Here is a 113635-nt window from a genome sequence, read left to right on the forward strand (position 1 = left end):
ATCTCCTGGACAAAGAGCAAACCTGCAAGAGTGAACATAAAATATAAAGATCCAAGAAGAACCTATTAAATAGTTGCAAATTGTAAGTAAGATCTGAATTAGTCTATGATAAGTTTACAATGACTTTAAAATGAATCTTAATTTAATTTATATTTATGTTTTTTATGTAATATTCATTTCAATGATTTAAGTCTATGGCCATATGGTCATAGCGACTGGGTGATAAAAGCTCCATCTTCAAGAAAATGATTCAATATTTTAACCATCTTTTAATGTGGAAGCTCATTTGGTTGAGCTCTTCAATTTAGAGGTGTTGACAAGCAACTTCCCTTAGAGGGCACTCTTATCTGTTCTTTTACAGAGCAGTATATTATACTGTATATAAGGTTAGTCTCTAACATACATACAGCTGATAATACCTGATCATGGGGCACCAAGATGCTGTTGATGAGTACAGCTGAACCTAATCTTAAACAAACTTTATACATTGGAGTAAGATTTTGCCCCTAAAAGGACCATACCAGTGTTTTGACTACAAATCCTATATATTTTATATACTGCTGACTCCAATACATTTCATTTATGTTGTTGGGGAGGCTTCCATTTGACTTGCTACAAACCAGGTCTCAAGTAGGGTAATATTGTGTACTATGTGACTCATAGCAAAGGGGCAAAAACTTACAAAATCAGTGGTATGGTCCTTTAAGGCCTTTATCTTCAGATGAAAGTAAAGCAGTTCATCCAGAGCTCACTGTATTCTGTACTAAGACAAAAGTGGGCCGTGGTTTTTGTGGATTTTCTTTGACTCTTATGAAGATTTCCATGTTATTGATTCCAATTTAATGAAAAAATATCAGTAATTTAAAAAATAAACTGGACTTGCTCTGTGTGTAAATTCATTTGTTGGAGTACACGTCAACCTGCATGTCATCTGTAAATGTAAGGGAACAGATGGCCTAGCAGCTATGAGCCCATTATTGCTCTACCCGATCCCTGTCATGTATGGGATTCATCATTCATACCATATCATTTTAATATAGCACCTACATTTAATTTAAACCTTTATTTAAAAAACAGACCACACTGAGCACTAAGTATTAAATATAGCACTCTACCTGTCAGATAAAGATCCAGATTTTTTTTTTTTCATTCCTAGAGTGTGCTAAATGAGTTATGCAAAGAAATAACAATTTAATTACAATATGTTAAATGCTTCAGTGATTGATATAACAACTTTGGTTAATGAGTGATTTGTTTTTGCTGCAAAATATAAATAGAAAATAAGCAGTGAATAAGGTTAAGTCAGCCTTTCTTCAAGAAAAGAAAAAAAGCTATTTCCATTTTCAATAAAGCCAGTTTGTAAGATAAGGGAATATTAAAAGGAGAGATTGAATGTAAGATCCATCTTTAATGAGGCAGTTTTTCAAGTCCAAATGCTTTTCTATATGAATCTTCAACTGTCAGACTCCAATTATGAGAGAAAAGGAACTGTCCTTGTTGTGATCTCTTCAGTTTATGGGTATGTTATCATTTGGTTCATAGTTGTTTGGGACTAGAAAATAATTTTGTATTTTACTTTCTGCTTTAATTATTCCATTGCATGTGTGTAATTTTGCAAGGACAACATTTGTGTTCATAAAAATGGTGGACACGACAAAGAAAGATGCAATCTGTGTGGTGGTCGTGATGGTTGATTGGTGGAGAAATAGCATCTATCTACACACGTATACATTGTACAATGTACACCTCATGCAGTCTTACAACCACTGAGCCATTAGAGGCTAGTTAAAAAATCTCCACCTCTTTTCTACCCAGTAGACCACACAGCTTCTTAGTCATTTAAGTTTCTATGGCGCTTTAAACATTATAGTACATATGGTATCACCCATGTGATGAGGAAAGGTACACATCACAGGAAGAAGCGTTGGATCATTAATCCCATCACAGAACAAACTGGAAGCCCATGACCTGGTGGTTGACATGAGAGACCAGCCACTTATCTCATGTCTTGTGACTCTGTGTGTGGAGAGGAACAGGAATGATGGCAGTGGTCGCACAGGTCTGAACCCAAGATTTTAAAGGATTTCATAGCAATCCATCCAATAGTTAGAACGCCATGGTGGTGCTGGAGGAAAAGTTAGGGGATCACCAAAGTCATTAGGATTTATTCTCTGGGGACCATGGATGTCTGTATTTAATGGCAATCCATCCCACAGATGTGAAGATATTTCACTAAAAGCACAAAATGTCAAGCTGATTGGGGTACTAGCGATAACATCAGGGGATCATTAAAGTCAGTGGGATTCATCCTCTGGGAACCATGAATGTCAAATGTACAAAATTTTGTGCCACTCCATTCAGTAGATGTTGAGATATTTCACAAGATAAATGAAACCTTTTACCTGCGGATGGTGCTACAGGAAAATTCAGGGGATCACCAACGTCATTAGAATTCATCCTCTGGGAACAATGAACGTCTGTACACAATTTCATGGCAATCCATCTAATAGCTATTGAAATATTTCAGTCTGGACCAAAGTGACAAAACAAGCAACCAACCAACAGACCAACACAAATTACATACATCTACTACCAAATTTTTTTTTTGCAAAAATGTTTTTGCGGTAACATAATAACTGCCTGAATTAATGTTTATTGGCAATGTTTTTCCAGTCCAGGAGGTGTTACATTCTTGTACAACATTCAGTACAGACATCATAGTGAGATGATCAGGATGGATGGTAAGTAAGTGCAGGACTTTTACCGGAGTTTGCTGTGTCCTGTGTGTGGTTAAGATTAGGCTACAAAAACACTTAGGGTTGGGGAAAGATTGTGGTTTTGGTTCAATATTGAAAAAGTACCAAAACACATCTTGTCCTGTGAAAAAAAACATACTCTGATCTGCATCACATTTCTTTCAAAACATATTTGCTGTTGCAAATTATTATTATATAAACATAACTTTTAGGGGACAAACTTAACCCAAGACAATTGGCTGTATTCATGGTGGGAAGCTAGTGAGGGCCGATGTCCTGTTATCACATCACTGTATGTTATTGTGTCATATGTTCAACATTTTATTACATTACAGGCATTATATTATATGTCTGTAATTATAATTCTATTTTTATGACATTGACTTATCTAATTATTATCTACTTATCTATCTAATTTTACAAAGCAATTCATCTGGGAAATTGTGCTTGAGAAAACTCATATTCCCTTTGCAGTATGAGGAAATGGCAAGAACTCTTGACACATGCAGTAGTGCTCAGTGGAGCCTGATCAAGCACAGTTGAAGACCACAGAAGCATGAAGAAATGTCTTGTATAACAAGTGGTAAGAGATTCTCAACATTTTATTCTATCTGAAGCCTTACAGAAAGATCTTTTGAGATGAAAAAGGGCCCCTTTTTAAATTTAGGCACATGCACATGCACACGTGTGCAGCTAGTCTAGTGCAGCGTTTTCATGTCCTTGACTTCAATGTCTTCAGGTGGTACAGAAATATGATTTCCTTTCTTCAGGTTTTCAAAATCCAACAATTTTAACTAAATTAAAACCTTACCCGAAGAAGACCCATACATTCTGTCTTGCTGAGTGTGATATAGGCTGTTTCAACATTATCATCTGCAGGGTTTGACAATATGATATAGGGTGTTTTGTTCCACTGCCCCTACCACCTGCCTTAATTGTGTTTTTTATTGACTTTCAGAGGGTATACTCCAAGACTACTTGCCAGCACAGAATTGCTGGCTTGAAAGCAAACTTCTGGCTTGAAAAGCTGTCCATCGATTTCTTCAGCTGAGTTTGGCATGTTTTCATCCTTCCACGGTCTATCTGAACCAGGCAGACACAGAACTTGATGACAGCTTCATTAGTCAAACTGACTCCTTTGAATTAATCTGTGGCTATGCATATCTTTCACTTGAATTATTCATACTAGGTTATTTATGGTTGTAGAGGTGAAAAATTGGGAATGGCAAACAGCTTCAAGACAATCTGATGGTGTAAAACGCTCATTCACTCTAATAAATTAGTTTTTCCCTAAACATGACCCTTAAAGGGATTATGCTTATTGAAGAGGACAGGCATTCTCTCCCTGTAGGATTAGCACAGGTTGTTGTCAATAAGGGATGTTGTTAAGCATGGTCAAGCATGAACAACCTAAAGGTTAGTCAGTATGTTTTCATTAGATTCTGGTTCACTGATTTTTTTGTGCTAACTTTAAGGTCAATACTTTGTGATGCTTCCTCTCATTGCTATAGCAACACTGTGCCAAAGGTTTTAGGGCTATACATATGTCAGCTTGTGTTTAGGTCTATCACATATCACAAACAGATCTTGCCTAGAGCAATTGACAAAAGTGCTGTGAATCCCAAAATGAAATAACATACTAACTTGTGCTAAGAATTTGAGTATATTAATCAGGATTATCAGTCATGATTGTAATGTGTGCATGAGTGGGATGTGAAATGTGTGTGAACAAGATAAAAAAACAAGACCAACAGAGATGCAGGAGGGAGATGAAAGAAAGTGTTGCAAGGAGTATTTACAGAATCTTTACCGCTCCATCTGTCAGGGCACTGATGACGCACAGCTCTATAGGCTGTCACTCATTGTCCTTACTTTCTAAATAATTTCCTTCCACACGTCATGACAGATATAAAAATAAGATCTGAATATTGTTCATAATGTCCCTTTATAAAAGTGAACAACCTGATGTACAATGAACCATAGATGCACAGATTCACAAGAAACCAGTACAGGAGCAGGTGACAAAACATTGAACATGTAGGAAGGAGGATTTCACCTTATAGAACAATGTATTACCTTCTAGCCATTCATCAAAAAAAATATAAAAGCATTTTTAATGACATAAAGTGGTGTGAGACAGTGTTTGCCCCCTTCCTGATTTCTTTTTTTGTCTTATTTATCACACTTAAATGTTTCAGATCATCAAACAAATTTAAATATTAGTCAAAGATAACACAAATAAACACAAAATGCAGTTTTTAAATGAAGGTTGTTATTATTAAGGGAAAACAAAATCCAAACCTACATTGCCCTGTGTGAAAAAGTGATTGGCCCCTAAACCTTAATAACTGGTAGGGCCACCCTTAGCAGCAACAACTGCGATAACTTGCAATGAGTCTTTTACAGCACTGTGGAGGAATTCTGGCCCACTCATCTTTATGGAATTGTTGTAATTAACTAATATTTAAATTTGTTTGATGATCTGAAACATTTAAGTGTGACAAACATGCAAAAAAATAAGAAATCAGGAAGGGGGCAAACACTTATTTACACCACTGTACACCCCACATCCAACCTATTCCTCTTTAAATTGTAATTTCAACAAAATAAAAAGCAGGCTCCTGCGGGAAACTGGTTACTACTCGTCTTTGATAGACTGTGACAACAAGAAATAATGTGAACAACATTTACAATCAGGCAACATGAAAATAGAGAGTCTTCTGTGTTTCATAACTTGTCAAGGATGAGTCATTCACATAATTTGAGAACCTAGCAAAGAAAAATTTGTGAGTTGCCAGAAAAATAAGCCACAGCAGACAGTGTAGGGTAGTTGGTGTTAAAGTCGATAATTGACATTTACTGAAAGAATATAGCAGTATAACCTGCTTCTTAGAAAGGAGTACGGTGAAATATGATTATTTTATTGTAGTAAACTTGGTTGCTTCTGCTCATTTCCTGCCTAAGGTTACACATGTAGGAGTGATGGGTAATTGGGTTAGCATCAACAAAGGGCTCTCTCTCTCACTGCACTGAGCAATATTGTCAACTGTTTTGAAAGAAGTTCCCTATAGGCTATAAATACATCTAGTTTAAAGCAAAGTTTGGAAGAACGGGTATGATAAAAACAGAATCTGTGGTCATAATCATACACTCTGGAAAGAGCAACATTGGATTTCCAATAAATAGACTGGCCTTAGGCTGAATCTAATGGGGAAACTTAGTTATAATATAATTACAAATGTGCACAAAAGTGCAGGTGTCTCTGTAAGGGTAAGCTTACTTCTAGCCACTTCTTCCATTGAAACCATGGAAAATAGAGATTTAACAGGACTAGGAAAATATAGGAACAGGTTAGAAGTGGCAAAGGAAAATGGGAGTGTGTCTGGTACATATGCTGAGGGAATAAAGGGCATGTGAGGCTCATTTAGGGAATCAGGGACAGGTGCTCAGAGAGGAGCAGGATCAGGTGAATGTCAAAAGGCAGAAACATTTAAAGAGCATCTAATTGTGATGGCCTTTTTCAAGAAAACATTTTAACCCCATTTACACTTAGTGACTTCATGCATCTTGGTTGGATTTGTTGGGCCTCACCACATGTGGAGAAGAGACCCTTGGAAAACCAAAAAGCTGAACTCATAGAAACGGCGCCAAATCTCCACCAGCCATTAAGTCACACTCAGACCTTGGATTCCTACAGCACGAGCCACCAAAGGGGCGCAGGAAATCCTGGCGCTCTGGCCGTGACGTCATCATCTCTATAAAAGCTGAGCATACAAGTCGCTCGCTGTCTTTCCATTGTAACTTTGGTTGCTTCAGGGGACACATCACGTGAACTTTAACTCCCTAGGTAAAGTCTTAACTAACTGGACGAGCAGACTGACAGAACAGACTGTTTTGTGTTTGCTGAACATACTTTTGGATTCTAATTATTATCTTCCATATAACAATCCTCTACCTGCAGAAGGAGGATTCAGGTTTTACTGTTAATTTCACGGAGAGAAGGATAGCTGCTGAGCCCCGTTCTCTCCATACGGGAGAGAAGACGACTGCTGCTTCCCTCCGCTGCCGCCTGAAGGATCAGTTTTGCCATTGAAGCCATTAATGAATGGTACCTGGCCCCGTCGGTATCTGAGCCTGAGAGGACTGTGTGAATTGTGATCTGCATTATTGTGGAAAGTAACGGATCGCTGTGTCCTCTTTCTGCAGTGTTTTTGTGCTTAGCACGTTCTATTGTGTATCGGTACCTAGCCACTGCACCATTTAACTGTGTTAAACTCCTATCCCTGAGCCACCAGACTTATCCAGGGTTCTACCTGTGTATCATGATTTGGGAGAGGCTTTCAGTAAGGAGAAGGCCCTGTCCCTGCCCCCACATCGCCCCTACAACTGTGCCGTTGACCTCCTTCCTCTGCCCACCAGTCAGTTGCACAACTTGTCACACCCTGAAAAAGAGGCTATGGCAGCAGGTATAATTCATCTTTCCTCTGTGCTGTTTTTTCTTCATGTCCAAGAAATGTTCCCTGCACCCTTGTATTGACTACCAGAATTTAAACAACATAACTGTTAAGAACAAATACCCTCTGCCTCTTATTAACTCAGCCTTTGAGTCCCTTCATGGTGCTATTATCTTCTCCAAGTTAGACCTGAGGAACACTTATCATTTGGTCAGGATACGAGAGGGTGATGAATGGAAACGATGTCAAGAGTCAACGATGTCCTCAGGGACTTCATTAACCGGTTTGTGTTTGTCTACCTAGATGACATCCTCATTTTCTCTCAGAACCTCCAGGAACACACCCACCATGTCCGACCATGCCAAGGAGAAATGTGAATTCCACACCAAGTCTGTAAGTTTCTGGGGATTCATTGTCGAGATAGGGCAAGTGAAGACTGACCCAGAGAAAGTCAGAGCAGTGGCAGAGTGGCCTAGACCAGCCTGTTGAAGGCAGCTACAGCAGTTTCTTGGCTTTGACAACATCTACCACTGATTTTATAAGAGACTACAGCCGAGTTGTTGCACCACTCACCCAGCTCACCTCCCCTTCTACTCCCTTTACTTGGAACCCCGAGGCGGAGGCTGCATTCACAGAGCTCAAGAAACATTTCACCGCAGGTCCTATTCTCATCCAGCCAGACCCCAGCTGTCAGTTTATTGTGGAGGTGGATGCCTCAGACACAAGTGTAGGTGCAGTGTTATCCCAGCGCTCGATCCCTGACCAGAAACTACATCCCTGTGCCTTCTTCTCTCATTGTCTGTTCCCTGCTGAGAAGAATTATGATGTCGGGAATTGGGAGTTACTGGCAGTGAAACTTACCCTGGATGAGTGGAGACACTGGCTGGAGGGAGTGGAACATCATTTCATTGTGTGGTTCATCCACAAAAACCTGGTGTAGATCCAGACCGCTAAGCGACTAAATTCCCGCCTGGCTCACTTCTTTGGTCACTTCACCCTAACCCTCACCCCCTAACCCTTCCTCCGCCCTCTTGTCTGGTTACAGACGTCACTTGGGAGTCTGTGGTGATGGAGGCTCAGCGAACACAACCTGGTCCTGGTAATGGTCCTCCTAAGAGACTTTTGGTACCTGATTCTGTTTCTCCAGTGGGGTTACATGTCCCGATTGCCTGCCATCCAGGTATGGGCTTCACCTTATCACTCCTCAAGCAGCATTTTGGTGGCTTACTATGGAAGCTGAAACCAGAGTGTTTGTCACCGTGTGTACTATCTGTGCCCATGGAAAGACCTCACACCGACCACCAGCTGGGCCGCTCTGCCCATTGCATATTCCAGGGCGCCCCTGGACCCACATTACACTGGATTTCATCACTGGCCTGCCTCCCTCCAAAAGTAACACTGTCATACTTACTATTGTGGTTCGTTTTTCTAAGGCTGTACATGTTTTGGCTCTCTTAAAACTCCCTACAGCCCATGGGATTCCCTCGGATATTGTGGCCCCAAATTCATCTCTTAAGTTTGGAAATCCTTCTGTCAAGCCCTGGGAGCCTCAGTGAGTCTCTCCTCTGCTTTCCATCCCCAGACAAACGGACAATCTGAATGAGCTAACCAGGACCTAGAAGCCACCCTACGTTGCATCACCGCCAACCCCGCTTCCTGGGCGCTCCTCACTCTCTCTCCCTGCCACCTGGTTACATGCACACCTGCACTCCTGACTGATTACTGACACACCTGCCATCCATCAGCTCATCAAACCAGCAGTACTTCACCCCTGGTCATTCATGAAATCATCCCCAGGTCATTGTTTCTACCAGTTTGGTATCTGATCTCATGGCCAACGTGTGTATCTGATTTATCGCTTTGTGTTTTTGCCTCATTAACATTTGTTCTCATTGTGCTTAGGATCATCATCTTATTGTTAAACTGGTCCTATAGCTAATGTGCATTTATGTTCCATCAGCATTTCAAATTTCAGTAAATAAAAGTGAAGCTGCTTGTTGAGCTGAATGTAGCATTGCTTGTACTACAGTATTAGTGAAGCTAACCTGCTCATTAGCAGGTTCAGCTACTTGGAGTTACCCTCAGAACACTTGCAAAGCCTGAAGCATCTGAAGGAGTTGATGACATTGAAGCTTAAATAAAAAGCAAAGGTTTACATGATTGAAAATGGTAACCTTCACAATGATACAATCATTTATTTAATCATAATGGCTTTGCTCCAGTTCAGAACATTTATTACTACAATTTTAACATTTTTTTGGCCAACAGAGCTTTTCTTTATGGGATCAGAGACCCAGAACACGTTGACAAGACAGCCAATTTGCTGTTCCATGTGAAAGGTTTGTCTTGCAATATACTGTCAAGATGACGCATCCCACATCATGTAATGTTGACGCGAAGTGGCCAGGCTCTGCCAGTGACAATGTATAAATGTTTTACAATAAAAAGTTAAATTAAATGTAAAAGACTGAAAATTGTATCCTACTTGGTGACAGAAGGGACCCCTGCTACCCTCTCTGTTGACCCTGACCCCTGAACTTGAGCTTGGGCCCCAGCAAAGTCCTACTGGATGTGGGCTGGTGCTAATTGCAGTTACTGCAAAGGCTCTGTTTTTTTCCTATAGTCATCAAAGAAAAATCTTTTCAATTCATTAAACCTTCTTAATTTCCTGTAAATCAAAATGACATATTTCTTTAATATTCTTCTCTATAATTTGCCAACAATTAAGTTTCATCATCCACCTTTTGATGTTCCAGTAATTGTATTTCTAGTTTTGTCACTGAACGTTCATGTCCATTTGAAGATTAGATTTTAAAATTTTCTTTTTCCAAATGGACTCTGTCAGCTTCTTCATAGCTAGGAACAGATAAGAATGGCTTTATTTTAAGGTTAAGGCATTTTTACGACCCTGTACTTTATTTATTGTGTTTTAGTCTAGAGTCTGTAGAGCTATATATAATATATCAATATATAAGGCATATTTTTTGAAGCAGGGAATAGTGGTGATCAATTTCTGTTTAGGCCCCAAGAAGGTATGAGACGGCCTTTCTCTCAGCACTAAAGGGAAAAGATGAGAGACAAATGGATAAAGACCAACATGAAAACATTGGAGCTGAGCTCATATCTTGTTTCATTATCCTCTACTTTGAGTTTCCACTGTCCAGATGCTAAAACAAATCTGGCAACAAATCTTCAATATTCATTTTTATTCTTACAAACCTTATTTACTCATACAAACTTAATCACAGCAGCTCCCTTTTAACGAACATTTCAGTCTGCTTTTCCACAAATTGACTGTTGCATGACTTTTACCTAAAAATGAATAAGATTTGTTGCTGACACACGACTGCACACCGTCACTCAACTCCAACCTCTTCATTAAGTTTGCGGATGACACGACTGTGGTGGGTCTCATTAGCAACAGAGATGAGACAAACTACAGGAGTGAGGTGAGCCGCCTGGCCGGGTGGTGCAGTGACAACAGTCCCTCTCTGAACGTGGAGAAGACGAGGGAGATTGTTGTCGACTTCAGGAGAGTGCACACTCAGCATGTTCCTCTGACCATCAACGGTGCGACTGTGGAGAGAGTGAGCAGCACCAAGTTCCTGGGTGTGCACATCACAGAGGACCTCTCCTGGACCGACAACACTGCAGCACTGGCCAAGAAATCACAGCAGCGTCTCTACTTCCTCCGCAAACTGAGGAGAGCCAGAGCCCCACCCCCCATCATGTACACCTTCTACAGAGGCACCATTGAGAGCATTCTGACTAGCTGCATCACTGTGTGGTATGGCGCCTGCAACGCGTCCTGCCGGAAGACTCTGCAACGCACAGCTGAGAAGATCATTGGTGTCTCTCTCCCCTCCCTCCAGGACATTTATGGAACCCGTCTCACTCGCAAAGCCCTCTGCATTGCAGGTGATCCCACACACCCGTCACACAGCTTCTTCAGTCTGCTGCCATCAGGGAGGAGACTGCGGAGTCTCCAGGCTAGGACCAACAGACTGGAGGACAGCTTCATCCATCAGGCTGTCAGGAAGCTGAACTCGCTCCCAAACTTGCCCCCCTGTCCCTCTTCTGCCCCAGGCACCACTGAACTATGAACCCCCGATCCCACATCCCCAGGACCTTCCACTGACATACGATGTCATGCACCAGTCACTTTGTGTAGCATTGGTCTGCTCACTACCTCATTCACCATGGAACTGACGCCATTCTACAACATCAGTCAGTTTAATTAAAATAAGCTCTATCTTTTTATCTGCACTGTTTGTTCACTGGTTTGCACTTTATCTGCCATGTGCCTTGCGCTGCTTTTAGTCAACCTATTTTTATTTTATCTTATTTTTTTATTATGTCTCTTTTTGTATTCCCTATTGTATAGTTTTAGCTTATATTTTATATTTGATCTAGATTTTAGGCTCTACTGTTAGTGTTATCTGTATGCACCGGGGGTCTGAGAGTAACGCAATTTCGATTCTCTGTATGTATGTAATGTACGTGTGGAAGAATTGACAATAAAGCAGACTTGACTTGACTTGACTTGACTTGACTTGAATATTACCTCTTTTGACATTAAGACGAAAAGATCCACATGCTCCCTTCTGCCTTGTCTAGCTGCTGTGTCTATCTCATCGGTTCACAGAGGTTTTGACTGTCTGTGTGCGGATGATATGTGAGGATATCCTGAATCTGACAATTACATCTGGAAATCGTCACCTTTCCGAGCCCATGCACATCTTTGCTTACTATTAAATGGAAAAGATTGAGAGCCCCTGTTGGGCGTTGGGAGAGTAAGCTCGAAACTCGAAACTAAAACAATATTTCAATCATCTGGTGACATGTATGATGTCAGTGGTGATGATTATGTTCTAGAAAAAAACTAAATAAAGACACATTTATGTATTCATAAAAATCTACAAAATATTAGATAAAAAATGATATAAAAAAGGCATCATCTCATTCCATAACTGTTATTGAAAGCTGTTATTGAAACCATACTGGATGGAATGTTGTGGATGGAATACTGTTGATGTTGTTGATGGAATCAACAACATCAACAGTGATGTTAGCTGAAGGATTTCATAGGAACAGCTGGCCATTTCTGTGAAATGGTATATATTATTTTTTTCATTTCACACATCTTTAATTCCTGTTAGGCTTTCGATCCCCTGGAGTCTGTTAGATCATTATCCACCAGAGATGTGTCAAGAGATTAATCACCATTTTTTTGTAGATACCATGAGGTAATTTGAGCCAATAAAATATGTTCTAAGTCCTACTATATTAATAAAAACATCAAGCCATCTTGCTGATGAGTACCACATCATGTTTGATATTGCTGCTTATCAGAAAACCAGAGAATATTTTCCTTGGTTTTGTATTTCATGTCAGTATGCAAATGAAATAGCACTCTTTTCATCATTCGCAGTTTGGTGTGACTGTAATGTAAATGCCACCCCATGACACTTTCCAGCAGTTACGGCTTTCCATGCATAAACTTGCAGAGTGCTGCTTACTTTGGATAGAAAAGTCCAACAGTTTTTATCAAGCAATAAACAATCATTATTTCTCTATCCATAGAGCACTGGCAGGTGGGGGGTGGGGGTTATCCAGAAGCCATGCCAACCACATACTGAACATCCAGGTATGTGCAGTATGTGCCTATAAAAGTAAATCACTTATAGCAATATCATGTGTCTCTTGCGATTATGCCGCTTACATGCCATATGTGCCACACACCCATGAATGCACATATTTAGTATAATAATGTGTATCATGTTAAAAGACCATGCTGAAAGGTGTGTAAAACAGAAATCCACCGGTGAAATTGATTTTCTTGAAACATTAGTCCTCTCAAGCATTAAATGCGTGAGGTTTGATTAGCTCTACACAAGCACTTGATCACACGTGCGCTAATGAAGCTGTGCTCCGCAAGGCACAGGTGTTCATTTACATGCAGCAGGTGTTTCAATCCAGCCTCTGCTCATGTTTCACCTTTGTGTGTGTGCTGCTTCCTCCGACGAGCAGTTTATTTGGACTTCTGTGCAGAAGTCTGAAACAGGGATGTTTGGATATATAAGTTGTTTTTTATTACTTCGGGGTTGTTGTTTGTTGGTTCACATTTGACCAGCATGATTCTGCAGGAGAACCCATTCAAACGGTTTTAATTTGTCATTTACCCGTCTACATGCCTACAACGTGTCCGCGACACGCAGGGGGTTCAGTTCACGAAGCATTGGCATTACCCTCTCCCTTTTAACACAGAGGCCATGTTTCTGCTTTAAAGTCAGCCAGTTCTGTATCCAAACATCTGTCCGTGCTCTGATCGCCTGATGCTAGCCACCCTGTCTCCTCAGTCCTAATTCTTTCAAGTGTGCTTTCGGGTCCCACCGGACATTTTAATGTCATGATATGTTGAAAGCATATCAAGAATTAGGCTACATCATGTCCTTTGTTAAAGCATTCTCTTATGATTTCAATCTCCTCTTCCATCCTTTCAAAGTCAGTTTAAGATTTGTGCAAAGACGCTGCTGAGGGTAGTGAAATGTTATGTTTTGTAAAATGATTTTGTGTTTTGTGAAATGTTTTCGTGTTTTGCGAATTGTTGTTTTGTTTTGCGAAAATGTTATTTTGTTTTGTGAAAATGTGTTTTGTGACATGTCGTTGTGTTGTCTGAAATGCCGTTGTATTGTCTGAAATATTGTGTTTTGTGAATGTCGTTGTGTTTTGACCCTCTGGGCCACCGTATATATTTGATATTATACTTTGTTGGCTTGTTTTCAGTGCGGCCAGTGTCACCTTGGAGTGTTCGCAGCTGCGTGGCATAGAGGAACGCTCAATCACGATCCTTGTTAGCTAACATATGTAATAAGTCAAATAAGTGCCACCATTTAGGCATGAGGTGAAATTATTGCTGTTATATTAGCAGGTAGCCAACAAGTGCAAATGCATGTTAGTTTAGCTTTATTTATTCAGAAAGTCTCAAGATCTCTTGCAAGACCGACCTGAGAACAAATTGTGTGCAAAGAAGATCACAACAAGATAAGCCAGTCACATTAAATCATCACACACACACTAATTAAAACAATCAAATATTATTAGAAATATCAGCAAGTTTAAAGTTCCTTAGAGGAATGAGGAAGTCTTTAACTTCAGTTTGATATGCACTTCATTCCAGTTGTAAGGTCTTTACCAGAAACCACTGTTGAGATTTACAATGGTTAAAGGGGGGCACCCTTTAAACCATCAATTTGGAACTCAGATTAATAATTAAATTAATAACTATAACCAGAATTACCACCAATAGCTAGTAGGTTGAAGGATTTGGAGTTCAACATAGAAGAGGTTGGCAAATTACTCACTCTTGTGCAACATTAAAGAAACCAGCATTATTATACACAAACATTTATTTAAAGAAGATAAATAAAGCAAAAACACACAATGACTAATTCTAAATACTAAACCACAGAACACAGGGTGTGTGTGTGTGTGTGTGTGTGTGTGTGTGTGGAGGTCTGGGTGTGAGCCAAAAGGAATGTGTGTATGTTTGCACGAGCATGAACCCATGTGGTCAGAAACAAACGTGAAGCGGGAGCTTTAAAGTTTCTCTCGGCCGTGTGTGGTTGTCTTTAAGGACCAAATTAGAAGTGTATGTGTGTGATCTGTTTAGGTTAACGGTGCCAAGTTAAAAGGAGTTAGTTAGCATAGAAAGACTGTATGTGTGGAGCTTTTTTTTTTTAAAAGAGCAACTTGCAGGTTGGAGACCCCAATGAATCAACGTGTAGGAAAATGATGTAGAAACTAGATTTTTTTTTTAAACATATGCACTATAATAACATCTGGAGTCATTTTTGTAAGGGAGTTTTTTCGTCCACCACAGAAAAGATGAATTGGACGTGACGTCACATAAGGGAGAGCGGCCAAGCTAGGTCAAGTTTAACAATAATAAATATGGATCCCAATGTTAGTTTTGACACTGAAGAGGTTGTTAATGTATATTATGAATGTTACACATATGACAAACCACAGCCTTATAATTATGAGCCTGCTAGGCATCCAAGAAACCAGTAACAGACAAAGAAATAACAGCTATAGGCGAGAAATTTAGTTGTGGTGTGAGGAGAACCAGGGAAGAACTAGGCAGGTGTCTTGGTGAGTGACCAGCGTTAGCTATGCTGTGTTCACGTCAGAGTAATGTGTTCAAACAATACCCCATAATGACATCGTGAAAGAAGTTTGTTTGAAATCTTTGCAAATTTATTACAAAGAAAAAAGAAAAAAAAGAATTGTAGAATTTTGAGGAAAATAGAATTTAAGAATTTAATCCATTTTGGAATAAGGCTGTAACATTAAAAAAATGTGGAAAAAGTGAAGCACTGTGAATAAAAACATTATATGCAGTTAAGATCAGATATATATCAAACAGATACTGCATTAATGGTTAGGCCTGCATGCAGTTGCAACATGACTAATAACAAACATGTCCTATACAAATTTAATCTATTAATGTATTCTTATATTCATGAATCGTTAAGACTATAAGGTACATTCTGTAATACAAACATAAACTAAGAGTTAACTACACCACCAAAACTCAAAACACAAGATTGGAACTTTTAAAAATATGTATGTGGACGTACCAAATGTACAGTATATGGTCAATAGAAGAAAATGCCAATTAAAACTATTTTAAAACTATAAAGCATTCAGAATGCATACTTCCAACTAAAACTGTGCAATCCTCAATTAGCTATTTTGCATCCGGCTTCATGTCAAACACACATACAGTAGCCTCTATGTTTACATTTTCAACACATCCTTGGCCCAAGCCGATGTCCCCTCATGCTTCAAGCGGTCCATTATCATCCCTGAGCCAAAGAACAACAGCTATCATGCCTAAACAACTATCGCCCAGTGGCCCTGACATCAGTGGTGATGAAGTGCTTCAAGAGGCTGGTGAAGGACTTTATTTGCTCATCCCTGCCCAGCTCATTCGACCCCCTCCAGTTCACCTACAAAGCCAACAGGTGCAGAGACGACACCATCTCCAACCTGTGTTTGGCTGTAAAGCTTCCAGCTTCAAATGTAACCAATAACTTGACTAATTTCTAATTTGAAATTGTTGTTACTGTTAATGGTCACCCTGTGGCTGTTTGGGAGGAGATGTCAGCCAAATTTTCAATTTGGCTACCTAAACACAAAGAGTTCATCTGCAAAGCAGCGTCCAAAAGGAAATGCACAGCATTATGTAAATTCTGCAATGCAACGCTTACTGAGAGAGCTGGGACCACATCAAACTTTTATTGGTACTAGAAAAAAAAGAATAAATAAGGGTGAGCTAAGTGTAAGTGACACTAGCAAAGCTAGCTAGCTAATGTTAGCAATCTGCCTCCGCACCAAAGCTCTTCAGAAATCTCTTCACCCCTCATCCAAGGAGATTTTGCGAATATTAGCTATACATATTAGCTAACTACCGTAAAACTTCAATTACAAGCAGAGCCCCAACTAGATGCCAATCCCTTTCACTCGTCAGGTGTGGAATGCAGGTCTCAATGAGATGCCGGGTATGGTTTTTATAGAAGTTCTTTTGATGTATAAAACCTCTTAAAGCCCACTGGGTCACCCGCTTGAGCTAGTTCTAAGCTGCTTAGATCGCACATACACATATAAATGTTTAAACTTTTGTCAATATGGACATGCTACACATCGTTAGATTGGTTAGTTTCTCCACAATTCAATTGTTCAGTTAATTTTATGGAAACCATGAGCACTGGTAAACAAGAGAAATGGAAGAAAGTGGTGACTCCCCTACCTTTTGAAGCGGTCATAAAGTCAGAATATGTGTCATTAGTTTAGTTTAAATACAGGCAGGTTGAGTTCAGTGATTAAAGCAAATAAAAGCAAATAAATGAATTGAAGTTTCACTGTATGTTTCAGGGCGCAAAACTATGACGAAAAATGTTCGTCAACGACCTTTTTCGTCATGTTTCCATGACGAAGACAAGACTTTGACGAGCTAGAAATAGATCTTTGATAATAAAAACTATGATGAAATATATGTTTTGTTTTCATTGACGAAAATGTTGGTGGCGGACTATCGGACATTCACAAAATGCATGACATTTTCCTCCAATTATGCATTTAGTCTGTCTGTCAAAATATAAACAGTGCATCCCTGTCATAAATTGACATGTGGTATGCAGATTGATGTGACGTGTGCAGATGCTGTCCCAAACCGACAGCAAGTTAATGACAACATCGGAATAAAAGAATAGATCTATAGACACACTTTATTTATAATTCGGAAGAAGGAAAAAAAAAATGCACTGTGGCTAGAAATTAGGCGGGAAGACTACAACCAACTTGAAGAGATACTTGAAGTCGCTAACTGTAAGTCCTAATGTTAACTAAGCATATATTTGCTAATGTTAAGTCAATGTTACTGGGCAGTTGGCTATGTCAACTTGTGGCAAATTTGCTAGCAAGCCACATTGGCTTAGCCTGGCTGGAAGTTACTTTTTCTCACAAAAAGTTTTCAGTTTGCGGTAATAAATGAATGAATGAACCTGGCTAACATTGGCTGGGTTAATATGTTAGCTAACAGTTCGCTAGCTTCAAAGCTTGAGAGTGAAACATGCAGGACATTAATGTAAACTTTTTGGTCAGACAAGTGAAATGCTTCATCACATATTGTCCCATCGTTCAAGTGAAACATATGGGGAACAACCGTGTTGGCTTTTCAGACTTGCTGCACAATGTGTCAGTGCGCAGCACAGGTTGCTGCTGTAATGTTTATAGCCTGCAAGTTTATTTACTTATATATTTGGACAAGCAGCTTGTAATTACGCTTGATCCGTTATTGCTTGCTTGTCCTCACTCCAGTTCTTGCCAGAAAAAGCTTAATGGCAACGCCTTGTAGCGTTATAACTACTCAAATTTGGATATTTGCACTCGTGTGAATTTTCTTGGGCACCACTTCCAGTTGGAAGAAAGGTCTTTGGTGACCTGGGGTACTCCTCTCTCAGAAAGTCCATAAGGGCTGATGCATATGTTGGGGGAAGGAAAAACATTTTTAGATCACATTCAGTGATATTATAGTTGACTCATGTACTGACTCAAATAATAAATAATATTTAGGGACTGATTGAAACTGCTAACCATATGATAGCTTCTCCTTGATAGGGTGGACTACCCAGCTACCTTTGCAGAACCTTGGTTACTGAACTGCATAACATAACCTCACCCATCACTGGTCCGAACAACCGCTCGGCTGCCGTTAAAGTTGAAATGCAGGGCTGCCAAGAGAGGCCTGTAGAAAAATCAAATTATGCAGTTCACAAGTTGTACATATGTGACTAAACCCAGAAGTTGAGACAACATATAGATAATGTGTAAAACCTTTCTTGTATTGTGTAGAGTGTTGAGGCAATGCTGTCACCCTGTGGCTAAAAAGCGCCATTGGCCATTGACAGGATAGAATATTCATATATTCATATTCATTATACTACAATAAATACTTAGTTACCAGTTTATTAGGTACACCAAAGCAGTCTAATACAGCAGCCCTGCAATAAATTCTGTAAAATAAAAACTGTGTATTAACTTTGCAAAGTCATCAAGCTATGTAACTAGACTTCAGGGTTCTTATTTTAGCAAACTGATTACCAGTTATGCCTTATCAAATAGTTGTTTTTACAAAATAAGATGCTAATGCTAGCTAATATTAGTCATTATCAGCTGGGTTATATGAGATAGCTACGCTGCCTTACAATACAATACAATAAATACAAACCACACATTGATTCTTATTATTGAAATCATTATGTTGACTAATTTAGAAGTTAGCAAACATTAAAAATTATGAGAAATGGTGAAATGCAATGAAAAAGTAGCGAAAAAAGACTCACTAAATTACAACCACTCAGACTCACTAACACCTACTGCACGTTGCGCTGAGGCAGAGTCAGGGAAACTGACTCCCTTATGTGACGTAATTGGACGCAATCTTGGTGGGGAAAGTGTTTTTAAGAGCATTGCTGAAAACGCCTAGTCTTTCCTGTTTGATTAGAGTTTAATACGGGCGCATTCATTTACAATGGCAAACAAACACCTGCATCACAGTCCGGTTTTACTGTCTGGTTACTAAAAGTTAATCCACATCTGCCAGGCAGTCAGAATCAAGAATTCTCAGTGGCCATAGTACAAATATTTATAGTGGGACACCTCTATCAACCATTTGGGGACTTGATGTGAAACCATACGCAACAACAGTCTTATTTAATAAAATGCTATGTTCAATAGTATCAAAAGCCTGCTGGCACTCCTGAACCTTTGAGAGACTAATTATTGCTCTCCATCATGAGAGAGAAGACACTGCAGCTGCAGCTGCTGCCATTATTTCATTGCTTCATTATTTGGTGTTTAGAGCATTCAGTTTAGTAAAAATTCCACATTCTCAAAGTCTTTGTGCTCGTACAAAGACTTTGAGACTTTACATGTTAATGTAATTTTACGCACATAATACTGGGATTCCCCTTTCACTTGTTCACTTCTTCGTTGGTAAATTAATCCTCCATAATGCTGGAATAGTCTATGTATAATTAACCAAGAGAGGATGAATGGATCTCATATGTTAGTGACACTAAAACAGAGAGTGACTGCCATTCAACAGATGGGTTCAATGTAAGAAAAGTCAGTTTTCCCTTTATGATCAGAAGGCTTTCAGGTATGTAGGTAGAAAAAAATGATAAATGAAGCTGATGCATGAATGTGAATCTCATTTGGAACTCATCACTGTGTCTTATTGATGTACCACACCACAGCTCCGGTTCTCGCCAAGTCTACAACACTCAGGTGTGGTTCAACATCCCCATGCTGTCCTTGTATTGATCATATATTTTCTCTTGTGTTCTGCCAAGATCAGCATCAATATTGCCTCGCACTACACTAACGTTAGACAGTGGGTCATCCAGTCAGTTTGAGAAGCCAAGGTATAATGGATGAAGCTTGTGTTTGCTGCAGATCAGTGCATGTAACAGTGCATGACAGGTAATGAAATTATTTATATTTATTATATTCAATCGACAAAATGTACTCTCTGACAAGAGGTAAAATGCAGCTACTAGACAAAGTTCTTTAATGAAGTGGAATCAGTCTTGTAGTAGAAGGCATTGCAGTTGATGGAAGTTGTTTTTGATCACAGACTAATGTAGCTCTCAGCTTGCCTGCCATCGCTGCAGCAAACAATCTCCCAATCAACCTATCTCCTACATTACTCCCAAACAAGTGAACCTAACAGGTGTAGGAGCTGCTGCTGTTTGTCCCCTGATGGTTCTGGCTGAGTTACAAGAACTGGAAGAAATATCAGGATGTCAGTACAGCTCTGTGTCCATGCCTCCACTTGGTATCACTGTTAGATGCAAATGCCTGTAAAAAGTTAACCTGCTGAACCATCCTTAACATCACATTTATTTTGTAAAATACTCAATCACAGTGATTTTTGACAGTGATCAATAGAAAAAAACTTGTAAAAAATGTAAATCTAAATTATGTACAAATTTAAGACAAAAAATAATAGGTATAGGTATTCACCTCAGTCAATATTCACTATGTAATAGAGGTAGTTAATTTATGTTGTCTCTCTCCTTCTCTTTCCTCTTAAAATACTTTTAACAGACTCATCTGGGATAAAGTGAAATAAATATGTTCCAGTCTTTTCACTAATACCACGTGTACATCCTCATCATGCAAAAGCTAGTATCATTAGGTTTGGTTATGTCCCTAAAATAACTGTTCTAAGTCATAGACATTATACCGTTGTTCATGTTCATCATTGACCACAAGTAGCTAGCTAGCAACTCTAGTTATTTACACTAGTTAGAAAAGCTTCTCTCACTGTCACTATTTCTTAAAATATAATATAGCCATCACTGTTCAAGCCTACATAGCTTAATAGTCTGAAGGTTTTGATTCTACTTACATCTGGCCATCTGCTTGTCTTCTGTCGAAAAGCTCACTGCTCTGCTGTGGTCAAGAAGTCCAGTCACTGCGCAGCCTGGTAGTTGTTTTTATCCAGCCTGGGAGGTGACATCCTACCCAGGTGCAGACAGAAATGCGATTGGTGCAAAGCACTGCTTATCCAATCACAGTCAATTGACACTATCTCTGTAATGTTTATGGACCAATCGTGATGCTGAAATGGCAGCATGAGAGCATGAGGCATGAGTGTTTCTCACCAAAAGCGTGAGAGTTGGCAACTCCATTTAATTATCATACTAGGACTAACTAGCTCTACACTGTAATACAATCTTTATTTCCATGTCTCCAACACGCATCTTCAACTGGTGAGGATGCTGACTTTTTAGCTTTAGCCTCAACTTTTCAGCACGATATTATGTGTGCAGCCATCAAAATGCATATTTGAGACCTCTTTTACAGGGTTCTTGCTTGAAAAGGAGTCCGTTGAAAACATTAAAACCAACTCAAGGAGGTAATGTTAGCTTAATTAGTCGGCAACATTGATGGTTGCCAGTTAGAAATGAGAAGCCTGCTTTTGTCTACCTCTGTTTGAAACCAAGACCTTATTCAAAATTACTACATATTTCAAGTTGTAAATCTGCCACTGTTTTCATTGTGCCGCATGCAAACAAAAAGCTTGGCAGACGTAGCAACAGTAACTAAGGGAGGTGGAGCTTAGCAAATGGTCAGTTACCTTGCCATGGAATTTTCTGTTGTCTTCATGATGCAGTTTTTGCAGAGAAATTGTCTTACCCTGCAAGACCTTCCACATAAGGGTGTATTTAACCTAAAAATCAGACCTCAATTGGACCAGTTTGCTGCACCACTGATGAGTTAGGTGCAACATAGTACATTATTAAATTTTAACGGAGCGTTTTTATTTTAACCCACGCTGCTTTTCTAGCCTTTATTACGGTGGCACTGAGGGTCAAAACACAATGACATTTCACAAAACACAACGTTTCACAAAACACAACGACATTTCAGATTAAAGGAGGAACAACACTTCTTGTTTGTAATAAAAAACAACTTCTATAGCCAAAACATCCATGTTTCAGAAAGCAGGTTTAGTGAAAACTCTGAGTTTGTTAACTCTGAGATGAGGGAAACTCTTCCGTAACTCGACTGACTCAGGATTCATCATCAGCTCTGAATAAAATCTATACATTGTCTTTTATAGCACTGTGACTGTATGGACATTACAGTAAGGCAGCTGTCAGGTTGTCAACAGTTCCCCTGCACTGAAACATGTACCATACATTATACTATCACTGTTTAAATAAACCTAATCTTTATGGAGACATATAAGACACTGATCAATAAACAATCATTTGTCATATTGTGATTAGTCACACTGATGGAACATTCCTATTATAGTTATCATATCACATTGGAGATTAAGTGAGTATTTCTGAGTGAGGATGATTGTGGTGCAGCTGATTCTAAAACTGGGCTAAATGTAGTAAAGATGAGTTTTATAATATAGAATATAGGCTACATGTAGTAAACCTGCTTTCTGAAACAGGAATGTTTAGATAGAGGGGTTGTTTTTCACTACAACTAAAAGCTTTTCATCAAGAATGGATAGACTCTTACATGTTCAATCTTCCCACAGGCAGTTCAAAACCAGTATGTCTCATATGTTCTGAGACCGTGGCGATTATTTAAAGCAACAATGTGAAGCACCACTGCAAGACGGGGGGGTGAGAGCTAATAAAACATGATACCACTCTGTGTATGACATACAGTCACTGACCTTATCTTCCCTCAAACCGTTAAGTAGAAATGTCTCAGAACCACTACAAGCCTCATCCGGGCCTAACAGCAGCTCTGATAAATGGACACATCCCTCAGGCCCGGGAGATAATAAGGAGTCAGACCTATTCCTGGGACTAGCAGCCATCATGAACTCACAGCCCTGTTTCATTTTAATTAAACTGGGGTCAGGAGCATAAATTATACAGTGCTTTATTCATCTTTGCACTCTCTTTAAAAGTTTCATGAGAAACTCACGCTTGCACAATATTAAAACCCCTCAGTGAAACATCTGCAGCGTAGCAGCTTTGGTGGGTCTTTTTACCTCTCTTGTTGGGTGTGTGTCTTTTGTATAAATAATTCAATCCAATCATCTTATATGTGAAATATGCATTATCATAGGGAAATGTGATTGAAACGTGCCATATTTCATTGCATCTGATTTCATTGCATTTTGATTATTTATGACATGCTAATGAATTCCTCCTGGACATGATATACACATTGATCAACATGCGCTCTACATGTGTTTGTTCTGTTTGACTCATACCATGGGACAAAAATGCAGAGCATAAAAAATAAGGGGGAAATGGGTTAAGTATGAATGGCAGCAAGATCATACATCATAACATTACAAGCTATTGTTATTTCTACTAAGTTGCAGTTCACATGCAGAGAGGATCCCCTTATGTTTTACAATTCATTAAACAACTTCAGAATTCGAGACATGACACATTTACATGCACACACAAAATAAAAAATATACATACATGAACATGTGGAAGCATTTATGTAAATTAAGTTTCTGAACTACATCAGATGCAAATGATGTAGGTGTTTTGAAAAAGTAATAATACTTTCTGGTTCATGTCCTATGTTCTTCTGTCGGAGGTTTTTCCATTAAATGTGAAGATCCACTAGGGGATCATCGCAATCAAGGGAAATGGAAAGAGAATATCAAGCAGGTCATGCAATTTGATAGTTATTTGACTAATTGACAGGACTTGTGTGGAATAAATTAAATCATTAACTTCATGCTTTTATCATTTTCAATGTGCTTTGAATAAACAGGTATCTACTAATTTAGAAATCAGTGAATTGTTCTAACCTTGACAGCAGCATGAGTTCATCCTCAGTTCCATCTAAACCAATGCACTTTTTTGTGTATGCGAGGAATGGAAAATTGGTGGCCTGAATTGAAAAGCAATCTGTATGAGTGGCTTCTTATTTCAAGAGCAATTTCAGACATTCAGGACACTGAACTGCTCAAGAAGAACCATTTTGAACTTGAACACGAATCATCTTCAAGGCTCAATATATCGCTTTTTGACCACATTTTTGAGGTATGCTCACATACATAAGTTTGAGTTACATTTTCATCTGATTACAATTCAAAATATAGGCCAGTATTTACAAGAATTACTGGTGAAAACAAACCAGCATAACATAGCGAACATAGCAAAACAGCATAGTGTTTGTCTAAAGACCTGTCATTAAATTTGAAAGTGATAGCAGGTTCAGATTATATTTAGCTTTACATGTGGATCACAGAACCTTTACATAAAACCCTATTTATTTTGGTATTTTTGGTCATCATTCCTAACAGTCATGACAACATTTTACTTACATCTTAAAGAATTAAGCAGGGATTGTTTTTATCTTTTTATTCTTATTAATGAATTCCATTAAAAAAAACAAAACCAACAATGAATTCATCCTACCAGCTAATTGTGTCTGTGTAGCCAGCAGCCACAGACATATATTGCTTATGCATCTGTGTCACAGTACTCAATTGTCATCCAAAACCTAAATTAAACAAATAAATAAGCCATATAGTGCATTGTGTCATATAAATTAAATGTCCATTTGAAGATTATTCCTTTCAGCTCATCATTGCAAAGCAGTGTAAACACAGTACTGCGTCACCGGGCATGCTCAGTCTGTTCAACTTTAAACAAACTGTTACAGATGTTAAAAATGTAGTTGTGAAAATATATAATTTTTCTTTAAAACTTTTGAAAGGTATTGCTGCATAAAAACCTTGAAGTGCCGAATTACTGCTGATTATTGCCTACTGCTGATCACCACTGCAGATGGCTTGATTGCCTTGAGTTGTGTTCAGTGTATCTCAGGCTCCTGTTAGAGCATTTTATCTCTTGGCTGTGTTTTACAATGTGGCAAAATGCCTCCCACTTCTAAATGAGCCTCAATCATGAAGAGCCACTGTTATCGCAATGCATTTGTTCAAGTTTGAACTGGAGCACTTGGAAATGTGTTACTAAATCAGATCTTGAGATTACATTCTACTTGTACTTCCCATCTCAAAACAGTATTTTTCAGGGTCTCCATGGTAATATGTGACTTAGTATTTAACCTCGGATAAAGTCATAAAGTTTCACTCAGCCAATGGATACTCAATAATGCAAAATGGTCAACTTGATTGGTGGAGACATGCCACAATTTTTTCAGAAGTACAAGTTACATCCTACGCTATGTTATTTAATGTTACCCTGTACGGTATTGATGGATTAGATTCTTCCAAAATAAGGGTACAAGCCCGTAAACGAGTTTTGGGGCCAGTGTTCTCAGACTCTTGTGACATCATGGTTGCTAAATGGTAGTATGTCACAGCTGACAGGCCATAAATGTTTTAAATCATTTTTTTAAGATTATGATATATTACAGTAATATAATTTTGGGATCCAATATGGCAATCAAGACTGATGTCAGAGGAGAACCTAGACCAACTTTTATGGCCTGTAATATCAGCAGATATAACAGAAGGAGCCAAATACAGATATTTTCACATTTATTAGACAACTTATAGTAAAAAGTAAAGTGTGGCGAGCTAGCTCATAAATGACACAAATGTCAATTTTATGTATGTATTTTTGAAAAGCATAGTAATTGCGCTGAGGTAATAGCTGTTCATTTTTAGTGTCCTACCATCAAGTCAAAACATTGAAAATGTTGAAATGAAAGTCCTATTATTACAATATCATTCTGGGGTATGCAGGCTGTAAAATAAAGTAGTACTTGTTCATCCTCTTTTTCACTGTAATTACAGAAGATGTTGGTTGTAGAATAAAGTGGTTGCTTTTCAACTATTTTTTTTCTTACTGTAATTAGTGTCGTTACAGGGTGTTGGGGCTGTAAAATAAAATAGTCTCTTATTCACCCCTTTTAAAAGGAAATTACAAATTAAATACTGGGACTATGGGCATGTAACATTCCTTATTCCGCTATAATTACGCAGAATGTTTACTCCCACTATAAACACTATTAAGCAGAAAAATGTGTCCATCTCCATGTTAAAACAGATGTGTAAACATAACAAAATACATAGAAAGTACAGCATTTTTTGTTTGGCTGATGATCTCACAGAGGCTGAAGGCCTCAGTATAATGCTTAACAGGCCTGGCTAATGTTAGTCACTTGGTAACATTTGTCAGTTCTACAGTAACATTTTTGTCTCGTTTTTTCCCTTCAAACATAGGCTACAAGGTACACACAAAAAATTATTTGCTGGTTATGTCAACAATTTCCACCAAAGCAAGTTATGTTAGATATAATTTAATACTATTATTAAGATGGCAATAATTTACTTATGTGCAACCAACATGACTGTATTAGGCAATTCCAACATTATCTGTTCAATTTGGATATAATAGGTCACTGTCCAGCTAATTAAACATAATTAACATAAATTCAACAAAATGCAGTTTATTTTGCCTTACTTAACTGTGTTGATTAATGTCAACATAAAGATATATCATCATACTGACTAAACCTAAATGAAACCAGTTGGACCTCCATTATTAAACTGTATTTAGTAAGACAAACTAAGCTATACTTTGTAGTTCCAAGTTAACTGACTTAAATAAGTGTGGTAACCACTAAATTTTGTTTTACTTAACTGGTTTTCATTGTTATAATGCTAGTAATTTTAAGTAGACTTACTAAACCTGATTATGTCAATATCCACACAGTGTAGTAAATTCAAATCACACTACTTTGGTTCTGTGAAAAAGTTCATTTATTACCAATGAAACACAATATAGCACTACAAATAACCAACCTAGGCAGCTGCCTGAATTTAAAATAACATATCAGCAGTGTAAAAAAAAATAATTCTACAGTGTACAGAGTTTTGTTAAATTGACAATGCAAAACACATATAGAAAAAATCCAGGAGTGAAACTCTGTTAAAACCAATTCAGACATCATTTAAAACTAAGACCATTCCATTCCTAATTATAACAGTTCAACATTTGGATCCAAATAGATTTCTTTTGTTAGATGATTTGGGATAAAACTCCTGCTCTAAGCTTTCCTCTGTGCCGCTTCAGAGCGTTCCACAAAAAGGTTTTTGATGCTCGACACTCCACTTCAATTCAATTAAATTTTATTTAGGGAAGGGGGAGGGGAGAGGGAAGCGCAATGCAAATACCAACTAGAATTTTAAAATAGTAATAATGTAATGGTAATATTAATTAATTAGGAATAATAGGAATGACAGCTATAGGAAAAATAATGTCAGTATTAGTAACAGAGCCAATAACAACAACTGCAGTAGCAGTTGTCGAGCAGGAACACGGGGGCAACCACAGATTGGTTGTGGGCCACCTAATGGCCTAATGGTGTGTAGTCCAGTAATAGGAGCTCGGAAGTTATTAAATAATGGTCTGATAATGAAGGACTCTGTGGAAAGACTATTAAATGTTCAATTTCAATGCCACAAGGTCGAGGATGTGGTTAAAACAGTGAGTGGGTTTATGTACACTCTGACAAAAGCCAATCGAATCGAACAATGAGATAAACGCAGTACTAAGGCATTTTCAACGTCCACATGAATATTGAAATCACCTACAATAATTACTTTCTGTTTAAAGGACTAAACTTGATAAAAAAAAATTGAATATGTGCATGGATAAGGATGTCTGCAACCAAAGTGGCCATGTTTTAACCTGTAGTGCTTCAATAAGTGATATCTTGTAGTTTGCTCTGCAGTACAGTCTTTACACTTCCACATTCATGTTACTGAAAATGAAACAAACAAAACAACAAAACAAAAAATTACTATCCATATATTAGTTGTAACTTTAATATATCACACATTAGCCAAGTGTTAATCTTTAAGATACACTTTGACCCTTCATTATAATGTTAAACCCTTCTAGTCATTAAACATTTTTTTTTAGTTGCATAAAGGGAACTACAAAACAAAATCTCATTATACAACCCTGTGTTGTTAAATGATCAATAAATCTATCTTGTTAATGGTAAGATGGCCATTGTACTTACCACTACTGAAGAGCCACATATAAATGTAGCCTTCAAGCTCAGAAATGTTCCTCAGAAATGTATTTGAGGAGGTGAGATGGTTAATCGGCTCAAACTTTGTAAGAGAATGGACCCGAGGGATTACAAGCAGATAGTTAAATATAAAATGAAAAGCGAATATCCAGCGCTTTTCACGACAAGAGAAAAATGTCTTCTTCGAAGAAAAGCTGCTCTCTACGATACTGAAGTTAAGATAAGCAACATCATAACCATTTTGCTACATGTCATCGATTAATCTATGCAAAACATGGAATGACAAAAACATCTCAGCACTAAGGAGATTCGGAAGGCTTAATTGGATAGCACTAAGAACACTAATTCGTTTCAGCCTTGGGGCTTTCTTTGAGCCAGTTACTCCCCAATATTTCCAATTTATGAACATGTGCAAAGCATGCTTTTACGACCTTTATATACACCAGTCAAAGAAGTCCTTGTCATAGACCCAGTCATTGACGTTGTCCAACATTATCATGCCACCGCTGTGCAGTAGCCTACAATACACATGACATTTCCCACTATTGAAACATTATATTATGTTGTAATAAAGTATATATTGTCTATGTGACCTGGCTTATTACGCAGGTGTGCCAAAATCTAGTTAACTGCAAAAACATTTAGGTTTATATATTTTTGCTGTTGATGAAACATGTATTACCTTGTATAACTTGCATAGCAAAGACAAGTCTGTTAATGAATGTGGGAAACCACACTCACTAAACTGCAGTTCACCGCTATGCCCAGTATGGCTATGGCTATGGCCAGTATGCTTAAAATGTATTATTGGGTGCATCTAAATTGTGTGCTGGTGCACCTTAATGAAAAAGTTAGGCGCACCAGTGCCACCAATGTAACACGTTAGTCTGGAGCTCTGAATACCGAAACTCTTGCGCTCTGAATTGCTCCAAACGTACTGTGCATCCACTAGCATGGTACCATGGACGTATTAAAAGAACTGGATACTGGACTCTAAGTAGCATTTTAAATGAAGGACTTTTACTTGTAATGGAGTATTCTTACATTGTTGTAGTGGTGCTTTTACTTAAATAAAGGATTACTTCTTCAACCACTAGTCTTTACACTGTGATGATGTCATGCACATAAAGCTTTTCTAGGCTCTGGGAAAGTTTTACAAATATAAAACCTTCATGGATTAAAAATTCATAGTACAAAGATTAATAATTGTCCTTGTTTGCAGCTCGACTTGTCCTGTCAACAGTTTTACTGACGACTTTTAGATAATGGCGGTCTACGGGGAAGATTCTTTTTGGGCCGCAATGGATTTTTTTTGTAGCAGTCTCGAGGCTGAGCAGCGGTGTCGTATCCAGTTCTCTTAATACCTTATACCCACAGATCAACACTCTCTTTAAGTGACATATACCATATATCAAGTAATTATTATTGAGTGACACTGAGAAGATTTCTGTAGCTATTATAGTTTTCCCCCTTTCGAAGGTGTGTGTACAATGAAAGTCTTTACTTCTTGCCATGTGCCTACCGAGGTACCCCGTATGTACAAAACAGTCATTTGCGGGCTGTAATCTAAAGCATCTTTTTTATTAAAAACAGTGTTATTGTCATGATTCCTCTTATTGAATATAATTATTTAATAAAATATTAAGACTATATGGTGCATGTTGCATAGTTTAAATTAGGAATGATACCATGACTTGTCAGCCGCATCTCACCCCACCTCCCCCTCTCTGCATGTCCAGCTGCTGGGGATGCTGCAGTGGTGGCTGGTCATTCCATTAGTGTTGAAGGTCAGGCTCTTCTTTTGCTACTGTTACACAATGTGTTCAACTTTAAAGGTATAACATATAACATTTCCGCATTAAAATGTCTAAAAACGACTAGACCTATGTTGTATATTTTGTCGAGCTGTGTACTTACATTATCCCAAATGTTTCCAACAATGTTCAAACCCAGAGAAATCCGTGATTTTATTCAAGGCTTTTCATTTGGTCACATGTAAATAGCGTCATATCCCCTTTATCCCCTCTAGTTGCTATAACTTCCCGGGGAAACGCGATACGTCAGAGAGTGAGGAAGGAAGTCGGTGAACGTGACTAAACGTAATGTGAATAAAACTTTAATACGTTACCTTGTCCGTGAACATGATTTCTGCCTGAGTCATGTCAGATAGGTTTTCATCGACAATGGTGGTTGTTTAACAACAACTCCCATGATCCCACGCTACTTTGTGATGTCATCAAACTACATCTTTTCTTATTGTTTTGATGTGAGAGACCCCTAGCGGCAGAAATTACATACTGTGCGTTTACATCCATAGGGACAATTTTGTTTTAGCAGATAAAAATTTAGAAGTTTCAATCTCTGAAGAGGGGAAAAATAGAGCACTTATTGCAGAAAGATTTCTGGTTGTTTTTGTCTGTGCAACCTGGTGAAAGCAATTTCACAAAAATGTATTATTCAATACAGAACACTGAAAGACTTGCCATTTGACAAGTTTTGCTCATGTTTCTCACCTAGCTTCAGTCATAATGACATTCTGCAGGTAATAAGACATCTGTAAATCACTGAGGCAAAACATGGCAGTTATCCTTGAAAAATGTCACCTGATGGTTTTCTCACATTCCCATTATTCAAATGGAAGATGAGAAAACTATCAAGTGACATACTGCAGAAAAACAGAGGCCTGCAGAAAAACAAGATAAACTGCAGACACACAGAAGTCTGTGTGGCTGAGCCCTTTTCAAGAGTGAAAATAAATATTTCAGCTTTAAATCCAAAGGGACATTTTTCTCAACAAGACAGTGCTGTTGGGAAGAAAGAAAACAGACGCATGAAAAGTTACAACTGTTTATTTGGCAGCACCTCAGAGATTATCACTCCTTAGGGGTTGAGAGAAAGTCTTTGAAAAATGTAAACATATTGACATTTATCAGTGAGCATCTTGCTGCAAATCTGAACATACTTAAGATTTAACAAACACGGGCCCATCTGTTTGATAACTGACCCTTAACTAACAACTAACAGATACAGTATCTGCCATTATCATATATATAATCATATATGCAGATGTAGACAGAAGAATCACATTAAAAGGACATACCATAATAACTATTACACTATTACACATCACACTTACATTTGAGTGAAATCACACAGTACGTACACGAATTTCAGAAAGAATTATTATTCATTTCACAAGATCAGCAAACCTCTTTGACAAAAATGATTACATGCAATGAAATATAAGTAACATTTTATGCAAATGGTGTGTCCATTTCATGATTCTTGTTAATATGTATGTCTTTCTGGTAAAATAACCTGATCAATATTGTGCTGTGATTCCCGAATACAATTTGATTCATTGGTCAACAGTAAAATGTCCCATTTTATGCCACCATAAGTTTAGCTTTAACAGATACAATGTAGATATAAGGTCAGGTCAAGCTGCAGGGTATCTGCTCTTTGCTTGGGCAACTAAAGGGCACGTTAGGTCAGGCTTAGAGAATGGCGTCGCCTGTCGGAGGGCACAGTAGATTTATGATGGCGTAGCCTGATAGCTGCTGCGGGGCCTAATGGTAGTTTTTTAGTCAGCACTACACAGTACCTAAGAGTCTACAGCCAGGCTAGTGCTCTGTGAGGCTGGACTTAGGCACACTGGGTGCTTTGAGCTAAATGCTAACATGCTCACATCCTGATGTTTAGCAGGTATAATGTTTACCATGTTCACCATCTTAGTTTAGTGAGGCTGATGGGAAGGCCATTAGTTTGAGGTATTTGGTCAAAAACCAAAGTGTTGCACAAATTAAAATTTTGACCTGATGATGATGCTAGAGGAAAAGTTAAGGGATCACCAAAGTCAGTAGGATACATCCTCTGGGAACCATGAATGTCTGTACAAAATGTTGTGCCGATCCATCGAGTAGATGTTGAGATTTTGCAAGTGAAAACTTTGCCCTGCTGGTAGCGCTAGAGGAAAAGTCGAGGGATTATCAACGCTGTTAGGATTCATCCCCTGGGGACCATGAAAGTCTGTACAAAAATATCATGGCAATACATCTAGTAGTTGAGATATTTCAGTCTGGACTAAAGTGGTGAAACAACTGATCGACAGACTGCCATCTCTAGAACCACACCACTAGCATGGCAAAAAAATCCTTTAATATTTGAGAAGTATGTGTTATGTAATAGGGACTTTATAGCAACTGCATCATACATAATGTTACACTGTAAAATCCCTATAAAGATTTATGGTGTGTCTGGTACTCCATGTAGAGTTTCCACATGAAAGCATTTCATAGTGTTCATTTTGTTCATTTCTACAATGTGGTCTCACTACAATATAAGGTTACTACAGGGACTTGTAGTTCTGCGGTGATGTTTGTCCTCACACTTATTAGAGGATTTCAGTAAGTCTCTCTCAGAAGAGAGCCATGAGAGCCTGAGGTGAGAAAAGCGTCCGAGGCGTCAGTACTTCTATTTGCAGTCTGACAGGCTCTTGAGGCTGATGTACAGGGAGCTGACCATGGTGGCCTCCTCCTGAATGGACTCCTTCACATCGGGCTGACCCACACACATCAGGGCCACCAGTCTCTTGGGCATCTTCCCACTGAACAGCAGGTAGATACAGGGGTTCGCACAGCTGTTCAGACTGGCCAGCAGCATCAAGATGGTGAAGGTTGCAGCTGAGAAAATAAGAAAAATATTCAACTGTGCCTTTAATTCCTATATTTTGATCTGTTTTAATAGATTAGGAGCAATTTCTAGTTATGGACATATTCTAATTTTGGATAGTCATCGATTAAACTCAGTTTATCCTGATTTTCATTTCTAGCAGTAACCTTTCTAGGGCTGACTTAATGTATTGTACAACTTGTATCAAAGTTAGTGCGTTTAAATGGAGATGACACCCTTGCCTGTATGTTATTTTTATTAAATAAATATGTATTGTGAAAACTGCAGGGTCAGAATACATTTCGGTCTTGCTCTCAGAAGGTGAAGAGAAAATCTGCCATGCTGTAAATTACCAAGGATATTTATTTTATTCCAAGTCTCACATTGTTTTTTTTTTATTGTCAGTTTGCCTCATGATGATGGAGTTTATAGCCAATCGTTCTTCTAATTTAAACACATCACAGCTGAGAATGTACAGTAATTACAATCAGATTTGATTTTTTATTTTATTTATTTATTTATTTTTTTTTAATATGTTTTAAGATCCCAAACCCTGTTATCTTACTGTGAGTGGGCGCCTCGACGTCCCAGACAGACCAGAGCTGGACGGTGAAGAAAGGCGTCCAGCAGATAATGTAGACGAGCACGATGACCACGGTCATCTTCACCGTCTTCACCCTCGCCTTGGACACCCCTGCCACGCTGCTGGCCCTGGAGGACAGCGGCTTACTGACCGCCTCTCCGACGTGCTGCGTCTTCATGTGAAAGTTAATGTGCACGGTGCGGCAGATGCGCACCTGGCACACGATCACCGTGAGTATGGGCAGGACAAATATCACTAGAGTCGTCCAGGTCACGTAGGCTCTCGGTCCCCACGGCTTGATGAACTGCGCCCAGCAGTCGTGCACACCGGGAGCGACCTCGACCCGAGAGAAGATAAAGATCTGAGGGAGGCTGCCGATGAGAGCGACGCACCAGGCAGCGCACACCGGACCGTTCCAGCGCGCCCTGCGCCTCTGGAACGTCACCATGGGGTTGCAGATGGCTTGATATCGATCTATCGTCATGACCACTATCATATAAGAGGAGGCAAACATCCCGACCACCTGCAGGTACTTCACTACGCGACACAATACATCTGGACCGACGAATCTGTCAGTGATGTCCCACATGAGTTGAGGACACACTTGGAAGAATGTGACCACCAGATCGGCGACGCACAGGTGGAAAACGAAGACGCGCATCCTAGAGAGCTGCTTCCTCCGCTTCCACAGCACCAACAAGAGCCCGAAGTTTAGGATTCCTGCAGCACAGAAGATGATGGACAGGAGAGCTATTTCCACTTGAGCCAAGCGCTCATCTCGCAGTTCATCCCCAGATAGCTCACCCTCCAAAGTGATGTTACTGAGATTTACACTGAACCACGCCATGCTTTCACCCCAAATACAGCAATGAGTAGTTGAACACCGTTATATAAGCATTTCAGCTGAAGTGGGGGCATTTAAAAAATACAAAGCAAATGTAAGAAGGCAGCCTGGAATTAGACTTACTAATGTAATCAAAAGGTAATTCCTAGAAAGAAAGAAAAATCGTTGTGGGAGTTTAATGGGTGAATTTCCAGTAACCAACACAAGTGTTGCAGTCTCCAGGTGCAAACTGAGGCGTGAGTAAAGGAGAGGGAGAGGACTTTATATCTCCTCATCTCTGCAAGAGGGAGGAGCAACCTCACTCCAGCACAGGACATATTTCTGACAGTGCCAAAGAAATAGAAGTGTTGTAATTTTTTTTATTTGTATCTCTATCTATCTATCTGCAGTGCATTAACTTAAACAAAAGAATCACCATGTCAGTTTTTCCCAATAAAAAGTATAACCTTTTTATAGAACAGTTTCTTTACAGAAAACATAGCAAAGAAATACATTACTGCAGTTAAACTGAAGAGGAAACCAAAACAATCAACCCTAAACGTCTGCTTTCCAATATTGTTTTATTTTAATAATGAAAATAACTATTTTCTATAGTTACTGACCTGACACTTTTTCACTATTCATCAGATTCCTGCCTTCATGTTTCATCTTCCTTCATCACACCAGTCTAACTAGTGAGACAAAGTGACAAAGTTTTCTTTTTTGTGTGTGGCATTTCTGCTTTATTGGGCGATAGCGATAGCTGGAGAGAGACAGGAAAGGCAGGCAGAGAGAGAGAGGGGATGACATGCAACAAAGGGCTGGAATCGAACCTGGATTCGTGGGGCACGCTCAATCACGTGAGCTACCAGGGCTCCCCAGAGTGAAAAAGTTAAGATTTCAATTAGCTGAGCATCAGTATAATATCAGCTGTTTATCCAAAGAATTTGCATAAACAGCAGAGCTCTGTAATAACACCCTGTGGTTAAATCAGCTGCCATTGTCCAGTACATATTTTGACACATGGTGGCAGCTGTGATGCTGAGAGCATATTGTGTGTGATCTCTTAGAACTTACATGGCGATGCAGATGAACAAGATAGCCCTGGGGTAATTTAGAATGAAGGTGCATTCATGCATGTCTCAGGTCTTGCAGTGTCCTTTCTCAACAACATGCATCAGTCTGCGCAATTAATACCTGTGAGCCGCACAATTACAGTGTCCAGTGTCCAGACTATTATTGTCTGACACACAACAATACCTTTGCTTTTCTGCTCATTCAAGGCTTTATGTAACTGAGGAGTTCATCTTTGTCCATCTGATAGCGACCTTTCTTCCAGATGTCACGGAGCTTCTGTAAGGTGGCGCCTATCTCCTTGCCTGATGTGACGCCCATCCTCCTCAGATCGTGACCGCTCACAGGGAAGCGAGGGATGGACCATCTGCAGAGCTCAGTCAGCAGCTTCTTCTCACCTTGATACTTTAGTAGCTCACACACTTTACTCTGGGAATCCAGCTCCCGACTCTGAAAAGACACAGTATGTGTGTGAATTAAAGCCCCTGAAAAATTGGTTTTAGGTTTTAACTATTTTCTATAACGTGAAATATTTGTGACTAAATAAGCAACAAAAAAAAAAAAAGGTGAAGTTAGAAAAAAAAACCTCTATAGGTATTCTCTATTTAGAGTTGAACATTTAGTAACACTCAGCAAATCTGCTTCATCAGGACTGAGGGTGTGGTTTGATCAGATTTGATTGCCAACAGCTGACACCATAAGCAAACAACTCCATTACTGTCATCACATTTTGATTCAAACATACCTAAATTCGTGACATCACATTTTTCCCAACTGAGCCTGGCCCAATTCAAACCAGTAAGAAGAGCACAGAAATTAAAAAAAAAAAAAATTAAAAAAAAAAATAGAAATCTGTCCTGTGTGTCAATGAACAGTAGGCGCCATCACCTATAACAAGCCGAGTGAGTAAATATGTTTTCATGGCCTTCAAAGCTAGAGTAGGTAACATTGGAGAAACTAGCAAGAGGACAATCAGATTTTCAAAGTATCCAACCGAAAAATGCCACACCCTCCATTCAGGTCACTATCCAAAGGCTAAATCTGCATCAATTAGTGACAGGGTTGGGTTTCAATAGAAGTTTACTGAAGCTAAATCCAGTGTTGAATGATCTTACCAAATCTGAATCCTTTCAAATCCTTTTTTTAATCTATTTAAATTAAGATATTTGTTAAGATTGCAACTGTTTTGAGAAAAGTTAAAGTACTAAACTAAGAACTGAAACTTAAATGTTTGCCAATCAAAGACCTAAAACTCATGTTAAAGTAAAGTTTTGCCAAACAAATTACATACTTGTTATTTAGAGAAATTACTACCAGAATGTTCTGGTAATTGCTTGTTGCTAATAATAAAAGTGAGCAGAGACAATTATTCAATTAAGAGATTTGTTAGACCCAGACCTGAACAAATCAAAGTATTTTACCACCTTGGAACCAGATACATTTTGGTTTGGTTATCAGAGCCCAATCCTAGTTAGTGATAACAAACATTTCCTAAAATGCTTTTCGCAAAGCCCTATTAGTAAGGGTAGGAACATGTTGCATTCAGATATGCGTTATGGATGCAGATGGACCACTGCCCAGCAAGATCAAGGAAGTATGTGATTCCTTTATTCAAAGTAGGGCTGTAACTACAATTACTTTCATAGTCGGTTAATCTGATGATTATTTTACTTGATTAAAATCAATTGATTGATTGTTCTCTGGGGAAATGCTGATCACATTTTCCCAGAGCCCACGGTGACATCGGCGAATTGCTTGTTTTGTCTGACCAACAGTCCAAAACCCAAAACAGGCTGTATTCAGTTTACTATCAAAGAATACAAGCAAATATTCACATTTGAGCTGGAACCAGTGAAGTTTTGGCATTTTTGCTTAAAAAGCATGTCTTATGACTGAACTTCATCTAGCAGCCAGAAATGCACTCACACTTAATGCTTGCAGGTACAGTGTTAAAGTGATTTAAGGGGGATTTCTCACTGCATTACAGGTGTCTGTCCATTCAGCTTCAAAATAAGATAATTAAGCTATCAGCCATCACTGGCTACATTCACTGGCACATAACACAATACATGCACATACTATGATGAATAATCCTGCCTGCCAATATCATATGTACACTGAATACTGGCTAAAACCAATGACCACATTGTTCTGGTAAGTGTTCCACTATAAATCTCTCCTACCTTTAATATTATAAAAACACACAAACAATTGACATCTGTTTCTACAGACTAACTGGAGGAGGCTGAAACTTACGTCAATGATAAAGTCAGTGAAGGGTTTGAGGCTGTCCGGCTCATCTTCACACTTGCGGAGCTCCCGTCTGTAATTGACCAGGAACAGAGCCAGATTCTTCTCCTCCCTGGACACCTTCAGTCGGATGTCCATCTTTTCCACCTCCTCTGGGCAGTGGAAGAGAGCAGCCAGGATGGTCATGGGTTTGGGAGAGTGGTCTTTGGCATTCTGCCACACTCGCTTCATCTCTTCAACATTGCCATCTGGAGGTAAACCTGAGGAGGAGCAGGGACAGGAGGGATGAGCAGAACTGACTTTAAACAACAGCTACATAAACTAAGCTAGACAAAGACCACAATACTGGTTACATTTGCAATACATTTTATTGGGATCCTGTTAATAACATGCCTGAAGTATTAGTATCCTGGTAGAAGTCTTCTGTAGTTATTAAAATAACTTGAGAAGAGTTAAATAATCATGGGTCATTGAATCATCTCTGTCTAGTGCTGACTAATACCAGAGTTCACAGTACCACAGAAGTCAGGAGCTATTTAATCCACTCCATCTCACGGATGGAAATTGAATCTTTCGCCCTTTAGAAACTCCAGATTGTTAGATTCTTGAGAATTGTTGAGCTTTGACACTATTGATCCCCCTTACTAATGCCTGTACCTTGCAAACAACAGAATAATATCAGGGTACATGTTCTCTCAGACCACTTAGCCATGACAAAAAAAAGCACAAGATGTTCTAACAAGTGGGCACATTTTTACCAAACTGAGCTACATGGGCAAAACGCAATATTTGCAAAACACTTATTTCTAACAGGGGTCGTATGAGGGCATACATTATCCCCTTAAATTGGAAGACCTAACTAAAAATGTTTAGTAAGCACAGATATATTTTCCCATTTTATCATTTTAGATATTAGTCAGGGTATGCTGCAACTAGTTCCAGAGCAGTAGCAACTGTCAATTCTGACATCTTTGTTGTCACGTGATTTAATTCATGTTGCTTCCTATATATGCAGCATTTCATGTTGTTACCATTTCTAATTTTTATTAAGAGTTATGTAAGTTCACTAAGATTTTAGTTTTGCTAAACAGAGCTGGATTAATTCAACTAAATTGTATAAAACCCCTTTCCCCCACCTGCCAGTTTATTAAAAAGCTATCTACATAGAAAGCACTTATAAATGGGATTGATAAGCAGAACTATGATCAGAATTCAGACACTTTCAAAAAGGTAAATAACAATAGAAGCACTCACTCAGCTCCAATGTTTTATTACCAATGATTTGACCAGCAATGGCCTCAAGGTTCACGTGTGCAAATCATGTTAACATTTAAAGAATTAGTTTGACACTTTGGGAGTTAGGAGTAGATTGATACCACTCATGTCTGTCTGTTAAATATGAAGCTACGGCCAGCAGGTGATTAGCTTAGCAGGGGGAAAAACGGCTAGCCTGGCTCTGTCCAAAGTTTAAAAGAAAAAATTATAATCCACCTACCAGCACCTCTAAAGCTCACTAATTGACAGTTTAATTCATACACAAACAGAAATGTAAAAATTGTCAGTTTGCAGTTGTGATGTTCTATTACTTGAACTTTCGAAGAAGGGGGAAACTGTTAGCCTGGCTCTGTCCAGTCTTTATGATAAGGTGAGCTAATTGGCACATGGCTCTGCCTTCATATTTAGCATCCTGACATGATATCAGTCTTCTCATCTAACTCTTGGCAAGAAAGTGAATGAGTGTATTTCCCAAAATAACATTTTTAAATTACTCCTTTTAAAATTAAAAAGTACTCTCTACTTGATGCCAAGAAGTGGTAACTAATGTCATAACTGCCATCTTGTCATGAACAGTTTAAGTTCATCTTTTTCCCCTAGGGCTTCCTGGTTAGAATCTGGCCAGTGACCTTTGTTTCATGTTACCCTTCCTCTCTTTCCCCCTCAGATGCCCATAGGTCAAAAAGCATACTTGTTAAAGTAAGGTAAAAGGTAAGTAAAGTGAGAAGTACTTAAAGCTGTTTTTTTGTTGTTCAGGTTTCTACCATATAGTGCATCCAGAAAGTATTCACAGCACTTTACTTTTTCCCCCACATTTTGTAATGTTACAGCCTTATTCCAAAATGGATTAAATTCATTATTTTCCTCAAAATTCTACAAACAATATCCCATCATGACAACATGAAAGAAGAAAAAAAAAATAAAATAAATAATAATAATAATAATAATAATAATAATAATCATCCCATGTAATCACAGCCTTTGCTCAATACTTTGTTGAAGCACCTTTGGCACCAATTACAGCTGTAAGTCTTTTGGGAGTATAATGCTACAAGCTTGGCACACCTATTTTTGGCTAGTTTCTCCCATTCTTCTTTGCAGGACCTCTTGAGTTCCATCAGGTTGGATGGGCAGCATCTGTGCACAGTCATTTTCAGATCTCTCCAGAGATGTTCATTCGGGTTCGAGTCTGGGCCGCTCAAGGACATTCATAGAGTTGTCCCGTAGCCACTCCTTTGTTATCTTGGCTGTGTGCTTAGGGTCGTTGTCTTGTTGGAAGATGAACCTTCGCCCCAGTCTGAGGTCCAGAGAGCACTGGAGCAGGTTTTCATCAAGGATGTCTATGTTCATTGCTGCATTCATCTTTCCCTCGATCCTGACTAGTCTCCCAGTTCCTGTCGCTGAAAAACATCCCCACAGCATGATGCTGCCACCACCATGCTTCACTGTAGGGATGGTATTGGCCAGGTGAAGAGCGGTGCCTGGTTTCCTCCAGACATGACAAAAAGTCCCGGTGGTTCCAAACTTCTTCCATTTACAGACGATGGAGGACACTGTGCTCACTGGAACCTTCAATGCTGCAGAAATTTCCCTTCCCCAGATCTGTGCCTCGATACAGTCCTGTCTCCGAGGTCTACAGACAATTCCTTGGACTTCATGGCTTGGTTTGTGCTCTGACTTAACTGTGGGACCTTATATATAGACAGGTGTCTTTCCAAATCATGTCCAATCAACTGAATTTACCACAGGTGGACTCCAATCAAGTTGTAGAAACATCTCAAATATGATCAATGGAAACAGGATGCACCTGAGCTCAATTTTGAGTGTCATGGCAAAAGCTATGAATACTTATGTACATGTGATTTTTTCAGGTTTTTATTTTTTATGAATTTGCTAAGGTTTCAAACAAACATCTTTCATGTTGTCATTATGGGGTATTGTTTGTAGAATTTTGAGGAAAATAATTAATTTAATCCAATTTGGAATAAGGCTGTAACATTACAAAATGTGGAAAAAGTGAAGCGCTGTGAATACTTTCCGGATGGACTGTTACCAGCTCCTCTTTTGTGTGTGCTTTCTACTACAGAAATTACATGTAAAATCTTTTCATTGCCTAACCCTTTCCTCCCCTCTCACCTATGTACTGGACCAGTCCCAGACTGTACATCAGCTCCAGTAGATGAGCAGCATGGTTACCAACAACCATCTTCTTTAGTTCCACCCAAATCCGTTCTCCTGATATAGTTGCAAGTCCACGACCGTTTTCCTTAATCGCAACCAACGTCTCAGGCTCGTGGTCATCAGGCTCCAGGGCCACCCTGCCGTAGAACCTGGAGTGACATGAGATGATTGAGGTCAAAGCGCTTTTACATCAAACGAATAAAAACAATGATTTTCACTTTATATTTAAACTACGTTAAAAGTGAAATGAGGCAGCCCACCTGAAATAGCGCAGTATTCTCAGGTAGTCCTCTTGGATTCTTTGTTCAGCACTGCCAACAAACCGAACTTTACGGTTCTGCAGGTCTTCGTATCCTTTGAAATAGTCATATAATGTGCCATCAAGCCCTGTGAGGGGGAAAAGTCATCAAAAAACACAGTAAAGAGTAATAAATTTAATAAAATAAGTGACAATATCCCCTGAATGTACCTGAACTGATACCACATGCTGGGCATCTCCAAAATGCAAGGAAACACAGATGAGTCATTATGATTCCTCAACAGATTTAATTTAATTCAGTGGAGGACAAACACACTAATACCTAAAAACATGGAATTGATGGTGAGGTCTCTCCGCTCCGCATCTTTCTGCCAGTCAGTGGTGAATTCCACCTCTGCATGACGTCCATCTGTCTGAACATCCACTCGCAACGTGGTCACCTCAAAGTTCTCATTGTGCAGCTATGAAAGACGACCAATAAACAAAACACAGATGACTAGAGGCACAGCAAAGACTGCCCTAATGCTGCTGTGATAGAATCTGAGTGGCATGTACATATTCCCTGATTCTTAAGTCAATGTCCCTCTCCACTCTCTCTCACTTGTGGGTAGTGCAGTATTTCAGAGGGCACTCAGAAATATATCGTTGTGTCACAATTTGTACATGGTAAAGCTACCTTATGCCATTAGCACATTGCAGTATTTCTATATTTATCCAGCCTTATGGAGGCACTACGTTGGAGCCCACAACCGCTGCTCATTAGGTGCAACATATTCCAAGAATTAACAAATCAGAAGCAGAGCTTCCTGTTACTGGGCTGCTGATCTGTGGAATGTTCTCCTAAATCCATCAGGATGGCTAATCCATCCATTAACATCTTTAAATCAAGACTTAAGGTGGGGTATGCAATTCTGGAGAAATCCAATACCATGACAAATACCATGATATAGAGCGAACAACGACAGCAAATAATGTAAGTAACTTTAGCTAGGTTGTGGGTTAGCAAACTGTCGCTACAGTTGCTGCTGCGAAGCTAACAGAGAAAGAGACGGTTTCCCAGAGCCAGCAGACCAGCTCCAGACAGCAATACTCACAACTCTCCTGCTACTATAGCTAACATCACAACAGCAGCATATCTTGGCAAACTAGAAAGGAAGCTGAATGTCTGTGGACAAGTAATTTAACATTACCTTACACACAAATCATGGCTGGAATGGTGGTTTTCAGCACACACACAACAGACAGCTAGCGGACCGTGAGGAAATATTCGCTAAATTTGACAAAAAGACGCATTTTGGATTAGAATTGTATACCCCACCTTTAAGACCCACTTATTAGATCGATCAAATTGATTCCATGTGGAAGATTCCATGTTGTTTGGAAGCTTTCCAAACAATGATTAGTGAAAGCAGGGTACAGCTACATCCTGCCTGCACAAACAGGTCAGCCTCTTACTCTTGCTGTAATGGTCCCATGCTTCTCTCCTTTATTGTTGATCATCCTGATCCCAGCACTTTGGAACATGTGCTTCATCTCCTCTGGAGTGGCTGTGGTGGCAAAGTCTACATCTTGAGGCTGCTTCCCAGACAACAGGTCTCGTACAGCACCTCCAGCTATCCTCAGCTCATGCTGGTGCTTCTCAAACACCTCTGGAAAGAACAAACGCACACTTACAGGAGTTGGTTAACTTTTCAGAGAAGTGTGTCTGGAGGCATAAACAATCTCACTGGTTTGAGTTAAACCTGGAGGGGCAGAGCCAGAGAAGAAACGTTCCAAGATAATGAATTCCATTGTCATTTAACAATACAAAAACATTTCTAAATGATTTTATCGGCTGCATTATGGGAAATGTAGGGGACTAAAAGTCTGAATATTTTGGCCTCTGTTGCATTGAGTTTGACTGTTCATTTTTAATCAGCCTCTGGCCCAGTACCCCAACTTCATGGAAGTGCAAACCTTAAAAGCTGGAGTACCCCTTTAAGACTTTTAGAGCTCAAAACAGTAAAATAGTAGAGCTCGACCTAAAAAAAAAAAAAAATCTTTATAAAAGGGAATTCTCTTTTCAGAACAATAACTAGGCCTAAACAGCCTTTATGATATGCCTTTAGATTTGGAGACATGGAGAGCCTAACCGCTACAGGATTTTTGACGCAGATTCTGACATTGATATTTACAAAAAAAATCAAACAACAATATATCAGCAGATTAATTTTTTTTTTACATTAATACATAACAGACAAACGTTTTTGATAAGGAGCCCTTAAATATGTTCCTTTAAAATAACTTTGACCAAGATTTGTACTGAGTGGGACAGTTTACTGTTGAAAAACAAACATGTCAGTGCTCTCTGGTGGTCAAACTATATAACAGACAGTGTTTCTAAAAGTCTTCACACATATTCGCAATATATTTTATTTTTAAATCCTCAAAGTAAGTTGTGGAAAATCAGATCAGGTTGCATAAATATTAACTTTCCTGCTTCCTCTCAAAGTTCTTCTTCGAATGGCTCTCTCATTTCTAAAAAACACTCTCCCGCAAACTATCTTTACTGACATGTCTGTAGGAAACAAGTCAAGAAGAGCAGAGTTGTAAGTGACCATAACTGGCAGGTGTCCGGTCACAGCTGCATCTCACCTGCTAGTCCATTCAGTCCATCATTGAACAGAGACTGGAACTCACTGGTCTTCAGCTGCATTGTGAAGAGACTCCTCCAATAGAAACCTGTTCTACCAAACACTCGAGGACTCAGTATTCTGCTCCACATCTGTACAAATAACAAAAACGCCGTCATGTGCTTCTGTTTGTTTGTCTGTCAGCTTTTATCGAGCTAGCTACATGTCACTGAAGTCATGCTTGCGAGCTTTAGCGGCCCGCGTGCACTTGTTACACTGTTCACACATTGCCAGCACATGAGCAACATCGACATGTCAAAGTAAACATACCAAATATAACAGACATATAACTGACCTGCAACCTAAATAGAAGATTGTATGAACATACAACGTAGTTGTCACTTCATGACATCCTTCTCTGCCATGAAGCTTTGCAGGAAGTGTTTCGATAACGTGCGGTTGCTGACCAATAGTGTCGGATTTCGTCAGGCTCACAAGGCGGGATTTAAGAGCGCGTGCTGCCAATGGCTTCTCGCGAGACTGTAGTTTGTAGCGTCAGGCGACTTTCCGGCTTTTTCTGCGGTCCTGTCAGATTAGTAAACGGAGCAGGAGGCAAATGGCTAAAATTGAGCTGACACCGCTCAGACCGTGGGACGACTTCTTCCCCGGATCGGAAAGATTCGCTAAACCAGATGTGAAAGATTTGGCGAAATGGAACAACAGAGTTGTCAGCAACCTGCTTTATTACCAAACAAATTATTTGGCTTTGGCCATCGTTGTTTTCCTCATTGTCGGGTAAGTTACATATGGTAACTTATGACATCAATACAGTAACGTTAACGTTAGCTGTTTAGTGTTTATTTGGTAGTTCGCACCTATATGGTATTCTCTTTTCAAGTTGTTCGTCACCTTTTCTGGTGTATTGTTTTCGTCATTGTTGCCCTGTGTAAACTGAGATGTAGCCTCCTTTTTAAAAAGATTTAAAACGAGGGTACAGACAGGATGTATACTATTACGTGGCGACGAGTTGGAAGGAGTGCCATAAGAATGAATAGCAAGACATTGTGCCAGCTATCATGTCTCTTCTATCTCAACATGGAAACCAAAGTCGAGAACTTTTATCCAGTTTGTGCACCTCACGTAGGAAAGAGACTTTTTCATTGGTTATTTATACGTGTTAAAATGCAAATAAGATCACGTGAGGCCCCCATGATGTACTCAAGTGCGCTGTTGTAAACAGACTGACTCGGAGAGAGAAAGGAGCAATGTTGGGGCCCCGACTTATACAGTTCATGAACCAAAATCAAGATTTCCATTGCTCCGAAGTACAAGCACATACCTTGACTGCTGCAAACTGCTTGCAGAACTCTATTATTATCTGATGGCTCCATACAAGGTAGATTCAATCAGATCAGGGAACAAGAGGTTAAATTTCTCATCAAGGAAATATCTTGGCTTTAGTTGGCACTTTGTTCCAACTAAAAATAGTTATGCCCTGTCATGGTCTGTCCACTGTGCCTTAGGATGACATATTGTTGCTATGGTCATGAAGGCTTCCTAAGCTGTCTAGTCAGCTGTTGCACTGCAGATAGCACAGTTGTGAAAAAACAGCAGCTTAATCAGCTGCCCCTGTACTCCCCCGATTAGGGAGCCAGTCCAGTATTGGATCATTTCTCAGTGAGTCAGTCTTGCGTTATGACCCTAAACCAACAAGGCTGACACATTTAGTGTAACGTAAAACCATATCATGTTATTTTTATCCAGTTTCCGCTTTTGCACGGACCTCATTTGCATTGCCAAAAGTGTTCAGTGCATAATCTCAAAAATGTGTCTCTGTGTTCAACACCCAAACACATCATTGGCCATAGGCTTACAATTACCCACGTAACACAGCAGTATTGTCCTATTGGGATTGATTTTTCTTTTTTGTTTTTAACCTAGTTTTCACACAGGTGTTACAGTTTTTCTGCATTGTTGCAAACTGGTGATGCAGCGATCACAGTGTCATCTGCATTCACTGAACTTCTAATGAGTCTGGGTCTCCTCATACCGTTCTTCTTCACACAACTGTAACATAGAAAGCATGGCGGCAGACCATTTAACACAGCTGCAGGCACCGAGTGCAGCCCTCACCTGAGGGTCTTCTGCTCGTAATAGTCTCAAGGTGTTTTCCAATGAAGAAGAATCTATTTCTGCTGTGTCAGCACGTTCACGTGTGTGATATGCAGAGGAGCAGAACTTTTGACTCTATAATCAATATGAAGTTGAGGTTGATCAGCTGCTGTATGTGTCGTAAAAAAGCAGGCAGTAGCGGTATGGGGATGTAAGGTGAGAAATTCTACGAAGAAGCGACAGTTGCACAACTTAGTTACGTATTTGACGATGTGAGGGGTCCCATCAGAGGTTTCAAGCCCATCCAATAAAAATAAAAAAACCTCACTCGTGTTCACCATTTCACAGTGGATACAGCATGGATACAAGGGGCCTGTATCTCAAAGCAGCACTGGTAGGTTAGGCAACTAACCTTTTTTTTTTTTTGTTTGTTTGCAAAGATAGCTGGAGCTCTCAGTTGCCATGGTAACAAATGCAATAGGCCAAACCTACAAGGAGCAGGTTTAGAATGACATCCTTACAAATCAGTAGAGAGACTGTACATTGCATGGCAATCTATCATATTGGAAATACAGAAAATGTTAGCAGTACAATCGATGCCCCACTCTAGGTATAAAACATGGCTTTCATATTAGGTAGATAGTTTATGTAGTGTCTGTAATAAAGTGAATATTATGAGGTAGAGCCCGACTTATAAATTGGCTGGGCAGATATATTGGCTGATATTAGCTTATCACAGAGATATTTATCTCAGGCGATAAGTAACAAGAAATTGCAGTACAGAAATGCCAAAGATATTTTTGAGGTCATTTAGAAACAGTGATGCCATTGACTAGTTTATCCACCAGAGGACATTAGCAAGTTCATTTTTCAGCTTTAAAGTGTCCCGCTCAGTGCATATCTTGGTCACCATCCTGAAAAATTGAAGTTAAGTTATCCTTGTCAGAAATGTTTGTGTATATTATGTGTTTATGTAATAAAAAATTATATTGCTCAATATATTGTTATCGCATTTTTGAAACTTTCATATCAGTAACAACCTCGAAAATCCAGTATCTATCAGGTTCTGTTATGTGGCAACTTTTGAATAGAAAATGTTTTTATAAACTCAATAATTATAATGCCAAATACATAACAGGTGCACTGTGTCCTAGTGGCAGGCGGTGGTTAGCCTTTTACTTTAAATGGGAAGAATAACTGCACACTTTTTAATTGCTTTATTCGTGCTACATTTTGATCACATAAACCTTCAGCGAGCCTTGTTTTGTTCAGCTTTGTGAGACCAGTTTTCCAGGACCACCAATGTTTGTGAAGCCAGATACCTCAAAGAGAGCCTGAGTAAGTGGAACTTGCTTTGTGAGACGGGCCCTTGGTCACACTCACTGAGGTCATGGACTTGGCCTGATGACATCACTGTAGTCATGCCAAGGCTGGATTTGTCACACAAAGCTTTTCTATTCAAGGTGTCTGGCCAGGGAGAGTACAACAATAGGTGTGATGTGGATGAAAATCTATGTCCTGATGTAAAGGACCGTTGGAGCACTAAACACACTGACTACAATATTTTTCATTTTATTTTTTTTGTGTCACAACTAAATTATTGCAGGTGTGAACTTTGAAAAAGAAGGGTTTTTTTTTTTTGGTTTTTAGGGCAGCGGTTTTCGTTTATTTTCGCCATTAATCGATGAATCATTTGGTTTATAAAATGTCAGAACATAGTGAAAAATTTACATTGTAATTCCCCACAGCCTAAAGTGGCATCTTTGGATTCCTTGTTTTATCTGACCATCAGTCCAAAATCCAAAGATATTCACTTTACTGTCACATAAGACAAAAAACAAAAGCAGCAAATCCTCACACTGGAGAAGCTGGAACCAGAGATTGTTTGAAGTTTGTGCCTGAAAAATAACTGAAACGATTCATCGATTTTCATAATAGACACAGATTGATTTTTGATTGACTTATGGATTAAATGACTTAGAGCTTTTCTTTCTTTCTTTTAGATATGACGATGAACACAACACAATTTTGAGCATGAATATTTTTGTTGTTTGTGTCACCATTCTCAAAACTAGTACTATTATTTCTTAAAAATGCATCCAAATAATGGAGAAAAATGAATAATTTCACATTTACATAAAATTCTAATCATCTGTGGTCCTATTTCTATCCTATTTTTATGACAACAGCCTGTGAGACTAATAGGGGTCATTTTGTTGTACAAACAACATCTAACCACGTGGTGGAGCCAGTGCCCACACACGAGCTCCTGCCTGGGCTCCAGTTGTATCAGAGCAGTTTTAAACTGACCCCTCTGCTCTCACGTGTCTTGTGTTGCTGCCCTGCAGGTTCCTGAACCCTCTGGGGATGTTCACAGCCATGGCCGTGGTGTCGGGGGTCTTCCTGGGTTCAGTGTGGGCCGGAGACAACAGAGCTGTGATCAACAACTTTAAGAGGCAGAATCCCACAGCGTTTGTGGTCGCTGTCATGGTCGCCAGCTACATCGTAATCTCTATGCTGGGGAGCGTCATGGTGTTTATGTCTGCAATCACTTTACCTCTGGCTTGTAAGTTCAAGATGATCATGTTGGACAGTGACATTTATGGCAGTGGGAAGAGAAGTTGAATCGCACAAATTTAATATATACCTGGTTACTGCGATATCATTTTTTGGCAAAAAAGTAACAAACTAATGTAAAAAAATAATTAGTTTTACCTTTATTACATAATAGATATATTTTTAGAGCGTAATGATCGGTGCATTTGAAGCATTATGAAATTAACCTAAGGCAACACAGTTATTTCATAATCAATGAAACATGTTTTGAAATGAAGCCTCTCAGATTCTCAAAGACTGATGTTATTATAGTTTGACTTGAACAAAAGTTTATAGGTTTGTTTTTGCCAAACATTTAAAACTTTCCCCATCTGCTTTTTAGTGATATTTGCACATGCTTCATTTCGCCTCCGCAACATAAAGAATAAACTGGAGAACAAGATCGAAGGAGCCGGACTGAAGAGGTCACCCATGGGCATTTTGCTGGAGGCTCTGGGTCAGCAGGAGGAGAACTTTCAAAAGATCCAGAGCTTTCTGGAGGGAAAACTGAAGGAATGATTGGACTGTGTTCTTCTTTTGGCCAAAGATCGTGACTTGAATGTAACACAATTCTGAATCTCTGTCTAAACCTCTTAAAGTATGTTTCATATACAGCGTGTTCACCCGTGTGTTTTGAAAAGAAAGCTTGTAATCTGAAGGGCTTTATCTTTACCTCAGGGTATCTGTCACTCAACCCAGAACTTGTCAGGGTATTTTTCTTAAACAGTGATGAGGGCATCTCAGTGCTGCTTCACATCTCTGCTATGCAATGTGTCAGTGTTCCTGTGCAACACAGCTGAGGTATGAAATCTGTGTTTAATCAGTCTTAGAAACAGCCGTCAGTCCTGCCAGTTTACTCTCAACTAAAATTGTGAAAGCAACGCAAGTGTTGCTTTGTAACAAAGAATAAAAAAAAAAAAAGTGCACACTCAACACACATCATTGCCAAGCTACTCTAAAAGCTGGATTGTTTCAAGTTTCTGAATAATGTCTACTCACAGAAAATTTAACAGTTTATTTAAGTATGCATTTGAATGGAAACCAACCAACCTCATGTTCACGCAAATAAAATGAGCCAGACAAAAGTGAAAGCCCTGCTTTGTCTTGAGCCATGAAATACACAAGTCACTCCAAACACAAGTCAGATCACTGTGTCAGTAATTAAAATGAAGACTTTGAAGGAATGTGAGGTCAAGACCCATGCCCATCCGTATTCCTCCTGCACCTCTGACTGTTTAATCTTGACAGTGCCCCCTGGGTGATGGATTGGCTAACTTTGCTTTCCTCTCCACTTACCCCAATGCTAATCAATGGGCTGCAGTAGATTATAGTGTGGAGAGCTGAGCGCTGCACAGTGACGGAGTGGATTCATCTGCAGTCATTCACCTCCAAACCCGAGTTAGTTGCTGTGTCAGCTACTTCAGCTGTTAATTTTTTTTTATTGGATTCCATTTGAAATTGACTGCAGATAACGAGAATCCATCTGGAACATAAAGCTCTGTTATTTAGTTTTAAGTGGCAGCGTGTAAGGATTGGGGGAAACATTAAGATAAGGATGATGGGCATTAAAAAGAGTAATCACTTCAGAGAACTTTTTAAACAAAGTGTCATATTAACTCTTTGCTTTCAAAAAGACAAATCCATTTCAGGCAGCATCATTTGTTATTAAGGAATGCATGGTATTTTTGAAATGAACCCTTCTGTTTACCTCAGTGGTGGTTCTCCACTACTATTTTGACTTGAGCTGCAGGGCTTTCCCTCTCTGTGCTACAGTAGTGATTTATGTCCTTTCCTGCGGTGCCTCATCTCCATCCATATTGTGCAATTTGGAGGAGTGAACACAAACACTGGTGGCAATAAACTCAAGTAAAGTCATGTCTCCAAGGGCACAGTGGAGGCCCTTGTTCTTGCTGCTGCAGCTGCTGTGAGAATCCCACCAACGCGTGTGCGCTGCCGCACACCCAACAGGTGTATGTCTGTCTTCAGTGTTTTCTCCTCAACAGACGAATAAATCCAGCAGAGGAAGCGCCCTGACACTGTACAAAACAACACTTATCCTTTCTTGGTGTTTCTGCATGAATCAACAACACTCAACTAACTTGTCATTTTGAAACAACCATAATTGCTTCCAAAGCTAAATCTTCAGTAAGGCAACAGTGGATGTGACACAAAACTAAACCTGTGTACTGTTTTTGCACTAGCTGCTAAGTAACAACACAGTTCTCCCTGTGCAAGCTTTAGACTCGCAACATCTGCCTCCTGTGTTGTTTCCACAATACAAAGGCATGGGACAGGGAGTAATCTAGCATAATACAATACTTGATAGTGTTCGGTCAAGCACACTTTGACAGCGCGCTGCCTTTGGGTTGACCCCTCCATCCCTCAGCTTGCCCGAGAGGCTTTGGCTTTTGGCTGGCTAAGCTGGTTAGCTAGTCTCATAACTCAAACAGCCTGTCATTCAGCAGATCCGGCTGCTTGGGCCTACACTACAGCTGATCATGTGACACGTTAATGATGGCCCGCTGTAACCTTTGCATGTGAGCTCTTCAACCTTCCCATACACCCACGCTGCTTTTACTGCCTCCTTGATGGAAGGTCATCCATGTTAGCCCATGAACGAGACTTGTATGTATGTGGCTGGTCAGCTAATCCAACTATTCACCCTCTTGTCAGAGCCATTACTCCCTGGATCAAGGCAAATTTGCTGATCCTGGGAAAGCCACAGCACAACGTGATTTATAGTCACTTTAATCTGAATTTGGCTGAGCCCTATGGTGGGGTTTAGCTGTTTATGTGGGACATCTGTCTGTTCTATGGGTATTGTTTAAAAATGTTCCATACTAGTGCCGATTTGATACCTAAGTTACAGTAGTGATACCAAAACGATACTTAAAATTGGCATAACTATAAAGCTGCATTAGGTGATTTTTTGGTACTTGGGGGTTGCGGAACAAGATGTAAATACATTGACATTGTATCATCTTATAAAGTCGATATGACAGTTGCCTATTTACGCATCCAGCAGACAGACACAGAGTAACATTAGCGTTCATTTGGAATCGTATTATTGTCCACCTGATGAAATGTCTGGCTCTTTAGCTGCTAAATGCTACACTATGTTTACTATGTTGTTGCTAACTCTGTCTTCTGTTTTGTGCTGGGCAAGCAGCTTACAGTCGGTTTGTTAGAGTCTTTCTGCCAAAAACAGCTGCCTGCTGCAGCTAAAAACAGGGTTGATGAGAGTGGTGAAGCTGCAAAACCAAAACAATGAGCTGAAAGACGCTAAAATACTCTGTAGAGCTGAGGGGAACTGAGAGAACAGAGTCAGGCGATAATTCTCTGTGGGTTTAACCTTTCACATTACACATAGTCATTTAATCCATGGTTAATATGAACTTATTGATTAGGGCAGCTTTAAATTGGGTTTTTGATACACGGTGTTATGGACACATTTTGGTCATGCCAAAAAAGTATCACGGTTTGATGCCCAGCCCTAATCTGCTCTCCATATTAGAGTTTTGTCTGTAGTGTGTTAGATGAAGGTAAAGCACATAAGAGCCCATTGTTTATGTAGTCGAGTGTCAGCTGGAACAGCCTCGCCTGATGTCTGGCTGCAGCTGGTGTGAAGCAGCAGAGGAACAGAGACAGAGGGAGACAGCTGGATAGAGAGCACTCCCCCTCTCTCACTGCCTCGTGTGAAGCAGAGGAGCTGGAAGTGTCGGAGACCTCCCCTGAGCTTGCTCAAGAAGCATAGCACTGAAGGGAATGGCGAGCAAGTAAAACTGCTCAACTGCAACCTTCCTAAAGAGGCTACCAGTGGCAGGATACACTCGTAGTGGTGTGCCGACTGGGGAAGGAAGGGAGGGAAAGGAGGTGGGATTGGGGGTTGGGTGGGGGTAATACATATGTACAGCAGACTTCTACAGGGAGGGTTTGGTGCTATAAACACTAGCTTGTCATTTACAGGGAGGACAGAAGAATGGGTTATAGCCTATCATGAAGGGAACAGGTTTTAAAGACTGGTTTGGTTGGTTTATGGCTTAAGGACACAGAAAACCAGCCTAGCAACACAGTGAGGCGGTGGGACCATACAGCAGAGCGACGGAGCTCTGGAGCAGGACAGCGTTTCTAAAAACATTGTTTATTCATAATTAGCGCTCATCATGACTAATTGCGGCTCTGCATTCATCCTAACAAGGTAAAAAAAATAAAATATATATATTATATAAATTGGGATGTAGCCAGTAATAGTATCTGCCTCCTTGAATGCACCCCAGATAAGCAGTTTCCAAACCATTTATATGTGGAGAATACATTTATGTGTTCCAGTTGATGAAGAACACCATCCTAAGCCACTGTGACAAAGCCTGATCAGAGCAATAAAATGTAATTGAGACTTTAGGTTATTTAGCTATTTTCCTCTGTAAGTGGTGACAATCCTTGTACTTTCTTCAAACCCCATTTCATTAATTGAACTGGCTGAACAGACGTTCAATTACCTAATTTAATGGATTTGGACTTAAATCCTTTGTTTTCCTGCACTGAGAGGGATGAGATTATTTCTTTTGATTAAATTTCCCAGAGAAGTTTCAAAGTCTGTGCATTGTTTTTTAATAAATGACCTACAAACCAAACAGCTGATTCAAATGCTGATTTTTTTAATGCAAACAAATGCAATTATACAAATTACTAAGAACCAGCTTAACAACAATTGTTTACTATATATTACATGCTTTTCAAATACATAAAAATGCTCTAAAAAAGAAAAAGACAGAACCAGTGTATTTACAATACCAACATTTACATACAGCTTCATTCTCTTAAGAGAAATTGGGAGCACCAGTCCATGATTTCCAGCATGGATGAAATAACCATGTTAAAATAAAAAACAAAGCTGGATTTTTTGTGTTCCTGCAGTGACTGATCAGATGTGGCAGTGATATCAAAGTTGGCGACTTTGGGTAATACTCAAACGGTGTGATAGAAGCATTTGGCTCAATTGTATTGTAAGTACTGACAGTGAGATAGATTGAATACTTTGTAAATGACAAACAAGACTACAGGAAACACAGTGGTAGCTACAAGCAATGCTATGATAAAACTGGACCTGGTGACTGCAAAATCGTCCAGGAAGTAGCCATCTTTTTAACTCATTTTTAATGAGTTCAATCCTTCATTTTGATAATGTCCTTATCAATCCATGTCCAATCCTTCATGGTTACAGTGCTCATACATTTGTGTAAGTGGCACATCGGGATGAGTCATTCTCATTGTTCATCGGGGCTCAGTATCCTCTTACAGAGACAGTCCTAGTCCTTGGTTTGTGAAGCCGGTATCTCTACACAGAAACACTGGGGAGGTTTAGTCCACATTCCCTTTGGCTATATCACACAGTCCACAGCAGGTCCTGGTATAGTTTTAGTGCACAAGTGCCATCGCCACAAACACTCGCAATCCAGACATGTAGACGCTCCTATGGGGTTTTGTTATGATTTAAACACAAGGATGTGGGTCAGTTTAGCAATTGCATTCATTTCCTTTACGCGCTGAATTCCACAGAAGTTAAGTTTCTCCATTTTTTGGATCCCCTTGTACAGAAAAACAGGTAAGTGCAGTCTAAGGCACAATGACAACTTGTCAAGGTGAAAAAATTAATACATCACGATGACAGATAGGCAACTACACTATTGTTCCCGGTTTTGAGTCTTCGTGCCAGTAAATCTGCTCTTCTGGCTCCAGGTTAGTGTGCTGGCTACTGATGTGTGGGTCCATTTGGCTGACATCTATGTAGGATCTGTAATAAACATACAAGATTGAAACACATTAGACATGTGGCAAACTGAGTGTAGCTTGTGACTGGTTAATTAGGAATTTAGAATGAATTAACCCTGGGCTGTCGAAACCATCCTGTCATATTTCAACTTTGTAGTGCCAAGATCAGGAACTAAACTAAAAGAAGAAATATAAAAAACACTCATGTACTAAGTTACCTCATGTGTTTCAGGGATGTTAATGTTAATTTCAGACAGGGGTAAACCCAGGGTCAAACATTCTCACCCAACAAAACAGCAGATGCACACAGACATAAAACACGCATAGCCCACACATGGCCTTCAAATGCGACAATATTCAGGGGTCACATTTTTTCCCTCTGCCACGCAAGTGCTCTCCCACCACCACAAGACACCCAGATAAATAAAGCAAAAATCAGCAAGAGTAAAATGAAATGATTTGGAGCTTTCTGTCAGTCCCTGCCACATATAAAAAAAAGACACATCACCATCACCATGATAACCATGTGGGGAAATTTTACATTCTTGTCTCTCACCCTTTGTTCTGTGCTGTGACTTTAATTATTGGGGGGGAGGGGGGTAATTTTCCTGGTCAGTAGGATAGGCAACAGCACCACACCTCTCTAAAGGCCCTGCAGGGCGCGCCATCCTATCACAGCTCCGCCACTCAAACTCTGGGGGACATCTGTGCATGAGAGGGGGCAAAGGTCAAGGGGGAATGGAAGCACATGGGCAGGGAGCCTCTGCATGGGCCAAGAGGAAGGCAAACGGCAGAGGAAAAGACACACACACACAAAAAAAATCTGAGCAGTAAAGGCACACTGCAGAAAAATGTGACCACTGGATGACAATATGCCAGCTGGAAGAGGAAGTAGGGCAGCCATGTTTTTGTATTTGTTTTTTTATTAAAGCCATGCAGTTACCTTATCATACATGACAATGAAGGATCAGTCAAACATCTCAAAAATGCAAAGTTCACTTCAAAACATCAACAAGCAGACTATGGAGTCACGTTGCGGGCAAACTGAAAGAAGCAAACGCACAGGCTCCGGCCGTTGCTGTTTACTTACTATGAACTACCTTTCACAAAGGACACCTTACTGAGCTTGTGCCCTCTGGAGGATTGTGGCTGTGCAGGGCTAGAGGCCACCTGCCTGACCCGACAGCCAGGGGAGTAGGAGGAGGAGGGAAAGGAGGAGGAGGGCAGGGAGGAGGTAGAGGAGGAAGAACTAGCAGGGAAAAGGGTACAGCGCCTCTGGCCATCAGGGCTGTGCCAGGAGCCCTTAAAAAGCTGGGAGGCGCCATATCTATAAGAAAGCAGGGGCCTGTGGACAGTTAAGGAGGAGAGTAAAACCACTCTTAAGCTCTGAGGAAGAACTGACTGCTGGCTGCACAGATTCTATAATCCTACTGCTGAACCAAGCCGTCATGTTAAGCATATGGATATTTTCTGATTTCCTAACTGAAGTTGGTGAAGTTGAAGAAAAAGTGACATTGGCTACACATCAGTCCACAGTATTGTTGTGTGTAAGGGATAACAAAACCAAATAGCTGCTTATATTTTCTGTAGCCATCCATTCTAGGTAATTAAACACTAGCACTTAGCTCTGGAGATAAGGAGGATCAGGGAGTGGCTTATTGGATAAGGAGCTGAGTGGAGGCAAAGTTTTTTTTCCTCACCTGTTGTGGGCGGAGTGGCTGTAGGGGGCTGTGCTGTAAGAGTAGGACTGCGGTGCGTGCATGGGCATGTCATATTCCAACATACCACCACCACTCACGTGGCCGTGCCAGTTTCCACTGGAGGACACTGGAGAAAAATTGGTACAGCAAGTCAGCAAATGACCAACCTACATGTGAAACAAGGGTCAACGACATAATGCACTAGAGACTGTAATATACGGTGCAGTGATCTAACCTGATGAGTAGGAGGTGTTTCTGTTGTTGTGGCTGTAGGGTGCAGGCATGGTCTGATAGCCCAGGCTCTGCTGGGAGCCTCTGTCGTAGTCATAGTTGTATGCTGCCTGTTTCTGTGCAGCATTGCGATGGTACCAGCCCCTCAAGTGTTCAGACACCAAAGCCTTTTGGATGTTCTTGCTGACCTGCTCGTTGCTGCGGGGCACCGGGCGGTTCCTGGGTGGCCGCAGTGTGGCGTACGGGTTCTGTGACATGCCATCTATCTCGTCGTTGCCATAGTGACTGTGCATATCGTGGCTGTGATAAGCTGTTGGGGTTGGGTGGTACGAAGGATTGACGTTATAGTGTCCCTCCATTTCATTGTCGTACATGTAGACTCCATTGGAGTAAGGCTCTGGTTCTGCGTAGCTGGGATAACCCGTCACATAGTAGGCTGTCGTGGTGGGTCTGCCCCGAGACTGGTAGGCGTAGCAGCGGGTGTCTGACTGAGCCAGGTTGGGCATGCTGCCTGTGTTGGCGTACATGTCTTTTCTGTGGCGGCCGCGAGCTCTGCGTCTGTGGGTGTGGTTCCCGGAAACATTGTACTCTACGCTGGACTGGCTTGTATAGGAGGAGCCATCATCGAGGACCTCGGTGCTGTTGCTGCGTCGGGCTGGGGAGAAGGTGAACGTTGGCACAGGGGGTTCAGTCTCCGTCTGGAACTGAGACTGGGACTCCAGGCTACCGCTACGCTGGCGGAAATGTTGTGGAGCATCCTCTGATCTACAATTGGAAAACACTTAATTGAATAGCTGTGTTTTGATTCACATATACACCAAAACACACAAGAGCTGTTATGCAGATATTCAAGAAAAAAAAAAAAGGAATATATTAAGAAATACACAGATGGGTCAGGGCCCTACCTGAGCTGGGTGCTGCTGTAGGCATTGCGGGTGAGGAGGGGGGTAGGGGGCATGCTGCAGGCATCACGTGGCTGTCTGGAAGCCGGTTTAAACGGGCTTCTGTGGCTTGATAAGGCATCACGGTGACTGCAGTGGAGTGATTCCGGGACTTGGTCGTAATTTAATCTGGAACACAGATAAGATATGTTTTCAGGGCAGAGCTTTTTATTGAGATAAACACCTCTACCCTCTCTTCACTTGCTCTCAAAACTGAAGGAAAAAAACCCCACCTTGGGTTTGCTTGAATGCAGCACTTTAGTCATCACTTACACCTGAATGACTTCCATTACATAGTCCATTGATCTTTCTTTTCATGCCACAGCAACCATTATGACTGTTTTAAATGAGTTTAAATCTCTGATGCAGAGGGCAACACATCACCCATATCATTTTGTAAACAGTCATGAAGTAGCTGCCATTTAAACTAAGTTCCTAGAGCCACGTTCATGTCTCCCTGTTCTGCTCAGCTTGGAAGTGTTGTCTGCTCCTTCACAGGCAGCGACATGTTCTTTTCCATCTATTTTTAAAGCCGGTGCGTTGGGCTGATAAGAGGGAGATTGCTGGAGAGGCAGGAGAAGGAGGATTGAGGTGAATGACAGGAATGTAGCTCTGGATCTACTCTACAGGTCTGTACTTAGCTCCATGCTTCGGGCCTCTAGAAAAACAACTATCAGACACACACTGAAAATTTAAATATTAATATCTTTCATGGGTGTCAATGCTAGCTGTATACCTGCTGTCTGCATTCTGGTCATTGGCAGAGGCCCGTCTGTCTTTGCTGTAGTGGATGTTCAGAGTTTCTGCGTGGTGTGGTCTTGGGGAATATTGAACCGACCTGGACCGCTGCCTCTGGGAAGCGAGCTCATCATCTGGGAGATAAAAGTGTTTGCTTGGTTAAAACTGATCTAAAATGCAGTAAATAGGGCAGGATGAAGTAAAACACACACACACACACACACACACACACACACACACACACAAACACACACTGAGCATGGCCATACCTGGGCACTTACCATCATCCAGAGTGAGGCTGTCAGACAGAGAGCTGAGGTCTGAAGGGTTGACATCATCTGATAACAGAAGAGAGAAAACGTCCTCAGAGACGCCTCTGATATTCCACTTTTCATAGATAGTGAGACTTTTCAATCAATTACCACTTCATAGTCAAATCAAAAAATTCATAGTCCATAAAAATGAATTTCAAGCTTTGATATGCAAGCAAAGCATAGCCTATTTAGAGTTTTCACTGCAGTTGTTTATGATATTTACCTGCTAAGATCAGTGAGGCTCTCTGGGTGGGTTTCTTTCCTATCTTGATCCTGTAGGCGTTGATCTCCTTCTCAATATCCTCCAGCTTCCTCATTGCATCCAGACAGTTGTTTCTCCTCTTTTTCTTCACCGTCTTGCAGAGGTCATCCTCGTTGGCTAACTTGAGGGCTGCTTCCTTGATCTTCTGCTGTAAGGCGAACCTGCTCTCCAGATTCCTCAGATGTGGGTCCTACAGGGGAACATACAACACACACACAATTAACAGGGAATTTCCCAAAAATAAAGACAGATCCTGTCAACAGACAGAGAAACAGACTTCAAACATCTCTAAGTTAAAAGACACAATATGGAATTTATCTAAAAACATTCGTTTTCAGTGTGCTGACATATTCATATTTACATTTATACTTTCATTCAGTTTAATTTTCCCAATTGACTTGTTGATGGAAACCAGCTACAACTCACAACAAATGTTTCACTCAAAGTATTATGCAATGTATGCCTCAAAACACGTTCAACTCTTAATCCTCGTTTCAAAATGTCATATGATCTTAATCTAGGTAAACAAACACAAAGGTGTAAGAACTGTGTTTCAACATAGTGTGACATACTAAATAACATAACAGACAGAAATATATCACAACAAAAACACAACATTAGCTATACTAACCTCATCATAGGGGAAAAGGTCATCCAGCTTGAAGGCTGTCCCAACACGGCGTCGTACTTGAGGAACCTTCTCACCTGTGGCCAAGGGATACTCTTTAGGCAATCTGCCCGTAAGCTCCTGCAAATGAGAACAACAAACCGACAGTCAGCTGAGTGCGGACGCTTTAAACGTCACTGGAAAATAACAGAACGAGAGACACTCACAGCTTCTCTCATGCAAATTTTCTTCAGTTCCTCAAGTTTCTTTGTCAGTGCGTCTTGAAGGCCCTTTTCTTTCTTTTTCAACTCAGCAACCTTCTCTTTCTTCTGTTCCTCACTGACTTCAGAGTCAGCAGAACCTGGAATTATAGCAATAAATCATCACTCATCAATCTGATGTGGAACTGAAGCCATTACGTGATTAACTCTCTGCTTACTGGCTGAGATGAGGCTTCCGTTGCTGGCCATGATAAGCTGGTCTTTGCTCTCCATGCTGGAAAGTTTACTGATCCGCGGGGCGCTGATCTCTGTGAGGTCCATGGCGATGTCTCCTGAACTCCTGGTTGTGGTCATCTTTGACTGTTAGGAGGAGGAAACAGGGACGAAGAGGAGGGAAAAGAGTAGTGAAGAAGGGATTCTGAGTATTTCATTTTAAAGATAGCGCACTGCAATATAGCCCTTTTCCAAACACATGTGCTGGCTTGGCTCGACTCCGTTTGACTCGGTGCGTCAGCCCAGCGCGGCCACCAGGGCCACCCACTTGAAGGTGTGTCTTGAGCGAGAGAGCAGCTGTGGTCGAGCAAGCATTAGAGTAAATGAAGAGAGGGAGTGGTGTAGCGAGAATAAAGCAGTGAATCAGAAAATTTTGTTTTGAAATGTTTTTAAACTAATGGAATGGAAACGCAAGTCAGCGCGGCACGGTTTGACTCGGCGCAGCCAAAAGTGCCACTGGAAAACCCTAAGAGTGGCGGCTCCATTTGCATGCTTGGTACGCCAAGTGCACTGCTCTCTCATCAATCAGTGTGGACTCTATTCCTGGATGAACGCTGACAGACCGTCTGCCTTTGAGGGAGACAGTGGCTGAATAACCTCATTTGACTGCAGCCACACACACTCATCCAGCTCCACCACGAAATGCACATCACACACCTCTCATACTGCAAAATAGCTGCAATGCTCAGATAATATGCATCATAAAAACACATGGACCACAAATGTATCTTCAGGGCATTCTGACAACTTTTAAGTCTCGCACAAGGACCTCCGCTATGAACACCCTGTGCCTTTTCCTATTTATTCTCAATGCTGAGGTCATAAAAAACCCCTTTACATTTTATATGGCAAATTGTAGTTTACTTTGAGTTGAATATGTTTCCTCTTAAGTAACAGACAAGGCAAAAGTATTCATAATAATAGGCACTACTACTACAATTATACCATTCTGCCTACTATATCACCAGAGTGATAAAAATCTTTCACTCAGAGCAATAACAAGCTCTTGTGCATTTTCAATTTCAGCTATCCAACTGCCTGTTACTTCAGGTTCAATATATAACAGGAGGTCTATTCCTTTTAAAGCAAGGACGCGACAATTTCTCAACATAAGGTTTACTAGCTTGGGACCTATTTACATTAAACCTGGAGGCCGGGGATATCCGTTTGCCAAGCTATTTACACAAGGCATGGGACACGGATCAGGCAGTGCATCACATGATGAACAGTCACTGTTACACCAGGCTGTGGCACTTGCACAATAACCTTTTAAACAGAACTCTAGTCCATATGGAAACTGAAAGAACAGACAGAAAGACATGACAGGCTTAGTGTGCGCTAATCTGTCTAAAGGTTCATTTTACAGCCTGGTGAAAAATCCGTTAAATGCTAAGATGTTATTACCCAAAATTAAGTTTCTAATAGGGTGACATTATAACTTGACAAACTGACCAGTGGAGAACACAAACACACTTTGTATATCAGTCAGTCATTTGTTCCGCCAGCATCAACTTTTCCCTGTGCGATCTCCCTCACACACACACACCCACCCTTGTACTTCTATCTTTGTGAGGACCGTCATTAACATAATGCATTCCCTAGCCCCTTACCCTAACCATCACAACTAAATGCCTAACCCTAACCTAATTCTAACCTAACCCTTAAAACCAAGCCTTAACCTTCAAACAGCCCTTTGAAGTTGTGAGGACTGGCCAAAATGTCCCCGCTTTCCAAAAATGTCCTCACTCTGTAGGTAAAAACCGTGTTTCAGTCCACACTATGTAGCAAGTACAAATGCAAGTACAAGTACAAGTACACACACTCACACACACAGGCTTGACCCTGATCTGGAGGTGGGTCGCTTATGCGGGTCACTTGATAGGAGGCAAGCTCTCTACACAGGTCAAGCATCACTGTAGAAGGAGTATTATACTGTTTCTGACTAAATCTGAGTTGGCAGGAAATGTGAACAATGTAAAGTAAATCAGTGAAGAGAAAACAGACACTCACTTTGCTTTGCTTCCTGTCCAGGTAGAACTGGTGCTGACTGATGGCCATCACCCAGATGGTTTTAATCAGAGAGTGGCTGGCATACCATGTGTGAATAACAAGACCAGTCTGTCCGAAAGTTCGCTTGGTTACTGTTCTTCTGTAAAAGATAATAAGACAAACACTCAGTACTGATACAAGAAGCAAATCTGGTCAGTAGCCTCATACAAAAACTAAACAGTTGATGGTAGATAAACAAGGCTTTAATTAAAAAAAGATTTGTTAAACAAATATTAGAAAAGAATTATTACAAAATCTTTATCCAATTAAACTTGTGGATGTTTGTGTACTACTGAAGAGGAGAAGAGCAGCGACATCTAACTCATTGTGAAACAGACAGTGGGATTTAGTAAGTGCCACATAAAGGCCAGTGTGAGGAGCAGAGGTCTTATAACAACCTTAGAATCATAAAGTGGCCCTTAAACAGCAGGAAAACACTCATTTAACAGACAGGTCATAGATATTAACACAGTGTCCTAAATGGTGCACTGGCTGCACATGCCCTTCGCAGTGTGTAAGGTGTAGGATAAGGACATCTGAAGCAAGAGAGCAGCAGCTAAAATGGGAACACTTCAAAAACAATGAAAAGACCTATTAAGATCAGTTAAGATAGATCAAGTGGTTTGCCTTCTCTAACCTGTGTGGGTCGTTCACTTCCACAGCAAATTTCTTCTCTCGGAAATACAAATTCTCCAGCTGCTTCCACTGAAACAACTGCAGAGAAAAAGAAACAGTTTGGCGGAAAGGGGGGGAGGAGTAGAGAGACATTACACATCACTGAGTACGCAAGCAAACACAGGACTATTGATTAAATGTGGATTTACAGTACATAAACAGAAATGTCATTTTATACACAAAGGCTGTAAAACACACACTGGCATCAGTTTGCTCAGAAAAGCTAGAAGCTTCACATACGAGAGGGATCAATCTTGCCAAAAAACAACACAACAGGGAGGCAGGTATTAAAACAACTGCAGCCTGCCTTTTAGCACAGTTTTTTTTCTGGTCAACTTGCAACATTAGCAGAAACAAGGTAACAGCTGAAGCTGTGAATGGGGCTCAGCGGGCCAGCCAGTCAGGTGTAGGTTCAGGCTAAGACAGGAGCAATTATAATGCTGCTGCAACTGCAGGGAGCAAAATCGTGCCAGGCGGAAGGCCAGCTTCTCATTTCATTCTGCTGTGGAGGAAAACAGAGGCAAGACTTCTATGTCAGAATGAAACATTTCCTCCACTGATACTGGGCTCACTAAACAGATTTGGAGGCACTTGCCTGTGAACAACTCTTGCCTGCTCTCGACGCTGCACAACAGTGGAGCTGAGATTAATGTAGGAGAAAATGTATAACCACTGTTTTACCTGATAGAAGGTAACAGCCAAAATTACCCCAAACTATAAAACATATTATATATCTTGTACCCTGTGAGAAATTGTGCCTAGGGTAAGAAATCACAATAAACTGACACATCTCCACTTCCACTGGGACAAACATATTTGCTGAGCATAATTTATACTCAACAAACCAACTATAAACACATTATATATCTTCCTTTACAACAGTGAGGCTCACACAGTGACAGAGTGCATGTATCTAGATCACAGAGAGCACGTACAACACCAGACTAAAGAGAACATTTAGAGGAGCACAAGGTAAAAAATGACACATAAAAACCCATTGACTACTTAAAACAGAAACAAAAAGCTAAACAGGTAGTAGGTGGAGACAATAACAAGGCTTACCGTGAAGGGTATTTTTTCGCTTATCAAATCCCTGCTGAATTCTCTTGGGTTTGTATTGAATCTTTTGACTTTGAGTTTCCCACAGGGCTAGAGCTTCTTCGAACAATACTCTCTCTTGTCTGTCTGGAGCCAGATAGGTGTTGCAAGAGTTTCAGCTGAGCTAGCCACGCCCCTTTAACCACCCCCCCTCCTCTGACATCACAGATACCTCATGCTGCCTCCAAGGCTTTGTACTACTCTGCACTGCCTTCTCTCTCCCTCTCCCTCTCTTCTACACAGCTCACTTCCTTTTTAGTCAGACCAGATGAGCAGGTTGTACACAAGTCTTTGCTAGGCCGGGTTTTTCCTTGTTTGAAGACATCTCAGCCCAGCTCCACTTCCCGTCACTCACAGATAAGCAATCAGTCCTACACAGACTCTGAATACTCCATTTCCATCTGGGAAGTTCTCTGCTTTTCATATTGTAAATACCACACAAAGCGTTGTTGTGTAGCAGAATGTACTATAACCATCTCCCCCACCAAGGCAAACATGTTAGGAATCTGTTACTATGCTCTAATCATTAATAGGGTGTGAATTTTGAAGTAGATTTTTTTTTTTACTCCTAAGCTATACTGCTATTATCCATGAGGACACTGAATGTTGATGTTTGGTTTCTAGTCAAAGTATAACAGTATTGTCTTTGTGATTGTGGGCATGGTGGATCATTCCATATGCTGCTTTCCGGCAAATACTGCACCCCTTATCAATTACTGAGTCAGTCTGCCATTGAAATGAAGAGCGTGGTAATTAATTAACAATGGGAACCAGCTTGCAGGACACTTCCAAAAATCTCATCCCATTGTAGAGGGGACCCCACACCAATTAACACCCCCTAGTCGCTATCCCTAGCATCATTTACATTGTAACAACAGATAACAAAAGTCTAGGCAATAAACACACACTTTCATTGGATCATTTCTCCTATTAGAGAAACTCCACACCTGTGTGCCAGCACATAAATGAAACTAATGGAGGACTCCTGTGACTGCTGCTGAAGCCACTGCCTAAATATTTCAAGGATGTGATACACCTCAATCTCAAGACTGCAAGTAGTCCTCTTAAATCATTCTGCACACAAGCAAGTTGACATAGCAAGTGACTCATCAATGCAACTCCTAGATAAAGAAAACTAAAGTCCCCATTTTACTAAAACCAGGAAACACGCCATCTTAAGAGTACACTCGTGATTTGAGTGAATACACAGGATTTCTGCATCTTCGTATCTTTAGTATTTACATCTCCCTTGTTTTTACCAAACGTCTCATTACAGGCAGGTGGAAGTGAGCCAGAAATGTCTGTGGTTTCAGATGGGATCAGGCTGTTCAGATCCAGCTCACACCCACAACCCAAGGACCCCCAGGGCCACGAGTCCGCAAAATCATACATGGATGAAAATGTGTTAAAGGCCCTGACTCACACACCCATACAGAAAAAGATCTGCCCCACCCTTCACATAACACGTCACATACCAGCTCTGGCTGGCTGGAAACACTGTACGTTTCCACAACATGACGCATAAAGTTGTGAAAACTTGACAACAAGAACACACCGGAAGGAACTTTATCCTGTTTTGATTCATGATGGGTTGAGTTTAATTAAAATAAAAGTGACCAGGAAGAGGATCTGTTCAGTTTCTTTTTCACTAAGACACTTTACAATTCTTCAGGTCTTTCATATCTTGTCATCATTTCCCCAAAGCTGACACTGTTCCCAATAATAAACTGGAGATTTATTTAGGTTCTGCTGGCTCGTCATACATGTGGACCAGCATATGGTCTTAAAGAGTGTCCCATTACAGAGTGACAGAAAAGTCTCCTGGTTTAATTCAGGAAAGAATTAAGTCTTGACTTGCCATCTGCTTCAATCCCATCGTATGTCCTGGAAACACATCGCACTGTTTTGGTTTTGTTTCTCATATTAAATAGTGTCTAATCCTTTTCCTAAATAAAATTTTGGATCTTCTTTTTCTCCTATGTCCCCTCCATCTACATTAAACAGTACTTATATACACTTCATCTATATGCAATGGAAATGACAGCATATTCACATTACTAAAGAGTGAGCTTTTGAGTTTCAGGCTATTCAATAAGGAGTGATGAAACTGGCATGCATGTAGAAAAGATAACGTGAGATTATGCTATTGTAACTACTTTAAATGATTTTTACAAACTTAAAAAAAGTACTTTTTAAATATATATATAATTTTTTTTTTTTACAACTGCTGACCTCCCACCAGTACTACCTCTAAATCCACTCCCCCCCACACAGATAATTGTTTTGTATTGTTTGATCAATTGTGTTCCCCCCAAGAGACACACACACATAGATTACCATAATGAATGCAGCATGCTGAGAGGGGCTGGGCAGAGGGTAAGGAGGGATGGGCAGGGTTGAATACAGGGGCTCTGAACTAAGGCAGGAAGCACTATCAATATTCACCAGATATACAGGACTCCGTTCAAGGCAAAAGGAAAGTAGCCAAACACTTCCAATTATCAGTAAGAGCGACAAAAAAGGTCATTTAAAAAGGCAACATTTTTTTCCCACAACAGGAAACTCTCTTGAGATTCTCATGTGACTGTCCCCTCTTTGTGTGGAGGAGTTGGAGAAGGCAGAGACTAGTTTTAAACCCTCCCAGCACCCCAACGCCCTCATTGCTGTCCCACAACTCCAAACACCCACCCACCCAGCTGGCAGAGAGCCAAGCCCAGTCCCAGAGGCCTGCTGATTCCGACAGAGAACCACAACACCTTCCACTAGGAGGGCTGAGGAGAGAGACGCACTCTGGCTGTGCCCATTAATGCTCAGTGTAACAGCACACCCTGCTATGTCAACAGCTTCCTGGCATATAACAACAGCTATGACGAGTCTAATGAAAGAGGCTGGGGAGAAATTCTTGGTTGGGACACTATCGAAGAATACCTCTCAAACAAAGGGAAGGAAACTCACAGACACAAGTACAAACTCAAACATTGTAGTACAGGAGCAGTACATTTTTGTACTGAAAGTACTTTTTTCACAGATGCGCCACAACGGGCACATGATGGTCCAGACCAGTTGGTCTGTATAGAGCCCAGCTGTAGAGAGTGGATATTAAGCTACTTGGCTTAATATCCACCATAAAGCTAAATATATATATAATCAGAAAGGGACAAGTCTACACTATTTTTTTGTCGTGCGTAGGTACTTGAGCATTTTCCCCTTCAAGTTGTACAAGTTGAGCTGTTTTATAATCCCTATGACAATTCACTCCACTGTTAATAGTTTTGTGTACGGTATTTGCTCTTACACCTACAGCCTTGACTGCACATGACACATACTGATACTCCAAAATATTTTCCCCATCTGTCTTTCTCTTTCTCCTGACTGGCATGGGAACCAGGATCTTAATTACACCCATCTGCAGTGTGGATGGATCATTAACCAGCTAACAAGAGACACAGTGATGAAAGCTGTGTTTTCAACTAGCAATTTAAGTATTTCAACAGTGCCCAGTAGTACATACTTCCACAAGAAGTTAAAAGCTAATAACTTTTAAAAAATTTAAAGTGTTTTACTTGTTTGAGTATTAAATGTCACTCTGTAGGAAAACCAAGTCAAGTCAAGTTTATTTATAAAGCCCACACCCAAGTTAGTCCCAGAGGGCTTTACAATTTGTAAAACATATGAAATCCCATATACTTAGATGCTTGACGTGGATCAGGAAAAACGCCACACAAAAATAAACAACAGAAATGTGTCACAAGTGGTGGAGTTTTGTTATGAAAAAATAACTTTTCAAAAGGCAAGGAGAGCAGCTGTAAAAAGAGGTCAACCTACCTTTCTCGGTTTCAGTTTATCCTGCAAATCGTACTGGCCAATGCCTTTGTAGCTAACTCCCAGCCACCAGGGTATTTCTTGCTTGTCCTGCATGAAAGCACACACATCGCACCACCACTCATTAGGGGTAGCTTTATTGGTGGGAGTTTGAAGGAAAAAAAAAACAAAGAAAAAAAAAAGGCCTGTTACCAAAGCAATTACCCCATTAGACTCACAGCAATAGCAACACAAGAAGAGATCAAATACATTAGAGGCCTTAAAATCTCTGCAAGCCTGACTGAGTCATTTTAATGCCACTGTTTGATCTCCTCAGACACCTTGATTTAATAGGGTTTGGTAGAAAAAGTTAGTGGATGCGTGTAAAAGCAAGGAAAGTTGGAGGAATCACTTATGACATGCTAGATGTGCTACAATGGTTTACTGGATTCTTGACTTAATTATGTTGAGTTATTTAAGGTGCAATTGTGTTCTAAGCCAGTTTGTATTCTCTTATCCCACTCAAACAGGTAGAGTATAGTCCTGTGTATTCCTACAGTAACATACATGTGTTGCTGCTTTAGGTGCAGCAAAGATTTTAAACAAGAAAAGGCCTCATTATTCAAGCATCAAGTAAAATGTTACACAATTAAGTGAACTAAGGTTTGATTGATGTGTTAGATTAGATGCAGAAAAAGAAAAGACAGCACGCTGACAGAAGCTTGTTCAAAGGTTAAGCTTCTGTATGAGTCAGGGCACCACTGTTACCTTCACTGGGTAATAATGGACTCCATATGTCGGCAGGGACTCCACCAGGGCTAGATACCTTCAGAGAAAGAGGAACAGGTTAACAGGAATTCTTTTCACTTACACTTTATCACCGTCAACCGGTGGCTGTTGTAAAACAGACAGAGTGGGCTTTAAGCTACAGTCATTGAGAAGCCACAGTTATTCGCAGTGGCAAGCTGATCGATTTGTTTCAGGGCTGTGAGGGAGAATCCATTGATCAGTTCAAGGGCACAAATCATCCAAGCCTAAATGACCCAAGGTTGCTCTGAGTTACAGTCCCAGGAAAAACACAGTGGAGGACTGACATCCTCCCAAGGCTGGCTGGCTGCCTAATCAAAGAGCACCTCCTCTAATTAATGACCCATTCTGGCATGTGACAGCCACCTCTTAGAACAACAGTCACCACAGTGCAGACACATGAGGTTTAAGAGGAAGGCCAGTAGGTGCTGGAGAACTGTGGCATCAGAGGCAGTAGTGCATAAGGGACACACAAGTTAATTTCCCAAACTCAAATCATTTGTAATCATAAACAGATTATAGTAGTGCTGAACTTACTGCACAATGGCTTGTCCTCTGGTCAGTCCCTTCAGTTTCTTGTAATGTTCAATCACTTTGTCCTCACTGCAAATGGATAGATAAACATTTAATGAATAATCCATCAAGTGTTACACATTCCAGCCTCAGAGGGATTGTGAGAAAGTCCTTTCTTTGACACAGATTCTGTCTGCTCATGCAGAAAATGCAGTCTGGCCTACTGGCCTGCTGATGGCTCTCATCTACCTCTCCTGCAAATGCATCCCATTTACTTCCCACTGTAATTATCCCTTTTAATAGCATAGCAAGGCTGCAGACTCACTGTGGCTTAACAGACAGAAAGAGACAGACGTGTTCACGTGTACATCCATGCACCATAAGACTAGCATTTTAATTTGGATGTTAAACTGATGTATCGACTTCAGAGGCTGCAGCAGCCCCAGATGACCATTTAGCCAGAAGAGGAGGGGCTAGCAGAGGAGCAGAACCAGCAGTGTGGATTGAAGAGACAGACAGCAATCCTTTAGACAGTCAGTGGCTGTCAGCACCTCCCTGTGCTCTCTCAGCGCTAATGGGCAAATGTAATTAACACAACCCAGGCATTAATTAGTCCCCCCATCAGAGGCAAAACCATCTGCCAAGTACCAGGCAGGTCTGTAGGCACCTTACCACCCAAAGCTGCTCTTCTGGGGAAATGACTGCTTTATATAACCAGGTGTATTTGACCACTGAGGCGATTTGGCAGCTGAATTATAAGCGTATATTATGGAGGAAGGGCTGTGGTATTGGTTGAACCATAAGTATCTATAGGGCTGTGTGTGACCCCCCCCCCTTTGTTTTCAGAAACCTCAACAGCTCAGATAACTCACCAGTAACTGAGAGATGGGTGCTCCCTTAATACTTTGGTGGGCAGAACTGGGAGCTGCTTCAGGTCTGATCTGGCAGTCTCAGCGCTGAAAAACAAAACAAAAAAAATCATATACAAACTTTAAGAACTGCACACTTATTCATTCACAATAACAAGTCCTTTCTATTTACTCATCTATGATTTAGAGCTGGGAGAGACACAACAAAGCACCAAAATTACACTGTTGATTGATGAGAGACATGTTATCATGGTCCAAGTAACTCCCCTGTACATGGCAATCTCTACATTTAGACATCTATACTATCCTGTTATGACTTTAAGTGAGTGCTCCAGACCAGCATATGGACCACAAAGAAAGTAAAGGTAGATGTTTACACAAGAATCTCAACTCAAAGTCTAAAAATGCGTAGAGAACATTTCTCCACGTTTGTGCTTTCACAGTGTGGTTTGAATTTCTATCTTAAGGCATGGCAGCAATAATTCATGTTTGCAAACCTTTAGAAAAGGTGCAGTGTCAGGATATTGTTTTCATCTTTCTTATCTACAGTATAAAGAGTAGTACTCCTTGCCAAGACTAAACTTGAGCTTCACTCATGTCTTGCCAGACTATATTTAAAAGTCTGGAAAGACATGAGTCTAAAAGCACATGCGGGGCCTTCAAGCCATAGGGAGCCTTTTAAGGGGCTTGGTGAGAAATCTTTTTAAAAACATAAAAGCCATTTTATGCAGGTTCTCAACAGAAATGCACTCCACAGTTATTCTATGTACTATAGGTAAACTACTTTATATTGATTCACCTTAGAATCGATTAGCCAATGATCACACCATGACAGATGCAACAGGTACAGTTGGTCTCACCCACAAACTCTGCCAAAAATGTTAAGCAGAGGCTTCAAGAGTTGTAGTAAACACAGAAACTGACCATGTTATCTGTACAGACAAATTGTGGTGTTTGTCACTGTTAAGATCTATGACAGCGAACTATGAGCCAATCCAACATTATGTAGGAGCAAATACTGGGTCTACAGTTTCTGCTGGGAAAAAAAGGGCTCTGGCTTGGCGGGCCAGTCAACTGGAGATTTGAACAAAAGCCATTCACAAACACTTGGCATCCTCTCTCCGTGTTGAAAAGTATTGTACGAGCCCCAGCGCTGTTACAAAACAGTCCGTGGCCTCAGACAGAACTCAAATGTGTAGGTCAGACCAAACTTAATATAAACTATTAGAACATCCTCAAGTATTGTACCAGCTATAACAATAACCTCAAGATAACAAAATAAGTATTGAATGATTTCAGGCCAATGGCCATTCGACCTTACGTTGACTTTTATGAACATCAATTTAAGTCGTCTGCTTTCAAGAATAATGGAATTTAACAGCCGCTGACATGGTAGGACAGAACCATAATGAACCAGTTATGTGAACCAGCTTACTAAACAAAAAAACAAGGGTGAGCCGCTGCAAGGGCAGGAGGCACTTGAATCACTCTTCCCTGTAGCTACCTCTGTTAGGTTGACTGGGTTTTGCTGCCACGGCACTTCGCTGCGTGTTTGATGGCATACATTTTATAGGGAGCTGGGGCCTGGCGTTGTCGGGGTGATCTACTCTGCAGCCGCGCTGCCCTGTCAGCAATCTGGAATTCATTACTACGTCTGTTATCTCCCCGCAGCCTGCAGCGTGGGGGCAATTCCTACACCCTGTACAGCCCAGCCCAGTGCAGCCTTCCCAGTGTGGGAGAGATAATTCTCATGTGTCAGCTATTCCACAGGGCTGAGACATGGTGACTGTGGAGGAAGCACAATGAGAGAGCCTGTTGCTGTGAATGAACCACTAACTACAGGCTACACCTGCAAATGGAACCAAGGACTAACTAACTGTATGAGTGTAATACTGGTTCATGTGGATAAAGTTAGAACACAACTGGCATTGTTTTAACCAAAGTTGATTTAAAATTACTTGCAGTTAATATATATATACTATATAGTATATATATATATATATATATATATATATATATATATATATATATATATAGTGGCATAGACAATGTCTGTGGCACACTTTTGAAGTTGATTACAACTGTATAAGAACAAATCCCAGCTTGGTTAGGCATAATTAAATGTCCACAATCCCTTTCATCAACCCCCCTGAGAAGAGTTGTAACTTGTTGCATTCAGCTATGGATTATACCTCAGTACGGTAAGAAAAAGATGCAGTGCAATACTGACATAGCAAAGGGAATATTCTAAACAATACAATTACAATGTGAAAACTGATTCAATGCATTGCATTAATTCAATGCACAGCGGGGGGGTTGGCCCACACCACCACAATAACATGACTACAGTGAGTCCTCCTGACGCCTACTTGTCTACCATTGGACAGTGGGTCTGGCTCATCCCTCTTAAGGGAGCTGGCTGTAGGAGAAGGAGGTCTCCCTAACTCCTCCACAGCTAATCTCTCTGCTCCAGGGCCCTTTGTTGATACAGTGTAGAGGAGACACATTTATTTTATATGCTTTATGAGGGGATTTACCAGGCCTGTTCTCTCAAGGAAGTAGAACTAAAGGACATTGCAGACAGGAATGAGAAATACTGCCACAGGACAGCGGGTAATGCATAAATAATTAGCTATTGGGGGCAGTGCTATGTTCAAGTAAGAGAAGTTTGAGGAAAACAACTTTTTCTACACATTTCTCCAAAGAAGGAAACAGATTATATTCCGATAGTTGTTGTCAAATGACACAAAAACTAATGTTCTAAGTGTCTTCCAACTTAATATCTTGAAACCATAATTAGACTGAGCAGGGGAAAAGTAGCATCTGTGCAAATAAAGAAAAAGACAGCACGATTTGGACACAATCCCATCCTCGCTGATTGTACCAGACCAGATTTGTTGGCAGGTTGTCTTTTATTGTGCTTTCAATGTCAGGACAAAGTACAGCCCATCCCCACACCCACATGAGCAGAGTTCAGACTGCACACTTCACTTCAGGGTAAAGCAGTTTTAAATCAAAACACTGAGGCATAAATCTGCACTAAAGCTGCAATAAATAATAATTAACATTTATCAGGTCAATCATGCCTGTAAATAATTGGGCAGTTAATTAGCACAAGCAGATGCAGCCAAGTTTTGTTTTCTTTTTTGCAAGAGAACAAAGGCAATGGTTAGACAAGGGGTCAAACTACATTTTCAGCATCGCAATTCAAACCTTACACACACAATTCCTTACAGAGCACAAATCTTTGTGCTCACATAATGGACAGAGAGGCCTTTAGAGGCAAAGCACCGGGACAACACACAGGTTGTGCTGCTTCAACCTGCTCAGTCACTCACTCAGGCAGAGCAGTGTTTACTAATCGCAGCCAATGCCCTTCGCTCCTATGGCTGTCAGAAAAACAACATACCTTATCAGCTGATCAGACCTCTGAGAGAAAGGCCCTCTATGAAAACATTATCTCCACTCGTGAATAGATTATGTAGGTTTTGTACAGAGTCTCCCACCAGCTTCACCGACCAAACTGTGTACACAATGTCCATGTATTTGTACATTAAGTGTCACATAGGCCTTGTTTGTCAGGATGTGTGACATTTATTAAGAGGTGATGCAGTCACAATATGTCAGAAAAGAACTACCTTTGTAAAGTTTTATTGAAACTGTAAACATGACGACAAAAGAACAAAAGCGTTCTGATTTTAAAGGCAACGTTTGGACCATGTGGATGGCAGCAAGCCAGCGGGGGTTCAGTTCAATGTCACAAGAACAGAATCAAGGGAATTATTAACTGAGGGAAATCCAGCGTAAAATAAAATCTGTGCAAGTCAAGTTGAACATTAACTGGCTACACAAAGCCATCATTTATACACTTAGCACTGATCAAACAACTTGACAAACCAAACCCTGCTTCCGTCTCAAAGTACAGCAAACATATCAAGATGTTAGTACATGTAACTTTAGTCAAAGTCAAAAACATTTTATCTCTAGATGTACTTGACTATTTAATGACACTACTTTTCTTCCCAGCTAATTGAGCCTGTATTGCTCACTCAAAACATGTTTTAAATGACACATTTATCTCATTAAGGGCTTTGACGTTTAATTTTGATCACTTCTTACCTGATGTAATCTCCTTTGGTCTCCTAAAAGAGAAAATAATGCAGTTAGTAAAAGCATTATAAGAAAATGCAACACTCCCTAAATCGCCCAGTATGCTAATGTTAGCTAACGTGAACTTTTACCTGCATAATCTGCACAAAGGTAACGATACACGATCAACGCTAAACATCCACCCGTTTAATTTGACTACATTTTACTTGCTCCAATAACTCAAGTTAAACACTGCATGGAAGAACAAGCTCAATTTAAAAGGTAATATCAATATAAAAGGGTCCGTTTCTTTAACAATAGCTCCGACCAAAGCATCCTCAAGAGACAACTGTTTTCAAATGTTGCGTGCCCCTCGATCGTTTTCATTCACATTTGGGGTGAGTGACATTTCAGTCTAGATAGCCTGCGACAAACGCTTTCTTACCTGCAGTGCGAATGCGGCTAACTTGAAAACATTTTCACTTTCCACTTCGATGGTCTCCTGTCGTAAAAAAAATAAATAAATGTTTTTTAAAAACACACGCAAAGTGCAGCCTGTCCGACACACTTGACTTGAAAAAAATCTTCCCGTCCCGTACCACGGTCCCACCGTTACCGACTGAACCACTGCCGCAGAGAGAATATGGTGTTTGAAACTGTCCGAGAAGTGTATTTAATACTGTTTTTTAGCACCTGAGTTATCTTGACACTTTGTATAGGCGACAAAACACACGCACTGGTGCATAGAAAGCCTAATTGAAGCATAACTGAAGCTACAGCCCCCTCAGTAAAGTGGTATGGTCCGAAAGCAGGTTCAACAGTCTCCGTCTCCCATGGTGACCAGTTTGCTCTCCCCGCGAAAAAAAACTGCACTGCAACGTTTGATCACATGTCGCATTCACGTGCTCCTTGTACGGTTCCAAAATTCCCAAATCCGCGTATAGCAACTACCTGCCTTACACTTGTCCGTGTATTTTTATTTTTCTCCACACCTAATATTAATAGGTTCATTTCTGATCACCATTTAATAATATGCCAATAGACGAATAGTATTATTTCAATTTGACCTATGTTATCAAATTGTTTACAAGAAACACTTGGAATAACTGGTCCTGCTACAACTCCCATGTAATGATTGAATTTGAGCTTAACTTTTCAAAGCCATTATAATGATTGTAAAGGCCACACACAAACACAAACAACTGCATTAAACAATAACATATTACATGACATATGTTACATGACAGTGAGTCATTAACGTTGCCAAATATTAAAAAAAAAGTCCAACACTTGAAAGCAGCATTTTGAGATCCGCTTGAGAGCTCAATAACACGTAACAGTGTGTGATCTTGGAAGACTTTCAAAACTGTCAGTGTTCTTGGTGCAGAGGGATTACAGACATGTATATGAATATGAAGTCATAACAAATATATGAAAAACTTTAGGAAATATTATTCTTATGCTATTTGCTAAAACAATGGACATTTAAATTGTTGCCTTAGCAAGTCTTGTGTAATATAGACATATAGTATGAACAACAATATATCGGCAACATATTGATCATCTGACCATCAACCCCCAGCTGATTGAAATCTGTTTCTTTTGAGTCAACCATGTAGAATGATGTCAGATCAATAGTTGGATTAGGCACCTTCTCATAAGGCAATCAACTACTGTGTGCAATCATCTGAAACTAAAGGATTACTAGGATACAAAAATAAATATACGAGACAAGTTTTTAGAAAATAAATGCTTAAAAACACTTACATTAAACACTAAAGATTTAGCGTTCAGGAAGAACAGCTCCACTGTTGGGTTCTCTTTCAAGAAGGTGATCTTCTCGATATAAAACCTGTGTAGAGTTTTTTGGGTCAGCAAGGTTCACTTGAAATAGATGACTTAAACTGTGTTGCATCGCTGCCACCTGCTGGTCAGGACAAGTCTTGGACGCCATGAAGCTCTCAAAACACCAATTTGCTTCAAAATAGGCCTCTACTATTAACGGCAACTCAGTATAACATGTAAAACATTGAGATTTTCAATTGTGAGTATAGGCTGATGTTTCTGCACACCAGTAAACCACATTTGGCAAGCTTTCGCAGCAAGAGCACTCACCTCACAAGGAACTTGAGTTCCAGAGGCCCCGAAGTCTTGGAGAAGTCATGATCAAGGACTTTACGATCCAGCTGGAGCCAGTTATTCTGGCCACTGAGCAGGGATAAAAGAATAAATCATATGTTGGAATACTGCTATTGTACTTTTTCTCTATTCTTTTTTTTCTCTCTTAAGGCTTCTGTAAACAAGGATTGGTTCCAAATCAACCAATCCCTTTAATTAAAATAAAATGTTACAAAATAAAACACACACACACTAGGACATTGCACCTTTTGTCTTTAAAATATCTATTATATTAAGAAATGTACTTACGTGTCATCTATGAAGCACAACCCAAAGTATTCTTTCTCCTTCAGGTTAAAATGTGAGGCCACCAGATCTAACAGCTCACGGGACAACAGCTTGGGCTGGAAAGTTTAGATTAAAACACAGGAGTTTAATTTAGATCATTTGTATGCTAACTCAAAAGTCATGTTCTAGAAACTGTCAAACACAATAAAAAAAAAAGACAGAAGGTGGAAAACAACTGTGACACACATTCATAAAGCATTTCACTGAAAAACCTAAACAGACAAGGTCAATTTGACAAGAAATAAAAGCAAAATAGGAGCCATGGGAAATAAGAGTAAGACTTCTTTACAATCATTAACAATACACTTCAGCATAATCTTCGAGGGAATGCAGCATAAAGAAGCGCTTTGAGTAGTCAGACTAGAAAGGCGCTATTTAAGTACAGCCCATTTACCATTTACCATAATTTGTGCCTAAGGAGGCAAGCAGAAAGTGTCCACTACCTGAACCAGCAGCTCCAGCTTCCTGCCATCAAGGAGGTGAACCTGGCACAGACGGCCCTCGGTCATCTGGAGGAAGACAGATAACATGAAACATGACGATTCCTGCAACACTCACTGCAAAAGCGCTGTCTCCACCTCCACCTCTCCACTCAAAGCTATGCTTCCACTGTTTTAGCCCGGGGATAAAATGGCTGCCTCTCTTTCTCGACTTGAACAGTGACTCACCTCAATGTCATGTTTGTCTTTGTGCTAAATGAATAGGTAAGAGGAGCCACAAGCAAGTGTCCACATGGGACCCACGCTCCAAAACATCAAAGTCATTGCAAGATCATCATCCTTATTTGTTTAAAGTGTAAAAAATAGTGCAGCAGGAATATTTCTGCCATAAATCTGCTCATTATAAGTGCACCATGAATCATAAACAAAGACTGTGTGTTTCTTTTGCCATTAAGGCTCCACACACGCTATTGTCGTCTGTTTCACCCACATATCCTTCCTCTGCAACAACACTGGTCTAATGAAAATCATCCCACGTTTTCCTCTGCTGTTAAGAAACAAAACCAAAAAGACAATGAAGTCCTAGTGCATAGTTTAATTAAATTCCCACTGTATTGTTCAAGATGGTTTTAAGATTCATTCTGTTGCAGTCAGCAGAACCGCCTTTCAATGCAGGACAAGGTTGAAATATTATTGTATGGTGATGAATATTAGTCATATTTCACTAGATTAAGCTGCTGCCAACATTCAGGCTCATATTCTGATATTTTAAAATATTTTTTAATTCCTTTGTACCAATTCTGATTACATGGTGTTTATACAATCTATTGGAGTGCTGTTGGTGAAACGTAATCTCAATACTTCAGTAGTCATTATAATAAATAATGTAGGAAATTGTAAGTATTGCAGCATTGTGGACTGTGACACTGTTTTATTAATTTCCCTGTGTTTACACAGTTTAGGCAAGGTCTGGTTGAACAGGTGTAATATAACAGAATACATCCACATAATTAAAGCCACTACATGAATTTTTAAATTCCTGACTTTGGCGCCCCCCAGTGGCAGTATCAAAAAGGAGACGGTGGCAGACAGCAGTGCATAGTAGTACCCTTGAGTGGGCTAAAGGCCCTAATTTTTTACCAGGACTGTTAGATTTTTTTTTTACAAACAAAACCTTATTCCATCAGAAAAAATTTGGAAGATGCTATATGATCACATTGAAATTCTACACATAGTAGCTTTAATGCATTACAAATATACTTTTTTAATGGTTGGGAAATTAGTGAGTCAGAAAAAGGGTCTTGCCCATCATTCTGTGAACCTTCTATATTATTTTCACGTTACAGCATCAGCAGTATTTTACTACTGTTTGATCTCACTGACACTGGGCAGAACCTCAATGCCAAGACTGTGTGTTCCTGTTGACTGGATGCTGTTTGCTGCCCAGGAATGTGTCCAGGACGCCTTTTATTTCTGTGACTTCAGCGAAAAACATGTGGCATCCAGCTGCTTGGCCTCTGTGGTGGAAAGTGAGGGTCATGTTGATGTCCAGCTTTGCCGCAGGGCGGGAAAACGCCTTCTCGCCTGGTGTTAAACTTCAGTCTACCAGGACATATTGTTCTCTGCACCGCAACAGAGCTGTCATTTCACTTTTATACTGTACAAGCTACTTTTCGACTTTGTTGTTTTTCAACGCCCTAAACCTCAGTGAGATTTACGGTTCTGTGGGTAAAGCTGTACTTCTTAACAAAGGGTTTAATTTGCAGCCACGGTAACTTGCCATTATGCTAACTTCAGATTTCAACACTATACCCATTCCTTCTACCGATGTGAGCTGCACAGGAAGAACATTTTTAAGCTCCACATCTCAGTGGTCCAGAAGAGGCAAGAGTCTTTGTCACTGATAAAAACAGGAAAAATACAGAACTACTGAAGCTAACCTCAACGAAAACCACATCTTTATTTGATTTGTCTTGATAGGGAAAATAATTGTGGCTGTTAACTACATGCATTTCATAGATTAATCTGGGATTAATCACTATAGTAACCCTTTCATGAATTGTTATAGCACAATCCTTTCAAGAGCCCATCTATCAATGCTGCATTGTTGCAGGGCAATGACATCAAAACATGGAGGAATGGACAAAGGCCTTTAGTTAACAGTCTGATTTTAAGCTCTCAGCCAACCACTGAATCTAAGATTCCCCTTCAAAATCTGTGCATGTTACTCCAAGTCCAAGTCTGTTCTCCATATCTTAATGCTCAACCACTTTTAAAATAATTCATAAAACATTGACTGAATTCTTAAAAACAATCTCTATGAAGATAGTATATACTTTGATATGGATCTACTGTGGAATATTCACAATTGCATTAACAAAATAGCACTGCTGCCAGACAATTTTATCCGTTTTTTTCCCCTAATGCTGACGGAGATCACTGCCCTCAGTCCGCAGAGGAGAGGACCTGGGCTTCAGAGCAAGGTTCCCGATGACAAAAAGAAAGGTCACGGCTGTGTAGGGGAGCCGTCACGGCTGTGTAGGGGAGCCGCCCCCCCAAAGCCCTAATGTTACTCTCTTCACATGACCCCCAGCCACACTGACCTGATCAGGCTGAACTGGGCCCACCCTGCAGCTCTAACCACGTCTACAACCTACCACTTCACCCGTTAACCTTAGGTATAACCACAAGCTGAGTTGAGTAGACATATAATACTTGTATCCACAGTGGTGGAAAGTAACACTTCCTCATTTGCTGCACTTAAGTACTTTACTTGAGTATTTTCATTTTACGCTACTTTATACTACTAGTCTGCTACATTTCAGAAGGATATTTTGTATTTAACAGCTATAATTATGAGTTACTTTTCTGTTTGAGATTTTACAAACAAAACATATGATTGGTTTATAAAATATAATGCATTATCGATTAAAAGTATATAAGTAACAGTTACAATTAGCTCCACCTTGACCAAAAACAACATGAATGTAGCGCTTACATGTTAATGTATCTATATTTATGATCCAGTAATATAATAATATAACACAGACAGGGGCCATTCTGCATAATGAGTACTTTTACTTTTAGATAACTTAAAGCACATTTTGTTGCCAACCACCAAAGCAAGACTTTTACTTGCACTAGAGTCATTTTATAGTGGTATTGCTACTTTCACTTTATGTAAATGTTCTGAATACTACTCTTGTTTTATGTGCTTTTAAATGGTATTGCATACCTGAGAGAAATGATATGAATATTGTAATTTTTCTTGTGTCACCTTGTCAATTCTTCTAGCTTTTTGTACCTTAAAAAAAGCTTTGTAATCTGAATGTAACAGAATAGATTACGCAACTGATTGCAGATTTGATGATGCAACTAGTAGCTGTAATGGAAAAACAGTTTTAAACCATTTTCCAAATGCCATCTAATAACAAAGACATTTTCACATGGCAGTATGCTGGGGAAAAAAAGCAAAAAAGAGAGGAAACCTGAACACTTTCAAGTTTACACAGAGGGCATGCAAGTAGGATGTGTTAACCACGCAGACCGTTCAGGTGTTCCAGCAACAATGCATTTCAAAGACAACTTTGAAAGTTCTCCTCTTCAGCCAGACAGTGAGATCAAACGGCTAGTCATGCTGCTTTCTAATGACTGCCATATGTGCTGGGAGAGAGAGACCCTTGTTAAAAAACAGGCTTTGTGACTCACCAAGGGGCAGCCTGTGCCTCCTCACATTCACACAAATAAACACATGCATACACTAATGAGCCAAATGAGAAAAGGTACTGATTCACTTATAGGTAATCGAAGCCATAAAAAAAAAAATGTAATGGATAATCAAGGAAATCCATCTGGCACTCAGTAATTAATCACATATGCCGTCAAAAGAGCAATCAATAAAAACCTGCTATATTTAAACTCTTCTTTCTTTTTGCAGAAATTATTTATGCTGCCATTGCTCAAAGGAGCTGTCATACCTGGTAGCATTTTCCAATCCTGAACCAGGCTTCTAGGAAGCGTCTGCATGGCATAAGCCCACGATTGTACCACCTCCTCAGGGTCTGATGTGCCAGGCTCCAGACGAGCTGGCTGCCCGATGCCACCAGGTCTTCCATTCCACGTATGATACGCACGGCCATGGTTAGCTGCCTTTTATCGCCGACAGGCAGTTTTCTGCCTTTACTGATGACACCTCACAGTTTCAGGACCAGGAAAAAAAGATGATCTGCAGACCACTTTGTTTTGCTTCAGAGCAACAAGCTGAAAGGCGCATCTACACTCCAGCACACACACACACACACACACACACACACACACACACACACACAGTCTACTATGTCTCCCCAGCTGATGTAATGTCAGTGAGAGTCGGCGCTCTGGAGAGGCTGGAGCGGAGCAGCGTGCCTCAGGCTTGGTCCTGGGCCCCCATCCAAAACACTGCCTCATAGAGTGCAGGGGAGGGCAGGGCAGAACCACAAGGCCCCTGCTGCAGAAGCCCCTGCTGCAGAAGCTCCGTCTCCCGTCCACATAAACACACTTGTATACAAACACAACGTACACGGAAACAAACTCTGGCTGGCCACTCAACCTCTAAAGTCATAAATACTTTCCTCAGTGACTCACAGTAACATAATAGTGAAAATGTTTTGTTTTGCTGGTCCAATCTGTGATTTTTCTCTGCTGTAAAATAAAGATCACAAAATGAAGTTGCACCAAAATATGCTTCTTTTCAATTTTGCTAAGCTAAGGCAAATGATGTCATCTTTTATTTTATTGTTTAATTTCAGCATGTATTTCAATTTCATTGTCTGAAAATGGGTGTGGGAATGGTCTGTCACTTTGTCTGGGATGTGGGAGCAATTTCCTGAGGAGACCAGACATCTCCACCCATTATATTCTGCAGGAACACTAAAAATAACTGGTCCTGTTTGGATCAGCAGGGATGGCAGAACTGACAGGGCTAAAACTAAAAGTGCAGGGAAAACCATTTAGAAAGGCTTTGATGTAAAAATGTAGAGGACACGTGCTTGTGACCCACAAGCGGACGCCTTCCTTTGTACAGCTGCAATTAATAAGCAAATGTCGCACACAAAGCCGTACACCTGACTCAGATAAATAAGTCAGAGAATACTGAGAAAAGCAACGCAGAAGAAAAAGAAGACGGAACAGCTCTCAGCGGCGACGTGTTGCAGTTCATCTGGAAACACTAGCCTGCTGTTTGTTTATGTGACCCCAGTTTCCAAGAACGCTCAAGTGACCACAGTCAACACGGCGCTGTTTCATTGGACACGATCAGCTCAATTGTGTCAGAGCAGGCAAACTGTGACCCCTACATCTGCAGTAATAACACAGAAGAAAGATGTAGACTTCAGGTTAGAGACTCAGACCTGAAATTGATTTATTAATAAATCCCAAACACATGGCAAGGAAAGCAAATGACTGATATTTTTTGCCTCATCAGCTATTATTGAGGTGGTAGTGGAGCTGCTCAGACAGCGGCAAACGGTTCCCAGTTACAAGACTTTTCGTATGTGCTCAGTCACCCTACGCTACACAAACAAATGAACAAATCTTAGCGGCCACCATGATCAGTCATGCGTCTAATTGCTTCAGTGCATGCAGTAATGCATGTAAGTGTAAATCCGCTCCGAAGCATACATGCTGGAAGTGAACATATCAATTACCACGCCTATGCAGGCAGTGAACTGGCTATACTGAGCAGTGGCAGGCAGCTGTGACATTGGGCTTGTATAAAAAATGGGATTATGAGCAATTCTCAACGAAGAATATGAATGTGCATCTTCACAATCGGATCCATGTACTGTGCTGTAATCTCAAAGAAAAAGTTGTGCATCATGCTTATTTGCTTTCTTGCCAAGAGTTAGACAAGGAGATCAATACCACTCTCATGTCTGTACACTAAATATAGAGCCAGGAGACAGTTAGCTTAGCTTAGCATAAGGACTGGAAACGGGGAAACAGCCAGGCTCTGTCCAAAGGTAAAAAATCCACCGACCAGTATCTTGTGCAGTAACTTATTGGAGTTTTGTCACCACAGCGAGGTTACAAGGCAGCTAGCAGAGACTACCAGGAAGTGACTGCTCTTGGCCAAGAAATAGTTAGATGGGAAGATTGATACTACTCTCATGCGGGACTAAGAAATAGTCCTGCATAACTCACACTACACGTTTTTAATTGGGCTTTCGGCACGGCCAGAACCTGCGCCTTTTACACTGTCCGGATCAATCGACGGGCCACGAAGTGAGTGCTCATGCTGAATGCGAGCGTGGAACCCCCTGTCGGTTTTGTCCATAGACAATTCTAATTAAATGTACCCAAACAAGACAACCGTGTCCTCAACAATGTCTACAAAAAGAGAGAAAGGTGGCATTACTTTGTGCAATTCTACTATGAAGGGAAAGTAAGAAGAAAAAAAGAAAAATATGGAGGCTGGAGGATGCAGACTTTGGTCTGTCTGTTCTGCAGTGAAGTTCAGTTTCATATCACAGCAGTCTCAAGACTGCAGTTTTAGCCACAACATGTAAAATACTACTCCAGTAATATCAAAACAAGCTCACTATAGTTTATAATGGAAGTTTTGACAGCAGCCATGTGGGAAATCGGATCATGGAACTGCTAAAACTGCAAGAAAGACAAAAATTTCTGACATGCCAGAAATCCGACCGATCACCCGAGAGCCAGATCGTTGATCTTTCGGGCGTCCTGATACCCCTCAACCTGCATCATCAAACGACAACAAATCTGGTAGAAATTCGTCCCGATTCGAAAACGAGGCAACCAATTTTGGGGCCAAAATCGGGATTAATCCATAGGCTACAGTGTCTACCTGGCTTTAGAGGTAAGAGGAAGGCTAGTTGTTTATTCTTGTTTTCTAGTTGCAAATCCCAAGCTGTCTGTGTTTGCCAATGATTCTCCTCTTTATTTCAAATACAATAGATATTCTAAGCTTCTTAACATATACTGGTGGCTGTTTGGAAGAAATTCAAATAAACATTAAGAATAATAATGTACAGAGTTTAAGCAGACATAATACTCACACAGCAAATGCGCTGTTACTATACCGTCCTAGGGAAACAATTTCATTCCTCTCATGTCATTTAAAGCATTTCTGGAGTGTAAACAATGTCCTAACATGATTAAATACTATTCATGCTGTAATCCACCACTGCAAGAACGGGATGGATCTATTTCTAGAGGGGAAGGATTCACCATCAGAGACCCATTTTGAAGGTATAGATGCATCATAACCAGCTAACCATGATAAACACGGACAGATGCGCGAGGCCACAGCTGCCTGGAGCAACTGCGGGCGAGGCAGCCAAACATATGGTGGACACAAGCCACTGTTGATCACACACATGATTGCCACGTGTGTAAAGGAGAGCAACGTGTTCTGGTCCACAATGGTAATAAATACAGGGTTTCTGATGCATCTGGCAGCACAGTATTTCTGAGTTGAGTCTATGCAGTGTAGTCAAACAAAAAAAAACAAAAAAACAGAGTGGTTAAGGGCATGCAGGCATTGTCTCTAGAGCCATGCGCACTTCTTGTGAACACACACACACACACACACACACGCCAAATGCCTGCAGACTTCAGATGATCCCAGTTGATTTCCATGCTCTATACTGGGGTTTCGGTGGGGTGAAGATGTAGGAAGGGGCAACAACCTCAGCTAGAATCAATCTGTGGCAGTATACGCTCAGAGAGGGCATCCCAGGGGAAAGCGGGAATTAACTGTCTGTGCTAACTACATTAGCATCTATCTGATCCTCTGTCTACAAGTGTCCCTGTCTCAGTACTCTCTCTTTAGCATCTTTTACTAATAATATTTCTATGTATCATTATCGTGCATAATTACCTACGCCAAGGTGGTTATGTTTTCAGTGCCGTTGTTTGTCTGTCAGCAGGGTTACGGAAAAACTACTGGCCCGATTTCCATGAAACTTTGTGGAAGGGTGTAGCTTGGGCAAAGGAAGAACCCATTACATTTTGGAGTGGATCCGAATCACGAGGCGGATACACAAATTATTTTTCACTTTCGTTAACAATGAGAGGTCAGTTGCAACACCGGTGTTTATGGCAAAATTAATTGAATTCGTCACGCATGCGCGAACCCGTTGTAATTAAAGTAAATGGTGTGTCGCGACTAAACATACAAGAAAACATAACAGCCACCTCAAACATCGTGGAAACAAATGCAGCAGGAAGCCTATGTAGGAAATAAGAAACCAGGGATGGGATTTTTTTCCAGATTAATCTGGAATTCCAGGTTTTCCGATCTGTGCTCAAGTAAGAATTTTGTTCCTTGTGTACAAACATAACTGTTTTATAACAAGCTGCCATGTTCAAGTTATTATTTTAGTCTAAGGATTTGATATTTGTACATACTTGTACATATTTCAAGTATTCAAGTATCAAGTACTTGCCTGAAAAAATTAGGTTGTCTGAGTCAGTGTCTTCGTTTAAGTCTCTTCTCAAAACACATTTTTATCTGAAAGCATATCCTGATTTTACCTGAACTGGCTGTTTATTTTATTGTTTATTTTATTGCTTTTGTGTATTTTATTTCTTTATATTTCGTCATTCACTGTGGTATTTTATTTCTCTTGTTGTGAAGCACTTTGTACTTTGTTTTGATAAGTGCTCTATAAATAAAGTTTTATTATTATTATCATTATCATTATTATTATTATTATTATATGTACATGATAAGTGTTTTCACAAATGTATGTTATTTATGCAATATTTCCAATTTAGAAGTACATAATTAATGCACAGCTGAGATGATGAGGCGTCAGCTAGGCACAACCATATTTTGACATACTGTAATTCTAATATTTTTGGAAATATATCCAGACATATATAGTGGTTGCGCTTGCAGATTTGCATATCATAGAAGACTGGACTATTGGCCTTGGTGGAGGTCAGCGCTCTCCAAGTGCCCTTCTAGTTTCTCATTAAAATCTCATTAACTTATTTTCTGGCCACTTGGGGGCCTTGGAACAACACAACAGCTGACGTATTATCACCTTAAAGTTGACATGGTGAACATGCTAGCTAACAGTTGCCTAATTACACATCCAGCAGACACATAGCAACATTAGCATTCATCTGGAGTTATGTTTCTATCCACTAGGCAAATGTAATTCCAATATTCACTACTGGTCTCTGCCAACTCCTGAGGGAAATATCGAGGTCTTTAGGTCTTTTTCTCCACCGTGTTCACTAGCCAGTTGCTGACTTTGTCTGTTTAATAAACAGGCTTAATGAGAGTGGTGGTGAAAGGGAACCATAACAGTAAAGTTAACACATCCAATGTCTTATTTCTGGCCAGCTGACAAAGGTAAGTCCAATATTCACTCTCCTTTTTTCACCGCTAAATTCTCCAGTATGTTCACCAGCTACTTGCTAACTTTGTCTGTCCATTATTTGCTGCTGGGCAGGTAGCGTACAGCGGGTTTATTGCATTTCTTTTTGCTGCCTCTGGAAATGAGGGTGACGAGAGGAGTGAGAGTGGACAACAACAGTAATTATGCAGGCCTTTAAACCAAAACAATGAGCTGGAAAATGCTAAAATGTTCCACAGAACTGAGGGGAAGTGCAAAGTCAGGTGATAATTCACTGTGGGCGCGTTACTATGAACAACCCCTTTTACTCATTTTTACACATAGTAATTCGATCCAATGTTATTATTAAAATATTGATGATGGCAGCTTTAAGCTTTGTGTACATAACATCAACATAATAACCTCAAAATGGTCGCATAAGGTTCTTTGTCTCCTGGATGACTTCACATCGACAATTTCACACTGAAATGCTCCAACTCTGAAGCCAGAAAGCTGTGTTGTAACATTTTGGAGTATATGTATGAGATATGTCAGCTGTTTAGGAGGCAAAGTGCTTTTCTGAGCAGTATCTTATCACAGGCAGCGTCCATTGCCTATGTAACTCAGTATACATGGCTGCTGTCTCCCTGTCTCCAGCCTGGCACCATGGCTGTAAACACCATGACCTCACACCACGGTCCGTCACCCTCCCCTACGTCACTCTAGTGTCACTCCATTTCTCTACACAAGTCATGTTCTGCACACAAGACTGCGCTCACTTAAAGGCTAATTCTTTTCAAGCTGTTGTTATACTTTCCCCCTCAGGCGGAGAACAATCAATTGTTGTGGAAGTGCAGCAGTGGCTGACATACTTAGTGTTCACGCTGCAATGCCCCTTTATTGCCAGCAGATGGGGAAATCGAGTATGGCATACAAAAAGGGGAAATACATTTAGTGCTGGAAATTGTTTGATAAATTATGCTGTCTGGAGGGCTTTCCTATTATCTTTAAGCCAATGTCATGCCCTTTCTTCTAATATAAGGGCCTCATTTCACTTATGATGCCTGGATTGAAAGTTTAATAAGAATACAGACAGGTAGGCTGTTACAATTTAGCCCACTGCTTTGTTCCGTCCCAGAAGTTCAGTATTAATAGGCCTGAATCTGTTGAGAATACAAGGCAGGGCATGACAGGGGCGGCCGCGCTGCCAAGATCATCACAGTTCCCTGTCCCTGGGCTAATTTCAACACGGGATGGCAATTACCCTGTACAGTCAGTGGTAGATTAATTATCTAAAAGGGAAGGCCTCCGAGTGAACGTAACAGAGCCTGAGCAGGGCAGGGAAACAGCTGTCATCCACACGGGCCTACAGCTGACGAGCTATGCCACATACTGAGACTGCAGCTGACGCGCTGAATGGAAGACATTCTGTGCAGTATGCCTGACACACTCCTTAACACACACACACACACACACGCAGGATTGTTCACTCCCAGTTATAATGTCCTTGCCTCATAGGACCCTGCCTGCACTCTTGTCAAACTTCCTGACTGTCACTTATGGTTAGAGATGGAGCAGGTGGACACAGCTGTCAGAAATCATGATATTTGATAGGAGGATGATTTGTAGTCACCCATCATACAGGAATAGATTAAGTTCATTAAAAATAAAAGAGGGTCATCTCTGGTCATGCATAGAGCATGTCCCACCTTTTAATGGGCTTTGCTGCTGCAAGCCTCATGTATGAGTATCCAGAAAATAAATATCATGCCTTCTGTCTTTTTGCTATTGTTAATTCTCGCCTATGCACATTCTTTGAGCGTGTTAAAGCTACACAAAAGGAACAACAAATTTTAAAAAAATGTCTACCCTAAGGCCTTCAGATTTGACAACCATGCCAGTAAGTGAGAGGTTACCATTATGCATCTTGACAGAAATTGTCACTGCATGTTTAAAAAAAAACCCCACAAGACATCTTAATTACACCCAATTAACACCATGTGATAAAGCTCCATTTTGCAAATCAATGGCGAGACAGAAAAGCTTTGTGTGTGTGTTTAGGCGGTACAGTCAAGCCCAGCTTTGTGTCGCCAGGAAGGGGGTAGAAAAAGAAAAGAAGGCAGGGAAAGAGAAGAGAGCCCGGGAGCTTCAAGCTGCCACCATCCACCTATTGGCTTGTCGGTTGCATCTGGGAATTTGGGGCCAGCTCCTCTTTCTGTACGGGACGGCACTCAGGGGCACACTGGAGGCCACAGGCCATGACAAACCATGTCTGTGTATAAACCAGATGCTGTGAAGTGAAGGAGGTCAGAGCGGGGGGAAGCGTGTGGGGGGGCAGAGGCCGTGGTGTCAGCCAGCAGCCCCACACAATCTACCGCGACAAAATGTTCCCCCGAGGGACTTTGGGTGCCCGGATTTGCCCAGCCATTTCTTAAAAAGGAACATAAAGAGCCTGTGTCATTCATTTTCAATATCATAGCCATGGTAAATATGAATGGCGATTGTGGACATCTCCACAGGCGCCCAAATGAAACAAAGAGAAAGCAAAAGAGATAAAGCAGAGAAGGGGGAGGGGAGGAAACACCACCATTCAGGGGCTATAATGAGCCTTGAGGCAAAGGGGGGTGGGGGGTGAAATTATTGCGGGGGAAAAAAAACGTATTAAACTGATATCGTGTCTGAAAGAAATTATAAATATGAAGCGGGTTCAGGTCCTCTCTTCTTAAGAGCCGGTTGATCAAATGACCCCCTCTTGGATTGGGTCGCACTTCTTTTGTGTAATATCATTGTAATGTTTTTTGTTAAATGTTCACGTTTGAAAAACATTGAAATACTTTGAAAAAATGAAGACTGTGGTAATTAGTCATGTGACCAGTATGTATTTATCGCACCTGTGAAGCTATAGGCGAAATGCATTGTTCGCTCCACAGTAAAGCCGGTTCAGTGTGCGGTGATTCATTTTGATCTTCACCTATGTTCCTGCAACCGACCAGCACCTGATCGCTCTGCGTGGGGAATTCCGTTCCAAGTAATATTATATTTATATATTTAACAAGCATTCCCATCTTTATGTTTCATGACTTTTATAAATGATCTGTCCTGAAACAAACCATCATAATTCACTGTGAATAACAACAGCACAAAGTTGTAGACTGAGGTAGACTGTAAATGCATAAGAATTAGGCTGCAGCCCTTGTAGGAAAAATATAAATGAATTAAAACCATCATCTGTTCAATTTCCATCCATAATTGTGAATGATGCCCAGGGGAGAGTGTGTGGAGAATCAGGAAAAGGTCACAGTTCATATTAAGCTTTATTAACACTAGTTTTTAGAGCCACACAGCCAAAACAGAACCTCAACCTTTAGCTAAACAAGTCTACAGCAGCTCTGTGAGGCTGTACTTAGCATTTAGCTCAAAGCACCACTGTGCCTAACATCAGCATGCTAACGCTCACAATGACAATGCTACAATGCTAATGTTTAGCAGGTATATTGTATACAATGTTCACCATCTTAGTTTAGTGTGTTAGCATGCTAATATTTGCTACTTAGCACTAAACACAAAGTTCAGATGATGAGGCTGATGGGAATGGCATTCGTTTTGCAGATATTTCTTCATGAATGGAGGGCTCACCTACCTGATGATGGCGCTAGATAAAAAAGAAAGGCATCACCAAAGTTCTTACAATTCATCCTGGGAACATGAATAACTGAACCAGATTTCATGGCAATCTATAATACTTTCAGTTTCAGTCTGGACCAAAGCAGTAACATTACCATCCCTAGAGCCACATCACTAAGGCTAAAACATAGGATATTCCCTGTTCTGCTTTACCATAAAGGTGTAACATCCTATTTGTGGATATTCACTTTGATTTCTGACATGTTGCGTATTGGCTCTTGGTAATCTGATTTTAGAACTGAGGAAATTGTCTGACACCAATAATTTATTTTAGCCTGGTTTAATCTGATACCAGAAATGGTGACCTTATCACACTAAAACCCCTGCAAAGGTTTACCTCCTTTCAATGAAACCAATACATTTACATACTATATAGACACACTGAAGTGCCAAAATCCATTTTGCGGCTGCAATCTGCAGTTAGCAGAGTTCTGGCAGTTGATATCTGCATTTAGATTATGTACAGTAATGAGACCCTCTGGCTTATCACTCTCAATCCAATTTACTAACTAGATAATTAGATTGGTTACATGGCCTTATCTGGGCAGACTGCACATCTCAACTGATCCAGATACTGTATGTTGAAAACTGCACTCTACTGCTGTACGGACACACTGCATAACCTGTGCGGCACAAGTAGACATCACGTTTGAAACAAAAAGTGTAAACGCTGTTGCATTAAGCCATCAATAAGGCAGAAAACCTCTATTTTTGTCCTGCTGTATGAATACAAAAGCTCTCAATGGGCGGAAAGCTCTCAACAGTTCCAGCTCTGTTAGAGCGATTTCAAGAGGTGCCATGATTTGAAAGGAGGGTGAGTTCACTGGGAGTCAAATGGGGATTTATAAGTAGGTAGCGCTAGTAGAGTAAAGATCCTCAAAACAGGGCATCTGTTCTTGCTTTACTGCTGCTGGAATATCTAATTCAGTACTTTTACTGTTACTACACCATCACACATTCTGAATCAGCTGCTACATAGCAGATGGGAACAATGTCTCATTGCTTTTCAATATTTTATTAGTTAGAAAAGACACCACATGTGAACAAATTAAGTTTTTAACAGTACAAATATGGAGGAATGAAAAAGAGTTGCTGTGGAGGCAGAAAAAGTCTCGCTGGCTGACCTCAACAACAGAACACTGTTTTTATGGTAAAGTAATAGGCGAAGATCCAACAAAAGAGGAAAGGGTGAGCGATGAGGCAATAACGATGATGAGGATGCATATTGACACTTAAAGCTGCACTAATCAATACTTTGTGTCTGCTGGATGTGTAAATAACTGTTTGCTAACATGTCCGCCATTTCAAATGTATACACTGATGTGACATGTCAATGTTGTGTTTACAGCCCTTAATTGCTGCCAACAAATGGCAAAAACAAATCCCAAAACATTTAATGCTGCTTTAACTTTACAGTGAAATATTTCATTTAATACCGTGTTTTGTGTTGTCTAATTACTGATGCTCTTTGATAACAGTGGCAGCCTAACAGTAGTTTGAGGCAGTCTGTATCCAGATCATTGTTACCCACACATGTACTGTAAAAGCCGTATCTGGGTAGAATTAGTTTTACCAGGGGACGTCAGTAATTTCATTTTATCCATTCTCGCAGATCATCATCATCTGGACGGTTAAATAAATTACAGGGGGTCCCATTCTATTCAAGGGACGTGCCACATAATGTCAACCACAGTGCAATGAGAAAGGCCTAACTGCTTCAGCTGGCTTCATCAAATCTACATAGCAACTAAAATAAATATTACTGATATCAGCAAAACCCTAAATTTCTCTAAACCATGGTAGTAGTTTGTGACTTGACTTGAAGTAATAATCTATTTAACGCCTATGAAATGTAAGAAATATAAAAAAGGTGAAGTGGAAATGTTTTTTTTTTCCATACATTTACCCATTTTGCTATCCAATCTGTCAAGTGGGGCTGCGACAAATGATTATTTTCAAAATACATTCATCTATTGATCATTCCTTTTGATTAATCGACCAGTCGAAAGAAAATAGGAAAAATGCCCATCACAGTTTCCCATAGCCCAAGGTGACATCTTGAAATTGCTTGTTTTGTCTAACCAATAGTCCAGAAAACAAATATACTACATTTACAATGATATAAAACTTTTCCCTAGTCTAACCAACCACTGCCTTCCCCTGAGGATACAGTATTATCTTTCCTCCCAGTGTACTTGCCACCTGTTACAACTATGCCGTGCACACCACCTCCATATCAGCTTTCTAGCCAGTCCACAGTATCACCAAACACTGTCCTTACATCATTCATTTCTGCCCACTGACTAGGACTAAAGGGGCTAATGTTGCTGACAGGCACCTAAGTTGTTGTCTTGAGAGGGCATACTCGTGTGACCAATCCTACTGTATGATCCATGCTGATACAACAGAGTACAGTACAGTGGGTGGTGAAAGGGTATACACACACTCATATAGGACAACCCATGTATTTCAAAAGGAAGTAGTCAAGCCTCTTAGCAGCACAATGCAACCTTGAAAAGACCTCTAGATCCAAGAAAGCTTTTTCTATTGCATTACGGGATTATCTCTAACATAGTTTCCTCGTCATTATATCACCACGCACCTACATTTTTCCTCCATGTCACTGCTAACACGCAGTCTTTCTCCACAGCCCTCTGTCCCCGTTACAGAGCTCAGAGTGGCCTGTCTGAGCGGACCAGCGGGGTGCTCGGTTTCAGTCCACGGGGCAGGTGATAATGACTTCCCTCCCCTCCCCTGCTTCTCTTCCTCCTTCACCTTCTCATCCCAAACTGCAGTGGTGAAGGTGACTGCAGCTGGATGATTTCTTTCTTTCTAAACTGCAGGGGATATGAGTTGGAGGGCGAGTGGTGTATGAGATCTAGTGTGTATGTGTGTGTGAGAATCGGCCAAGGTGGGGGTGCTGGTTTCCAGTATTAATCCAGTAATAGAGGAGGCTCACATAACACTCCATTAATGATGAATGCTAAGCTCTAGTGGGTGAGCACCTATACAACCTCCATTTCTATTATCTACCACACCGCACCCTAATGACACCCACACTATAAATCCACTGACAATACAACCCAAACAAAATTAACTCATTGAGGAAAGGTTTGAAAAAAAAAAAAAAAATCTAGCACAGCGACTCAACAGGAAATTACTTTGTGAGGGGTTGTGAGACTCAAAGCATCACGTATTCACAGAAGTCTCCAGCGTTTCTCCTTACCATGCCTCCATCCCTTCTGGCACAAAACGTGTGAAACACTCACATGGGGTTTTAAGCACTGAGCACTATTGATCACTGTGGATCCGAGGCTGTGGGGTACGTCTGCTGTGTGAGCACGGTTGATTTTTTCCAGACTCAACACCATGTACCTCTCTATTTGTGCCTGAGAGAGTAATAATAGCAGCTCAGGCCCTTTCCATCCGCCCCCTCCTCCTTTACTTTACACACACTGGTCATTACCATTCAGACTTTCAAACATCTCCTCAACATCATCACCTCAGAGCTCTCCTGGTGTGTGTGTGTGTGATCTGTGTAGTGTGTATTTAAGAGGAAAATAGGAAGAAATGGAGAGCAATCACAAGAGAGGGATGGATGGAGAGATGGTGAGAGGCACACAAACAGCATAATTACATGGAAGACCAACCCCCGCTCCCGCATCCTCTTTCCAAAACCTCGTAGGCCAAGCCAACAGCAGCACAGACAGAGAAAAGGGCGGTAGAGGGCTTTGCTTTGTTGTTATTTTCATTTTCTCAGCCTCACAGCAATTACATCCCAGTCTGAGAGACACATGAGGAGGAGGAGGAGGAGAACAACAAACAAAAGGGATATTCTGCTCTGGAGTGTAACGCTAAATAGATCTGTTGGGTTCAAGGCTACCTCCACTGCCCGAGGTTGTGGATGAACCCACCAGGAGGCAGGCGTTCTCCAGCTTGGATCTGGTAGCAGATCTACATCTCACCTGCCCACCTGTGCAGCAGCACACAGTATTTTGATTTTTGAATACTGAGATTTGGGTTATCTAGGAAATCTAGATGGTGATCATCAGGAGGGACACAACAACCATTCTGAATAAAAATGTTATTGTATATGTCCTCAAATACAGTAACTTTGCAGGTGAAAACACAAAACAAGAGATTTTAACTTTCTGTTCTAGGTCATTTTTAGGCGAAAGTGTTTATACCTGCTCCTAAAGGCCACGCGAAAAGCCTACTGTCGCAGTGAGTGGTGGGACGCGATTAATGGTACAAATGGGGATAAAACGGCGCACTCTTTCAGTCTCCCCTTAATGACATTCATGGTGTTGCATTCGTACGCACAAAAAGTGGTGGTGTGAGGAATGGAAAATGAGAGCTTAAGAGGACTTCAATTCCTGAATGCTTTCTAATTTCCTCACACCTGGCCAATCACTGCGTATTGTGGGCGTGCTTGTTGGAAAATAATCAGATGCAGATCCCAAAACACAGTACTCATGTCGGAAAGGTGTGGGGGGAGGGGGTTTCAGATGCTGTTTGACGATCCGACAAGCACTTCCTTTGAAGCACGCTGAGAACCTTGAGGATCTTTGGGATGAAATATTCCATCAGCAACTGGTCATGTGTGCGTAGGTGAGACAGGAGCCAGGGTTTGAACTTCTCTCTCTAACTCTCTTTTCATTCTTTACACAAATACTTCTGTCTTTGTGAACAACTTAGTGCAAAACTGTGACTTCCGGAAGAGACTTTTTTGAAAAAGTGCACCGTTATCACCATACCATGTTGTCAGTGAACATTTAACTGAAAACATTTCGCGACTTGCCAGATACGTTAATTAACATTATGTCATTATGTTAATAGGAAACTCAATCGAGTCTGAATTACGTTTCCTTCAAAACTTATTTGTTGTTGAAAATTAGTTGTATATAATAGCATCTTCTAGGAGACAGGGTGATATCCATCAACACTTTTTTTTCTAATGTCATCTTTCCAACTTTTTCACTGTAATCTCTGCTGTGTCAAAAAACCTACATTTTAACCTGCAATGGTCTTAGGTTTGTGGGAATTGGAGCACTCTGACACTCACTAAATGACATTGTTTTTTAAAAATGTACCATTCCTGTCTAAACAAATGGAGCGAACTGCACGACATACTGTTGAGCGTGGTTATGTCGTAGGGCGGCATTTTTAGTGGTTGGTATGAGTACAGATGCCAATGTAATTTTGAATGAGGTTTTTTTCCTGGAACAGAACCCGGATGTTCTGGTTTTACTTTGGCTCTGTAATGAGATGTCGCAGACTTAAACTGATGCTGGATACTTCAAGTATCCTTCATGAATCATGATTTCACCATCTTCAGTTTGAAATATCATCTACAAAATAAAACAAGTGTCAATGTAATCATCGTCCAAAATCATTTGAAAGACTTGAGGCTTATTCTTGGCATTAACATATAAGCGGCTGTATTTGAATATTCATACTTGAGTGAGATGACGTTTTGGCTTTAATTGCTCTGTAATGTTTTTGCGACATTAATTCATTTAAATCAAATACAGAGAATCATATTATGTAGCTATCAAAGCTGAACATAACTGCTACTATCTACTACTTGATCACAAATAAAGACTGCTGTTAAAAAGTGAAGCATAAAAAAAAGTTTGCTACTTGCTTTCTTTCCAGATTTTTCATTAAAACAGTTGTCTTCACAAGGGGTAAATGATGATGTATCACCAACCTACTGTTTCACCTAATTTGTATATGTTGTCGTACTGGTATAAACCATGCACTGTTGGAATTGTGATTAATTTCCCACTAACATTCCCCCGGGACAGAGGGCTTTTACTCTGAAGCGCCCGGGTCAATAGACGCTGATACACATGGGTAACCTATAAATCCATCCTTGTGTCCATTCTTTAAATAATTTATAAGGAGGTGGGTTTGAGCGCTGCATTTTGAGGGGAATATGGCCGCAAACTGGCAAGTTTCTGTCCTTAAACAGATTGGAGCTTGTTTTAATGCAGTCTCCATCATCTAAATGATATGGAAACCAGCTCCCAGAGGAATTACCAACCAGCTGAGAGCCACTCTTCAGGGCTGATGCTAGTGCTTTCTGCTGCATTCTGAAGGGAAATAAACACACAAACCAACCATTAACATCAATGTTCACTACAGGCACACATAAAAGAACCTAAAATAAAAAAATAAAATTCCTTAAAATCAAACAAAAGACAACACTATTTTTGTCTCATAAAGCTCTTTGCACGTGGTTTTTCTTGTAACAAGAATCGTACATTTTGAAACACACAATGAGGCAATGTTTCACAATGTCTGTGTTTTACACATGAAACTAAGGGCCAGACTCTTTGTTTTACTCAGGATGTCCTGTCTGACGGGACAAAACAGACATGAAACAAGGAAAAGAGATGTAGTGTCTGTTCACTGCTGAGTTGGTTCACAGCCATTGAGGAACAGATTCCTGTTGACACAACTTTGGTGGGGGGGGGGGACACACGACATGTTTGCAGGGATTATGTTACAGAAGGCACTAGAAGGGCTGAGGACATTTACAACAAACATAGGAGCACTGAGACATTTGTGATAGAACTTTTTGGACTAAATCATTTTACTAAACATTCTCAACAAGCGAGGCCCCAGCCTCTTCACTCAGATGTCGCCTCTGGACTGGGGATCTGAATTGATTTCCTCTGCTAAGCCTATAGATTACCGTTGACCCACAAACACATTAACTAGAAAACACTCCAGTGCCTGGCCCTGAATTAGGCCTCAAGCAGCAGGCCTGTTTACATATATTAAAGTACCAATCCACAACGTCCATGTTTTCCAATTCTGAAACAGCTAAGCACTCATTGATCTGCTGTTTTTTTTTGCCTTGCACCTAGATATCACCTGTCAATCAAAGAGTAATGTGGCATCTTTTTGCTTGAATTTTCTGTAAATTGAGACTATGTAACTTTTGAGAGAAGAAATAACACATTTTTCCTCTTACAAATGAAAAGTTTGAGTCCTGTGAGGGGCAAGTTTTATACTTATACTGGCTTTTAACTAAGAAATTTGGATGTGTTTTTTTTTTTTTAGTTACGCTCAAAAGTGACGATAAGCTATTATTTGGAATCCTATAAGTGAATCCTATAGCTATTATTCTATTGTCTGTTAGACGTACATATGTTCAATAGCCGTCTAATTGATGGCAAGGCTATACTTGGGCTATGGTTAGACATCTAACTCTAAACTTTCACTGACAGCCCAAATTTGGCTGTGTTTTAGCCTAGATGTCAGGTCTACGTACAGACAGTTATTAGACACTATTTAAACGCAAAATTGCTTGCTGGACTGATTCACTTAGCTGACTTTATGACTCTTGTCAACTTGTGTTACTGTTACAATAGCTTAGCATTTTAGCTGAATACCAAACTACTGTTTAGCTAACAGTAGTTTAGCATTTAGCAGTGGCTGCCATTCAGCAAAAGTTACAGTCGCGCTTTAAAGGGGCGCTCCATTAATTTAACAGATCGAGTTCAGTTTACTCGTCTTGAGGCGTCTTACACAGCCTGTGAAAAAGGTTGCTGGCTATGGAGAGAGCGCTCCCAAGTCTTACCCTGATGATGTCATCAGGGCTATACTTTATACCATTTTATTATCATCAACCAGTAAACCCACTTTGTACTTCACACTTATTTTATTTTATACTTATACCCACTTGGTACTTAATTTATTTTCTGACCTGTATTATAGTGTATTATATATTTTTTTGCTTAGTACTTCCATTCCTGTGTGCACTGACCTGATAGTGAGCTGCTGTAGCAAAAGAGTTTCCCCTCGGAGATCAATAAAGTATTTCTGATTCTGAAACTGTAGGCTCCAGTGTTTTTTGGAACTTGGCCTCTGCTGCTTAGATTTTTCATGATTCCTTTTTCTAATCTGTCCCTTGGGAGTTCCCCAACTTTATGGAAGTGCAAGTACTAAATCGCTGAAGTACCCCTTTAAGTTTCTATAAGTAATGTTTTTTTCCCTTCTTGATAAAAGGTTGATTTTTTAATATACAGTATGTAGGCCTATGTTAACTCATACTGTTACCTACATAAAAACATTGATTTAACTTGCAACGATTTTCATTTACATTCTCAACTGTCATATGCCAGCCTTTGATCAAGAGTTTGGTCTCTCTGAGCGGAGGGAATCTGCTGTCAGAACCAGTCTGGCAGGAACGTGTTTTCTAGCACTAGTGTTGAATTGTATGAACCTGCATGACGACAGTATCATATAGCCTAACTGACAAATGCTCTCATTCAAATCTCCGTGAAGAGAGGTTATAATAAAGATGTGTGGGAAAAAACAAAAACAAAAATGCTGATGACCAACTTTTAACACAAAACAGGGGATTTGAGGAGAGGTGGGAACACATCATGAGCTCAGGTCACACTCCCCAGGTTGACTGGATGCACTGTTTAATCTTGTTTAGCCTTTCAAAGACCGCTTTGTATGGATAAGGTTTTTAATGGACCCTGATTGGCAAATAACTCCTTACTGTGCCGAGCTGAGCAGTGGCGTTGGAATATTCTGTGACAGTTAATAGCTTTATTGAATCGGAAGCGCTGACCCCATTAAAAGCAGCTGAACATCCTAGACTAAAGTCAACACAAAGCAGCGCTGCCTTTGCAGTTTGTCTCTGTGTGTGTGTGTGTGTCAGAAAGAGAGAAAGAGAGACAGCACATGTTGCTCTCATGAGGCACAAATTCAATATTGTCACCTATACAAACCAGTCCTGTGCCTTTGTTCTGTATCACTCACACGCCTCATGTCACTGGGTTTCCTCATGCCAGGCCTGCTGTGTGTCACAACAAATGAATGACAATGAAATGATATATACAGTATTTCTGTGTGAAAGTATTCATCCTGTTGTTTGCCAACCACAGCACCATACACTCCTATTTTTCATGGTCTGAGGTGCCACAAAACCCATACAGGATATCATATGCCTGCCATGCCTGCCTCCCCATTGTTTGTTTTGCACAGGAAACAGGATATTCACACAGAGGAGAGCAGACCAGCTGACCGCGGAGCCAGAAAATAAAGAGGAATCTTTTTATACTTTTAAAACAGCACGGAAGTGCAGTCTCTTGTTTTTTTCTTTCCATTCTTTCAGTTTAAGGTGCATCATCACATGTTTCACTGTGGTGTCTACAATCTCCTGCCAGTGCGCTTCACCTGTCCAAATAGCCGTTAACATTTCCAATACAAGATTCTGAGCAGCAAAGCAGTCATGTTGATATGTCAACACTTCGACACCCAGCTGAAGTGTAGGCTATACACGAGTTCACAGGAGGCGTGGATCCATTTACACTTAAACACAGCAAATGAGCGGTGTTTTGGATTGATGCAGTGAGGAATAAGAACAAAAGACAGAAAGAGTGCATAAACAGATCAGTTAAAGGCTACAAACAACGGAAAACCACGTTTTGAAGTAGCTACCAAATAAGAGCAGTGTGTAAGTTATTGAAAATGCAAGACAACAAAACGAACCGTGTGGCAGCCAGAAAAGCTGTTACAGGTGATCCCACGTCCGGATATTGTTTTACGGTTCAAAATAAATGCCAAATAAGCTCTAAATGGTTATATTTGTATGAAAATGAAACGTTCCTCACCTTGTGTCTTTTGTTGTGATCTGATCGCTCCCACTTATTGTCTGTCCGCAGAGCGTCTCAGCCGGCACCGGGTCAGTCAAACAAATCCACCTCTTTTCTTGAAAGCCGAGACTTTCAGAATAAGAGATTGGTTCAAAAGAATGAATAGTTGGTTCTGCAGAGTTGATCGGAGACTGGGCTGAAAAGTCCAGGAGGGGAAGCTGCTGCCTGTTCGGCATAACAACCTTGTTTCACTCCACACGGTCAGTCCCATCCATTCACACTCCCCGCCTCCGCCTCTCCGCTACCTTCCACAGATTCAGGATGGGACAGATGAATTTCCCTCTGTGTGACATTCATGGCCAATGGAGGAGCGCTCTCTGCTGCGAATGCACACTACTGACAGTGGAAATAAGCATAAATATAAAATTAAACACTGTCATGGGTAGAATTGTCCACTTTTTGCACACCTAAAAACGTTCATTCATCAGTTTATGATCCTTAGTTATGTGTTATAGTTTAAGATATATATTGCATTATTGAACATTTGCAACAGACAAGTCTAGCCCATGTGTGGATTAATTAGGGCATTTGTCCCTTCACACAAATAGGCTATGCACACTACACTTTCTCCATCTATTTGTAGTATTGTTTTGCCTGAATTGTCTATTGTGCTATTCACAGGGCAGATGCACAATGTATGTACACAGTAAAACACCAAGCAGCTTCCTGAGCAACATTGTTGCCCTGAAGCCTAGTGTGGCATAATCTTGCCAGAAGTCAGACCAGTATTTGTTTCCCAGTGTAATAAAATATTCTTTGAGCATTTTAGAGTAATTGTTTCGATTTTTCTGCCCGCAACTTTCATGTTTTGGTCTCTCATCAGTCTCATTTCCAGCAGCAGGCAGCTGCATTTTCAGCAAACAAAAAGCTCTGACAAACCCACTGTAGGCCTACACTACCTGCTGAGCACCAAATGGCAGACAGACACAGTTAGTGACTGGCTGGTGAACATAGTGGAGCATTTAGCAGCTAAAGAGCCAGACAGTTTTCTCAGGAGTTGGTGGAGACCAAAACTGAACTACATGGAGATTGAATAATGGACTTAATTCATTAGCTGACCAGAAACACGACTCCAAATGAATGCTGACGTTGCGCTGTGTCTGCTGGATGTGTAAACAGGCAACTGTTCGCTAAGGTGTTTGCCAACGCATTTGCTATATCAACTTAATAAAGTAGTAAAACTTTAATGTTGTGTTTCCAGCTTGTTGCACTGCCCCCAAGTGGCCAAAAATGTGAAGATGTGAAGATTTTGCCTGCAGATATTGCAGGTTTAAGTAGCCTACTATCGTTATTATTATCAGAATGTCCTTTGCATCTTTTATGCTACCTCTTAACCTCCTGGGTTATTACCCAGCCTAACAGACATCTGGGAGTATACATATATTCAATGTGCTTTTAATTCTACTTTAATATCCAAGAACAATCTTGCATCTTGCTGTGCTCTACTAAGTTTGTTACTGAACACTATCATTGTACAGTGTTTATTCCATACATTCGAGTTAAAGGTTATGGTTCTACTTTTAGTCTCTATTCCAAGCTTTTATTTTATTTTTTGTACATTTTGTAAAAAAAAAAAAATCTATCTATCTGATTTTACAAAATACTGTGAATACTATAAAAGAAAGGAGTCATTGTGAGTTGCAAGAATGGGTTCACAGGTTTGTTAGAACATTATATCTATCATTTTGACATATTGTAGATTTTCCAGTGACTACGCTGTAAGAGGAAGGAAAGGAGTGTTGTGGCTTCATGGCAGGCTGAACAATGGAAAAGCCCAGTAATCCACAGACACTGCAGCAGCAAGGAAATGGGAGGGATGAAACTGTCCAGTTTATTATAAACCAGTTGAACCAAATGTCAGCACAGCTACGAGGTGACGTTTCCTCGGCTATCTCAGCTGTGCATACACACGGAGAGAGAAAAAAAAAAAAAAAAAAAAAAAAAAAAGGTGAGTCTTCATGTCAAGGCAAAGGCCGGGTGTGTTAGTGGCGCAAAATGCTTTTTTCGAAGTCTAAATGAGTCACCCGAGGGACAGCCCCATCCCCCTCCCCATTTTTGAGGATTTCTGCGAGCCTGTGATTAGGCTCACCCCTGTGCCATGTGTGCACCAAGTATCCCCACTCCCCCCCACATGCACACCAAATCTCTGCTTGGCCTCGGCTCCCACTGAGATTAGCCCACTAGCTATTGTTCTGATGACACTTCATACAAGCTATACTGTCATTATGATAATACAAAGACAGCATTGCATTGCTTGGTGATATTCAAGAATAAAATATGTGTAGTACGCTCTGTGGAATTGCAAACAAAATTCCAGGTATGATCCACATAAGCAAAACTTTTATTTGTATCATGTTAACATGCTAGTATTTTGATCTCTCATAAGAAAAGAAAACGCAAAATTTGTTTTATTTAATTAACACAAAACCAGAAATTTGTAGCCCAAGTTAAACAACTGAGAATACCAGAGAATCCAAACAGTGTAAGTCAGGGGACCCTTGTTTGTGCAGAGGGAGGAAACTATGAATTGTAAGTACAAGGGGATTATGTTGTGCTCATGGAACAGATGTTAACACAGAGAGGTCTGCCCTCCTGAGAGCGGCCCCTGACTGACACACTGTCCCACAGTCATTGGCCCATTGTCAGTGTGCATCCTGTCTTCTGAGTTTTTAGTTGCAGAATGCCCCCACCCCCTGCATGTCAGATTAACTCTGCCATCAGCCTTGACCTTGATGGTCTGTTAATGTCATCTTCTTTTGTGCTTTGACAGACATTAACTCTTGCCAACGTCCATGCTTCCCCTTTAAAGCAAACATTATGCATTCATGAATAGCTATAGAGATAAACAAAGTATGGATGACAATAAGTTACATGAACAATAAGTGAGCACTGACCCCTCTGTCCCATCTCATCCTCTCATCAGACCTCTAAGCAGGTCAGCTGTTGTGCTGTTGTCCTCGTGCCACCAGTCTTCATTCTTCTTGATAGCTTGGTCATTTCAGTCTTTAGTATTTTCCAGGTCATGGTGAATGAATTAAGTAGTTCTTCACTGTGTGTTACCCTTCCTCCATGTCTTCTTGTAAAAATCATGACCACTTTCTTGAAAAACTGAGGGCAGGAATATATTGATATGTAAAATATTCGTGATACAACGCATAATCCATGTGCAGTGACAGTTATATCTAAAGCAATGGGTAAAATGTGTAATCACAGCACATGCTTAATTTAACCATTTATGGTTGCAGCCAGTTAAAAACAATGGAAAAACATTTGCAATTCTTTTATTTCCAACTGACCACACTGTTTTTTATTAATGGGCCTCTACCAAACAAGTGAACATCCACTAAGCCCCACCCCTCCTTAGTTTCTGTTGCTACGTCTGTCAAGCTTTCCGTTCTCGCATGGTACATATGCAGTTTACAGTAATTTAGCTGGTAGCTTTACCACATGAAATTTTAGTGATTAGTGAATTCAGGCAACATAGGGAGGAAGACTCAAATGCAGATACACACACACACACACACACACACACACACACACACACACACACAAGGCAAGCAGGTAGGATGAAGGAAAATTTACTGAAGGCAGTGGTCAGGAACAGGCTTACAAGTTGGCGATGGTAAGGCAGTCCAAACAGCCAAACAAATCCAAGACGGCAGGACTGGTGAGCAGGTCAGGAACAGGTAGCAAGAAAGCAGGTACAGGTGGCTGTACATTGAGCAACATTGACAATGGTATAAATACTGACAGGGTCACTGGAGAATGAGAAACAAGCGAGCAGGTGGGTGTGGAGTCAGGTGACTGGGACAGGTGTCAAAATCTTAGGGCATCTGGTGGATGGATGGAGAATGATTGCAAAGCAAATACAGGAGCCTGAGGAAGTGGGAATGTGGCTGAAGGGAGGGTCAGAGAGGCAGAATGGGCAAAACAGGACTGAGGAAGCCTTTGTGACATTGACAGGCCTGCTGTGCCTAGTTACAGTTTCTAAGCTGTGATCGGATAATTGCTGTTAGGGGGAAGAGTTTAGCAAACAGTCAATTGAGATTTATGGTAAAAGTATACTTTCAACAATCTACATAGATTTGTCTCCATTAAAGTAAAACATTTTTAAATGCATATTTTTTATGGACAAGAGCAATATATACAACCCAATAAATAAAAAATGTTACATATATACACACATAAACATGAAACTTAAAAACATAATAAAAATAAAATAAAGAGTTAACTAATGGTCACGTAAAAATAAGAGAAAGTTATGTAATATGCAGTGCATCAGACAGTTCTACAGATTGATTTATTTTATCTGTGTGGTGGTGCAACAGTTTTTTTGGCCAGTGGATCCTCTTCTTGTGGTTTTCTACAAACCATCGCTGACTTATATTCAAACACAAGAAGAGTATTTCCTTTATACTTTAAGATACACCCTTTAGGCAGAAGTTGCACCACCACCCCCAGTGATCAGAGTGCAGTGGTCCATGTCCACAGCTGTTGTTGTGCTTAGATTTGACCTTGTTGGATCATTACAACATGCTGGTACGAGCAGTACCAGCCTGGATTTACCTAAATAGTTACCGTATTGTCATTGAAATTTTATCACAAAAATGGCAGAAAAAATCATATTAATGTAATAATTTCAACTAATATGCAATCGAGTAACAGATTCATCACAGTTACAAAAGTATCAGAAAACCCTCTGAAACTAAACTACATAAAAAAATGTAATTACCTGTGAAAACATCACTATCAGGACACACGCCAAGACAGATTTCTCTGCAGCTAATGTCTTGGAAGGAAGCAGCTGAAAATATCTGGTTCTGAAAACTGCATTGTTTTCAGTAAACTTTAACCCAGTGCTAGATATGGCTTAATCAGGTTGAGTAAAGTACAAATAATTTTTCCTCACTCAAAATGTGCTCTAGAGAAAACCACTAAAGGGTTTAATGCCTTGTCTGGAGGACGTTATTGTGGGCTTAGCCTATAAACAATGAAATTGGTTCCAATATTCAACTGTTTGAGGCACACTATGTGAAATCAAGAAAATCAACTCAAATACAACAAAAATCATCTTTTAACACAAATTCAAGCAGTATCTATTTTGAAATCTAAATAATCATGTAAGCATTAAAATGAAATTACATCAGTTTCCCTATTCTACTCTGAAATACTATACTACTATACTACTTTGTCAGCATTGGATAAAAAATGGCCATTGTCTTGAATGTTAAAGTTCCATTGAATTGAATTGAATTATCTTAATTTATTCCCCTTTATCTATACATTCTAATCTGTGCTGGCGCTAGCAGACACTGGACTCAATAGGCAGACTCATAGACACAGGGCAGATTGAGAATAAAGTCTTTACTAGAAAGCAGGGTTTGTACACAAGAAATCAGTCCAAAGGCAAAGGTATCCAAAACACAAGGCAAAGGCGGGGTCTAAGTCATGGAAAGTAGGTCTAACTCACACTAGGAAAACAGGTAACAAAATGCTGGTACGCTTACTAAGATAAGACGAACTGGCACACAGACCAAATACACAAGGGAGGAAGGGTGATGAGGGACAGGTGGAGTCAAACAGAGCAATCACACAGGAGGGAGACACACAAGGGCAGGTAACATCTGAAACGAGACAGAGCTGAGTATAGCAAACTAAAACAGGAAATAATAACTGAAAACTGGAAACAAGGAAAACACAACTTAATCCGGAGACTTCGATGTAACAGATATGTCCGTGGTGTTTTCAGAACTGGTTATGCATGGAAATCAATGTGCGTCGCCCCCCCGTGTGACTGAAGTGTCCTGACTCCTCATGTTGTTTTGGTGTAATTATGTTATCGTGCAGTGAGAACTAAAGGGCAGACTGTATGGGATGTGTAGAACTACTGTACTGAGATGTGTAGTTTCTGGGCAATCAAGTCTCATGACTTTGACTTTTCCTTTGGCTGCTCACCTCGAAACCGAATGTGATCTCACTGTGAGAGAATCGCAACCTTTTGAGTGTTTTTGGATAATCAGGACACACCTGGAAAGACATTGTACATCATCAGGAAGCTGAGTAAGGATATATCACTCGTAAAAAGTGAAAAAACACCACAGAAGACACCACAGATCTGACTAAATAAGATGCTGTGCTCAAACCTGTCTCAGCTTTATTCATAAATTTGTAGAATGATTTGCTTTTCTTTATGTGCTCTCTTTGTTTCAAGTTTAAATATTTTTATCATGTTTATTAAAAACCTTTCCTACTGGTAGTCTTTTCAGATACTCTTTTAATGGCATTTCAACAGATTCATTTAATTGACTTTTTCTTATGCAACACGAGGCACTATGTTTCTATGCTCCACATAACCTCTATTTCACTCACCAGAGTAGTGAGTGGCCACTTGCCAGTAGTGAGTGAAACCTTTACAAGCTGTTAGAGTACCACCATGTGGAGTAGATGTGTTGTGCAATCTTTAACTGCAGAGAGGAGAGCTTCAGACAGCTTCTTTTCTCAAACCACTTCTTCTATTTCTTTCTTGTGAAATACTGTAGTTTTACCCTGTCAGGCCTCTAAAAAATGTTCTTATGAATTAATACGAACACAGTATGAGAGGGGAAGAAACACTCTTCAATTGAATTACTCAAAACTTATAGACATGCAACTTTTGATGATGGGTCGCAAGAAGACATTGCTTCACATTAAGGGGTCACAAGCAAAAAGGTTTGTATCTGTTTTTACATGAACAAATATTTGAAATCTAGGCAATCATACCCTACAAGCAGACAAACAACAATATTTACTGAAAATCATTAGCAGTTGTGAAAATCAGAGTTACAGCTATTTCATATTTTAATGAAACCAACAAAAGAAATTCAAAGTGAAGTTGACACTGATGGTGGTTTGGCTTTTCATTTGTGTTTGGCGTCCTCTGGTGAACATTTTCAGCTATAGCAATAGCCCCAGAAAAAGCCACCTAAGAAAAGTCAAAGGGACTGTACTGCTGCCCAAAGTTCAACCCAAAACTATCAGTGATTGTGTCCTTTTTAACAGCGCATACTCACTAACACAAACCAAACCCCAACCATCCAAGCAGCGGAGATAAAATCTTCCCTGGGGGAATGAATGAGATATAATAAGAATGTTAGTGTGTTTGTCTGCGTGTGAATGCCTATACATTTATGCTCATTTCCCATGCCATCTCTGCCCTCCATCATGGTTACAATAGTTTTTACTTCTTGCCCTGAAGTCATGATCGACCATCAGATGAACTCTACACTACTCTGTCATGTACAGAATACATACTGTATATGCAGAGTGCGTAGCAGGAGTGGAAACATGTGGGTAACGCATATAAAGTTACATTAGCCTAAACAATTTCATGTTCATTTTAAAGACATAAGGGGAACAACAGAACTTTCCCTGTGAAAATAAGGAAAATAAAACAGCGCAACATCAAACGGTCTAGTTGACGTCATACATTTGAATTATATTCAAACCTGACCTTAAAGGAGTAGTGTGTAGAATTTAGTGGTTAAACTGATTTGAATACTGCTCGCCTCACCCTGCCCAGAGGGACCCGCTCCCTCTGTAGATATAAAGGGCTTATTCTAAGGTAGCGAAAACACAACGATTCTTATTTTCAGGTGATTAAACACTAATGAAAACATACTTCTATATATTATATTCCATTTCTGCCAATAGCTCCTCCTAAATGTTACACACTGGACCTTTGAAGTACACCGTCAACTTAGCTTGATTTATGTAGCATTCAAACACAAGAATTTGACTCAGTACTTAATAGCGCACAGAAAAATACAAAAGGAAAGCAGAGGACAAGGGAAAATCAAAACAGAAATATGACACACAGAGACAACAAACTCCTACAGAGAGACAGAAAAGTCTGCTTAAGTTCACAGTTGAAAGTATCAACAGAGAGAAAAAAGAAAGGCAGAAAGAAGGAAACAATACTGTTTTGAGAAAGCCCTGTCGCCATAGCACTTACTGTAGTCCTGGATCTAGGGACAGCAAGGAGTCTTAGGACTCCGACAGTGTGATGTAGAACAGAGTTAAAAAATGTAAACGGGCAAGATCCTTTAATGCTTTGTAGACAAACAGCAAGACTTTCAATTCTATAGCTAACAGGGAGTCAGTGGAGGGAGGCTTGGATGGGAGTGGTATGGTCCTCTTTTTTGAGCCTTGCTGTAACATTCTGAAAAGTAAAGAGTTGCAGTAATCAAGGTGGGTAGATATAAAGGCTTAGGTAACTTTCTCCAGGTGAGGGACACAGAATTGTTGGAAATGTTGGGAAACATGCTTATTTGCTGTTTTGCCAAGAATGAGACAAGTGGATTTATACCACTATGTTTTTGTGTTAAGTACTGAGCTGGAGGCAGTTAGCCTAAATAGCTTAGTAACCCGTTCTCACTCCCAAAGCATCAAATACAACCTTCACCTTGCTCAGGGGCCCTATGCTTCAAACTACGATGCTGTAGGTACCCCTCTAGTGTCTGGAGGCGTCCCTCTCCGTCCACATACAAAAACAACATATGGTTATGGTATATTTATAAACAAAAACAACAAATATATTCTTCATATAGTGACACCGGAAGCATACATACAGTGTATATGTTAAGATATCTTAATCTACTATATGTTGCATTTATGCAAAAACGATTTATTTTTGGTTTTTGTATTAGTCATATGTGAACTATATATTATTACATACAGTATATGTCCATATAAAAGTTACAATTTTGAATAGTTACATAAATGATATTGACATATATGCAGCATAGAAGAGCAATATCTACTTCACATATATGTGCAACTGATGTATGTCATACCTTTTGTAGAATGCATATATGAAAGCCTAGCCATTAAAATATATGCCAAAACTGACACATATGAATACTTTCAAATTTTTATATGGATATGTTGGTGTAAGAGAAGCACAAAAGAAAACTGAGCGCAAAGAAAAACTACGGCTCGCAAACCAAAAATAAGAAACTCAAACCAAAAGACAAGGCAATACAGTCACGCTGAAGCTGTGATTTTTGATGCAAATAACATTTCTTTTTCACATTGTAGCTCTTTGTCATATTTATGAATGATAGTAATTTTGGGTTGTAGTTTTTATTGGACAATTCATGATCCCAGATTTCTTATTAACCCCATACCAAGCACACTGACTTCCCAGACTCTTAATGTCATCACAGTGAGGTTGGTGTGCTGTAGTCGGAAACAAGTGCCCAAGTGTTGGGCAGATGGATGAACTGTGGTTAGACAAAAAATAGGTACAGGCTAGCATGTAACACCTTTTACAATCACAAATTCTCATTTTTACATTTCTGTTTTTGCACAGATTAGATGAACCCTCCAAAATGCAGGGTGACTAAAACATAATTGAAACTTTCTATTTTAGAATAACAGGAATAACAAAAGACCTGCACCACCTGCAAGGCTGCCATCATTATGCATATTCAAAAAAAAAAATACAGGTTATCCCATACAGCTCTGTCAGTACCAGATGATTCTATTAAGTAGAGTACGTACATCCAGTTTAATAATCAGTTTCCTAACAGACAGGAAAGTCTGCACACTAATTCATTTGCCTCTGCTGTTTGTGTTCAGCCTGATATCTGCTGCCAGCTGCTACAGGTAGTTAGCGTTAGCTACAGGAAGGGACAGACTGAACGAAATAGAACCCGCACGGTGTTCAGTCGACTTCTGTAGCTTCACTTCTCGTAGCCAAATGAAATCTCATCAACAAACACAAACTGAGACCGTATATCAGTACGCCGTCTTTTTTTAGTCTGTCGCTCTGGTAGATGTGACCATTGAATTCACTACGAGACATCCAGAACCCATAGATATATACACATAGATACCACATCCGGCTTGTGAGATGCATCTCTGCCGTCGCCATTGCAGCGGGTTCTGGCCAGTTCAATAATAGAAAATGCCAGACTTTTGAGCTGCTTTCGGATGTTCTAATGAAATAAATGCCAAAACCATGCAACAGGGAATACCATTTCACAGATGAGAAGTTATTTTACAATATTTTACTGTGTTGAATTTGATATATCACAGTAAGTAATCCTTCTTTTAAGTTAACATATTGTTAAAGGAGCAGTATGTAAGATTTAGTGGCATCTAGCGTGTAGCAGAACCTACGGTGGCCGTCATGTGCCTATAGCTACGTGCAATGATGTCATATACGACATCATTGCAGGTTCCTTTAGATAGATCGATTTAGAAATTATATTTAGTTATTCAGTCTGTAAAACTATAGGTCATAGCAATATGTGCAGTGAGATGGCGAATATTTTTGTTACTCGTTCCACTTGTTGTACTTGTATTAACATTTGATTGCTAATGTTAGCTAGCTGCTTTGCATGCTAATACAAGCTAACATTAGCTTAGTAACGCTAAAAAGCTATTGTATTCTAGGCGTTTATTCTGATAGCGAGATAGCGTTAGCAGAGGTTAGAGAGAGAGCGGGAGAGGGAGAAGTAGAGGGGGGAGAGGCAGAGATGGTGGAGCAATCAGGCTCAGATGAGGGAGAGGAGCTAACGTTACCAGAGCAGCAGCTTCTAAAGAAGAAGAGTGGAAGCCCTCCAAAGGGACCGAAGAGAAGTAACAGAGGTTTGTATTCCTAAAGTTATTTTATTATATTCCTACCTAGTCTGCACGATATGAACAATACCGATACAACACAAAGTGGTATTTACATAGTACGTTAGCTCTGTGCTTTACACGTAGCAATGTTACTGTAGTCTGTAGTTTCAGTTTGATGTGTTATTGCAGTGTTACGTAAATTGATGCCTGCAAAACGTCAGTGACTACTGAATGATTATATAAATACTGGGAACAGTATCATGCAGTGACATTTTTTCAACTCATGTTATTGTTCGAGATGTATTGGGGGAATGTGGGCCAGCCTACAAACCCTAATCTGCAGTGCCACTGCCATATTGCCAACATAATAACATGCCACTTATAAAGCCTTATGTGTTTTTCTTGTTTTATTTGTTCCGAGACTTCCTCAAGAGATGAGCCTGGAGGAGCACAGGGAGCTCACCACCCAACTGCTGGTGAGGCAGCCAGGGTTACTTTTTGATGCCCTGATGATGCATCAGTACAGGCACTGGTGCCCCACCTTTTGCTGGAGTGCCAGGGGTACCATGGTGTTTTTGTGGTAACTGTAGGGACATGCCTACGGACCAGGATAGTAAATACTGTGGCCAGAAGCGAACCAACTGTGTAAACCTACTACCACACTTCTCCCAGTACTGCCGTGAAGGTTTTATGTGCATTCACAGGCATTAACGGGGGATGTTACAGTATTAGGCCAAATTAGGGAGCCTGGGAATGACAACCGGGAGTACTGTTGTGCAGCATATTGGCATTTTATCTTTTGGCAGCACGGTACTTTAGCTGACTTGTCATCCAAAGATGCTGTGTTTGGAGAATCGGCAACAAGTTCCCTGATCCCCAAGGACAGGATACTGATTTTACACCTGGCCACTGAGTTTCCTTCCAGGCCCTCTGGCATGTTCATACAGTACAAGTACTCACACAACTGTGTATTCATCATCAAGGCATGTAACCAAATGCTATTTACTTATCCCATTTTACTTTATTTATTATATTTGTTCTTCTAAATAATTTCTATATTTCTGTATTTTCTCTACAATTACAAGTTTGAACCTAAAATTAATGTAAAAAAGAACACAATAATGATGTTGAGAACAAAACGAGAAATGCTGGTGTACAATCATAAACTTGCAGCTTTTAATGTACAAACAGACGGACATTTCGACAGCTTGTTCGGTCTTCATCAGTCAACTCGCATTAAGACTGAATAAGCTGTCGAAACATTTATCTGTTTGAACACTAACAGCTGTGTTTATCAATGTGCTCTTTAATCCTGTGGTCCTGCTTGAGAAGCACCTTGATTCAGCTATTTATTGCAGCTATTTATTGTTGGAAGAAGCATGGTGAACTACTGCAGCTGCATGGAAAACTGGCCCTGCTGAAGACCATTACACATTAAAGTTAATATACTATTTTAGGGTTTTTATACAGTTTTGTGAACATAATGCTATTTCACCAAGAGTATGAGGGTTAGTTAATATGCTACAATAAAGGTAAACAAATGTCTGTCACTTACCTGGACCTCTCCTGACTTGTGTCTGCACCAAGTCTGATGTGGCTGGTGCAGGTATGGGGGGCACCCCTCAGTTTTCAGGGCGTATACGTTGTATCTACTGCCATATTTCTTGTACAGGAGCTGTGATTTGATATGTTTTTACCTTCATGAGATTCGATGTTGTGGTATGTCTCTCATAGTTGGCAAAACAACAGCAACATCAAGAAAATAAGTGCTTCATGACAGTCGCAGACCCCTGTAACATTCTGTTACGTCCTAGGGTGCTGGGAGGGTTGGCTCGCCTGGACAAACATACCAAAATACTGTATATCAAGAATAGCTCAACAACTATCAGGTATAGACAGTGCACATTTTTGATTTAATAATTAGCAATAAGCATACATAAATATTTTCCACCAGGTCTGTAAAATGTGAAGTTTGGCTAACATTATGTTAGTTGTTGGCTGACATGAGCGCCAAAGTATTTTTGTTTAACGTTACACTTTTATTGGCAATCATTTTCAGCAGCTGTGGGCTGATCTCGGTTACGTCACCGGGTCTTTTGGGTCCAAATAAAGATAAACTCTAGGTGCATTGCATGTATGCAGATTGGCGCATACATGCAATGCAAAAATACAATCCTGATGGCAATTAGATATTTGTGAACACTGAAACGGGGAAAAGGGTTACTTGTGTTGTACTGTGTTGAACTATGCCCTGACCACATTACCTGTCCAGCAGAAAACAGGCAAGTTCTGTGTCACTCTGAAAACATTTGTGCTTCATCAGCGTTTTCCATTTGAGAAAGGCCACACCAGTGTTTATCCCTGTTTTATGCAGTTTGTTTTGCTTCATCATGTTTTCGTTTCTTTGACAACGAGGATTCTTCTTCTGCTCGCGTTAAATAATTAGGATGATCCTCCATTTGTAAAAATGTGGGTTCTCAAACTTCTCACAAAAACAAAACGGTTAGCAATCTCCAGCAAACACATTTACCTCTACTTTTTTTTCTTTCGTATTCCAACCGGTGCATTCGCTGCACTACCACCAAGCTGCCACTTCAACGTAAAAACGTGAAAGGCCGTCTATAGAGCCCATAGACTGTAAATAATTTATTTATATACAGTCTATGATTGAGCCAGTGTATGGTTTGTCCGTTCTGGGCTACTGTAGAAAAGATGGCAGTGCAACATTGCGGCCTCCATAGAAGGGGACCCACTCCCATGTAGATATAAAGTCCTTATTCTAAGGAAATGGAAACAAACCGATTGTTATTTTCAGGTGATTTTAGGTCTCAGCTGGTGGTATTGTGCATTTCTAGACCACAGATTGATGGGTTAGAGAATTAGTAAAAGGAAGCATTATCTGTACTATTCTACATTAGATCCTGTGAATAACTCATTATCCTGGGTAGAGAACACACAATGTTGCTTTGAATTGTCATTTTGTGTGCAGCTAGCCTTGTAATGAGTCGCATCCTTGCACATCAACCAGCAAAATAAATTTTTTACGCTTCACCCAGTTATGAAGCAGAGACACGGATAGTCTCTTCGAGTGAGTCCTGTATGAAGCAAAACACACCTGACAAGCTATATTTATATACAGTCTTTGCTGTGTATTATTGTTATTTGATGTGCTAAATGGGGATTTTTGCTGGTAATTAGAAGTAAGGTAGAGTATCCCAAAACATATTTCAGCACTGAAAAAACAAAATCATTTGAAGTTACTGAATCAAGACGATTCCTAACCCGTGCTGGAGTTTTATGTTGTTCAGCAGGATGCCAGACCTCCGAAAACCCTTTGACAAGTTGAAAGACTATGTTGAGAGACTGCCAAAAATAGGTTTAGGACCACTACTGTGTTGTGAAGTCTTTTGTGAAGGTATTCAACAGTAACTGGAGGAAGGTGATGAAACAGTCTGAAAAAGAAAGCACCAATTTTAGAGCGAAGTTTCAGCATGGAAAAGGTTGAATCACAACACACGCTTCCTGTTTTCTGTGGCTGCAATAGCTGTGCTACATTTTAAATCTTGGAAAATTCAGGCTTTTAAAGGAAAAACTGAAGTCAGTCCTTAGTCATATTATCCATATGTTCCACATGCATTTGTCCAACTGTATACTTGCAGTGCAGTCAGGGATCTTTGCTTTGCTGTACATAAAACAAATCAGAAAATAAACA

General features: G+C 40.3%; 4 protein-coding genes across 14 annotated transcripts; 1 reads left to right on the forward strand and 3 right to left on the reverse strand.

The window, feature by feature from the left end:
* Positions 1-32086: 32086 nt before the first annotated feature.
* On the reverse strand, positions 32087-34587 carry avpr2b.1 (arginine vasopressin receptor 2b, tandem duplicate, 1). The gene is made up of 2 exons (XM_044216973.1): positions 33537-34587; positions 32087-32982 (listed from the first exon to the last, which is right to left on the reverse strand). Exons 1-2 carry the CDS (start codon positions 34399-34401, stop codon positions 32774-32776), a joined length of 1074 nt encoding a protein of 357 aa, XP_044072908.1. The 5' UTR covers positions 34402-34587; the 3' UTR covers positions 32087-32773.
* Positions 34588-34737: 150 nt separating this feature from the next.
* Positions 34738-44525, reverse strand: trnt1 (tRNA nucleotidyl transferase, CCA-adding, 1). Of its 3 annotated transcripts, none has more exons than XM_044216938.1 (8): positions 44384-44525; positions 44051-44180; positions 42872-43065; positions 41739-41877; positions 41418-41544; positions 41113-41306; positions 37708-37961; positions 34738-35901 (listed from the first exon to the last, which is right to left on the reverse strand). In XM_044216938.1, the coding sequence occupies exons 2-8, from the start codon at positions 44178-44180 to the stop codon at positions 35656-35658; spliced, it is 1284 nt and encodes a 427-aa protein (XP_044072873.1). In that variant the 5' UTR covers positions 44384-44525; the 3' UTR covers positions 34738-35655. The 3 variants fall into 3 exon arrangements, with proteins under 3 accessions (XP_044072873.1, XP_044072884.1, XP_044072895.1); XM_044216949.1 differs by having other exon boundaries at positions 44417-44493; XM_044216960.1 differs by lacking the exon at positions 44051-44180 and having other exon boundaries at positions 44384-44479.
* A 62-nt stretch (positions 44526-44587) lies between these two features.
* arl6ip5a (ADP-ribosylation factor-like 6 interacting protein 5a) lies at positions 44588-49826 on the forward strand. The gene is made up of 3 exons (XM_044216984.1): positions 44588-44823; positions 48489-48706; positions 49079-49826. The coding sequence occupies exons 1-3, from the start codon at positions 44645-44647 to the stop codon at positions 49252-49254; spliced, it is 573 nt and encodes a 190-aa protein (XP_044072919.1). The 5' UTR covers positions 44588-44644; the 3' UTR covers positions 49255-49826.
* Positions 49827-53376: 3550 nt separating this feature from the next.
* Positions 53377-99545, reverse strand: frmd4ba (FERM domain containing 4Ba). Of its 9 annotated transcripts, none has more exons than XM_044216869.1 (24): positions 80579-80755; positions 76605-76670; positions 76123-76217; positions 75811-75903; positions 75463-75547; positions 74141-74197; positions 73726-73748; positions 69610-69693; positions 68762-68827; positions 68186-68243; positions 67442-67528; positions 62481-62557; positions 61805-61943; positions 59740-59881; positions 59528-59661; positions 59325-59441; positions 58655-58883; positions 58387-58455; positions 58116-58251; positions 57344-57508; positions 56443-57203; positions 56208-56334; positions 55147-55212; positions 53377-54529 (listed from the first exon to the last, which is right to left on the reverse strand). In XM_044216869.1, the coding sequence occupies exons 1-24, from the start codon at positions 80738-80740 to the stop codon at positions 54415-54417; spliced, it is 3153 nt and encodes a 1050-aa protein (XP_044072804.1). In that variant the 5' UTR covers positions 80741-80755; the 3' UTR covers positions 53377-54414. The 9 variants fall into 9 exon arrangements, with proteins under 9 accessions (XP_044072804.1, XP_044072850.1, XP_044072860.1 ...); XM_044216898.1 differs by lacking the exons at positions 55147-55212; positions 80579-80755 and adding exons at positions 55598-55852; positions 99277-99545 and having other exon boundaries at positions 54503-54529; XM_044216906.1 differs by lacking the exons at positions 55147-55212; positions 80579-80755 and adding exons at positions 55598-55852; positions 99277-99544 and having other exon boundaries at positions 54503-54529; positions 58399-58455.
* Between the last annotated feature and the right edge of the window lie 14090 nt (positions 99546-113635).

Source organism: Siniperca chuatsi, linkage group LG2, assembly GCF_020085105.1.
Source record: "Siniperca chuatsi isolate FFG_IHB_CAS linkage group LG2, ASM2008510v1, whole genome shotgun sequence".
Taxonomy (NCBI): domain Eukaryota; kingdom Metazoa; phylum Chordata; class Actinopteri; order Centrarchiformes; family Sinipercidae; genus Siniperca; species Siniperca chuatsi.

What these genes read in the sequence shown, in the direction of transcription:
- trnt1 (XM_044216938.1), bottom strand. Translation starts at nt 44,180, where the DNA reads ATGTGGAGCAGAATACTGAGTCCTCGAGTGTTTGGTAGAACAGGTTTC. An exon ending in CATCAATTCCATGTTTTTAG is followed by an intron (nt 41,545 to 41,738) that starts GTATTAGTGTGT and finishes TCCCCCTCACAG; the next exon opens with GGCTTGATGGCACATTATAT. An exon ending in AGAATACTGCGCTATTTCAG is followed by an intron (nt 41,307 to 41,417) that starts GTGGGCTGCCTC and finishes ATGTCACTCCAG; the next exon opens with GTTCTACGGCAGGGTGGCCC.
- avpr2b.1 (XM_044216973.1), bottom strand. Translation starts at nt 34,401, where the DNA reads ATGGCGTGGTTCAGTGTAAATCTCAGTAACATCACTTTGGAGGGTGAG. An exon ending in CGTCGAGGCGCCCACTCACA is followed by an intron (nt 32,983 to 33,536) that starts GTAAGATAACAG and finishes TTATTTTCTCAG; the next exon opens with CTGCAACCTTCACCATCTTG.
- arl6ip5a (XM_044216984.1), top strand. Translation starts at nt 44,645, where the DNA reads ATGGCTAAAATTGAGCTGACACCGCTCAGACCGTGGGACGACTTCTTC. An exon ending in GTTGTTTTCCTCATTGTCGG is followed by an intron (nt 44,824 to 48,488) that starts GTAAGTTACATA and finishes GCTGCCCTGCAG; the next exon opens with GTTCCTGAACCCTCTGGGGA. An exon ending in AATCACTTTACCTCTGGCTT is followed by an intron (nt 48,707 to 49,078) that starts GTAAGTTCAAGA and finishes TCTGCTTTTTAG; the next exon opens with TGATATTTGCACATGCTTCA.
- frmd4ba (XM_044216854.1), bottom strand. Translation starts at nt 80,740, where the DNA reads ATGGCCGTGCGTATCATACGTGGAATGGAAGACCTGGTGGCATCGGGC. An exon ending in AGCTGGAGCTGCTGGTTCAG is followed by an intron (nt 76,218 to 76,604) that starts GTAGTGGACACT and finishes TAAACTTTCCAG; the next exon opens with CCCAAGCTGTTGTCCCGTGA. An exon ending in ACCTTTTCCCCTATGATGAG is followed by an intron (nt 58,884 to 59,324) that starts GTTAGTATAGCT and finishes GTTCCCCTGTAG; the next exon opens with GACCCACATCTGAGGAATCT.